The sequence below is a fragment of the Amblyraja radiata genome, chromosome 10 (genome assembly GCF_010909765.2).
Source record: "Amblyraja radiata isolate CabotCenter1 chromosome 10, sAmbRad1.1.pri, whole genome shotgun sequence".
NCBI classification, from domain to species: domain Eukaryota; kingdom Metazoa; phylum Chordata; class Chondrichthyes; order Rajiformes; family Rajidae; genus Amblyraja; species Amblyraja radiata.
Window position 1 is genome coordinate 11230861 of NC_045965.1, and position 144179 is coordinate 11375039.

The 144179-nt window shown below is 44.8% G+C and overlaps 4 protein-coding genes across 6 annotated transcripts in view; 2 read left to right on the top strand and 2 right to left on the bottom strand.

The window, feature by feature from the left end:
* Positions 1–16158: 16158 nt before the first annotated feature.
* LOC116977513 (regulator of G-protein signaling 8-like) lies at positions 16159–20855 on the top strand. The gene is made up of 5 exons (XM_033028010.1): positions 16159–16324; positions 17467–17565; positions 17689–17750; positions 19306–19472; positions 20061–20855. The coding sequence occupies exons 1-5, from the start codon at positions 16281–16283 to the stop codon at positions 20271–20273; spliced, it is 585 nt and encodes a 194-aa protein (XP_032883901.1). The 5' UTR covers positions 16159–16280; the 3' UTR covers positions 20274–20855.
* A 7844-nt stretch (positions 20856–28699) lies between these two features.
* Positions 28700–56540, bottom strand: nuf2 (NUF2 component of NDC80 kinetochore complex). Of its 2 annotated transcripts, none has more exons than XM_033028011.1 (15): positions 56429–56540; positions 52845–52875; positions 51573–51697; positions 50957–51031; positions 50317–50393; positions 49050–49111; positions 47625–47722; positions 46071–46144; positions 44882–44978; positions 42139–42201; positions 39727–39864; positions 37471–37614; positions 34660–34835; positions 33026–33161; positions 28700–29127 (listed from the first exon to the last, which is right to left on the bottom strand). In XM_033028011.1, exons 3-15 carry the CDS (start codon positions 51690–51692, stop codon positions 28996–28998), a joined length of 1392 nt encoding a protein of 463 aa, XP_032883902.1. In that variant the 5' UTR covers positions 51693–51697; positions 52845–52875; positions 56429–56540; the 3' UTR covers positions 28700–28995. The 2 variants fall into 2 exon arrangements, with proteins under 2 accessions (XP_032883902.1, XP_032883903.1); XM_033028012.1 differs by having other exon boundaries at positions 56425–56499.
* An 11565-nt stretch (positions 56541–68105) lies between these two features.
* Positions 68106–89830, top strand: uhmk1 (U2AF homology motif kinase 1). Its single transcript, XM_033028013.1, has 8 exons — positions 68106–68680; positions 74267–74559; positions 77273–77464; positions 81199–81293; positions 83488–83564; positions 85261–85359; positions 85518–85606; positions 86749–89830. Exons 1-8 carry the CDS (start codon positions 68281–68283, stop codon positions 86902–86904), a joined length of 1401 nt encoding a protein of 466 aa, XP_032883904.1. The 5' UTR covers positions 68106–68280; the 3' UTR covers positions 86905–89830.
* An 11715-nt stretch (positions 89831–101545) lies between these two features.
* Positions 101546–144179, bottom strand: part of LOC116977517 (carboxyl-terminal PDZ ligand of neuronal nitric oxide synthase protein-like) — a 278332-nt gene continuing 235698 nt past the window's right edge. The window contains exons 9-13 of one of the 2 annotated variants that reach the window (XM_033028014.1): positions 128746–128910; positions 124385–124550; positions 120988–121137; positions 106993–107332; positions 101546–104191 (exon numbers count right to left, since the gene is read on the bottom strand). In XM_033028014.1, the coding sequence (XP_032883905.1) occupies positions 103639–104191; positions 106993–107332; positions 120988–121137; positions 124385–124550; positions 128746–128910 (1374 nt within the window). In that variant the 3' untranslated portion in view covers positions 101546–103638. Of the gene's footprint in view, positions 104192–106992; positions 107333–120687; positions 121138–124384; positions 124551–128745; positions 128911–144179 lie in introns of those variants that run through there. The other variant, XR_004413233.1, reaches the window with a different exon arrangement.

The following is a 144179-nucleotide window of genomic DNA, read 5'->3' on the forward strand; positions in this document are numbered from 1 at the left end:
TAATCAGGAAGAGTGTAGAACATTTAAGTGCTCCAAATCAAAATGAAATCTAAAACCTAGGATCATGTTGGCAATTCTTTAAACTGGTGCGTCTACAGATGCATGATAGAAAGCATACTGTTAGGTTGCGTCACAGCTTGGAACATCTCTAGCCCAAGACTGCTAGAAATTGCAGAGAGCTGTAGATGTAGCCCAGTCCACCACACAGTCCAGACTTCCCACCATTCACACCATCTACACTTCATGCTGCCTCGGAAAAGCAGCCAACATAATCAAAGACTGAAGATAGACACCAAAAGCTGGAGTAACTCAGCGGGACAGGCAGCATCTCTGGGGAGAAGGAATAGGCGACGTTTCGGGTCGAGACCCTTCTTCTGACTGGTTAGGGATGAGGGAAACGAGAGATATAGACTAGATTGTGATGTGGAGAGATAAAGAATAATGAATGAAAGATATGCAAAAAAGTAACGATGATTAAGGAAACAGGCCATTGTTAGCTGTCTGTAGGGCGACTTGGGTGGGAGAGTGAAGTGAGAGAGGGAATGCCGGGGCTACCTGAAGTGAGAGAAATCAATATTCATACCACTGGGCTGTAAGCTGCCCAAACAAAATATGAGATGCTGTCCCTCCAATTTGCGTTTAGCCTCACTCTGACAATGGAGGAGACCGAGGACAGAAAGGTCTGTGTAGGAATGGGAATTAAAATGTCCAGCAACCGGGAGATCAGGTTGGTTCTGAGCGAATGTGTTCAGCGAAACGATCGCCCAGTCTACGTTTGGTCTCGCCGATGTATAAGAGTCCACATCTTGAACAACGGATACAGTCGATGAGGTTGGAGGAGGATCAAGTGAACCTCTGCCTAACCTGAAAGGACTGTCGGGGTCCCTGGACAGAGTCGAGGGAGGAGGTATAGCAACAGGTGTTGCATCTTCTGCGGTTGCAGGGGAAGGTACCTGGGGAGGGGGTGGTTTGGGTGGGAAGGGATGAGTTAACCAGGGAGTTGCGGAGGGAATGGTCTCTGCGGAAGGCGGAAAGGGGTGGAGATGTGAAAATGTGGCTCGTGGTGGGATCCCATTGGAGTTGGCGGAAACTTCGGAGGAAGATGTGTTGTATGCGACGGCTGATGGGGTGGAAGGTAAGGACTAGGGGGACTCTGTCTCTGTTGCGATGAGGGTGAGGGGGAGCAAGGGCAGAGCTGTGGGGTACCGAGGAGACACGAGTGAGGGCCTCATCTATAATGGGAAAGGGGATCCCCCCGTTCACTAAAGAATGAGGACATCTTGGATGTTCTAGTGTGGAACACCTCATCTTGGGTGCAGATATGGTGTAGACGGAGGAATCGGGAGTAGGAGATAGAGTCTTTGCAGGAAGCAGGGTGGGAAGAAGTGTAGTCAAGATAGTTGTGGGAGTCAGTGGGTTTGTAATAGACGTCAGTCAATAGTCCATTTCTTGTGATGGAGACTGTGAGATCAAGAAAGGGGTGGAAGGTGTTGGAGATGGTCCAAGTAAATTTGAGTGCAGGATGAAAAGTGGTGGTGAAGTTGATGAAGTCCCTGAGGTGGGGTGTGGTCGGGTTATAATCAAAGACTGTCTGATTTGCCTCTACCCCATTGCGGACATTGGACTTTGTCTATGGAACTGGCATGCTATAATGCTGAGAACCATTTTCCGCACTCTGGCAGATACTGTGGCAGCATTTAAAAGACATTTGGGAAGGTACGTGGATAGGAAAGAATGAGAGGGATATGGGCCAAATGTGAGCAGGTGGGGCTAGTGTAGATGGGACATGTTTGTCGGTGTGGGTAAGTTGGGCCGAAGGACCTGTTTCCGTGCTGTATGACTCTAAGCTGCTGTGATCAAAGACTTCGTGAAGTTGGTGCTCTTATGTAACATTCCAAATTAGCACTGGACTGATAACAACATCACGGTCCCCGTAGTTTCAACATACAATAATTAATAATCCACCACCTGCTAACGGCAATTTTTAAATAGTGATATATTGTGTGGCACGTCATTACCAACAAATATGTTTCAGCACATGAATGGGACGAGTATCTGAATTATAAGTAGTAGCCAAAAAGCATTGAAAACAGACACAAAATGCTGGAGTAACTCAGCGGGTCAGACAGCATCTCTGGAGAAAAAGAATAGGTGACATAGACTGAGAGTCAGGGGAAAGAGAAATGAGAGGTAAAATTATTCCTTGCCGTCTGTCTCTGCCTTCATGATTTACACGGCATGGCCACATTTTGCTTAATTCATTCTAAGCCAAATTTTAGTCATTTAATTCCTCAGCAGGAGCTCCAAGTAAATAATTTTCATTAAAAAAACATTTGCTGACAGATAAAAACGGCTACAATATAGCAGAACAAAACAGATCATTGGATTTTGCATTTTTTAAATCGGTGATTAAAAGCCGTGAGGAAACAGTGTCAGTAAAAACCTTCCCCCTCCCCAAAAAAATGAGGACTCCAAGTTAATAAGTACTGAATATTCCGACAATATGAAAATCTCCTTTAGAGCAGAATTTCCCAGCAACTTCTGCAGTGATACAATATCTACAATCTAAAATGCCGGCACGACAAACTCCATTTTAAATTTCAAGAATTTCTTGTAAAGGTGGATTCAAAATGGATGATGACAAATGGAAGGAAGCTCTCCCCAATGTGACATACAAGCCCAATTCAAGAGAATGGAGCACCAAACAAACTCTGCATTGAATAAAGATTGAATTACCAGACCTCTGTTGGAGGGGAGATAGCTAAGAGGGTTCCTTTCTCCACACGCTAACATCGCAAACGGCTGACGTGCGCAAGCCGGACAATATGGCCGATGGTCTTTTCACCTTCAACGGTCTCTGTCCGACGATGGGTTCCAAAGATCCAAACGGCTCGGTGTCGTCTGCATCCCAGTAGCCAACCTTCTTCCCATGAAGCGCAGCCTCGAGTCTTGGTGGGCGATGCTCCTTTAAAATGGAAGATCCAAGTAGGCGCTCTCCGTTAGACCTGCCGTGACACACCTTCACTGCATGTCGGTGCGGGTCAAGAAGTGAGGGGATAATCGCTGCTTTGTCTGAAGGGGTCTGGAACCCTGCATCACCCGAGTCCCACTGAGCCTAGACTGAGCCCTTGCTGGACATAGGACCTTGAGCTCATATCTGGCAAGTCAACGGCATGCCAGAGTGAGCTGAGTGTTAATTGCATGGTTTATTAATCAGAATCAATTGTGCTTTCTTTCATTCCGTCTCCCCTCCCATTGCGCCATTCCAGCTCCCTGGTCCCTCGCATTGCGTTGATGAAGATCCAATTTCTGATAAAGCTGGCTGGCATTTTCTATGGGCTTGGGGGGTGGGGAGGTAAAACAATAGCCAAACTCATGCGCAATCGTTGCTGCACAGGTTAGCTATGAGCGGCTCAGTGCTAAATACGCAGGTCTTTGACATCAGCGAGAGGTAGGTGTGTGCTAAATGAAGCAATGCTAAACGCTTGAAACAATGGGATGGATTAACTGGCCAGGAATGCCAACCATCATGGGATTTCACAAGCCGGGCCAACTGCAACGAAAACATTTGACACGAGTGGGTCAAATGACCAACTAATCACGTTGGGGAAGGTTGACTGGGCGACTTCAACAGAGCGTTGCTGGTGAAAGCCATTGACGTTTTCATTCTGCACGCTGACGGGAGTGTGAGCGTAGGTCTTGCTCCTCTGCAAAGTCTCCCTTCGGTTACGTAAGAGTGTCAGGGCCAGCGTCAGTCACCGGTTCCCGGTTTCACGACCCAAACTCACAGCGAGGCCTCCGACACTCCCTCCCCGCCGCTCAGGATCACAATCTCCCTCCCCTCGAGCTTGACCTCCAGACCCTGGGGAACGTTATTCCCTTTACCCTGTATCTGTACACTGTGGACGGCTCGATTGTAATCGCGTATGGTCTTTAGGCTTTATAGATACAGGCACTTCGGCCCACCGAGTCCACCACAACCAGCGATCACTCCAAATACACTCACACTATCCTACACACTAGGGACAATGTAATATTTAACAAAGCCAAAAAAACTACAAACCTGCACGTCCTTGGAATGTGGGAGGAAATCGGAGCGTCCAGAGAAATCCCACGCAGTCACTGGGAGAAGGTACAAACTCCGTGCAGACTGCACCTATAGTCAGGATCGAACCTGGGTCTCTGGCACTGAAAAGCAGCAACTCTACCGCTGCGCCATTGAGCCAACAGGTTACCACACATAAAAAGCTTTCCACTGCACTTCAGTACACGTTAATGTAAACTAAACTGAATTAAATGAACTAATGTAAACTAAACTAAAAAGACTCTGAGTCAGACTGTGATATTAACCCTATCTATTAATGACATCCTAATTTAATAGAAACCTGAAGGGCAATTTTCCACACAGAGGGTGGTGGGTATATTGAACAAGTTTCCAGAGGAGGTGGTTGAGGCAGGTACAATAAATAACATTTAACAGATATTTGGACATGCACATGGATAGGAAAGGGAAAAAAAAGACAGAGGGTTGGAGTAATTCAGCGAGTCAGGCAACATCTGTGGAGAACATGGATTGGTGATGTTTTGGGTCAGGACCCTTCTTCTCAAGTCTTCCATCCCCCTCACCCTCCACCTACATTCCTTCCTCTGGTTTCACAATTTGCAACCCTTCAATCCAATATTTACTGTTTTTTTTCATCTATGGCCTTTGTCCAACCATCTGCCTATGAAACCCTGCCTGAAATGAGTGTGAAGAAGGGTCTTGACCTGAAATGTTGCCTACCCATGTTCTCCAGAGATGCCATGTGATCTGCTGAGTTACTCCAGCACTTTGTGTGGTTTGTTTTGTAAACCAGTCTCTGCAGTTCCTTGTTTCTAAAGTTTAGAGGGATATGGGCCAAACACGAGCAAATGGGAGTAGCTTAGATGAGGCAGTTAGGTCAGCATGGACAAATTGGGCTGTAGAACGTGCTTGTGTCTGTACGACTCCACCCATCAAGGAGTTTGATAGTAGAGAGCCACTCCTGAAAGAGGTCCAGGACGTTGTGAAGAGAGCAAGAGCTGGCTCAGCCCCTGGCCCGAGCGGAGTCCCCTACAGGGTCTACAAGAACTGCCCCTTGTTACTGAAACGGCTGTGGAAGATCCTGAAAGTCATCTGGAGGAGAGGAAAAGTGGAGCAGCAGTGGCGATTCGCTGAAGGAGTCTGGATCCCAAAGGAAGAAGATTCCAAGAAGATCGATCAGTTCAGAATCATCTCCTTGCTAAGCGTTGAAGGCAAGATCTTCTTCAGCATAGTGGCGAGGCGGATGACCAACTTCCTCTCCAGCAATGGTTACATCGACAGCTCAGTGCAAAAGGGAGGCTTGTCTGGAGTGCCGGGGTATCTAGAACACACGGGAGTGGTGACCCAGCGCATCAGAGAAGCCAGGGAGAACAAGGGTGACCTGACAGTTCTCTGGCTTGACCTGGCCAACGCCTACGGCTCCATCCCGCACAAGCTGATCCAGACAGTCATGGCCAAGCATCATGTGCTGGGCCAAGTGGCAGATCTCATCCTGGACTATTACAACCAGTTCAGCATGAGAGTCTCATCAGGGTCAGTAACATCAGAGTGACACAGACTGGAGGTTGGGATCATCACAGGCTGTACCATCTCTGTGATCCTTGTTGCCTTGGCGATGAACATGATTGTCAACTCTGCTGAGCCAGAGTGCCGGGGCCCTCGGACCAAGTCAGGAATGCGCCAACCACCAATCAGAGCCTTCATGGACGACCTGACTGTCACCACTGTGTCAGTGCCAAGAGGCAGGTGGATCCTGCAGGGGTTGGAGAAACTGATTGGATGGGCAAGGATGAGGTTTAAGCCAGGAAAATCAAGGTCACTAGTGCTGAAGAAGGGCAGTCATTGACAGGTTCCGCTTCAGCATCGAAGGGTCACCAATCCCAACTGTCTCCGAAAGGCCAGTGAGGAGTCTTGGCAAGGTGTTTAACAGCAGCCTGAAGGATACAGCATCTGTCCAGGCAACCTGTCAGGAGCTGGAGAGTTGGTTGAGAGCAGTCGACCAGTCGGGGCTTCCCGGCAAGTTCAAGGCATGGATTTACCAGCATGGTATCCTGCCAAGAATACTCTGGCCACTGCTTGTCTACGAAGTCCCAATATCCATCGTAGAGAGATTGGAGAGGAAAGTCAGCAGCTTTCTCAGAAGGTGGCTGGGACTGCCCAGGAGCCTTAGCAGCATCGCCCTTTACGGAAATAACACCAAGCTCCAGCTGCCCCTGAAGTCCCTGGAGGGGGAGTTCAAGGTGACTCGGGCCAGAGAGGTGATGCTGTACAGGGACTCCAGCGACCCCAAGGTGGCTCAAGCAGGGGTGGAGGTGAAAACTGGGAGGAAGTGGAGAGCCGGCGAAGCCGTGCTGCAAGCAGATTCCCGGATACGCCACAGAGTCCTGGTGGGAGCAGTGACTCGGGGAAGAGCAGGCCTGGGAATCTTCCCATCTCCCCAGTTTGACAAGGCCAAGGGGAAGGAGAGGCGCAGGCTGGCCCAGGAGGAAGTGAGGGCAGTGGTGGAGGAGGAGAGGTGTACCAGAGCAGTTGGATTGAGGCAGCAGGGAGCCTGGACAAGGTGGGAGCAGGCCATGGACCGAAAAGTCACATGGACTGAGCTCTGGCAGGCTGAACCACAGCGCATCAAGTTCCTGGTCCAGGCAGTGTATGATGTCCTGCCCAGCCCATCGAACCTCTTCATCTGGGGCAAAGCGGAATCTCCAGATTACCCGCAATGCTCAGGCAAGGGGACGTTGGAACACATCCTGAGCTGCTGCCCAATGGCTCTAGGGCAAGGCCGGTACACATGGCGTCACGACCAGGTTCTTAAATCCATTGCAGAAGCCATCAGCATGGGAATCAGCAGCTGCAGACGAGAACGCCCCACCACCCAGATGATCACCTTCGTGAAGGCCGGAGTGCAGCTGCCAAGAACCACAGCAGCCAGGAATCAGTCAGGAATCCTGGCGACTGCGCAGGACTGGCAGCTTTCCGTAGACCTGGTGAAACAGCTGAAGTTTCCACAGCACATTGCCACGACCACCCTGAGGCCAGATATCCTCCTGGTCTCAGAGGCGACCAAAAACATTGTCTTGTTGGAACTGACAGTGCCGTGGGAGGACCGTCTGGAGGAGGCCCACGAGAGGAAGATGACCAAGTATGAAGAGCTGGTCATAGACTGCCGTAAGCGGGGCTGGAAGGCAAGGTGTATGCCCATCGAGGTTGGCTGCAGAGGTTTTGCAGGGCAATCGCTCTACAAAGCCTTGAATGCACTGGGCATCAACGGAGTGGAGAGGAGAAGGGCCATCAAGAACACCACAGAGGCAGCGGAGAAGGCATCAAGATGGCTCTGGATCAAGAGAGGAGGTCCATGGGGAGGAGCGAACGCCACCTGAACACGTCGTGGTCTGATCAACCACGGCTGGGTCGCCTGGGTGAGGGTGTCTGATGTTGAAAGACCTGAAACACCCAATGACCCCAGGTTACATCACTGATGATGTGTTCAGGAGCATCTAGAGATGTATTTGTATCAATGTACGACTCTATGACTCTAAAAGATGGAAACGCTGGATCATTTTAAAGTCAAATGGAACTAAAATGGAGGTATTGCCGGCTAACCTATTCCTTCCCATTGTCCACTTGCAATAAATCAAATAAAGGCTGGATAGATTGGATGTGGAGAGGATATTTCCACTAATGGGAGAGTCTAGGAGCAGAGGGCACAGAATCAGAATAAAATATCATACATTTAGAAAGAAGATGAGGAGGAATTTCTTTAGCCAGAAGGTGGTGAATCTGTGGAATTCATTGCCAAAGACGGCTGTGGAGGCCATCTCCTTGGATATTTTTAAAGCGGAGATGGACAGTCTCCAGATTGGTACGGGTGTCAAAGGTTATGGGGAGAAGGCAGGAGAATGGGGTTGGGAGGGAAAAAATAGATCAGCCATGATTGAATGGCGGAGTAGACTCGATATGCCAAATGTCCTGATTCTGCTCCTGTGACTTGGGAATATATGAATTTATGACTCCATCTTTGAAAGTTGACAAAAGGCATTCCTGTCACCACCACCATCAAATCCAATATGGTGGCCCATAGTCTTCTAGCCCGAGCTTTAGAAAGCTTGGCTGGTCCTGTAGCAACAGGAAAATATTCACTAACCAGCTGAGATTCCAAGCCACAGGGCCTCCAATGTAATAATACAAATCATTGACCTCTATTTCCTTTTTAGTTCATACTGTATTCTGGCCACAAAAACTCAGCTAAAGAAGGAGACGGCTATGTGTAGTTTCACAAGCAAGGAATTGTCCTTATTGGAAATTAATGTACTCATTTAGTGTAATTAGGCAAATATTCTGGCAATTTTCTATTAAACCACAATGGCTTCTCAGTACTCAGCTTATATTGAAAATTGGCTTGGGGGTTTAAATAGTACATGTACATTATTATTATTTTGACTGTTAAAAAATTACAGCATTTATAAGCAATTTACTAAATAATTACTGCACTCATTGGTTTCACATGCAAAAGGGATTATTTTCTTGGTTGCTCTGATGATAGTGTTGGCTTCTCAAGTTAAGGCTTTGTACAAATCACTTGATCAGCCCCAGATGATCATGGTATGGGGGTCTCTGCCAGAATAAATGGATGGAATCATTCAGAATGCTTTGTCTTACGAGATGGTTTAGTTTTTTTTAGTTGGGTTGAGTTTGGTTCAGCTTAGTCTAGAGATACAGCGTGGATGCAAGCCTTGTGCTGTAACCAATTAACCTACTAAACTCTATTGCTGTAAGGCAGCAACTCTACCAATGCGTTGCGATGCCGCCCTACACACAAAGACATGGGCATGGGCAAATTGGGCTGATGGCCATGTTTTCGTGCTGCATGGGCTTCTGTAAACTGCTCCTCAGTGTGTGGCGAGTGGATGGGAAAGTGGGATAACATAGAACTAGTGTGAACGGGTCGGAGGTAGACACAAAATGCTGGAGTAACTCAGCGGGACAGGCAGCATCTCTGGAGAGAAGGAATGGGTGATGTTTCGGGTCGAGACCCTTCTTCAGACTTATACTCGATGATTGATGGTCGGCGCGGAATCGGTGGGCTGAAGGGGCCGTTCCCGCACTGTATCTCTAAACTAAACTAACCCAAAACAAAACTCCAAAGAGAAGAATACTTCTATCTCACAAGTTTTGCAATAATTCCGCTCTTTTAGATATCGGTATCTCCAAAGGAATATTTTGGGCCTCGCTGTGGTGCAGTGGTAGAGTTGCTGCCTCACAGCGCCAGAGACCCGGGTTCGATCCTAGCTACAGGTGCTGTCTGTGTGGAGTTTGCATGTTCACCCAAGGACCAGTGTGGGTTTTCTCTGGGTGTTCCAGTTTCCTGTCACACTCCAGGTTTGTAGGCTAATTGACTTGGTAAATTTGTAAATTCTCCCTCGTGGATGTAGGATAGTGGTAGTGTGCGGGGATCGTTGGTTGGCGCAGACTCAGTGGGCCAAAGGGGCTGTTCCCACGCTGTATCTCTAAACGAAATTCATCAAGAACTCTTCTACAAGAATATCATTCAACTTGAAGGGGTGGGAGATTGCAACCTTCACATGGTCCACCCTGTTTCGACGAGTGCAATCAACCTGGCGTGCATCAAACAGAACAAGTTGTCTTACAACTTTAGGCTGTGCACGCCATACGCAAGAAGAAGATTCAACTTGAACCTGAGACTATTCCTAATGTTCTTGTACTGCTCAGGAACAAAACCCACAAATTGTCACTCGCTTAACCACCAAGCTGTTGGTATAACTGGCACGTTAAATAACATTAAACGGCTTGTCCTCTGACTCAGTGTAATTAATGGCATCGAAGGTTGTTATTAAACAGCTTGATGTCCTTTTCTCATCTGGTAGGTTACTGTGCAAGCAACTATTGTCAGGAACACTGAGCAGTGCCGTGAGCTTCTGTGTCGGGAAATCAGTTCCCGTCAAACAACAGAACCTGTCACTTTTGAGGGAACAAGGAACTGCAGATGTTGGTTTACAAAAGAAGAAGACACAGAGTGCTGGAGTAACTCAAACGGTCAGGCAGCATCTCTTGAGAACATGGATAGGTGATGATTCGGGTCGGGACTCTTCTTCAGACACAAGTAGATAGAGTGGTACAGAAAGTGCGAGGTATTGTAGCTGCAAGAGACGGCAGATGCTGTCATCTTCAGTAAAACACAAAGTGCTGGAATAGGACAACTTGCAGAAATGAAGAACTGCTGATGCTGGTTTATACCAAAAATAGATACACAAAGTGCTGGAGTTAACCAGAGGGTCACGCAGCATCTCTGGAGAACGTGGATAGGTGACGATTCAGGTCGGGACCCTGGTCCCCCAATGCAATATTCCACCTTACCCATAGCCCCCACGGGAGGCTTATTCCACCACTCACCCGTTCCACCAACACAACCCGTTCCCCCAATGCAATATTCCACCACTCACCCATAGCCCCCAACTGTGCAGGGGCGGCTCATTTCCCCTTATTCACCCACCCTCATTTTAAACTTTAAATAAATATGCTGCCAGGAAAACAGGATTTTACTTGCTGTCAGGACTCGGTGTCCTGTGATTACAACATTGTTGCGGGCAGGGCCAGCAATTAGATTTGGATTGTTCACAGAGAAGTTAAGTGAAAAGTAATTTTTTTAAAGTTTTAACACACCACAGGACAATGGTGAGTAAGGTGGTGCAAAAATTGTAGCGTTATCGTGTAACGTTTTGGCGTAGTTCAGGCCATGAAAAGCAAGCAAACAAACATGCAAGCTCACTCACGGACAAGATAAGAGTTTTAGAAATAGATAGATAGATAGATAGATAGATAGATAGATAGATAGATAGATAGATAGATAGATAGATAGATAGATAGATAGATAGATAGATAGATAGATAGATAGATAGATAGATAGATAGATAGATAGATAGATAGATAGAGCAAGTGGTCACTGGAACTCATTGCCAGGGGTGTTGGTGAGGCTTTGAGACAGGCACATGGATATGCAGGGAATGGAGGGATATGGATCACATGCAGGCAGAGGAGATCTGTTTAACTTGGCATCCTGTTCAGCACAGACAGTGTGGGCTGAAGGGCTTGTTCATGTGCTGCACTCTTCTACGCTCTATGTACTGTTGACAGACTCATGATTTCTTAATTATGGTCCTTGGCCCTATGACAGAAAGATAAGACAGGGCAACCTGCAATCTAGTCATCACAGCGGAGTGTGCGGAGGTGGTGGTGATAACATTGAATGTAGGTTGCAGGCATTAAACGATTCAAGGTTATATGAATGTATAATCACAGAGTGTAGGCTGGTGTGCTGTCACAAAGCAGAAACATTCATTTAGAATTAAGAAAGCTCTGTAAACTACTTATTGAGATTTAACCATTACATTTGAACCCCAGTATGAGGGCGTGCGTGGGATTGGGGTGGAATAGCTTGATGCACATACAGTCAGTGCGTGAATTACAATAACATTGTCAAAGACGCTAAAGCCTGCATAACAACTAGGAACCCAGCTCTCTGCCCCAATCCCTCCCTTAAAGACCACTAACAACGTGTAGGGTGATGAACTCAAGAGGTCTTTGGAATGTGGGAAGAAATCGGAGCACTTGGGGAAAGCCCATGTGGTCACAGGGAGAATGTGCAAATTCCACACACGGACAGCACCCACGGTCAGGATTGAACTCGGGTCTCTTGCGCTGTGAGGCAGCAACTCTACCGCTGCACCACTGTGCTTCATCTGGCCGCCCGTTCCATACACCCACCACCTTCTGAGTGAAAAGGTTGTCCTTTTAATCGGTTCCTATTAAATCTTTCCCCTCTCGCCTCAAACCTGTGTCCTCTGGTTCTTGATTCCTCTACACTGGGTAAACTGTAGTCTGTAGACCAATACTGTGTCCACCTCCCCTGCCATCCTCATGAATTGGAGATCAGCGTATCCTCTCCAAGTGCTTCAAGTGCAAGAGTTTGATTTTTGTTTGGAAATATTTCTCTGCCCATGGAATGTTCAGTCAAGATCACATCAATCCAGCGCTATTTACTGTCAACAGACAAGTAGCAAAAAAATATACTGGAAATCTAAAAAACTAATAGAAATACTGGAAATACTACGTAGGTTATGAGGCCACGGTAATCCACTTCACTTTATCATAATAAATGGTATGAGAGAATAAATTGTATTTCTGTCTCACCGAACATAATTGTATTGTATTGTATTGTATTCAAATTTATTGTCATTGTCTCAATTAGAGACAACGAAATGAATTTCCCTTTACAGTCAGTATCATAAAAATAGATAAATAATAAATAAATAATAAAACATATTAAAAATAAAATAGAATTTAAAAAAAATTAAAAAAATTAATAAATGATTGATTACATTTCATGTAAAGGGTGGATTGATTCCTGCTGACAAGAATATTGTAATAAATTAAATAGTCTCCTTTGTTCTGTTTGGCTGTTATAATGGGGAAGAGTTTTGACCCCAGCGAGACAAGGTACAGTATTTGTTATTCCGAGTCTCCTGCCTGGAGACACAGTCACACAGTACGGAAACAGGCCATTCGGACCAACTTGCCCATGCTGACCAAGATGCCCCAACTACAGTAGTCCCACCTGCCAGCATTTGGTCCATATCCCTCTTTCCCATCCATGTACCCATCCAAATGTCCTTTATATGTCATTATAGTACCTGCCTTCTTTTTCCGGCAGCTCATTCCATACACCCACCACCCTCTGCATGAAAAAGTTGCCCCTTGTTTTGTAGAAACAAGGATGCTGCAGATACAAAAAAAGACACAAAGTGCTGGAGTAACACGACGGGGCAGGCAGCATCGCTGGAGAACATGGATAGGCAAAGTTTTGGGTTGGGACCCTCCTTCAGACTACGCCCCTCTTATTGTTGCCTATTCTTATAGCTTTTCAAAAGTTTGGGGAGGCACAGTGGCGCAGCGGTAGAGTTGCTGCCTTGCAGCGGCAGAGACCCAGGTTCGATCCTGACCAAGGATGCTGTCTGTACAGAGTTTGTACGGTCTCCCTATGACCGCAAAGGTTTTTCCGGGGTGCTCCGGATTCCTCCCACACTCCAAAGACATACAGGTTTGTAGGTTCATAAAAATGCTGGAGAAACTCAGCGGGTGCAGCAGCATCTATGGAACGAAGGAGATAGGCAACGCTGGAGGGAAGTCTCCAGCAAGTCTGAAGAAGGGTTTCGGCCCGACACATTGCCTATCTCCTTCGCTCCATAGATGCTGCTGCACCCGCTGAGTTTCTCCAGCATTTTTGTCTACCTTCGATTTTCCAGCATCTGCAGTCCCTTCTTAAACAGGTTTGTAGGTTAATTGGCTTCGGTAAAAATTGTAATTTGTCCCTAGTGTATAGGATAGTGCTAATGTACGGGCACACTGAACTAAACTAAAATACACCCTCTGTGTGAAAAAGTTGCCCCTCATATTGTAGAAACAGGGAACTGCAGATGATGCAGATACAAAAAAAGACACAAAGTGCTGGAGTTACTCAGCAGGTCAGGGAGCATTTCTGGAGAACATGGATAGGTAACGCTTCAGGTTGGGGCCCTTCTTCAGACTTTGTCCCTCTTATTGTTGCCTATTCTTATAGCTATTCAAAAATTCCTCCAGTTCCCTATAAAATGATTGAAGGAGACATAAGTTCCCAGAAAACCAACAAAATCAAACCAAGCACTTCTGAGTCTGAAAAAGGGTCTCGGCCAGAAACGTCACCCATTCCTTCCCTCCAGAGATGCTGCCAGAGATGCTGCATGTCCCGCTGAGTTATTCCAGCTTTTTGTGTCTATCTTTGGTTTAAACCAGCATCTGCAGTTCCTTCTTGCACAAGCACTTCTGGGAACCCAGCACTACAGCACGTAAAACGTAAAGCACCCGACTTATTAGCCCTGACAATTTACAGATAAGATATTTCAAGCTCCAGCGAGATTGTCCGTTGAGAACAAATATATTTTTTTTTACCCAGGTCAGATTTGTTTGACGTTGTTTGGCCTTGTGAATGTTTTTAAAATTCACTTCCAGTAAATGAAGTGCCCCCAAAAAAGGGGCAGTAGGTCAATTCATGTTTTTATCACCGATGTGCAAATGGTTTGCTCCTACCTTGTGTTAAAATGTCACTATTCCAAAATAGTTCCATACCTTCCTCTCTCCTAATGGGTAAATATGATGATATTATTTTTATTTTCGTCAAATAGTGTAACAAAATATATTAAGCTGTTTTTTGTCTAAAAAAGGACAGAGTAAGACAACAAAGATATACACAAAGTGCTGGAGTAATTCAGCGGGTCAGGCAGCATCTCTGGTGACGTTTTGGGTCAGGAACCTTCTTCAGTCTGATCCAAAATGTCACCTATCCATGTTCTCCAGAGATACTGCCTGACCCACTAAATTATTTCAGCACTTTGTGTCTTTTTTTGCAACCAGCAACTGCAACAGCAACTATTTGACATCACAGATGTTTAGTTCAGTTAAAACAAGGGAACAGGCCCTTCGGCCCACCGAGTCCAAGCCGACCTGTTCTCACTAGTTCTGTTATCCCACTTATTCATCCACTCTCTACGTACTTGCGATCACTTTACCGAAGCCAATTAACCTACAAACCCGCACGTCTTTGAGATATGGGAGGAAACTAGAGCACCCGGAGGAAATGCACCCGGTTACAGTGAGAACGTGCAAACTCCACACAGACAGTACCCGAGGTCAGGATCGAACCAAGGTCTCCGGCACTGTGATTCAGGAGGTCTACCAGCTGCATCATTGTGCTGCTCATATACAAATAACACCTTTCATATCGGAAAACATCTCAAGACATGTTACATTTGACAGAAGATAGACACAGCAAACTGGAGCGGGACAGGCAGCATATCTGGAGAGAAGGAGTGGGTGACGTTTCGGGTCGAGACCCTTCTTCGCCCGGCGCGGTCTTACATCGCCCGGCGCGCCTTAACGGCCACGGAACTTACCATCGCCCGCCGGGGGCTTTAACATAAGAAGAATAAAGTACAGGGGAGAGACAAGGCTTTGCCTTCCATCACAGTGAGGAGGTGTTTGGAGATTCACTGTGATGGATGCCTGTGTAAATTGTGTTAATTGTGTGTCTTGTTGTTTTTGTATGACTGCACAAACGTAATTTCGTTTGAACTTAGGTTCAAATGACAATAAACGTTATTCTAATTATTCTATTCTATTCTTCAGACGCTGGTAGAGCTGCTGCCTCAGAGTGCCAGAGACCCGGGTTCAATCCCAACCTGGGGGATGGAGTTTGCACCCTGTGACCCTGAGGGTCTTCTCCGGTTACCTCCCCTAATCCCAAAGACGTGCAACTCCATAGATTAATTGGCCTGTGTAAAATTGTCCCTGGGGAGAGGATGGGAAAGTGGGATATCATAGAGCTCTTCCTGTGACTGTGTGGCTTTCCTCTGGGTGCTCCCATCTCCTCCCACAGCACAAAGACCTGCGGGTTTGTAGGTTTATTGCTCTCTGTAAATTGCCCCCTAGTGTGTAGGGAGTGGATGAAAAAGTGGGATAACATAGAACTTGGTGCAAACGGGTGATCGATGGTCAGCGTGGACTCGGTGGGTTTAACTGCCTGTCTCCATGCACTATCTCTAAACTAAACCAAGCAAGAACAAAGCTCCAAACATAACAATAATTCTATCTGATCAGTGTTGCAATAATGCCGCTCTAACAGATCTCCGAATAAGTTTAATTATATCACAATTACTGTTCCAATGCTGTTGTTAAATAGACCAGCCCTCAGCAGCAAGTAACATTAGTCCCCATAAATGAAATGTTAACAGAAGCATTTCTTCTTCCTGTAATATTCACTTCCTTGCAGCTGATGAGAAATATATTGAACACCTTTCAGTTTTAATCAGCCAGCCGTACTAATAACAAATGGTTCGATGTTTAATAAATTATCAGATTATCAGTCTGGGAATTTTCACGCACAAAATAACGTCAGCACTGGACTCCTATAACAGTTGGTAGTGTAACCTTGTCAGCTTCCTGCAGCTCAGTGATTGGAGAGAGAGTCGACTGCATCCAACCAGTCTGTGTATGTAAAGGCACTGAGACCAACCCAAGCAGTCAGTCTGTGCATTGAAGACTCCGATACCAGAGAAAGCAAGTTTTTTTTCTGAAGGAGACTTACCAGATCCCGGTAAAACCACCAAACAAAATGTGCCAAGGATTATCATTAATATCAAGCTGCTGCTTAGAACGGTATGTTGCTGAAGATTTGTCAGTGTATGTGTATCTTCGTGCAGAGAAAAATACTTCTATGTGTGGAAAATAAATAATGCTTTCAGAAACTTTCAAGTGGGTCAGAATCTTATATTTACTTATTGTGCAGTGTAAAGGTGATATAGATTCTGCATGTGTAATATATGCAAAAGTAATTTTGCAAAAATAATATGCAAAAATATAGCACATTTGAACCATTAGATTGCAGTTCTGTTTTCGCTTCACAAATCAGAAGCATAGTGGTGCATTGCAGTAACAATTGTACTAGGAACAGCTACGGTGATAAATGCTGTCTCGATTAAGACTAACGTCCACCATCATGTCAAAATTGTGAAGGAATATCGTGAAAGATGTGTTTTGTGCATCAGGAATTACAGCCTTTCAAGCTTACAGCTGGAAATGATTTAAGCTTCGAATCAATTGAAGATCTATAAAACATTGAAGCAGCCCTGTCAGACAAATCTATAGTAGGTCTGCTCTCCAGATTATATTTCCAGATTAGTATAGCGGAGCTAAGAAAAGAGATCTGTTCGCAGAGTTAGCACAAGAGTTTATGCCCCGATTATTTTATTTTATTCGGATTAGGCGATGCATGGAAAGACTTGAAATATGAGATTTTTAAAAATAGCTACAAGTAGTTAAGATATCAGCCTTTGATAGAATAAAAGGCAGCAACAGTATCCAAAACCTTATCCGTGGTCTTGTTTTGGTCAGGAGTTGTTTCAGCATCCTGTCTCATTTTTATTTTCTTTCTATGAATGACTTAAAAGACACAATCACCGTTAAGTTTTGTATTGCCTCTAAATTCGTCTCAAGAGTTAGCAGGGCATTTTTCAGTCGAAATTTGTTGCCATTTCGGCTGCAGAGTTACTCCAGTCAATTTCTCGAACAAGTGACCTCCCAATTGTTTCGGAGGAATGGAATTACACGGAGCCATGAGCTAACCAAATGTAACCCCATTTTTGCCTGATTTCACCCAAATTATAGACAACACAGGTCCCTTCAAATAGCAAATGCTGGGCAAAGGAGCATTGATGAACTCAAAATTCATAATTGTCATTAAGAACATCAAAACGAGTTGATTTTTTCTTGTGTGACTAACAATTACTTTCTCTTTGCAGGGCAAAGGGTATTAAGGCTCGGCTGAGAATCCTTCTACGGAAGTCAAAGAAAACTTGTCAGTCCGTACGAGCAAATAAGAAAGATAAAGCAAGATCCAGGTGAGCTGACAGTCAATGTCTGTCTGACCTCAAGGCAGATCAATCGATATTCAAAGAAGCTTTGGCTCTATCTCTTCAAAAATATACTAAGGAAAACTGTTGTATTTTTTATCTTTCAATCAGACCCTCCTCAGAGGAAGCAAAGAAATGGAGACAATCTTTGGACAAGATGCTTTCTCACAAACGTAAGTAGGCATGGATATTCCTGACATTATTGAGACTCCTTAGTGGTTTTTCAAGAGGTCATTGTGTTCATACGACCCGGGAAAAACTGTTTCAATGGATCGATTAAAGCGTTAACCGTGATTTGGGAGGATTTTGGTAAAATTAGAATGTTTAATGGCAAAATATTTTCAGTTTCTGTTCCTGGATGTCGAACTTGCCAAATAATTCCCATGTTTGGAAACGATTCGGCAAGAGCAGAGAAGAAATCAAAGGAGTTTAGTTCCGTTTATTATTGTCACGTGTAAAGAGATATAGTGAAAAGCTTTTTTGTTGCTTGCTATCCAGTCAGCAGAAAGACAATAAATGTTTGCAATCAAGCAATCCACAGTGTACAGATATGGGATAAAGGGTATAATGTTGAAGGGTATAATCTCTCAGGTCTTCGAGTCCTGGCCACATCCTCATAAACCTAAAGAAGCAGAACTCTCTGCAATAAATTGGCTGCCAAGACTATAGGTGCCTGCTAGGATCAAACAAGAGCAACAGGGTTGATCAACAGTGGCATGCTAGCCAAGAAATCACTGAGAGAAAGTCCCAGCAATATATAGCCAAGATCTATCCAACTGGGAGTTCATTCTTTCCCATGTTCAGTCAAGTCCAAAGGGATATTGGAGCCAAGTGGTTTTTATATCATGCTTCTTGGCGACTTGCCTTGTGCCCCCTTGGGAATCTAAAACTTGCTCATCCAGAGAGGGTGGTAAATGAGAGGATGGACAGCAATGATAATTCATCTTAGTAAACTCTGCTTGCCCTCAAACTTTCACTGGTAACCTCCCTCAGATCACTATTGCACATTAAGAGATTTTTATTTATTAGTCAGAGGAAAATCCCGAAGCACGACTTATCGTGAAATGTAAAAAGCATTTCACAAGACTGAACATGTTGTAAATTCTTGGTGGAATTACTGCTTCACGGCGCCAGAGACCCGTTTACGAACCTGACTTTGGGTGCTGTCTCTGTGTGTGTGGAGTTTGCACGTTCTCCCTATGACCGCTTGCATTTCCTCCGGGCACTCCAGATTCCTCCCACATCCCTAAGATGTGCAGGTTTGTAGGTTAATTGGCCCTCTATAAATTGCCCCTAGTGTGTAGGGTGGATGAGAATGTGGGAGAACTAGTGTGAACGGGCGATCGACTCGTTAGGCCACTTTGTCTTTTAATCGATTCAATGGGACCTCTAATAAGAGTAAAAGGGAATTTATCAGAATAAAAAGACATACCTTTAGGAAGGAAATGAGTAGAAATGTCTTTAGCCAGAGGGTGGTGAATCTGTGGAATTCATTGCCACAGACGGCAACCTTGATAGGTTATTGATTATTACGGGTGTCAAAGGTTATGGGGAGAAGGCAGGAGAATGGGGTTGAGAGGGTAAAATAGGTCAGCCATGATCGAAAGGCGAAGTAGACTCAATGGGCCGAATGGCCTCATTCTGCTCCCATGACGTATGAACTTATAAAGCTTTTGGATTTTGCACTTTGCATTAGAATTACAATTCTCTCCCCTCTTCTTTTGGTAGATGGTTTAGCTGCCTTCAGAACCTTCCTCCGCTCAGAGTACAGCGAGGAGAACATTGAGTTCTGGCTAGCCTGCGAAGACTACAGGAAGATCAGGTCAACTGCAAAGCGGATCTCCAAAGCAAAGATGATTCATTTGGAATTCATAGAAACAGATGCTCCTAAAGAGGTGAGTCCCTTCATACTAAGAATTCTCGGAGCCAAATGCAAACAAATGGGACTAGCCCACTTGGTCGGCTAAGGTTTATTATTGTCATATGTACCAAGCTTTGTTTTGCATGCTATCCAATCAGGCCAGATAATACCAAACATCGATACAATCAAGCCAAACTCAAGTACAATAGGTAGAGCAAAGGGGAAGATACAGAGTGCAGAATATAGTTCTCAGCATTGTAGCGCACCAGTTCCAGAGACAAAGTCCACAGCCCGCAATGGGGTAGAGGTGAATTGGGCAATAACAGAATTCCAAACTGATCAGATAACACTATATATAAATACAATCAAGCCAAACTCATGTACAATAGGAAGAGCAAAGGGGAAGATACGGAGGGCAAAATATAGTGCTCAGCATTGTAGCGCATCAGTTGCAGAAATGAAAACAATGTCCACAAAGGTGGAGTGGTGAATGGACAAAAGGGGCTGAAGGGTCTATTTCCTTCTGTACAGACCTAGTATATTATTTAAAAAACTGTGGGAAACTTTATGATCAACAAGAATTAATTATTGATTATTTTCTCCCTCTTCTCATCTTGAATAGATTAATATTGATTATGAAACTAAAGACTCCACCAGGAACCTTCTTCAGAGGCCCACCAGTTCCAGCTTTGACGAGGCACAGAGTAAGATCTACAACTTGATGGAGAAAGATTCCTATGCCAGATTCCTGAGGTCGGAAGTGTATCTGAACCTGACCAGACAAACTGAGAGAGCGGCAAGCCACTCCGAGTCCAACAAGCAGTCCGAGACATGAGTCGGGGAATGAGAACCTTTTGGGGAGACCTGAACAGAGCGGCTAATGCAAGCTGCAAAGATGAATGGAAAGCATCAGTGGAAACATAGTTGGGGAAAAAAAGGGTTATTTGCTGAGCTGAGTTTGCAAGGCTTAGAGAAGGAATTGGACATACACTGAAGCTGTTGAGGATGCAGTGTATACTGAAGCGAGACTATTAGACTTCTACACCAATATTTTATTGCTTATTGTATAAATTATTTATTGTATTGCCCATAACTTATTTTGATATTGGTTACACATTGTACGAAAATATTTAAAGTCTACACAAGAAAGAAGTTGCTTGGACATTTGTTCTACTAAACCTTTTAAGAAGAGTTATTAGTGCAGTATCCTGCTCCACTTGGGTCTGTTTGTACAATTAATGGACCATTGGAATGAAGTTTAACCTCCTTAATAACTCAAAGGAAAATGAATTGTAAACATCTGCACATGCATCAAGTACTAAATACTTCAAACATCACACTGCATGGTGACACAGCGGTAAAGCTACTGCTTTACAGCGCCAGAGACCTGGGTTCGATCCTGACTAGGGGTGCTTGTCTGTACGCCGTTTGTACATTCCCCCCCGTGGGTCTTCGGTTTCCTCCCACACTTCAAAGGCGAACAGGTTTGTAGGTTAATTGGCTTCGTATAAATGTAAAATTGTTCCTAGTGTGTGTAGGGCAGTGTTAATGTGCGGGGATCGCTGGTCAGTGCGGACTCGGTGGGCCAAAGGCCCTGTTTCCGCGCTGTATCTCTAAACTAAGCCCCACATTAAATCTTAAACATACTAATGGATGTCCTGGACTAATAAAAAGGACTAGCCAAACCTTTTGAAAGAGCTCGCCACTGAGAGCAATATATTAGTTGTCTACCTAAATAATTCCGGACATTGGAACATGGCATCGGAAGCCATTTTTGTTGCTGGATTATCCCAGCGTCAAACCCAATCCACTTAGCATCCATTTCTAAAGCAGATAGGGTTCCAGATTGAGTGGGAAAGGTTACTTGCTGTCGCTACCTGCTAAAGATTCGTTTCTGCTCTCACCACACTATCTGCTGCCTGGCAGTTCGTTTTTTTTCCTTTAACTATTTACATACAAGTCTTTGGTTTTCTCCAAGTGAAAATACTAAGAGAAAACGAAATAAAGATTGTACAATAAAAGGATTTCCTCGTTCATATTTTGTACAAGGCGTAGAAAAGGAATGTGGTAAAGGTATGTGGTGAGGTACATGAAATCCATGGAGCACAAAGTACTATCATTAAAATGGTACTGACTAGCGGAGAGATGTATCATTTGTGAGGGAGAAACTGAGGATTCACGGTTCTTTGCATGATTATGCGCATGTAATCTGGTCTTAATGTGAGTATTTATACTCTTGTGAAAGAAAGACTGTGGATTCAAAATTAATTCCATGATTTTGAGCATGCAATCTGGTCTTAATCTTTATAAGACAGTGTTACATGGGCAAAGGTATACCTTAAAGAAATGAATAGGCCCTGTGGTGTGTGAATGCACCAGCATTATTATAGCTGGACATCGGCAACTGTGACAATGTGAGGAGTAATGTGATGCTTGGATTGGAAAGAGATCTAAGCAGTTAAATGCAAGGCCTTCCAGGGAGGTGGGAAATCTGCAGAAGCGGGTTGTAATGACAGTGGGCAACATCAACATACCTGAAGAAATGAATCAGATATTTGTTGAATGAGGCTCATAGACACGCGATGCTGCGAAATGTGTATGAACCGAGTAGGGAGATATGAACAATTGGAATTATTGGTACCGGGAATGGATACTACAGGGATGTTAAGCATAGATGTTGACAGTCATGAGCAATGAGAATAATGTCATGCATGTATATAGATGGTTGTTTGTATGTATGTCCGTTACTTTCTTTTTAAAAAGGAAGCAATTTAATGTATATAATCTAAGTGTGACTTTAATGTACCATATGAAATGACTTCTCATACATTGTTGCACCAGATTGCTCTCAATAAAAGAAGTTTAATTGAAAGCTCTATCTCTGTTATTTACCTTAATCTTCTTCTTTACGTGTCCATCTTGTTACAAATGTTGACCTCGTTGTCATCGTCCATCCTGAAAAGGACGCAAGCTTCCGGCGACAATTAGTGGAAGCCATCATTTGTTGCACTAGATGATGGTGGTTGCAGAAATAGCTCAGGATACTTCTAGTTTCCAGCCCCGTGACGTGGACGCTTCTGCTATGGGGCCATCTACCTTAGTAAAGCAGCATAACCCAAGAGCCAATAGGTATGGTTGGTAACCATTTTAACTTCTCTTCCCAATCCCACACTGAGGTTTCTGTCCTGGGCCACCTCCATTGCCAGAGTGAGGCCACACGCAAACTGGAGGAACAGCACCTCATATTCTCCTTGGGTAGCTTACACCCCAACCATGTGAACATTGAATTCTCCAATGCCATGTAACAACCCCTCTTCCATTTCTTTCCTGTACATCCTCCTCACTCCAGTGCGCACCCATTTCTCCCATTATCCCGGATGCCTCCCTCTATGACCCTTCCACCTATATCCCTCTCCGACTTTATATTTCACTCTTCTCTCCTTGTGACACTCATTTCTTCTCTAGCCTTTGTCACTTCCTCCATCTGCCCATCAACTCCTCATGTATCCACCTACCACTTACCAGACTTTGTGTGTGTCCTTCCCCCCCACTACTTTTCCAGCTTTCTACCCCCTATTACAATCGGTCCGAAGAAAGGTCCCAGCCAGTAACGTCGTCTGTCCATTCCATCCACAGTTGTTACCTGACCCACTGAGTTCCTCAGGTGCTTTGTGTTTTGCTCAGGATTCTAGCATTTGCAGTTCTTTGAGTCTCCAATGAGATGGACATCTCTTTGAGATGGACATACAAGATGCAAAGAGCATTTTGGAAGAAGAGAGTTCCATCTGATGCTCCATTCCATTATTTCACTTTTGATTGCTAGTGCCAGACCACGCCATATGTTATGTGTGGGCCTTATACGAATTGACTCCTACATTTCCCTCATGCAAATCACTTTCAGCTATTCAAAAATTGCAGATGATAAACTATTATTGTGAGCCTGTTCTTCATTGTAGTAAATACATGCCCATTAAGCTATTGTGAAACAGCTATTTTGGAACTGCAACAATCATTTCAGAGATGTGAATAGAAGCACAGTAGCACAGCTGGTAGACCTACCTTAACAGCACCAGAAAACCGGGTACAATCCTGACCTCGGGTGCTGTTTGCGTGGAGTTTCACATTCTCCCTGTGACCTCGTGGGTTTCCTCTGGGTGCTCTGGTTTCTTCCCATTAATTAATGTTGGTTAATTGACTCTGCAATTGTAAATTGCCCCTGATGTGTAGGGAGTGGATGCGAAGGAGGGTTAACATAGAACTAGTGAGCAGGTGAATGATGGTCGACGTGGACCAGGTCGGCCGAAGGGCCTGTTTCGATGCTGCATTGTTAAACGAAACAAAACTAATCTACCAGACAGTGAACAGATCAAGTGTTCAAGAAGGAACTGCAGATGCTGGAAAATCAAAGGTACACAAAAAAGCTGGAGAAACTCAGCGGGTGCAGCAGCATCTATGGAGCGAAGGAAATAGGCAACGTTTCGGCCCGAAATGTTGCCTATTTCCTTCGCTCCATAGATGCTGCTGCACCCGCTGAGTTTCTCCAGCTTTTTTGTGTACCAGTGAACAGATTAATTCTGACAGAGAGGCGCTGGTTTGAGATGGCACTGAAAGTTTACACCTTGACAGGTTAGCACTCTTCGAACAGCACTGGCCTATTTGCCAAGACCTAGCAGTGGGATGAAGCCCTCAATTCAGAGGAGCAGTAAGCCACAGACTAGAAAGCACACAAGCAGGATAACACTTCCAAGCTCTCGGTTGGGGCACCTTAGAACTGCAGGTGGCGTCTGGGCAAGGGAAATCGTCTGAAGAAGGGTTTCGGCCCGAAACGTCACCTATTTCCTTCGCTCCATAGATGCTGCTGCACCCGCTGAGTTTCTCCAGCATTTTTGTGTACCTTAAAACTCATTCACTGTTGGTTATCCACTGACCTCTGTTGGAGGATGCAAGCATTGCAGCATCCCAAGCAGAAGCTGATAAAAGTGTGGATACTGTTATAAATGAATTTCTCTCATTTGGATGGGATTACCAGAATGGCGCAGTTCAGCAAGCAAACCATATGTAACTAAACCTTTGTATATGTCTTATCAAGATGCTGGAGTAACTCAGCAGGACAAGCAGCATCTCTGGAGAAAGAATATGTATACCTCTTCTATAGGTAATGGTTTATTATTGTCACATGCACTGAGATACTGTGATAAATCTTGTTTAGGTATATTATTGTCATGTGTACAGTGAAAAACTTTGTTTTGTATGCTATCCAAACAGATCAGGTGCATAGATATAATCAGTTCAAACCCAAGTGCGATAGAGCAATGGGGAAGTTAGAGTGCAGAATATAGTTCTCAGCATTGCTGTGCATCATTCCTTAGACAAAGTCCAATGTCCTCAATGTGGTAGAGGTAACTATCCAGTCAAATCATACCATACACGAGTACGGACAGTCTCCGACTTACGTACAGGTAATGTTCCGTAAATGTGTTGATGGGCAATTCATGCCGCATTATAGTCAGGCTTTATTTACAGCATACAGCTTTCTAGACACATCTAAATAGATCACTTTTTAACCAGTCCAATCATGGGGTAAGCTAATATTCGTATAGGAGCCAACTGCTCCACTGTGCTGCAGGTAGTCGATAGCAATATAGGGTGAATAAAATGGGTTAGGGCAGGATTAGTGTGAAAACGGGTACCTAATGTTCAGCATGGAGTTAGGGCCTGTCCCACTTGGCCGCCAAAGTGGGACAGGCCCAAGACCCTGGCGCGGCGCAACGTCTCACCTCCAACAGCAGCAAAAGCAGGCTAACGATCGCCGAGCTCGGCCTGGGGCTCACGGCCGTTGTGGATCTCCTACACCCAGAGCGGGGCCAAGACGATTGGAGGTAGACACAAAATGCTGGAGTAACTCAGCGGGACAGGCAGCATCTCTGGAGAGAAGCAATGGGTGACGTTTCGGGTCAAGACCCTTCTTCAAACTGAAGAAGTCTCGACCCGAAACATCATCCATTCCTTCTCTCCAGAGATGCTGAATTACTCCAGCATTTTGTGTCTATCTTCAAATGACGTCACGCGCTTCAGACGGCTGTGTGGACGCATGATGACGCGCGGGACCGTCGCACGTCAGTCACTACTGGCCTGTCGCGTAAATGACGGCCAAGTGGGACAGGCCCTTTAGTGCGATGAAAGGCCTGTTTTAATGCTGCCTCTCTACGACTCTATCTATAGGAAAGGCTGGAATGACTGTATCCATTTTTATTAAAAAGCCTCTACACTAATGCTTGGATTTCACGACACTACGCAAGAACATTTTGTTTCTATAATAAACTTTACAATGATATCGTCATTTCCTCCTACCTCGTTTTGAATCATTTTGGCAAATTCTTTTAGGTGAATATTATGCAAAATATTGTTCATCCCAAGTAAACGGCAGGAGCACCCAAATCTATTGGATCAAAAATAAGTGCACTGATATGTATTATTGCCACAACATTGGCATAATTGTCTCAGCCCATTTCTTAAAATGATCAACCGGTTTGAAATGAACAAGTAGACGGGTAAATGGATCATTGGTGCCCCCTATAGACTAACACAAGAAAATGTAGTTTTGTCTTTCAAATATTGTTTATGCCATGCAGTCTGGATTCATAGACACGGCACAAGTCCATGCCGACCAACATGCCCTATCCAAGTTAGTCCCACTTAACTGATTGGAAGATACAGCAGGGAAACAGGGCCTTTGGCCCACCTAGTCCATGCCAACCATCATCCATTCACAAGTTTGATGTCATCCCACTTTCACCTCCACACTAGGGCAAATTAACCTAAAAATCTGCACATACTTGGGACATAGGAGAAAACCGGAGCCCCCAGAGGATATCCACGTGACCGCAGGGAGAACATGCAAACCCCACAGGGACAGCACCCGAGGTCAGGATCGAACACGGGTCTCTGGTGCTGTGAGGCAGCAGCTCTACCAGCTGGGCCATATCCGCCCATGTCTGCCCTACATCCCACTAAATCTTTCCTATCCAATAATGAAGGAATTATGCATTTCACCATTTCCAGAAGATTGTTGGTCGGCATGGGCTAGTTGGGCTGAAAGGCCTGTTTCCACGCTGTATAACTCCAATCTGTCACGTCTTGATGTCAAAGTTTGAGATATAGTTAGAAACACCTTCATAAATTTTATAATAGGCACTATATCTGAAGAACTGTCCCGAACCAAAATGTCTATTCAAGTTCAAGTGAGTTTATTGTCATGTGTCCCTGTATAGGACAATAAAATTCTTGCTTTGCTTCAGCACACAGAACATAGTAGGCATTTACTACAAAACAGATAAGTGTGTCCATATACCATAATATAAATATATACACACAGGAATAAATAAACTGATAAAGTGCAAATAACAGAAAATGGTTATTAATATTCAGAGTTTTGTCCGAGCCAGGTTTAATAGCCTGATGGCTGTGGGGAAGTAGCTATTCCTGAACCTGGTTGTTGCAGTCTTCAGGCTCCTGTACCTTCTACCTGAAGGTAGCAGGGAGATGAGTGTGTGGCCAGGATGGTGTGGGTCTTTGATGATACTGCCAACCTTTTTGAGGCAGCGACTGCGATAAATCCCCTCGATGGAAGGAAGGTCAGAGCCGATGATGGACTGGGCAGTTTACTACTTTTTGTAGTCTTTTCCTCTCCAGGGCGCTCAAATTGCCGAACCAAGAAACCGGTCAGCATGCTCTCTACTGTGCACCTGTAGAAGTTGGAGAGCCTTCATTGACAAACCGATTCTCCGTAATCTTCTCAGGAAGTAGAGGCGCTGATGAGCTTTCTTGATAATTGCATTAGTGTTCTCGGACCAGGAAAGATCTTCAGAGATGTGCATGCCCAGGAATTTGAAGCTCTTGACCCTTTCAACCATCGACCCGTTGATATAAATGGGGCTGTGGGTCCCCCTCCTACTCCTTCCAAAGTCCACAATCAGTTCCTTGGTTTTGCTGGTGTTGAGGGCCAGGTTATTGCACTGGCACCATATGGACAGTTGCTCGATCTCTCTTCTATACTCTGACTCATCCCCATCAGTGCTACGTCCCACAACAGTGGTGTCGTCAGCGAACTTGATGATGGAGTTCACACTGTGACTGGCTACGCAGAGATGCAGACTACGCAGACTGGCTATTCTCCAGAGATGCTGCCTGACCCGCTGAGCTACTGCAGCATTTTGTGTCTTTCCTTGGTAAACCAGCATCTGCATTTCCTTATACCTCTCTATGTATGCAAGATATTTTTATCTGCACTTTCATTTAAGCTGTAATACTACTCTTGCTCTTGGTGTTTTTCCCTTTGCACTACCTGTCCTACTTGCGCATTGCCTGTTTGCGCTCATGTATGGTATGATTTGACCAGATACTTATTCACTGTATTGACAATAATAAACCATTACTAGGTTTGTAACAGCTCAGTCTCAGTCAAATCTGTGCTCAGGAACATCTACGCTGATGTGCCCAAGGCAAAGAAAAAACACTGGGATTAAAGACAGGAGAGATGAGTGCAACTAAAATTGAAAATTGTGTAGACCATGGCCATTTGTGCCTCAGTAAATTCTTTAATATTATGAGTAAGCAGTTTGCTCTTCGGATTGCCAGGAGCGTGAACACCACAAATCTATGAATTACAAAAAAAATGTTGAATAAATGTTTTACTCAATTCCACAAGGACCAATTGAGGAGGCACACCTAGATCTGTTCTCACCTCAGGAGAAAGGATTAGAGGGATATAAATTTAAGGCTGGAATAAGTAGGGAGAAATTATACAGTATTGAGGTAAAATAAAAAAATCACGTCTCTGGTAAATTGGGTCTGAGTTTTACGTGGAGATTAGTTCAGACGTCACTGTCACACCTCCCTCCTATTTTCCTGCAAATATATTAACTTACCACTGACTCAACTTTGCCCGAATATGTGAACCTCCCACCATTCGGTATTACAGTGGGAGTTTGAAAGTAAAGACGATCAGCAGTTCAGGAGACAATACTCCCTGAATCAGTCTTAACATAGCACAGCGATAGAGTTGCTGCCTTATAGCGCCAGAGACCCGGGTTCAATCCAGACTATGAGTGCTGTCTGTACGGAGTTTGTTCGTTCTCCCTGTGACCACATGAGTTTTCCCCGAGATCTCCAGTTACTCTAGCACTTTGTCCCTTTGTGTCACCTTCCTTGATAAACATTCACACCTCATCCGTGGTAATTTCAATAAAATTGAATCAATACAACACGATAAGCATTAGTTTATTAACAGTAGCAATCCCCATTAAGCTTTCATTTATTTTACATTTTTTTCAAAAGCCGCAGAGTATAAAATGCATATAAAGACTTGAAAATCATTATTTCAGATAGATAAAAAGGCTTATTTTTAATATTATGTACAAAGTAGGTCCAACAGTGACAAATCCGTCGGCTTTGAAATATCTGCTCGAATCATTTTCACTTGTGGAGAATAAACAGAAGAGGTCAAAGATTTTTTTTTTAAATAATGCAATTTGTACATAAAAATGTGAAGGGGGATTTTAAATTCGTTCATTCATGGCCCTCTCCAGCTCCGCCATTTGTTCACTCCTCTCATGTGTCATCTTCTGCGTCACAGTGGCCAAGCGCTCATGGTACTGCTCCAGACCAGTCAGCAATTTGGAAAGGAGGTTCTGTTCGCAGATAAATTAAGGACAAAGCTCAAAAGCTGATCCAAGTACTGTGCAATTCATACAATCCGTCAATAGCAAATTCAAGGCATGTTCTAGGGTACGAACACTGGTTTTCTTCCCGATGGTGGGCATGAAAAAGCTATACTTTGTGACAATAGCATTCTCTCAATCACTTGAACATGCCATCCTTTCCATAAGCTAGTATACGGTCCGATTCACCTCCACCCCATTGCAGGCATTGGACTTTGTCCCTGCAACTGGTGCCCTACAATGCAGAGAACTATATTCTGCACTCTTATCTTTTTTTTTGCTTCACCTATTGTGCTCGTGTTTGGCCTGATTGTTATTATGTATAGTATTATCTGATCTGTGTAGGAAGGAACTGCAGATGCTGGTTTAAATCGAAGGTAGACAAAATGCTGGAGTAACTCAGCGGGACAGGCAGCATCTCTGGTGAGAAGGTATGGGTGACGTTTTGGGTCGAGACCCTTCTTCAGACTGATGTCAGGGGAGTGGGCAGGACAGAGATAGAATGTATTATCTGATCTGACTGGAACGCATGCAAAACAAAGCTTTTCACTGTACCTCAATACATGTGACAACAATAAACTAAACATAAAGATAGACACAAAATGCTGGAGTAACTCAGCGGGTGAGGCAGCATCTCTGGAGAGAAGGAATGGGTGATGTTTCAGGTCGACACCCTTCTTCAGACAGATGTCAGCTAGTGGGCGGGACAAAGATAGAATGTAGTCGGAGACAGTAAGACTAGTGGAGAACTGGGAAGGGGAGGGGATGGAGAGAGAGTGAGAAAGCAAGGGCTATCTGAAGTTGGAGGTCAATGTTCATGCTGGGGTGTAAACTACCCAAGCGAAATATGAGGTGTTGTTCCTCCAATTTGCGCTGGGCCTCACTCTGACAATGGAGGAGGCCCAGGACAGAGAGGTCAAATTGGGAATGGGAGGGGGAGTTGAAGTGCTGGGCCATCGGGAGATCACCTTGGTTAAGACGGACTAAGCGGAGGTGTTCAGAGAATCGATCGCCGAGCCTGCGCTTGGTCTCACCAATGTACAGAAGTTGACACCTGGAACAGCGGATACAGTAGCTGAGGTTGGAGGAGGTTCAAGTGAACCGCTGCCTCACCTGGAAAGACTGTTTGGGTCCTTGGATGGAGTCGAGGTGGGAGGTAAAGGGCATCTCCTGCGGTTGCAGGGGAAAGTACCAGGGGAGGGGGTGGTTTGGGTGGGAAGGGACAAGTTGACCAGGGAGTTACAGAGGGAACAGTCTCTGTGCAAAGCAGGCAGGGGAGGAAATGGGAGTGGAGATCTCTCAGTAGTGGGATCTCGTTGGAGGTGGCGAAAATGTTGGAGGATTATATGCTGTACCCGACGGCTGATGGGGTGGAAGGTGAGGACAGGGGGGGCTCTGTCCTTATTACGAATGGGGGGGGAGTGGGAGTAAGAACAGAGCTGCGAGATATCGAGGAGACCCTAGTGAGAGCCTCATCTATAATGGAAAAGGGGAACCCCCATTCCCTAAAGAATGAGGACATCTCCGATGCCCTGGTATGGTAAACCTCATCCTGGGCGCAGATGCAGCGTAGACGGAGGAATTGGGAGTAGGGGGATAGAGTCTTTATAGGAACCAGGGTGGGAAGAAGTGTAGTCAAGATATCTATGGGAGTCGGTAGGTTTGTAGTAGATGTCGGTCAGTAGTCCGTTTCCTGTGATGGAGACGGTGAGATCAAGAAACGGTAGGGACATGTCGGAGATGGTCCAAGTGAATTTGAGTGCAGGATGGAAATTGGTGGTGAAGTTGATGGTCAGTGAGTTCTGCATGGGTGCAGGCGGCAGCACCAATGTAGTCGTCAATGTAGTGGAGGTAGAGTTCGGTGATAGGGCCAGTGTACGCCTGGAACAGGGATTGTTCGATGTACCCTACAAAGAGGCAGACATAGCTAGGGTCCATGCGAGTGCCCATTGCTACTCCTTGGATCTGGAGGAAGTGGGAGGAGTGAAAGGAGATGTTGTTGAGGGTAAGGACCAGCTCTGCTAGGCGGAGGAGAGTACTTATGGACTGAAATGGCTGGCTCTGCGGTTGAGGAAGAAACGGTGGGTTTGAAGATCCTTCTGGTGGGGGTTGGAGGAGTAGAGTGACTGGACATCCACAGTAATGAGGGAGTGGGGGCCTGGAAAATGGAAGTCATTGAGGAGACGAAGAGCGTGTGAGGTGTCTTGGACATAGGAAGGGATTGGACGGAGTCGAGGTATGTGGAAATTAATTTGGCGGGGCATGAACAAGCAGAAACAATGGGTCTACCAAGATAGTTCTGTTTGTAGGTTTTAGGGAGAAAATAAAATCGGGCCGTGCAGGGCTGGGGTACGATACGGTTGAAGGCTTTAGGGGGCAAAAAGCCGATAGTGATGAAGTCAGTCATGGTGCTTGAGATTAAGGCCTGGTGCTCATCCTTGGGGTCATGGTCCATGGTTAAGAAGGAAGAGTGTCTGAAAATTGTCGCCTGGCCTCAGTTTTCAGTAGAGGTCAGCGCGCCAGACTACCGCAGCACCTCCCTTGTCAGCGGGCTTGATTATCCAGTCGGGGTTGCTGCAAAGTGAGCAGAGGGCTATACGTTCAGGGGGAGAGAGGTTAGAGTAGGTAAGGGGAGTGGAAAAGTTGAGGCAGTTGATGTCCCGCCGGCAGTTAGAAATGAAAAGGTCTAAAGAGGACGATCCGGGAGAGTCCAAGAGGAGGGATCCGTTGGAGACAGGAGAATGGGGTCATCACTGGGTGGTGAGGACTTCCCATAGAAAAAGGCACAGAGACAGAGGCTACAGAAGAACTCTACATCGTGGCGGACCCGGAACTCGTCGGAGGTGGGGGCGGAGGGGAACAAAGGCAAGGCCTCTGCTGAGGACAGACCGTTCAGTATGGATAGTGAACACACAGCAAGGATGGGGTTGGGGTCAGAGGCAGGCAGGTGAATGAATGGAGGCAGAAGCGGTCGGGGGGGGGGGGGGGGAATGGTGGGTGTTCAGTGAGGAGAGGGCCATGAGGACTATTGTATGGGTGGGGAGTAGCTGGGGTCACCTGGCTAAAAGGGGAAGACTCATTTAGGTTCCCTGTAGGGGGGTGGGGGGGCAGTAGGACACAACATTATACAAATACAATTAAAATGAAGCCTTAAAGCCCAGTCCCACGGTACGAGTTCATTCCAAGAGCTCTCCCGAGTTTTTTTTTAAAATCAAAGGGGTAAGCACGGAGAATGAACGTAGCGGGGACGTCGGAACTTTGGGACGTCTCTTAGCGCTAACGGCAGGTATTTAGCATGATGAAAAATGTCCACGACAGCCCCGAGTACCAACAAGTGGCCATTACCGTAAATCTCCGAGTTCGAATCAGGGCAAACTCGGGAGAACTCTTGGAATGAACTCGTACCGTGGGACAGGGCTATTAGTTTTAGAGTTGCACATTATTTCTCCATCAACAATACGGTGTCCATTAGTTTTGTAACAGGAAAGGCAAGCTATCAAAGATTAGTTTAGCATAGTGTTATCAAACTGCCCAATCTCGGTCATGGTACATTTAAGAATTATTCAAATTAAATAAATTCTGCAGTTTATCAAAGCAATTATTTTTTAATCATGTAACTATTTTAGGTAGCACATTTTAGGCTGACCTAAACACCTCCAATTAAAATCATATTTGGCACTATTGACATTTACTCATGAGCAAATGTCATTTTGATTAGAGGCATTGAGGTGTCATCAATTTAAACTATTAGAATTCCTGCTGATCTTCACGCAACTAAACATCTAAAGGAATACAAGGTTAAAGTCCGTCATCCAATTATGAAATCTAAACTACACACAAAGCTTTTCTTCAATTTCCCATTACATACCTCACAATCAGACACTTCTTTCTCGCACTTCTCCTGCATCAGCTGAATTTTTGTCAGAATATGTTGGCGTTCACTCTTTAATTGAGCAACTTGCTCAGTCATTTCCTGGCTTCGAAGCTTAAATCGATCATAGTCACTTAAAAAAAAAAAGTCGTATTTTAAAATACATATTTTGTTTAATTTGGGCTCACCTAGAATAGGCCAGATTAAGCTCTTGGCAGCACAGCGGTAGAGTTGTGCCAAAGAACCGGGTTCGATCCAGTCTATATGGAGTTTGTATGTTCTCCCCGTGACCGCATGGATTTCCTCCGGGTGCTCTGGTTCCCTCCCACATTCCAAAGACATGCGGGTTTGTAAGTAAATTGGCTTCTGTAAATTTCCCCTTGTGTGTTAGATAGAGCTAGTGTACAGGATTGATCGCTGGTCTGGGCAGACTCAGTGGGCCGAAGGGCCTGTGTCCGCGCGGTTTCCAACTGAAGTAAAGCTGGCTATCCAAATTCAAGAGCACATTTCTTCTTGCATATATAAATGGAAATTCCAGACCATATTATCACAATGCCTTAATAGGATAGATGGGAACAATCCATTTCATTCTTACAGGTTCACTTTCAGCTGACTGGCAGTGTTTGATGTTACATTTCCCATCCAACGGCAAGCATAGCACAGGTTAGTTACTGAATAAAGCTTCCTTTACACCTTCAAACACTGCGTGAATACATACAGCAGGGGTTTGATTGCATACAACACAGGGGCAGGGACAGCATTGAGCAGTCGACAGAGAAAACTTTCATCCATATTATTCAATTTAACAGTCCCAGCGCAGTTATACCTTGGGGCACATACAGAGTGAATCTCTTTATACTGACACACAAGCACTCCTGGGCGGGTAATATAATAAAAGACCAGGGTTTCTACCTTTATCACCCTTTCGAACAGGCAGATCCCAGTATGCTACTGCCCTAGCTCTAGTTATCCAAGGAGCATGTGATAGTCCCACCCTTTTCCCCTTACGGAAATGTATTTACCCAGTTTCTTGGAATCTCCATCAAGAATGACTCCCATTGCTGGGAATAACCAGTGTGTTTGATGGGATTGGAATTGTTACTTTGTAACTGCCTTAGGCTTTCAAGCACAAAAATTAGTTGATCTATCAGTTTAATCAGGTTTTACTCTGTAGCTAACATGCTACATGTAACCAGGGAGTGTTTATGCAGAAGAATATTTGTAGAAGCAGTAAATACTGACACCTGGTAGTGACACATGGGTTAAAAACTGATAGATTAAAGACACCATAGCGGTTTTCAATTCTGACAGTTTCGATACACATTAGTGTGGTTCTAATTTTAACTACTTTGCTTAAACTCTCCTGTCAACAGATAACAGCTAAAAGATGCACCACAGTCCAAAGCAAACTCTGATACAGTGATTAAATTAATAAAAAAGACACAGAGCTGGTGTCATTCTGTGGGTCAAGAGGCAGTTCTGGACAACATGGATAGGTGGCGTCTCGGGTCTGAAACTGCTTATCCATGCCCTCCATGGATGCTGCCTAACCCTCAGGTTAATGCAGCACTTTGTCCTTTTTTAGTAAAGAAGCATCTGCAGTTCCTTGTGTCCACATTAAGTTTACGTACCTCGCTACTGAATCAAGGTTATGCTCCCAAGTTTCCCGCTTCTTAAATATCTGCATCTGCAGCTTGTCTTGCTTTTCTAACTTCAAACAGAGAACCCTTTTCAGTTGAGCCTCTTCTGTCTGCATGCTTTCAAGTTCCATTCTTTTCCTATCCAGCTTATTTTCTTCATTCCAAATCTGTAGAAAAGTTAAGTGAACAATATATTCTTGCACGAAACAACAGTATCATTTTTGACATGTATGCACATAAAATCCAACAGCTGCTTGATCAAAAGGGCATGATTTCAATATACTTTTGAAACTATCCTATGCTTCTATTTTTACCTTCTATCTTCATATAACTCCAGAGAACATATTTTTCTCAATAGCAGAGAATTAAATAATAGCCTGGCTTTTTGAAACCAAACCAATCCTTGAAATTTATAAGAATGCCCTCACAAGGATTGATTCAATTCAACTATATTAAAACCTAGTAGGATTTATATCTCAGCAAGAACACTGAAACCAAAATTGGACTCCATTGTGCAGGGAAAGTCTTGACGCTTGAGTCGATAGTGTAAATTCACTTGAATATCAAGGCAGACTTGAAAAAACAATAAGATGTTTTCTTCAAAAGAATATTGATTACAGAATAATGTTACAGGACTATTTAAAATTATCAAAGTAAACGGATAGGAAAGGTTTATGGGATATGGGCCAAATGGGACCAGCTGAGGAACGGAGTTTTGGTTGACATGGACAAATTGGGCCAAAGGCCTGTCTCCATGCTGCATGGCTCTATGAAAGGACAAGATAGATTAAAGAAAACTATTTCCAATGACAACTGAATTAAGAGGAGGCCATCAATCCAAAAATAAATAATTTTAAGAGAGGACAGAAAGATTCAAGGTGCTTTTGAATTCATTGCCAGAATATAGACCTAAAAAGTCAAAATTGGATTAGTTTTAAAAGATTCGATGAGTATCGGGTGCTCATGTGAATCTGAACTGTTTGCTCAGGTGGAGAAAATGGCCTGTCCCACATAGGTGATATTTTAGGCAACTGACGGCGACTGTCTGTCATAGCAGGTCGCCGAAAATCTAGTTGACGTCAAGCTACCCACAACCGGCGACCCAATCGTCACGACTTAGGATGTCCACCTACAGTCACACCTACAACCGCACGTGCGACAACCGAAGTCAGCCTACGTCCACCTGCGACAAGCTACGACCCTGTCGGCGACAACTGAAGACAATTCAGTAGCCGGCACCCGTCACCTGTTGACGCAGGTAGTCGCCAATGGAATTCACCGAAGTCAGCACCGGCGACAACCTACGACAACACCTGCGTCAGGTGAAGTCAAGCTATGCACATTGGCGTCAATCCCACTGTCGCCGAACATTTTGAAAATCCAGCGGCTACCAGAAAGACGCTATGACTCTTTGGATGACTGAGGAGACTAAAATCACAATACAATTAGAAAACAGGAGTATAATCCTTATAACTATAAAACTCTTTTGAGTGTGTGTGTGCGCGTGTTTATTTGTTTGTGTGTGATCACATCTGCTCAAAGAAACGATGCGCGAACGGGAAAGTTTTTTACATATTCCTGTAGAGTTTTATCCTGTGGAGTCCAAAATTGTCTTATCTGAAAAAGTTATGCTTTATTTCTCAAGTTATTTATGAAAATGTTCACAAATCTGAAATGTCTTTGAAAATAAAACCAAGCAGCTTTGGCTGATGACGTCACAATTGCTCTGCGGGCTCTGTGTGCTGCGCTGCGATTGACGTCCCCCCCAAGAGCTGCCGCCCTGCTCCCCTCCCCCTCTCTCGCCGCTCTTCCTCTCTCTCCCCCCCTCCTCTCTCTCCCCCCTCCCCTCTCTCTCCCCCATCCGCCTCTCTCCCCCCATCCCCCCCACACCTCCCTTCCACCTCTCCCCCTCCCTTCCCAGCCACCCCCTCCCTCTCCCTCTGTTCCTCTCTCTGTTTGTCTCTGCCCCTCTCACTCTAACCCTCACTCTTAACCTCCCCCCACCCCTCTCTAGATGGGCCTGCGAGTTGGGGGCTATGCGTCAGTGGATAGGATGGGTATGGGGTAAAAGGAGCCAATTAAAATATCAGGGTGTCTGTGTGTGTGCGTGCGTGTTGGTTAATGTGTGTGTGACGCCGCAGGCCGCCCCCCCCACCCCCGCAACCGTGCGTTGAGGGGACGGGACCCAACAGGTCCCACTTGGTCTAGTAACATTCAAAACTCCAAAAGAATGATTGATCTAGCAATTATGCTATATCACTGACAATAGAATAATTATAAAGTGCATTAAATTCATTTTAAGAGAAAAAATGCATTTAACATTTATTTTCATTTATAAGAAAAGCAGATATTTATCAGCAGTTACTGGAAAAACTTTTTCAAATGTTATCTTGTGTACAAATGCATTCATGTAAAAATAACAAAAAACAACCCCCCCCCCCCCCCCCCCACTTTTCTGATTAGCTTCTATGTAGTTCACCATGCTGATTTGGTCAAATATCTGAAGTAGAGATAAAGTTTCCATTACTCATTCCAGTCAGTGATGAGCATAATAAATACCATAATAATAATAATAATAATAATATACAAATAATTAAATTTATGATTCTGTGTAATTAAGATGTTTGTTTTTCAAAAAATCGTTGATTTTCAAAGTTTTCACCCATAATAAAGAACACTTTATGAAACTGATGTGATGTGCTGAACATCGTCACAATGTTCACCCACATTGAAAACAGTCATTTAGGATATTTGAGTTAGCAAAGGTTAAGCAAAATGTAATGCACAGTTTGATAAACATACCTCTGTGTTCTCACTGCTTATTTTGTCAAAGCCAGCTTGGGATTGTTGCATGATACTGCAGTAAGTTTCCAGTTCTTTTTTCTGAAAATCACTAAAATTTGCCAACTTGTCCTGAAGTTCCAATGTCCTGTCGTTTTTCTTTTGCTGTTGAATATGCACAAAAAAGAATGACGATGGAGATAAACCAGTCAGCTAGATTTTTTGATAAGCACGAGTTGGCACATCCACAATACCAACCAGTCAGTCCTTGACCGGAAATTGTCTGCTGTTTAGGTCTGATGATGCCAACCCAAAGCACTCTCTGCACACTAAGAATGCAACTAGGACATTTAGGAAAAGATAAATAGACAACATTCAAGGCAGATCCCTTCCATGTTTATTTCAGTTAAATCACATAGAGTAGGTTTTAACCATAGGGGCAGTTTGTAGTACCCCTTGACATGCCAAGCAATGACTTAGCTCGGAACAAGTGCTCAAGGCAATATTAAGTTGCAGTCTGGAGACAAGAGATTGTAGATACTTGAACCATGAACAAAACATACTGGAAGAACTCGGTGGGTCAGGCAGCTTCTGTGAAGGGAAACAGACAGAAGACCTTTCAGGATGGGACCCTTGTTTAGCCTGATCAGATGTCTGCCAATTTCCTCCACACACACACGGCTTGACCTGCTGAGGTCTTCCAGTGCTTTGTTTTTTCATTAAGTTGCAGCCTGTTGCCACAGATCTCCTTTCACGTGGATGATTGTAAAAATACATCTTGAAAAAGAAGACCATAGTGACCATCTCATACATCCTGAATGTCAAACTACACCAGAACAGTGAGGAAATTACTATTTTTTATCCTGGAGGAATAAACAGGAACCAACGGCGTAGATTCTACTCATTTTAAAAGATACTGCTCAGAGACAAAACATGTAATTATTCAATTACATACTATCATTCCCATCATATCTTAAGCACAGATGAATTACTTTAGTTTAACTTAGGGATACAACATGCTGTGTGAAGGCCCTTCGGCACACCGAGTATACGCCAACATCGATCATCCATTCACACTAGTTCTCTGTAATCCCACTTTCACATCCCCACTCTACAAACCCAGTTTTTAAAAAAAGCACCAGTTAACATCAGGCAGCTGAAAATTATTAAGAAACAAAAGTCTACACCGAGTCATACAATGTGGAAACAGGCTCTTCCGTCCAACTTGCCCACACTGACCAACATGTCCCATCTACACTAGTCCCACTTGCCTGCATTTGGCCCATATTCCTCCAGACCTGTCCTATCGATATACCCGTCTAATTACTTCTTAATCATTGCGATAGATCCTGCATCAATGACCTCCTCCTGCAGCTTGTTCAATGCACCTTCCACCCAGTGTGTCGAAAAAGTTACCATTCAAATTCCTATAAAATTATTCCCCCATCACCTTAAACCTATGCCCTCTGGTTCTCAATTCCCCCACTCTGGGCTAGAGATTCTGTGGGTCCGCCTGATCTATTCCCCTCATGATATTATATACAAAAAAGGGAAAAGTTGTGACAGAAAAAACATGTTCAGTGGGACAAAAAAAAGTTTAAAACAATGATTCCACTAACAGTCCTGACACAGATCCCTGCATTGGAAAGAATGTAGAATCAGGTTGCGCAGGGTTGTAGATGATCTTAAAAGAGGTCAGTGACTGTGGCTCTTTATATGTGTACCAGGTTTCCATGCAGGGAAAGTTAGATGGTGTAGGATAGTTAACGTTCAGCCTTTACAAAGCATTGTTTCAGAAACAGCAGCAGCAAAGTTGACGGCACGACTGACAACAATAATAATAATAATAATAAATTTTATTTATGGGCGCCTTTCAAGTCTCAAGGACACCTTACAAAAATTGAGCATGTAACATTAGATCAAGAGGCGGGTTCTGAAGGAGGGAGGTTAGAATGCCTAAAGGATGTTGAGAAATTGATATAATTGACACCACGCTAGCCAATGAAAAAGTACATTCCAAAGGTGGGAAGAAAAGTGCACTGGGGTGGATAGTTTGGAGGGTTCTTCCAGCCAAAGGTGTAGACAGAGGCAAATAGCAATTTAAGGAATTTCACCCTTGCAAAACAATACCGTGACTTTTGCACAAAAGCCACTTCCATCTTGATACTCTTTTCACTTAAAATGGGAGTAGTCTGATGAACTGGTGGACAAATTCACAATAAATTGCCCGCAAAAGGTAGCAATGTATCATCTAAACTTATATAAGAATATTCATACCAAGGCAACCTTCTTCTTTTCAACTGCCTCACTCATTGCCAGTATTTCACTCTTCTGTTGTTCTGGGCATTCCACAATCATGGGTTTGAGCTTTGCTTGTCTCTCCTTTGCATTGACCATGTCCACTTTGAGTTGGCTCTATGAATAAAAGATAACAATAAAATAACTTTATCAGGGAAAATAATTACGTTAACCTTTCCAACCTGTCAACCAACAGTTGGGATTCTGTGGTATAATGGTTATTTTTACAGTATTAGAGGGCTAGACTACTGGCTGTAGTATGAAAGGTCAAAACCAAGTTACATAAATAATTCAGAAATAAAAATCTAAAATCAATGGATTATGATAAAATGTGAATTCTGAGGCAGAATTCTCTGCCTCAGAGGGCAGTGGAGGCCGGTTCTCTGGATACTTTCAAGAGAGAGCTAGATAGGGCTCTTGAAGATAGCTGAGTCAGGGGATATGGGGAGAAGGCAGGAACGGGGTACTGATTGGGGATGATCAACCATGATCACACTGAATGGCGGTGCTGGCTCGAAGGGCCGAATGGCCTTCTCCTGCACCTATTGTGCCACTGTTAACCAACACACTTTAGACAGGACTATCTGTAAAATCTAGAGGCCGATGTATGCTCTCTGATTGTTGGCAGAACATAGAAGGCTGGATAAATGTAGCTTCAATATACCCAAAGGTCTACTCAACCATAACTGCACCCAACATCTTGTATACTCGTTCCCTACACCAAGCTGCAACATAACATACATATCTATGAATGTCCCACAGAAACTTGCCACTGTTTGGTTAACAGCACCGCCCAAATCTACTACTTCTAATGCTTAGGATGACAAGAACAGCAGTCACAAGGGAAACATTAGCCTGCTTAGAAGTTTTTGCTTCTGTGTAACCCTACTCAAGTATGAAACCTGGGCAGCAGGTCAAATTTTAGGCTTTCAATTTATGTTCCAACTTGTGGCATGCTTTTGTTTTTCAAACTAAAAATGTTCTTTTGAATAATTAAATGCAGCTTCACAACCTCATTAGCAGCATTCATCAACTTATTATGAAAGATCAACGTTATATTAGAATTATTTACATCCAAGAGCAGGCAAGCATTTGTGTAGAAATAGATTTGACTGGAAATCTTTAAATTAGGTTGTTTATAACCATTTGGAATTCGTTAATTTAAGGCTTCGACGTGATTCTTCCATTAGCTAGGGTACAGTCAAATTTACCTCTATCCCATTGCCTCCATTAGACTCTGTCTCTGGAACTGGTGCGCTACAATGCTGAAATTATATTCTGCACCCTGTATCGTCCCCTATGCTCTACGTATTGTACTTCACGTTGGTTTGATTGTATTCCCGCAGTTTATTTAGAGATACAGCGCGGAAACATACCCTTCAACCTAACAAATTATAAGGTAATTTGTGATAGGAGTAGAATTAGGCCATTAGGCCCATCAAGTCTACGCCAGCATTCAATTATGGCTGATCTATCTATCCCTCCTAAACACATTCTCCTGTCTTCTCTCCATAACCTCCGACACCTGTACAAATCAAAAATCGATCGATCTCTGCCTTACAAATATCCACAGCCTTCTGTGGCAAAGAATTCCACAGATTCATCACCCTCTGACTAAAGAAATTTCTCCTCATCTCCTTCCCAAAAGAACGTCCTTTAATTCTGAGGCTATTACCTCTAATCCTAGACTCCCCCACTGGTGGAAACATCATCTCCACATCCACTCTATCCAAGCCTCTCACTATTCTGTATGTTTTACTAAGGTCCCCCCTCATTCTTCTAAACTCCAGCGAGTACATGCCCAGTGCTGACAAACGCTCATCATAGATTAACCTACTTATTCCTGGGATCATTCTTGTAAAGCTCCTCTGGACCCTTTCCAGAGCCAACACATCCTTCCTCTGATATAGTGTCCAAAATTGCGGTTGAGTCCACGTCAACCAACAATCCCCATACACTAGCACCATTCGACACACCAGGAACAATTTACATTTTTTACCCAAGCCAATTAACCTACAAACCTGTACGTCTTTGAGTGTGTTGTGGCCGTTAACCCTGTTACATGCAACTCAACTTCAACTCATCAACAATCAGAAATTACATTTCCACATTTGATGGCAAACTGACGTATGATGTTCATATGAAGTTGTTGAGCTTAATTTAGCAATTAAAATTTTTATTTTTCATTTAGTTATTCAAACTGAATTTTCGATTTTTTATTGAGAGGCAAAAGCATGTCACAAGTTGGAACGGAAATTGGATGACGGAATAAAATTTGCAGAAGTGCAAAGCCATGGCATTAGATCACACTTAAATCAACGTGACAACATTTACCAATTCATTAAAATCTTCAGGAAATAAAAACCTAGACAAAGGTTAAGATATACCTACCAGCCTTTTGTTTTGTTCGGCAATTTCACCCTTCAGTTGTGTCGTTGCATCTTGAACAGAGGTCTGAATGAATTAGAAAATGCAGTGTTATTTTCTCTAATTCTTGTCTTCTGCATTTTCCATTAAAACAAGAAATATATCACACGGTCACATTAAAGTTCAAATTGTATTAGAACCAGATTAGATTTTGAATGTCCCTCCGGACCTTAAAATAGATGCTGATGGACGTCATAACCATCCAACTCAGAGTCATACAGCGTGGAAACATGTCCTTCCGCCCAACATACACACTGGCCAACATTAGTCCCACCTGGCTGCATTTGGCTCTAAACCTATCCTATCCATGTACCTGTCTAAATGTTTCGTAAATGTTACAATAGCACCTGCCTTAACTACCTCCTCCAGAAGCTCGTTCCATACAGCCACCTCCCTTTGCGTGAAAAAGTCACCCCTCAAGTTCCTATTAACTTTCCCCCGTCACTTTAAACCTGATGGATCTGGTACTCAATTCCCCTACTCTGGACCTGATCTATTCCTCTCATGATTTTGTACACCTCTAGGAGATCACCCCCTCATCCTCCTGCGCCGCAAGGAATAGAGTCCTAGCCTACAAAACCTCTCTCTATAGCTCGGGCCCTTGAGTCTGAGCAACATCCTCGTAAATCTTCTCGGCACCCTTTCCAGCTTGACACCATCTTTTCTATAATATGGTGCCTAAAACTGAACACAATACTCTATATCCGGCTTCACCAAATTCTTGTACAACTGCAACATGACCTCCCAAGCTCTATACTCAATGCTCTGACTGAAGGCCAATATGCCAAATATACCTCGCCTCTATTTAACGACGACTCATAAATCTCCGTGAGGGCTCCTGCAATTTCTTCTCTTGCTTCCCAAAGTGTTCTCGGATATATCTGATCAGGCCTGGGAGATATGTCCATCTTCATACACGTCAGGGCCTACAGCAACTTTGTGACCATAATAATAACTGCTCTCAAGACACTTCTAGTGACTACCTCAAGACCCCCGTGCTCCTGTCTTTCTCCACGATAAAAACAGAGGAAAAATACTAATTGAGGACCTTGTCCATTTCCTGTGGCTCCACACAGTTTTGATTACTGAGGTGTCCCACTCTCTCTCTGGTTACCCTTTTTCCCTTTATGATCTTGGGATTAAAATCTCTTTGGATTATACTTAATGCTATCTGCCAGAGCTACCTCCGGTCCCCTTTTGGCACATCCGATTTCCTTTTTAGCTTAGTTCCCGAAACTCCTCCAGGGATACATTTGATCCCAGCTGCCTATACCCGTCCCATGGCTCCTTCTTATTCTTTCCCTCATCATCCAGGCTTCTCTCCTTGCCCTTCACTAACAAGGACATGCATGTCCTGAACTCTTGTCAGCACACTTTTAAAAACATTGCATTCCTGATGTTCCTTTTCCTACTCATCAAACACCTCCTCAGGTACATCAAACCTGCTCCAATCAACTCGAGTGAGTTCCTGTCTCATACCCTCAAAGTTGGCCTTGCCCCCAATTTAGCATCTTAACTCGTGAGCCAGCTCTATCCCTATCGATAATTATCTTAAACCTAGTAGACCAGTGGTTGCTGGTCTCAAAAGGCTCATCTACAAACACTTCATTCACTTGCCCCTCCCAATTTCCCATGACTAAATCAAGCGTTGCCCTCTCCCATGTAGGGCACTCAACATATTGCCAGAGGATATTTTCTTGAATACATTTGCCAAATTCCACCCCAGCTAGACCTTTCGCACTATGAAATTCCCAGTCAATGTTGGGAAAATTAAAATCCCCAACGACCTTATTAGACTTGCAGCTGCCTGCAATCTCCGGGCACATTTGCTCTTCTAATTCCCGTGGACTATTCGGGGGTTTGTATTACACCCCCAGCAAGGTGATCATCCCTTTCTTGTTCCTCAGCTCCACCCATATATCCTCACTAGGCAAACCGGCCCTAATGTCACCCCTGACCACAGCTGTGACATCCTCCTTAACCAATAACACACCGCCCCCTTATTTTACCTGTGTCTCCTGAAGCACCTGCACCCTGCAACAATGAGCTGCCAGTCCTGCCCCTCTTTGAGCCATGTTTGCGTAATGGCTACGTCCCAATCGCCCATGTCTATCCATGTCCCAAGTTTTTCTGCCTTACCCATCAGGCTTTACATTAAAATACATTCAATTTAAACCGACATTCCTTCCTTGCTCCCTGCCTTTCTCCTACCTACTCTGTCCTCAATACTTTCTCTCATTACCCTTCACACCAAATTCTAACCTCTCACCTGCATCTGTCCTGTATAAGATCCCACCCGTGTTGCACTAGCTAACCTGCCTGCCAGTATAGAATTTAGCCATTTCTGCCTGTAGGATAATCCAAACTGGCCACACTCTCCTACATAAAAATAGTAAATATATGCCAAAGTCACAAGTTGACAGTAAAGAGCTTTGTAATATTCCGCTACATTAATTAAAGTTGTTAACAGGAGGAGAGCTACAACACAAGCATACTTAAGAAGATACAGAGTGCTGAAGTAACTCAGTGGGTCAGGCAGCATTACAGGAACGGTGGTGTTTCGGGTCGTCAGTCTGAGAAAGGGTACCGACCCAAAACGACCATGTTCTCCTGAGATGCTGCCTGTCCTGCTGAGCTACAGTATTCTGTGTCTTCTTTCGTAAACCAGCATCTGCAGTTCCTTTTTTTCCTACACAAGTGCACTTACTTGTTTGTGACGATACTCCCAGTTTATCACTTGCTGCAACTCTCCAATGCTTGCAGACAGCACCTCAATCTTTTCCTGTTGGTCAGGTGGTATTGTTCTGGCAAAGCAAGTGTTTTCCAATAAAGTTATTTATATTACTTCATACGACTTGCACATCTTTAAAATCTCAAAGTAATATATTTAGTAATAGTACATCAGGATCTAGTCTATTCCATCATTACTTTTAGATGCAGCACTCCATCCTTCAACTGATAACTTGCGCCAACATTTATGGGGTTAAACAAAAGTATTCCATTACAACAGATAATCTGGGTTGTGTTTTGGATTAGTGTTTGATCCTGTGTAACAAGATGATTATAGGAGAGAGCCATATTAAATTTGTGAATTGTAATATTCACCAAGAAAATTGAAATGCATCAAAATGGTGCAGAATGCTACAAATGGAGATTAATGGAGAGCAATATTAAGGATACATTAAAAATATATCCCAGCATATTTCTTACTGAAGCTGCATTTCTTAAATGTGCAGCATCAGCAGTTGTTTTCCTCACGGTATCCTAGTCTAAGAAAACGTTTCACCATTTTGATTTTTTCCAGAGCAGATGTCAACTTTGTAGTGCACAACACAAAGTGCTGGAGGAACTTCAAGCCTGAAGACGGGTCCCAACCAAACAAAAAACATCTCTATTTTCCCTCCACAGATGCGGCGTGACCTTCCGAGTTCCTCCAGCACTTTGTCGTTTGCTCAAGATTCCAGCATCTACAGTTCCTTGTGTCTCCACCGTGTAGTGCAATTAAAGCACGATGGTTCCCAGATAGCTGATCCAACAAACAAAATCAATAGTATATTTTCTGTATCCAATGGGACCTGTGGCCCGTGCAACGTTGCAACTACTATTAAGGGCCTGTCCCACTTGGGTGTCATTTGCACGTCCTACAATCCTGGGGCGCCTCGCCCGACTGCGTGTCACTGCCTACGTCATCACGAACACGTAATGCGCACCATGCATGCATCACGTGCCCGGCACGGCACGCGCGTCGTGACGCATAAATGATGTCGCGTAAATTACGCGCAAATGACGCCCAAGTGGGACAGGCCCTTCAGGAGTTTTTTTTTTAACTTACACTGGGTATAATTAGAGAAATAAATACTCCTCTCACAGCTTAATCTGCATTAGTGTTAACCTACTGAAGACTTTGAATTCTGTATTTCATTTCTTCATTTGATGTAAGCATCTGCTGCATCATCCCCAGATTCATTGCCTGTGGGGAATAATTACACTTGTTATATTTTTCTGCTAACATTATACTTTTGCTGTGCAGCTACTTTGCCTAAAAATATATTTTGCACTCCTCTACTATGAGAATAATCATGACCAGATCAGCAAAATAAAGATTGAATTTAAAATTCAATTGGCTTGCATTCAGAGACGTTAGAAAGAACCTGAAAGTCAAATCAATCAATTTCTTTATTAGATAGAATCTATCTACAAACAAGATAGTCAGTGTTGCAGACTATACAAACAGGAAAATGTAAAGAATGGAGAATCCAACACCTATTAAATGCAAGCATTTTGAAAAACACTTTAAATGTTGTTCTGATAAAAGGCAATGTATTATACATGGTGAAAAATGCTCAAAGGTATACAGATAAAGGATCAGAAAACTGTAAAGATAACTTGCACTTTCAGTGTCTAGATAATGGAGCAACACAATCAGAAAAAATAGCAAAATCACAGAATGTACAACTAAATCCATTGGTAAAAGACGACAGCTCATTGATTTGATCATATTTGCATTACATTCAATTAGATAAAGATGGTTTATTCTTTATGATGTACATATAATCTCCAGAGACTAAGAAAAGCAGGTCTCCCTACTGTTCATCTAAGGACCTTCTACAGGGCACCATCAAGAGTATATTGACCTACGGCACCACTTCCTGGTTTGGGAGCTGCAAGGCTTATGAGCAAAACCAACTTAACAGGATAGTGAAGACAGCCAGTAGGATCATTGGTGCCCCACTCCCTTTCCTGTTGGAGATCTATCAGAAGCGGAGTATCAGCAGAGCCATCTCCATTATTAAGGACCCCTATCATCCATCACACCACATCTTCTCCATTCTGCCATCTGGGAAGAGGTACAGGAGCATCAGCTGCAAAACCAGCAGGATACTACACAGCTTCTTCCCACAGGCAATAAGACTAGTTAACGGACTGTGTCCCCTCCCCATATATCATACACCAACACATCTAACCTCGCCCTTACTTTGACAGCTAGGCACCTGTCAAAGCAAAGCCACTGTTTGGCCTGAATGTCTGTATTTATTTCAATTATTAGGCCTATTTTAGATATGGTAATTTTAATTTTTACAGCTATATGTATTTATTCTGTTTTTATTAACTGCACTGTCGGGAACTGATTGAGAAACAATTTTTTGTTTCATCTGTGTATGCAAGTACTCAGTTAAAATGATATTAAAGTAAATACTGAATATAATCCAGATTCATAAATGAATATTTTGGTAGGATGATGAAAGATGCTTTCACAATAACACTCCCTCAGGAATACCACAGGGGCAAATAAATTGCATTTCATTAAAAAAAAACTCAAATTAGATATCTAATTCTAAGTCAATAAAATTTGTCCTTAATGTTTCATATAAGAGCGAAAATTTTATTTGTTGCAGGAATCTTGTTCTGTGGAACATAAGATTATACTTCATTTATAAATCAATACTCACAAAACTTTTTTGTTGGTTCAGATAGATATCCAGAGCTCTCCTTCTGAATTGGAAAAAGCTGATGATACCACTCAGGATCATAATGACACGTTTTGTTTCTATGTTAATTAAATTCGTACAACAGATGAGCAAGTAAGAAAGAGAAAGAAAAACAGTCAGCACTTCAGACATCTCAACATACCGCCAACCATATTTTGATGATCAATTCTTAAAATTGGATCATGTGAGCAAATATATTAAACAATAACAATAAAGATTGTTCATTTCCAGTGGTGCTCAAAAACATAATTATACTTAGCATTTCTCTAAAATATAATTCAATATAATCTCACTCAACTGTAATTATCAATAGGTTAGCTATCAAGTTATTCAATACAAAATTATGAAAAATGGACAATGCTACTTTTCCTACACCAATATATATGTGATAAGTACAATGTTTATAGATGAAGTGGAATATACTAATCTTCTGCTGGTTTCCAAAATTTATTTAGACTGCACTGGAGTTGTGTTAATAAGCTTGAAAAAGCTTGCTCAAGTTAAATGTTACATCAGATCTGGTTAAGCTGAAAACAGGTTGTCCTATAGTACAAAATATACAAGTTGTAGGGCTATACTTCTACTAGATGTTTCCACTAGAGGGAGAGTCTAGGACTAGAGGTCATAGCCTCAGACTTAAAGGACGTTCTTTTAGGAAGACGATGAGAAATGTATTTAATCCGTGGGTGGTGGATCTGTGGAATTATTTGTCACCAAGGCTGTAGAGGCCAAGTCAGTGGATATTTTTAAGGCAGAGATAGATAGATTCTTGATTAGTACAGGTGTCAGAAGTTATGGGGAGAAGTCAGGACAATGCAGTTACGAGGGAGATAGATCAGACATGATTGAATGGAGTACACTTGATGTGCCGAATGGCCTAATTCGACTCCTATTACTTATGACCCATACTCTTCACGTTACAAGACCACATCACAATAGCACATAGTAGAAAACTGAAATGGGTGCGTTTGTGCCAAAAATCATTCACAAGTAATATTCAAACTTTACTATAAATTGAGTTTGTTCTGTTGTGCAGCTGCTTAAAGAATTTGATTACCTGTCAACTCTCATGATTTATTATTGGCTACACTACACGTGGTTATACATGAGGAAAGATATTAAACTGGACAAAGTGACTTTTAGGTGGATGCAAGTCAGTTCAGTTAATTTACTGCTTTGGATAATTTCCCTATGCTTTTATGTCAAAAATTTCATTCAATTTAGTAATGTGAATTATTGATTTAATACAGGCATTCAATATCTGCGGAGCCTTTAAATTTAATCCCAAGCCGCGTGATTTGAGTCATAGAACTAAATCTAAAAGAAGTGCATAATATGCATGAAATTGCATGCTTTAATGGAAGTTGAATTAATTTAGAAACTTACTGGGATTCCAGAGGTCATTCATCGTAAAATTTGGGATTGCGCACATGGATATCAAATTATGCCTGAGTAAGACATTTAAAAACAAGTCAGTTTGTACAATGTTGGTTTCTTTCAAACAATACCACAAAAGTCATTTAACAATATCCTTTTCAAGCAACACAAATTCCATCTAAATAATTCTAAAAAAAAACGAAATCCTGTTTATATCATTTAACATTCAAATATTATTTGGCCTTTTAATGTGTAATTAGTCCTTGTGAGTAGACGTCATTACTTCTGAAAGTTAGCTAGATTTCATATTAGATTAGTAATATGGATGCGTGAGAATACAATTAAAAACTCTTGCATCCCAATGATTGACTGCCAGGAAAGAAATCTAAGCCGTCTAACACTAATAGGTGGCCCTTCTTCCAATTTGCAATTAACATGGAACACAGAGCAGTACAGCATAAGAACGGGCCCTTCAGCCCACAGTGTCTGTGACAAAGCCAAGACTAACTCTTATCTGCTTGCACGTAAACCATATCACTCCAAATCCACTTGACTTACTAAAAGCCTCTTAACCTCAACCATCCATTCCGCTTCCACCCCAGTAGCCTTTCCAGGCACCAAGCACTATGTTTAAAAAAACTTGCCCCGCACATCTCTTTTAAACATTATCCGTTTGTTACACTCAAAATAGAAGCAAACAAGGTCACTGAAGCTATTGAATTATATTGAATCACACTGTTATCTTTGTTCTTAAGAGCATAAAGACTTAATGTACTTTGTCTTTGGAGAGATTCTAGTGAGATGGTCTACAAAAGGTGGTGCAGCAGTAGAGCTGCTACCTTACAGTGCTATAGACCTGGTTTCAATCCCGACTGCAGATGGTCTGTAAAGAGTCTGTACATCTCCCCGTAAACGCGTGGGTTTTCTACTTCCATATTCCAAAGATGCACAGGTTTGGAGATTAATTGGCTTTAGGAAAAATGTAAAATTTGACCTAATGTGTTGGATAATGCTAGTGTACTGGAATTATTGGTCGGCCCAGACTCGGTGGACCAAAGGGCCTGTTTCCATGCTCTATCTCTAAACTAAACGAAAAGCATGTCAGTTTGTCGAGACAAATAAAGTCCTTTCCTATCCCATCACTTTTAGTCTCCAAGTGTTTTAGTTTACTGGTCACAACATGGCAAACCAGCTATTTCAGGAGACACTTGTCTGAACGACTTGGATTCTCAGCTACCCAAAATGCCTTATTCTGCCGGACCACTTTGATACTTACATGCAAATATACAGGTTCAATGTTGCGATAGAATTTTCAAAAAGTTGTGGATATGGCACGTTTTCATCTCCAGGCAGCTATAGATAAACCAGATGCATTGATTTAGGTCTCTTGCATTCCATTTGAATAATTCATTTGAGAAGTTGGCTTATAGATGATATAAAACTAGAAATATTCTTCAAAGGTTAAATGTCAGAAGTGCAAGATTGATAAGGTAAAACATTATTTCATACAACTACTGCAGACATTATTCTGCAAGAATCACTACTGGCTCTAAATTTTAACACGATCAACCCTAGTGGAATAATAACAGATGTTTACAGAGGTAAGTATACGAGAAAGGAGATAAAAGTGAGTGTTTTATCTGCATTAAAGAGTTAGTTCACAAAGTCTAACTAGCGTCAGGGAGATCAATGATTATATTACTTTATGGATAAACAAATGTACATTTAAGTGGGACTTAATATATTCATATCCATAATCAAGTACTTGTGTAGCAAGCACCAATTCTTGTACTATTATCAATTTTCACTTATTACACTGATAATCAAGCCAATCATGCTAACGTGTAATGGATGGTACACAGAGTCAAGAACATAAATATATATTGTATGCATTATTCTTGCTAATGTTTACTCACCATGCAGAAACAATCTGGCCGTGCATCGAAAATATACTGCAGAGTTCTCATGTACAAGCACTGCACAACCTCTGGCTATTGAAACAAAAAAAAAGTCATTTTTTCCCCCCCCCATTCATATTACATTGCAAGCAAGTTCAAATATGACATTTTCAAGCAAGCCAGTATTATCATGATCTACTTTTACAAATAAGAATTCAAAATGTACATAAATGACAATTATTCATTAACCAGTACATGTAAAATGATTTTCTAGAATATTATCAAAATATACTCAGAATTATTTCCATTATGCATCTCAATTCATATTTTACAACCAAGAAACTCTCTTTGAAACAGCTGGACACCTAACTCAATATGAGTAGTACATAGTAAAATGTTCAAATATTCTAAGGTTGCAACCTCAGAGAGTTGAAAATGTATTCAAAAGTGTCAAGGGAATAGCATATCAAAACTAACAATGAAAATAATGAATGTAGGGTTGGAGCCATATTCTTTTCCAGCTCCATTTAAAAATATATGTTCCACTGCTTAATGCTCTTGCCCTTATAAATCAATGCATTCTTGGCTATGAGTGATTTTACAGAAGTTTAGAGAAATGTTGTAAAATGCTTACCTTTGAAATGTCAGCTTTGTTAACGTTGCTAGCTTCTGGCCCACTTAATATGTGTTTGCGACAGTAATTTACAATATAATCCAATTTACAAATAGGAAAGGCAACTCTTTCCCCCTCCATTTCAGCTATAAAGTAGAGTGCATTTTAGAATTCACATTGGCATTGTTTAACATGTTAACCAAGTCACAATTATTAAAAGGAAGAAGGGTCTCAACCCAAAACGTCATCTATTCCTTCTCTCCAGAGATGCTGCCTGTCCCGCTGAGTTACTCCAACATTTTGTGTCTGCTCACAATTATTAACTATATCTACCCCTTCTTATGTGCTCCCCCAACTTCGGTGCGCAACCATTTCTCCCGCTATCCAGCTCCTCCTACCTATATCTCTCCCACTGGCTTTACATTTCTCTTCGCGTCTCTCCTTACTTGACACCTTTTGACTCCTTTACATCTCTAGCCTTTGTCACTTACCACACCCATCAAAACCCTCCTCACCTATCCCATGCCAGGCTTTGTCCTGACCCCACCACTTTTCCAACTTTCTGCCCCCCCTCCCCACTATAAAATCTGACGAATGGTTCCGAAATGTCACCCATGTTGCCTGACCTGCCGAGTTACACCTGCACTTTGTGTTTTGTTCTCTATACCAGCTATGATAGTTGGCAATGTTCAAAAAATATTTAATATCTTGTATTCTTTTGTCTACATAGAAATCAATCGACAATAATCCACAACTTAATCTGATATGAAAAATTTAAAGTTAATATAAACGCTGAATATTACATAAAACCTCATCTTGTTGACTAAATTGATATGTGGGAAATAAATTAAGATCAGGGAAGCTAGCAGATAAACATCTAATGAGGTTCAATCTAGAAATTAAATGACAGATGCACTCTAATACCTTTGAGCATAAATTGCTTGCCATAAATTATGTCAAGTTGTGTAATACCACTTATATCATCTGACTTATTAACTTTGAAAGATAATCGCATGCACAACTAATGACACAGTGACACCTCGATTCAAAATACTACTTATGGGAAATATAACATTTTGTCCCAATTAAAAAAGATGTAGTCTGCAACTAAATGCAAATATGCATTGCATACAAATATTCATCAAAACAAATATATATGTTTTGAATATGTTGCAAATTTGCTTCCCTGTCCAGATTTATCCATTTTTATCCAGTGGCATGCTAGATAAATTATTCATGCACCTGCACAGTAGAACAATGGGATAGATTAAAAGGAAAAGTTAACATGCTTACGTGGTTTAAAAGTCTTTTCAAATACTTCTTACTATAGAAAACAAAATAATAAAATACACAATTAAAATCTTCAATTTTCAAAGCATTACATGTGTTATATTCAACAATTGGCCAAAATTACAGTCTTTGAATACCAGTGTAAAATTCAATTCTTTGCCACTAATCCAAGTAGCAAGATTGTGACATGACTGAATGGCCCCAGTACGATGTGTTGGAAGGAACCGCAGATGCTGGTTTAGACCAAAGATAGACACAAAATGCTGGAGTAACTCAGCGGGGCAGGCAGAATCTCTGGATAGAAGGAATGGGTGACGTTTCAGGTCGAGATCCTTCTTTGGCATTTTGAGCCCACTCCCATATCCTTTTCTAGTGAGTTTTGAGTCAATCACAGGGTTTTCAATGGGTCAGAGTCCCGGGCATGGGTGGCTGGAAGAATTACAGAGGAGCAAGACTTTGAATGGATTAAAAATTCAGAATTGGAATCTTAAAATTGAACCATTTCGACCCAGACACCAATGGGAGCTAAAGGATGAGAGGTTAAACTATCTTTAATCAGACTTTACATTGCACTGGCCAGACACTGCGACCGGTAAGTGACTATGAAAGGTTTAGAGGGAGACAGGTCAACCACGGGCAAATGGGACTAATGCACCAGCATGCAGGTACAGCAGGCAGTGATGAAAGCAAATGGCATGTTGGCCTTCATAACAGGAGGAGTTGAGTATGGGAGCAAAGTGCTGAAGAAACTCAGCGCTTGCAGCAGCATCCATGGAGCGAAGGAAATAGGCAACGTTTCGGGCCAAAACCCTTCCTCTGAGGCACCCGCTGAGTTTCTCCAGCACTTTGGTCTACCTTCGATTTTCCAGCATCTGCAGTTCCTTCTTAACCATATCTGACGTATTGTGGCCAGTTTTGGTCTCCCAACTTGAGGAAGGACATTCTTGCTATCGAGGGAGTGCAGCGCAGGTTCACCAGGTTAATTCCCGGGATGGCAGGACTGTCATATGTTGATAGAATGGAGCGGTTGGGCTTGTATACTCTGGAATTTAGAAGGATGAGAGGGCATCTTATTGAAACATTTTAGATTATTAAGGGTTTGGACACACTAGATGCAGGAAACATGTTCCCAATGTTGGGGGAGTCCAGAATCAGGGGCCACAGTTTAAGAATGAATTGAATCCTTTATTTGTCATTCAGACCTTTCGGTCTGAACGAAATGTCGTTGCCTGCAGCCATACATGTAATAATGAACAACACATAATAAACACAAATTAACATCCACCACAGTGAGTTCACCAAGCACCTCCTCACTGTGATGGAGCAAATGTCTTAGGGTTGCTGTCTCTTTCCTCTTCTCCCTCTGCGCTGAGGCGATACCCCACCGGGTGATGGTAAGTCAGTCCCGCAGTTCAAGCTCCGCGGCCCGGGGGTGGTCGAAGCTGCCGCCCTCCAGTCCAGCGGACGCAGTTGTTACCACAGGAGCTCCCGAAAACAGGCATCAACCTGTGACCTGCGACTCCCGACGATGTCAACCACTGGCCCGCGGCCGAGCCCCGGATTCAGGTCGCCGCCGCCAGAACGCCGCCTCAGCCACCGGAGCACCATCTCCGCCCTGCACCGGGCCGCCCTCACGGGAGCGCCATTCCAGCCCCGAGCCGGGCCGCCTTCACGGGAGCGTCTCAGCCCCACACCGGGCCGCCCCCACGGGAGCATCTTCCAGCCAGGAGCCGGGCCGCCCACACGGGAGCACCTTCCAGCCGGGAGCAGAGACGCCCACACAGGTGCGCCTTCCAGCCGGGAGCCGGGTCGCCCACACGGGAGCACCTTCCAGCCGGGAGCCGGGCTGCCTACACGGGAGCGCCTTCCAGCCAGGAGCCGGGCCGCCCACACGGGAGCGCCTTCCAGCCGGGAGACGGGCCGCCCACACGGGAGCGTCTCAGCCCCACACCGGGCCGCCCACACGGGAGCACCTTCCACCCGGGAGCCGGGCCGCCCTCACAGGTGTCTCAGCCCCGCGCCGAGTCGTGCTGCTGCCCGAACGCTGCCGCAGCTCGAAGACGGCCAGCCTCGCGTTGGTAAGTCCCGGCTGGCTCTATCCGGATCCTCGAGGTCGGTCGTAGGTTGGAGGCCGCCAGCTCCGCCATTAGGCCTCAGCTCAGACGGGGGAAGAGAAGGGGGATACGACAAGAAAGTCGCATTCCCCCGAAGGGAGAGACAGAAAGCCCTGTTTCACCCCCCCCCCACAACATAACACAACCTAACAACCAAAAGTTTAACTGAACAAGACAAAAAAAACAACACAAAAAAGTAAAAACAGACAGACTGCAGGCGAGCCGCAGCCTTTTCACAGCGCCGCCACTTCCGGAATTGTATACTCTGGAATTTAGACGGATGAGAGGGCATTTTATTGAAACATTTTAGATTATTAAGGGTTTGGACATGCTAGATGCAGGAAACCTGTTCCCAATGTTGGGGGAGTCCAGAATCAGGGGTTAAACAGTTTAGAACGGAGATGAGAAAAGACGTTTTCTCACAGAGAGTGGCGAGTCTGTGGAATTCTCTGCCGCAGAGGGTGGTGGAGACCGGTTCTCTGGATGCTTTCAAGAGAGAGCTAGATAGGGCTCTTAAAGATAGCGGAGTCAGGGGATATGGGGAGAAGGCAGGAACAGGGTACTGATTGGGGATGATCAGCCATGATCACATTGAATGGTGGTGCTGGCTCGACGGGCCGAATGGCCTACTTGTCTAATAAAAATGGGACTCGTGTAAATAGGGCATCTAGAACGGTCTGTGCTACATCTGCATGACTATATGGGACTACAGATGGCACAATGGGCTAAGTGTTCGGCTGGCAACCGGAAGGTAGCCGGTTCGAATCCCGCTTGGAGTGCATACTGTTGTTGTGTCCTTGGGCAAGACACTTCACCCACCTTTGCCTGTGTGTGAATGTGTGTGAGTGATTGGTGGTGGTCGGAGGGGCCGTAGGCGCAGATTGGCAGCCACGCTTCCGTCAGTCTGCCCCAGGGCAGCTGTGGCTACAGAAGTAGCTTACCACCACCGAGTGTGACTGAGGAGTGTATGAATAATGCGATGTAAAGCGCCTTGAGTATTAGAAAGGCGCTATATAAATCCCATCCATTATTATTATTATTATAAAGATGTAGTGGCTCTTGGCCATGACGTCAGGCCGGCTGCTGACCAACTGAGCATGCGGGCGACCGGCTGCCGGCCCTCCATGGCAGCGGCCGAGTATGCGCAGAGGCGCCGGCTCTCGACCGGGCCGGCCGAGCATGCGCAGTAACACGGATCCCCGGTACCGGCACCGTCCGAGCATGCGCACAAGGGCAGGGGTGCCGGCACCGGCTCTGCCAGCTGCGACACGTACTTCCCCGCGCCGCGCCCGGCCCCGCCGAGGTGAGAGGTGATTTAGTTCTTTAAAATCCATCCACAACGTCGGCGGATGCGGAGTGATTTTTATCACCGCGTCTGCACAATTCGAGGAGTAATAGGCAGATGCCTCAGACAAATAGGGCAACAAAGCGCTGGCGGCTTCTGCAAAAGGGGCGATAGGATGGGTTACTTGCCGCGGATACACGGTGTCCGGTTGCCTCGGGTGCTCCGGCCGCCCTCACACCCCCGCAGTGACCGGTACCTTCACCCGCCGCCGCGCTCTGACTCCACCATTCAACTTTGGCGCCTTCGACGTCAACTGCCAGACGCCGTGACATCACCGGTGAGATCATCGCGCTCTTGCGTCGCTTGGACCACAACAAGGAAGTGCAGCCAAACAATCATCCAATCCATTCTTGGGCACGAAGGGACTGCAGATGCTGGAGTAAGTACACCGAATATCCACGAAATGCTGCAGTAACTCAGCGGGTCAGAGAGATGCTGCCTGCCCCGCTGAGTTACTCCAGCATGTCTACCTTCGGTATAAACCAACATCTGCACTTCTTTCCTAATACATTACCTTATCTCCGTTTGCATTCATCTCTCGTTTCACACCTTACCCTTCCATGTCTCTGGTCTCCCTCTCCTCTGACTCTCAGTCTGAAGAAGGGCCTCTATTCATCCATTCCTTATCTCCGAAAGATCCCTTCGATGGCAGGGAGGTCAGTACCAGTGATCGACCGGGTAGTATCCACCCTTCTTTGTAATCACCTTTGTTCCTCGGCGTTTGAATTGCAGCAACATAACAGGCCTGAAAACACAGTGGCAACAAACAGACCCGAGTTTGATCTCCAGCGCTGTCTGCGGAATTTGCGCGTTCTCCTTGCAACCACGTGGGTTTCCTCCAGGCCCTCCGGGTTCAGTTCAGTTTTTTATTTGTCATATGTAGATTAACACAGAGTCAATGGTACAATTAAATGTGTTTGACAAGACAACGGGTCACCTCAGCAATAATATTACAAGAATAAAATTAAGATAAAAAAGATAAGGTAAAAGTGACATTAGTAGATAAAAGACAATGATAAATAAAATAATCAACATATATGATATGAGTTCAGAAGCCTGATGGCATGGTGATAAAAACTGTTCTTAAGTCTGGTGGTACGTGCAGCCATGCTCCTGTATCGTCTGCAGTAACAAGGAGAACAGTCTGCGTGCTGGGTGGCTGTGGTCCTTGATGATGCTGTGTGCCTTCGGCACAGAGACTCTCGCAGCAGCGGCGCAACGCTTCTGACGCCTCCGACGGCCCGGGACTCTTGCACTGCTCCATGGCCGGAACTGCAGCTAGCGACTCGCCAGCCCCGCAAACACTCGTCAGCCCCGACTCCCCGCTTCCGTATCCGCTCGCTGCTTCCATCCCTCCCTCAGCCCCAGCTCTCCAACACCCGCAGACCATGCAGTTTATCTGAGTTTTGAAATTTTCGTTGATCACAGAATTTCTCACCACAGAGCGTGAGAAATTTCTGATCAGCGTGAGGGCGTGAGAGTTTATTCGAATGCGTGATTCTCCCGCTCAAAGCTACTGTACACTCTTCTTGCTGCATAACAGGACTGTAAACACAAGAGTTACTATTTTAATTGTGTTGGATACCAACAGTGAAACTGCAATTCTTACTTACTTCAGGTCTTTAAACATAATATATACAGATAATATATAATAAGCCAAAACTCTATAAAATCATAACCCCAATGTGCAACCAAAAACACTCCATAATTGAGGTTCATAGTTGAGGCCAAGGTCAAGAGTGGTTGCTGCACAACAGGCCTGTAAGCATACTATACACAGATAATTTATTGAATTTTGCGTTATTTTATTAATAATCTCAATATTAGTGCAACCAAAGACACTTCGAACAGGTTCATAGTTGAGGTTAGAGTCAAGTGTGTTTAATTGTCATATGTACTGACAGTGCTACTGCACAGTTCTCACATGCAGCACGACAGACCTGTAAACACAACAGTTAAGTGTTTAATTGTAAGGTACACAAAAAAGCTGGAGAAACTCAGCGGGTGCAGCAGCACCTATGGAGCAAAGGAAATAGGCTAGAAAAAGTGTTTAATTGTGATGCGTACCAGTAGTGGAACAATGAAATTCTTACTTACATCGCCATAACAGGCCCGTAAACACAATATATACAGAGAATATATAATAAACAAATAAGAATGCATGAATAACCCCAATATTAGTGCAATTAATTCTTAGTGCAACTAAAGACATTCCAGAGAGATTCACTGTTGAGGTTAGTGTTGTGCAGTGTTCAAGAGCCTGATGGTAGTTGGGAAGAAGTTGTTATTGAACTTGGTAATCACAGTTTTCATCCTCCTGTACCACCTTCCTGATGGTAGGAGTAAACTGAGAGCATGGCCATCGTAGTGTGGGTCTTTGTAGCTGGCTGTCTTTTTGAGGTAGCGTCTCCTATGGATCCCTTTGATGGCGGGGAGATCAGTACCGGTGATCGACCGGGTAGTAGCCACCATTCTTTGGAATCACCTTTGTTCCTGGGCGTTTGAGTTGCAGCAACATAACATTGAAACATAGAAAATAGGTGCAGGAGTAGGCCATTCGGCCCTTCGAGTCTGCACCGCCATTTGATATGATCATGGCTGATCATCCAACTCAGTATCCCATCCCTGCCTTCTCTCTATACCACCTGATCCCTTTAGCCACAAGGGCCACATCTAACTCCCTCTTAAATATTTATTTATTTATTTATTTATTTATTCCGAACAAGTAAAGACATTAACGACATTAATATTAACAAAATCGAAATTATCAAACAATTGGACATTACAATCAATATTTACAAAGCAATGAGAAGAACAAAATCAAAGTTCCAATGTCCAACTCTGTGTCTGTACAATCTCGAAAAGGAGTGAGAAGAAGAATAACTTATTAAATCTCACCCCTTTTCCCCAACACTTCTACCATATTTAAAAATCAATTCATTACTAATAATAATACTACCCTAGGCAATTTCCCGTAATACCTACAGACATATATATACATACAACTATTATGTACATACAAACTTCATAACTGAAGTACCCAAACATAAGTAAACAATAGTAAAGCAATAGATAAACACTAACCCCCACTTGTCAACCATCCCCTCCATCCCTGTACCCCTTGAGAATTATTTATTTATATATCATTTTAAAATGATTCATGTTTGTGCATTGCTTCAATTCCCCGTTCAATTTATTCCACACTCCTACTCCACAAACCGAAATACAAAAGGTTTTTCTAGTCGTACGGACTTTTTGTTTCTTAAAGTTAAATATTCCTCTTAAATTGTAACCCCCCACACGCTCGTTAAATAATTTTTGAATGTTTCCAGGTAAATTTTTATTTTTATATCCAATATATCCAATGAACTGGCCTCAACTACCTTCTGTGGCAGAGAATTCCTTGCGGTACGCCACTAGTCACTGCCTGCCATTCTGAAAAGGACCCGTTTACTCCTACTCTTTGCTTCCTGTCTGCCAGCCAGTTCTCTATCCACATCAATACTGAACCCCCAATACCATGTGCTTTAAGTTTGTATGCTAATCTCGTATGTGGGACCTTGTCGAAAGCCTTCTGAAAGTCCAGATATAACACATCCACTGGTTCTCCCTTATCCACTCTACTAGTTACATCCTCGAAAAATTCTATAAGATTCGTCAGACATGATTTACCTTTCATAAATCCATGCTGACTTTGTCCAATGAACTCACCACTTTCAAAATGTGCTGCTATCCCATCTTTAAGAACTGACTCCAGAATTTTCCCCACCACCGGTGTTAGACTAACTGGTTTGTAATTCCCCGTTTTTCTCTCTCTCTCCCTTTTTAAAAAGTTGGGTTACATTAGCTATGTAAGCTCCTCAGGAACTACTCCAGAATCTAAAGAGTTTTGAAAAATTATCACTAATGCATCCACTATTTCTGCGGCTACTTCCTTAAGTACTCTGGGATGCAACTTATCCGGCCCTGGGGATTTATCGGCCTTTAATCCATTCAATTTACCTAACACCACTTCCCGGCTAACCTGGATTTCACTCAGTTCCTCCATCTCATTTAGCCCCCCGGTCCCTTGCTATTTCCGGCAGATTATTTATGTCTTCCTTAGTGAAGACAGAGCCAAAGTAATTATTCAATTGGTCTGTCATTTCCTTGTTCCCCATGATCAATTCGCCTGTTTCTGACTGCAAGGGACCTACATTTGTTTTAACTAATCTTTTCCTCTTGACATATCTATAAAAACTTTTGCAGTCAGTTTTTATGTTCCCTGCCAGTTTTCTTTCATAATCTATTTTCCCTTTCCTAATTAAGCCTTTTGTCCTCCTCTGCTGGACTCTGAATTTCTCTGAAGTTACCCCTTAAAAAGTTACCTCTTAAAAATACTTCATACAAAACACATTGAAATCATACTTCTACAATGCACTAAAACATGATTTTAATACATCAAATTAACAGGCCTGAAAACACAGTGGCAGCACACAGACCCGAGTTCAATCCTGATCTCCAGTGCTGACTGTGTGGAATTCGCACGTTCTCCCTGTGACCACGTGGGTTTCCTCCAGGCTCTCCGGTTTCCCCCCCACATCCCATAGACGGCAGGTTTGTAGGTTAATTGACCTCTGTAAAGTGTTTAGGGAGTGGATGAGAAAGTGGGATAACATAGAACTGGTGATCGAAAGTCGCGTGGAATTGATGGGCTGGAGGGCCTGTTTCCGTGCTGGCAATAGGTTGATACTGGAAAGTGGGGTTTTGATAGGCAAAGGACAGAGATTTTCACTTACTGTAACTGCAGGAAAAATGTTCCCGATGTTGGGGGAGTTCAGAACCAGGGGTCACAGTTTAAGAATAAAGGGAGGGGCCAGTTAGGACTGAGATGAGGACAAACTTTCTTCACACGGAGAGTTGTGAATCTGTGGAATTCTCTGCCACAGAAGGCAGTGCAGGCCAATTCACTGGATGTTTTCAAGAGAGAGTTACATTTAGTTCTTGGGGCTAACGACATCAAGGGATATGGGCAAAAAATAGGAAAGATGTACTGATTTTAGATGAATAGCCATGATCATATTGAATGGCAGTGCTGGCTCGAAGAGCCGATGGCCTATTCCTGCACCTATTTTCTATGTTTCTATGCCTGAGTATATGGCAATAAAACGCGATCACTTGATTTTGAAGCATTCATGCATGGTGGAGGTATAATGTAGTCATAGAGTGATACAGTGTGAAAACAGGCCCTTCGGTGCAACTTGCCCACACCCGCCAACATGTCCCAGCTATGCTACCTGCTTTTGGTCCATACCTCCAAGCCTATCCTATCCTTGTATCAGTCTAACTTTTTCTTAAATGTTGGGATGGTCCCTGCCTCAACTACCTCCTCTGGCAGCTTGTTCCATACACCCATCACCCTTTGTGTGGATAAAGTTACCCCTTAAAAAGTTACCTCTTAAAAATACTTCATATAAAAAACATTGAAATCATACTTCTACAATGCACTAAAACATGATTTAATACATCAAATTTCAAAATGTTCCTACTCTGGGAGGGGACACACCCTTCTTCCACAACCTCTCCCCACTCGGTTGCTCCACTCCCTCACCGGGTACCCCCAAGGCCAGTGATCAGTGATCGCTCAGCCTCCCCCCTTTCAAAAACGCTCCAATCCAATTTAAAGCATATATATTGCATTCAAGTGTAAGTTAAAAGACTCGCTACAGTATGAACCATATTGCACAATTTCAAGCTGAAAAATTCAAAAATTCCGTACCTCTTTCAGAACATTACGTGCAGAAAGTAATAATAATAATAATAATATATTTTATTGTCATTGCACATATGTGCAACGAGATTTGGTATGCAGCTTCCATCCGATGTCATAACTTAAATAACTAATAAAATTTAGATTTAGATACCCCGAGAACATGGTTTGTAAAAAGAACATTAAAACAGTTCAAACAGACTAACGTGCAGATGTGTCTGTGCGACGTGACCATCCGAGGGAGACAGTCCATGGGGGTGGGGGGCACTCAGCAGGGCCAGTTCAGAGCCGCTATAGCTCTGGGAATGAAGCTGTTCCTGAGTCTGGAGGTGCGGGCGTAGAAGGCCTTGTAAAGTCTGCTGGAGGGAAGTAGTTCGAACAGTACATTACAAGGGTGTGAGGAGTCTTTATGGATGCTGACGGCCTTCCTGAGGCACCGTGTGTGGTAGATGTCCTCCAAGGCTGGTAGCGGTGTCCCAATAATCTTCTGCGCTCTGTGGGCGACGCGCTGAAGAGCTCTCCTCTCCGCCTCCGTGCAGCTGAGATACCACACAGAGATGCCATACGTTAGTATGCTCTCTGTCGTGTAGCGGTAGAAGGTTGTCAGCAGCTGTTGGGGCAGACCCGTCTTTATTAATGTTCTCAGGAAGAACAGTCGTTGTTGTGCCTTCTTGACCAGCGCAGCGGTGTTGGTGGGCCATGTGAGGTCCTCTGAGATGTGAGTGCCCAGAAACTTAAAGCTGGACACTCTCGCCACACTGTCCCCGTAGATGGAGATTGGGCTGTATTCTCCATTATGTGACCTCCTGAAGTCGATAATCAGCTCCTTGGTCTTGGAGGTGTTTAGTGACAAGTTGTTACGTGAGCACCAGTCCGCCAGGTTCTGCACCTCCGCTCTGTATTTTGTTTCATCACCGTTGATGATCAGACCGATCACCGTTGTGTCGTCTGCAAACTTGACGATGGTGTTGGTGTCGAATGCAGGAACACAGTCGTGTGTGAAGAGGGAGTAAAGCATGGGGCTCAGTACACAGCCCTGTGGTGTGCCGGTGCTCAGGGTGATAGTGGAGGACAGGTGCTGGTCAGTCTCACTGCCTGCGGTCGCTCCGTCAGGAAATTCAGGATACAATCGCATATCAGCGAGCTGAGGCCTAGCTGGTGGAGTTTGGTGGTGAGCTTGGTGGGGATGACCGTATTGAAGGCAGAGCTATAGTCTATGAAGAGCATCCTTATGTACTTGCCCTGTCTTTCCAAGTGATAACTACCCAGTTACACTCACAGTACATCTAATAACTAAACAGTCTAAACTCTTATGTTTGCAAGCCTATTGTGCAGCATGTCAAGGCTGCACAATTGCACTAATGGTACATATAATAATTAAACAGTTTAAACAGTCTAAACTCTTATGTTTACAAGCCTGTTGTGCAGGAAGACTGCACAGTTCCACTATCGGTACATACAATAACTAAACCGGGATCGTTTGCCAGGGATCGACCTCTGAGCTCCAACCACGGGAGCCTGCGGACTTTAACTTTGTGTAGCTCGTGGTCTCTGGTTAGAGACCGACTTCGGGAGCTCCAAGCCGCAGGAGTTTCGACTGCCGGCTGTGAGAGCATCGATCGCCCCGATGGATAGTTCGACTGCCCCAACCGCGGGAGAAAAACGATGGAAGAAGATTAGACTTTATTGCCCTCCATCACAGTGAGGAATGTGGAATCCACTGTGGTGGATGTTTATGTTAACTTTTATGTAGTTGTTTGTCTTGTTGCTTTTTTTAGTATGGCTGTATCGTAATACGAATATCACTGTACCTTAATTGGCACACGTGACAAGAAAAGACCTTTGAAACCTTAAACACTCTTATGTTTACAAAACTATTGTGTAGCAATGCAACACTGCACAGTTGTACTGTCGGTGCATATAATAACTAAACAGTCTAAACTCGCATTTGCAAGTCAAGACTACACATGTGCATATAATAACTAAACACGTGTTTGCAAGTCTACACTGCACAGTTGCATTGATGGTGCATAAAATAACTAAACACTCTTGTGTTACAAGTCTACACTGCACAGTTGCATTGTTGGTGCATAAAATAACTAAACACTCTTGTGTTTACTGCACAGTGGTACAGCCGACATATAACAATTGAACACTCTGGGGCAAGGGTTCCCAACCTGGGGTAAATTTATCCCCAGAGGGTAAATTTGTTGATTCTGGATTTATACTTTTTTTTTCAATTATTATTCCAAAAAAATCTGAAGTAGACGAAAATTTGAAGTAGGCCTATTTTGTGAAAAATACTATTTATTTTCTTTCTACTGCTTTGGACTTAACGATCTGTATTTTATACTTCTTAATTACCATGTTGCCAATGTAGTAGTCTAATTCAGAGGAGAATAACTAGGAAAAACAAAATATAGAACAAGTTATCCATATGCAAAAATTACATCTACCTCTCATATATTTATTTAACTGATTAATATGTTCTATAATAGCCTACCTACCCCAAGCCCTCTGTATTTTCGAAATGTTGTTTCCACATCGAGCTAACCTTCGATTGTTACATTTCTCCGTGACAATGCATTTCACCTCCGTGCCCAGCACTTGAGCAGTTACCATAGTTATCCTCTCTGACTCTCGAAAGTTAAATGTTGTCGCTCTTGTGAAAAACGTTGTAACTCACATTCCGTTTTTTCCCCGCAGATTATCGTGCAATCCATCATGTTGAACAAGAAATGAACTTATCTCGAGTCATACGTGGACTTTGGCTTTGATTTCATCATTGCAGATGGTGTTCAGAAACCACAATGTATTTTTTGTTCCAAAGTGTTGGGTAATGGGTCTCTGAAGCCTTCTATTCTGAAAGTTCACTTTATTTCTAGCCATCCAACACACACAGATGACGACCGGAAATCTCGATTTCGCGCAGCTGGAACATTGCCCAGTCTAGCATTTGCGCCCGAAAACAAACCTGTTTTGGAAGCATCTGTGGACTTTAGGAGGGCACATCATCCGAGGACGTACACACCATTGAAGATAAATGGGGATACTGTGAATAGGGTGAGCTGTTTTAAATACCTGAGAGTCCACATCTCTAAGGATATGACATGGACATCACACGTTGCAGCACTCGTGAGTAAGGCAAGGCAGCGCCTTTACCACCTCAGGCAATTGAGTGTCTCTGAGGATCCTCCAGTGCTTCTACTAAGCGGCTGTGGAAAGCATCTTGTCCGGAAATATCACGATTTGGTTTGGGAACTGCTCTGCCCAGGACAAGAAGGCTCTGCAGAGAGTAGTGCGTTCAGCCGAACGCACTATGGGAACTACACTCGCCCCCTCTGCAGGAACTATACATCAGAAGGTGCAACTCGAGATCCAACAAGATCATGGAAGACCCCTTCCACCCCAGCAACGGACTGTTCCAGCTGCTACGGTCAGGCAAACGCCTCCGTTGCCATGCTGTAAGAACGGAGAGGATGAGAAGGAGTTTCTTCCCAGAGGCCATTAGGACTGTAAACTCCAATCTCTCCAGGGACTAACTTTACTGTACCATTTTACTGTTGTGTGATGTCTTTTAAAATTGCAGTTTTTTTCCTTTTTCTTCCCTCCCACAAATATGTAATATGTGAATATGTGATTCTGTTCCATTCTGTTTGTAGTTTATTTGTTTTTTTGCACAATTTGCAAGCATTGCCACTTTTCATTTCACTGCACATCTCGTATGTGTATGTGACGAATAACCTTGACTTGACTATCATGTGGCTCTGAGGATAGCGAAAGAAAAGAAACCTCATACAATTGGGGAAGAACTTGTGAAACCATGTGCCATGGATATGGTTGAACTCATTTGTGGACAAGAAGCGAGGATGAAAGTTCAGAAAATTTCATTAGGGAACAAAGCGATACGCTCTCGTATTGGTGAGATGTCACAGGACATTCAGATCGTGGACAAAATTCGGGCTAGTCCGGCAAGAATAAATCTCCAGTTGGATGAGTCAACCGACGTGTTGAACTGTGCACAATTGCTGTTTTTTTGTCGTTACGTGCATGCTGATCAGTTGAAGAGTTCTTGATGTGCGAAGATTTGGAGGAGACAACAAAAGCGGTGGACATTCTGGACAAAATGGATAATTTCCTTGAATGGAATCATCTTTCTTGGAATGATGTTGGCTTGCTATACACAGATGGGATCCTGCCATGATCGGTGCCAGGGCTGGATTTACAACATTTGTGAAAGAAAGAGCACCACACATTGTTTCTTCCCACTGTGTCCTTCATCGACATGCACTGGCAAGCAAAACCCTTCCGGATTACTTGAAATTTGTTTTGAAGTATCTGTGAATTTTATCAGAGCACGAGCTCTCAATCATCGCCTTTTTAAAGTGTTCTGTGAGCAGGGGGGATCAGAACACACCATCCTCCTCTACCACACTGAGCTCTCAAGATGCCTCGTTTTGTCTCGGGTTTTCGAATTGCGGACTGAAATGGAGATTTTTCTTCGAGAACGGAAATCCCCTTTGAGTGAACACTTTTGTGAAAAGAAATTTATTGGAGCATTAGCTTACTTGACAGATATTTTATCTCATTTAAATCAGCTCAATGTTCAAATGCAAGGAAGGAGGGTTACCGTTATTGATGCACGGGATAAAGTGTGGGGCTTTCAGGCGAAATTAGATTTGTGGAGCCGGAGAGTTCAGAACGGCAATCACCCAAATTTCCCCAAATTTGATGAATGGAAGGTGAACGATTGCGGTGACAATATTCCTGAACTCGACGTTGAAATTTGTCTGCACCTGGCTGCTTTCAAAATCAACTTTGATGATTATTTTGATGATACGATGTTTGATAATGTGGATAATCTTGTATAATCCATCTCTTCGAGACCAAACTGGAAGACATTAATGATGATGACATGTAAAGATGAATTGATTGATCTTCAATCTTCAATAGTTCTTCGTGACAAATTTAACTCTTGCAATGGACACTTCTCAAAGCTTTGGGGTGGATTGACCGAAGGATTTCCCTTGTGGACGAAGCGAGTTTTCGAAATCATTGTACCATTTGCAACTACTTATTTGTGTGAGGCAGGGTTCTCGACATTGGTGTTCATCAAAGCGAAGCACCAATCTCTATTAGTTCCCAAAGACGACATGAGACTTGCTCTTTCAGCAACTGCACCAAGAATCTCAAAAATCGTGGGTGAAAAGCAAGAACAAAAGTCTAATTGATTGATGTGTTCTCATTGACTGACTGTGTTTGGTTCTGGTATACCAAACGGTATCTGTTTATCATTTGTTGTTCATAAATAAGTGAAATAATAGACAATAGACAATAGGTGCAGGAGTAGGCCATTCGGCCCTTCAAGCCAGCACCGTCATTCAATGTGATCATGGCTGATCATCCCCAATCAGTACCCCGTTCCTGCCTTCTCCCCATATCCCCTGACTCCGCTATTATTAAGAGCCCTATCTAGCTCTCTCTTGAAAGCATCCAGAGAACCCACCTCCACCGTCCTCTGAGGCAGAGAATTCCACAGACTCACCACTCACTGTGAGAAAAAGTGTTTCCTCGTGTCCGTTCTAAATGGCTTACTCCTTATTCTTAAACTGTGGCCGCTGGTTCTGGCTCCCCCAACATCGGGAACATGTTTCCTGCCTCTAACGTGTCCAAACAATCTTATATGTTTCAATGAGATATCCTCTCATCCTTCTAAACTCCAGAGTGTACAAGCCCAGCCGCTCCATTCTCTCAGAATATTGTTATGTGTTATTATTATTTGAACTGAAAATAATAATGTTAAAAACAGTATTTTAAAATGTCCCCTTTGTCGGTTGCTTTATTATGGTCGAAGTGTAAATTCAAATGACTGAACAAGACAGGGTGGGGGTAAATTTACTTTGGAAAAGTTGCCAGGGGTAAACGGGATGAATTAAGGTTGGGAACCCCCTGCTCCAGTCTGGAGCCTTGTCGCTATTGTCTGGGCGGGGTCTGCGTTGACAGACAGCAGAGCGGGCCAATGGGTGGTGACGCGGGCCTGTGTGACGTCACGACAAGGGGCGGGACGTGGCCGCGCATGCGCGCTGGGCTGGGCTGGGCTGCGCTCGGCGGGACGGGCCGAAGCGGTCGCTCGCTCGCACGGACAGACTGACTAGGATTGGGACGGACACCGACCGACAGACAGGCCCGGAGGCCAGGCCAGGCCAGACTAGACCAGACCAGGCCTTGTGTATGGTCCGCTTACGGCGCCGGAGCCGGCTGGAGCGGGGCTGCCACCGTCAGCACGCCGCCGCCACCAGCGCCATGTATGGCGGGTCGAGGCCGCGGCCGAGGCCCAGGCCCAGGTACCGCGGCGGCGGCGGAGGAGGAGGAGGAGGAGGAGGCGGCCCCCGCGGCTGGTACTCGGAGCCGGAGCTAGAACACCCGCCGCCGCTCGGCGTCTTCCAGGCCAACGGGCGGCTGTGGCGGGCCCAGCGCTGCCTGGGCAAGGGCTCGTCCGCCGCTGTGTACGGGGTGAGGTCGGGCACCGCCCGCGCCGCCGTCAAGCAGTTCGTGCACGACACCAAGTCTGACTACGGCTTCCTCACCGAGAGCGGCGTGTTGGAGGAGCTGCAGGGACACCGCAACATCGGTAACCGAGCCTGGGGATCTGCGGCCTGCTGGGGGGAGAGGGAGGGGGGCTGGGGTACAGGGGTACAGGGGGAGAGCGGCGTGCTGGAGGTGCTGTAAGGAGCCATCGGTAACTTAGCCCGGGGATCGGGGCCTAGGGCAGGGTAGCGGGGACCGGGGGCGCGGTGCTGGAAGAGCTGCAGGGCCACCGCAACATCGGTAACCGAGCCCGGGGGTCCGGGCCTAGGGCAGGAGAGAGTGGGGAGCGGGCCTGGGGTAGGGGGAGAGTGGGGCCTGGGGTAGGGGGAGAGTGCGGTGCTGTAGGGCCACCGCAACAGCGGCGACTAAACCTAGGGAGCGGGGGTCGGGGCCTGAGGGAGAGCGAGGTGTTGGAGGAGCTACAGGAACATCGGTAACAGGGGACGGGGTAAACACAGGTCTTCAACCCTCCATCTCCATGCGTTATGAGCAGAGAGTCACGTTCCTGTCTTGGTTCATTTTACAACAGCGTTCAGGACAGTAATGCCCAAGTTTGTTTATCAGCGTATCCCAGAGGTGCTGTTATATAGATTAATTTTAAATAAGGCCTATCTGCACCTTTTTGTTAGTGTAAAGTATACTTTAGTACAATTTCAACACCAGTGAAATCCTTACAGTATTTAGCCCCAGCCAATCACTTTTCAAAACATTAGGTTGCTCTTTTGTGAGAGTTTGCTATTCATGTTTTATGTTGAAACTGGTCTGCACATTGCAATTTCATTTTTGGCAGTGTTTTAATATGATCCAAGTCTGCAAGCACACTGCAAATATAATTTTGTTGCACTGCGACCTAACTTTTTATAATCCAGGGTTACATTGACTAAAACTGAGGCAGTAAATATCAGGAGCATGGAGCTATATGTGGATAAGAATTTGGACCGCATGTTGACCAGAATCAATTGGCTGTTGTGCTTTGCTTTTCCAAAGAATGCCTATATGAGGGAGGAAACTGCAGCTTATTTAGTATTAAAAGCATTTATAAAGTTATTAAATGCAATAGCTTACTGAAAATACATACCAGAAGTCAATATCAAGGCATATTGCGTTACAACAGGGCTTATTTGTCATGGATGTAAATTAAACTTGTAGAAACAAGGAACCGCAGATGCTGATTTACAGAAAAAGACAAGGTGCTGGCATAGACCATCCCTGGAGACCATGGATAGGTGATATTTCGGGTCAAGAAGACCTCAACCCAAATTGTCATCTGTCCATGTTCTCCAGAGATGCTGTTGGTCTGACCTACTGAGTTACTCCAGCACTTTGGATGAGACTTATTTTTTTTTGTTTTTTGGAATCAAGAAAAAGAAAGTGGGTAAGTACTGGAACAAATCTATACCAATAAATTAATACCTATGTGCATTTCCCTGGGATTGTTTTTGCCATATCATTTTTGAGAGGCTTGTAACCAGTTTCAAAACAATGCGTTTCTTTTACGCATTTACAGCTTAAAGTATGTCGAGTATGGGAACTATTGCAGAGTAGAAAACCGTTAACTAACTTAGAAGTAGAAAGTAGACAAAAGTGTTGGAGAAACTCAGCGGGTGCGGCAGCATCTATGGAGCGAAGGAAATAGGCAACGTTTCGAGCTGAACCCCTTCTTCAGATTCAAGTAGAGTAGATATGTCGTAATAATGCACTGTTGGCTAGTTCAGTGGAGTGAATTACATTGCTTTGAATACTCATGTTTCTTTTATATTCGCCCAAACTAGTTTAAGCATCTGAAAACATGAAATCATGTGGTGAGAAGATTTCAGTTTCCAATCATCTGTGGACCCAACTGGCTGTTGTGCTTTGCTTTTCCAAAGAATGCCTATATGAGGGAGGAAACTGCAGCTTATTTAGTATTAAAAGCATTTATAAAGTTATTAAATGCAATAGCTTACTGAAAATACATACCAGAAGTCAATATCAAGGCATATTGCGTTACAACAGGGCTTATTTGTCATGGATGTAAATTAAACTTGTAGAAACAAGGAACCGCAGATGCTGATTTACAGAAAAAGACAAGGTGCTGGCGTAGACCATCCCTGGAGACCATGGATAGGTGATATTTCGGGTCAACATCCAGTGTACACAACTTCAATTAAAAATTGTGATCACTGCAGCAGTGTTGCATGCTACAGAGGCTTGTATGATGCAGTGAAAATAAATTGATTATCAATCAAATTGTCTAACACACCATTCCATCAATTATTTTTTTGCACAATGACCAAAGGATTTTCATTCCATTTCTGTGTAATAATTTTTTCCATAGCACCTTGGTCAATCACCCAAAAATATGGCTCCCTTCTCTTTGCCTAATACGCAAGGTGGCGTAGCGATAGAGCTACTGCCTTACAGCACCAAAGTTCCTGAGTTCCATCCTGACCACGGGTGCTTGTCTATACGGAGTTTGTACGTTCCACCCATGACCTGTGTGGGTTTTCTCCGAGATCTTTGGTTTCCCTACACACCCCAAAGACGTACAGGTTTGTAGGTTAATTGGCTTGGTATAAATTTTATTTTTATTTTTTATGTCCCTAGCATGCAGGGATTGCTGGTCGGTGCAGACTCGGTGGGGCAGAGGGCCTGTTTCTGCACTGTATCTCTAAACTAAACTAAACAGTTGGAAAACACTGCATTAAATCAATCACAAAGGGGAAGTAGCAAGTGTATTCTGCATTTGTATCATATTTTCCAAGCATTGTGTGACATTGTAGTGATGACAGTAGTTTGTAGAAAGCCCCATCAGGAAATAGCTGTTTTCTTGGTAAATGAGAAAGCATAACTAGAATATCACTTGACGTTGCATCACACCCACACTTTCTGTTAAAGGCTAAAGCCTTTAATAATATACCTTCTTTTGAAGCAATTCAAAATGTCAGTAACTGAAGTAAGACAACTACGATTCTACCGTTTGGTTAATAACTATTTCTACCTAAATCATGGTAAGCGTATAACTAACTTTTCCATACATTCTAGTCATCAGTTATAGAATGTAGAACTGTACAGTATAGAATCAGGTTCTTCATCCCATAATGTCTGTGCTAAACATAATTAGATTGGCTAACTAATCTTGGCATGGTTTATGACAATAAACTAAACTAGTCTCCTCTGGCTGCTTGTGATCCATATCACTCCACATCCATGTGCCAATCTAAAAGCCTCGTAAATAAAAGCACATAGAAATGCATATTCCTCTCCGTTTAGTTCAATTGCCAACAAATGACTTTTTCTTGGATTCCAATTGCATTTTTAAATGGAAGACACAATATACTTGTGGTTCACTATTCGGAGACGTTTCCAATCAGCATAATATTTCTACTCTGGTCCTGCCTGATATCAATGCAGGAGCTTAAGTTGACTATATCATCTTCACAATTGATTTGTAACTAGGTCCTATGGTCACACAGTTGAGGCAACGATGCATTTGAATCATAAGAACAATCACAATTAGGAAGTGGTTATTTTACAGAATTATTTATAGTTTTGGATAGACCACAGTAATGCATGTTAAAGGGTTTAGCTACAAATCTTTCACGTTCCCACCTCTCATGTTGAATAGCATGGACGAATTCATCTGCATCAGGTGTTCCCGCTGTCAACTCCTGTACATCAGAGAGACAAAGCATAGACCTGGCGATCATTTCGCCGAACACTTGCGCTCAGTCTGCCAAGGACTACTGGATCTCTCGGTTGCTAACCACCATAACACCCTTCCCATTCCCACACTGACCTTTCTGTCCTCGACCTCCTCCATTGCCACAGAGAAGCAACACGCACATTGGAGGAACAGCACCTCGTATCCTGTGTGGGTGGCTTACAATCCAACGGTATAAATACTGAAATGTCTAATTTTAGGTAACTTCTACAAACACCCCCCACCTTCCCTTCTTCCACTAAAACTCTGTTAACCGGTTCCACAGTTTGCGAAGATGTGTCCCACTTGGGCTCACACCATCTCAGGGAACTTCCTTGCCTGAGGTCATCTATTGCTGGCCCTGATTTGTCCCGTTTTTTCTCTCACTTCCATTCCACCCACTACAATCAGTCTGCAGGACTGAATGGCCATGAAGCATACAGCTGGCAGCATCTGTAGAATGGGCAGGTGACTTTTCTTCAGACTGAAGAAGGGCCCTGGCCCAAAACGTTGTCTGTCCATTCCTTCCATAGATGCCGCCTGATGCGCAGAGTTCCTCCAGTACTTTGTGTTTTGTTCAAGATTCCTGCATCTGCAGCTTCTCATGTCTTAGGAAACTAAATGGTGTCTTAGTTGAAAAAAGGCAATATTTAAAAAAATTATGGTGTAAATCCTTAACTATTTGAATGAGAGCAGTCACATTGAGAGTTAGCTTGTTGTGAGTTCATACCAGGCTACAGTAGTGTACAGAAATACTACACTGACTAAACATTGTGGGCGCTCCCATGTCAGAGCTATACAGCACAGAAATTAATTTTGTCTCAACTCATCCACGGTGAGCAAGTTGCCCAACCAAGCTAGTTCCACTTCCCTGGACCTGACCCATGTACTTTCCTGCCAATGTACCTGTCACAGTGGCATTGAAATGTAATTGTGCCCGCCTCAACCACTTCCTCTGCCAGCTCCTATCATATACGCTACACCTTTTGTGTGAAGAGGCTGTCCCTCAGGTCCCTTTTCAATCTTTTTGCTCTCATCTTTAACCTATACCCTTTAATTTTTGATTTGCCTCTCCTGGAGGAAAGACTGTGGCTAATATTCAAGTGAACTCCACTTTGCTACCTAGCTATGCTGGTGATTTTCTCTACAGGGCTGTCTGGGGGGGGGGGGGCTTACCTGCAGTCAGACGCAGGTCTTGTTCTATAAATACTTTCCCAGGTTTACCAGCTGTAGCAGGGAGTGAAAGGAATAAGCAAGTGTACATAGACACAAAATGCTGGAGTAACTCAGTGGGACATGCAGCATCTCTGGAGGGGAATGGGTGATGTTTGGGTGACGAAATGTCACCCATCCCCTCTCCGGAAATGCTGCCTGTCCCACTGAGTTACACCAGCATTTTGTGTCTATCTTTGGTTTAAACCAGCATCTGCAGTTCCTTCCTACTCGTAAGCAATTGTACACTACAGCTGAGAGTAATTAGAGTTGTAAGACACAATAACGCACAAAAAGCATAGGATATGGTCCAGACGCAGGTAACTCGGGTTATCGTAGATGGGGAATAAAGGACGGGATGAACGCTGTGGGCTTTAGAGACCTACAGCGTGGAAACAGGCCCTTCGGCCCACTTACTCTGCGTTGACCAATGATTACCGATACCCTAGTTCTATCCTGCACACGAGAGATAAATTACAATTTTCCAAAGCCTATTAGCTGCACCTCTGTGGAATGTGGGAGGAAACTGGAGTACCCGGAGGCAAACAACTACGCAGTCACAGGGAGAATGTACAAACTCTGTACAGGCAGCACCTGTAGTAAGAATCAAGCCTGAGTGTCTGGCATGTGTGAAGCAGAAGCTCTACAGCTGAATCACTATTCTGCCTCAAGGCTCGTGACATCGATTATTTGTTTCATGTGGATTAATTTACAATTTCTCCTGTATGTTTGCAGTGACTTTGTACGGGCGATTTTCTAACTTCTCCTACACGAACCACCGTTGTAACTGCATTTTGCTGGAACTGTTGGACGTCAGTGTGTCCGAGCTGCTGCTACACTCGATCAATCGAGGGCATTCAATGTGGATGATCCAGCACTGTGCGCGCGATGTCCTGAATGCCCTGGCTTTCATTCACCACGAGGGCTACGTGCACGCAGATCTCAAACCCTGCAACATTCTCTGGAGCGCCGAGGATGAATGCTTCAAACTCATTGACTTTGGGCTTAGCTTCCAGGAGGGAAATCAGGTAAATTTGCCTTTACTTGAGAGGGGAGCTTGAACGACGAGTTTCTAAAAGCAGAGTTAGTAGATTATTTGCGCACTGCTCTTAACGGCTTACAGCTATAACCTGACTAATTAAATGCAGTAGAAACAAGGAACTTCAGACGCTTGTTTACAAAAAAAAAAGAAACAGCTCTGAAGTAACTGGACTTTAAGTTTTACTACACGTTATTTATTCCCTTTATCCTGTACACTATGGACGGCCCGATTTTAATCATGTGTAGTCCTTCTGTTGGCTGGTTAGCACCCAACAAAACGCTGTTCACTGTACCTTGGTACGTGTGACAATAAACTAACCCAATTCGTAGTTTGCAGCTCTTTTATCCTTTATTCTCATCCTTCAGTTTTGTCATCTCTGGCCTTTCTCCAACCATCTTTCCATGAAAACCCCTCCTCGCCTGCCTGCGCTCAACTATTATTAAAGTGACACACCCTATCCTGCTTCTCTTCCAACTTTCTTCCCCCTGCCCCCCTCCCCTCAATCAGTCTGAAGAAGGGTCCTGACTCAAAACGTCTCCTATCCATGTTCTCCGGGGGTGTTGCCTGACCTCCTGAATTACTCCAGCACTTTGTGTGTCTTTTTTAATTAAACGCGGTAATGTTTAATTCCATTCAGATCTTTGAAACAAATATTTGATCTGACATTTTGATGACTTTTGTGGAGTAAGAGAGATGCGTGAACACTGAGATTGACCAGATGCCATAAGTTCTGGAGGTACTTATGTAATATAAAAATTGCACGTAAAAGCTTAACTTTTAAAGATTTCAACAATCACATTTAAGCTTCAATGTGGAAAACTGGAATTCTGGCAGTTTTTAGTGAGGTAAATTATGATAATTTAGAAAATTTCATTAATCAGGACTCAAATTTCTCGTGTGGGGATTTTAGAACATAAAACAATACAGCAAAGGGGCAGACCTGTTACGCCATAATGAAGCCATTAAACTAATCTCCTCTGTCTGCACGTGATCCATATCCCTCCACAACCATGTGCCTATCGAAATGCCACTATGTATCTGGCTCCACCTCCACTCCAGGCAGCGTATTCCAGACACCCTGCTGAACCCTTGAAACCCTGTTTTTTTCCCTCTGTTGCAAAAAAACTTGTCCCCGCACATCTCCTTTAAACTTTTCCCCTCTCGCCTGAAAGCTATGCCCTCTAGTATTTGATATTTCCACTTTTGCGGGGGGGGGGGGAAAGGTTCAGACTGTCTACCCTATCTATACCTTTGATAATTTTATATATATCTATCAAGTTTCCTCTCAATGCTCCAGAGAAAAGGGAAGATTGTGTGTTGAATAAATGACACTCACTAACGTTCAAAGTTCATTGTATGAGCCACACAGACTAGTGCAGTTGGGAATTAAAGTTCAGAAGTCTCAGTCTGAACCCTAATCATTGGCAATCATGAATGAAATAATGACTTATCAGCTTCTTGAGGTTTTGGGACCAAATGCTTCAAGTAATTACCAATCAATAATGCAGCTAAAGAAATCTATTTATTCTTTACAATGTAGCTCTCCTATTTTAACTTTTAAATGGAAAATGTTGTCAAGTTAAATGTTTCTTTGGTATATGGACAGTTGGTTTCTTGAAGTACATTTATCAATAAATTCTTCTCATAAGCGTTGGATTTGTATTTTAACATATAAAATGTAGCAGGGGGGTTTATAAGAGCCTGTTGGAGCAAATGGAGAGATCACGCGGAGTTGGTGATAGAAGTACAGGAGATTTATTTAAACTGGTGCGCAGCAGGAGACCAGTCAAAGCTGATCTCCTGAGCGTGAGTTTGGTACAGCTTTTATATTCTCAGCTGACAAGATTACACAGAAATTTGATTAAAAGTAAAACTATGTCTTGATTACAGAATAAAATGATTATCCACAGGTCTAACTTAGTTGACAGTAGATGCATATTTCTCTTACAATGATGGGTGCATACTATATGGGACTGTCATATGTTCCCAACAGAATGGAGCGGCTGGGCATGTATACTCTGGAATTTAGAAGGCTGAGAGGGGATCTTATTGAAACATATAAGATTATTAAGGGTTTGGACACGTTAGAGGCAGGAAACATGTTCCTGATGTTGGGGGAGTACAGAATCAGGGGGCCACAGTTTAAGAATAAGGAGTAAGCCATTTAGAACGGAGATGAGGAAACAATTTTTCACATAGAGAGTTGTGAGTGTGGAATTCTCTGCATCAGCGGGCGGTGGAGGTTGGTTCTCTGGATACTTTCAAGAGAGAGCTAGATAGGGCTCCTAACGATAGCGGTCAGGGGATATGGGGAAAAGGCAGGAACGGGGTACTGATTGTGGATGATCAGCCATGATCACATTGAATGGCAGTGCTGGCTAGAAGGGTCGAATGGCCTACTCCTGCACCTATTGCCCATTTTCTATTGTCTATAACATCATCTCCTGAAACTTGGATGTCGTCACTGCTGCATTCCATGTCTCTACTTTTGTCTACGGTTCCCTGATACCACATTAGCACCATCCATATCCCATTGACTAGTTATTAGCCCTCACCATTCATTCCCCTACTCCAGAGTCTAAACTAAATTGCAAATGAAAGGCAATAACTTGCAGGAAAAGATGTGTGAATTGCCCACTTAATGATGCGATAATTTAGGATTCAGTCATGAACTGTCTTTGTTTGCTTACTCTGTACAGGATGTGAAATACATTCAAACGGATGGTTACAGAGCTCCAGAAGCAGAATTGCATAATATTCTTGCACAGATGGGTTTGGAAAGTAATACAGAATGCACAACAACAGTTGATATTTGGAGTCTCGGAATAATTTTGCTGGAAATGTACTCAGGAATTAAACTGAAAGAGACGATCAGATCTCCACAATGGAAGGTAAGAATCAACATTCACTGAGTCAGGAGAATCAAAATATGCGGTGTAAAATGGATTCCCAAGGCAACATCACCATGGATGCACCAGACAATTCATCTGGATGGATCACGGCTTGGTATGGCAACCACTCTGTCCAAGATCGCAGGAAATCACAGACACTTGTGAACACACAAACCAGCCTATACCTCCCAATCGACTCCCTTCTATATTTCACCCTCTCTCAGGAAAGTGGACCAATTAAAGCGAGAAAGAAACCAGAACTGAAGGAACACCATTGTCTCGTAGGGTTATGGGGCGGGTGATTATTACAGTCACAGGGAGAGGTGCAGCCATAAAGTCAAAGAGCGTGGAAACAGGCCTTCGGCTCAACTTGTCATTGCTGATCAAGATTCCCTCCACTCGTCCCACCTGCCAGCGTTTGGCCTGTATCACTGTAAACCAGGCACGTGCCGTGAGTAATTAGTCAGGGTAGGCAGTCAGTATCTTGGGTCAGTCGGCTTTTAAAAAACATCGTGAAAACCGCGAATGCGCAGATTGTTCTCTACTCGGTGTGCTGTCATTCGACTTTTAAAACAAAACTTGTGCTGCGCAGCACATGCACGCAGTCCGTGGTGTAAAGGCAGAATTTCAGTTGCCTTTATAGACAGTTGCCACTGATGGCTTGAAGCAGCGTCGACGGCACATGAGTAGACATACATCCGCGTGTTAAATGTACTGTGGATGAAAGGCACGGGAGAATTATGCCTACCTAAGAGATCAATCTCTTAGGTAGGTATAATTCTCCCGTGCCTTTACTATTTATATTTAATTATTACCATTTAATAATTTTATTCAGGGTAGGCACTTCCTACCTTGCCTACCCTGGCGGCATGTGCCTGCTGTAAACCTTCCCTATCCATGTATCTGCCTAAATGTCTTTCAAGTCTTGTTATAGTATCTGCCTCAACTACCTCCCCTGGCAGCTCATTCCATGCAGTTACCATGGATTCAGCTACCTGTGTAAAAATGTTACCCGTCAGTTTCATATTAAGTCTTTCCCCCCTCATCTTAAACCTATGTACTCTGGTTTGTGATTCCACAACCCTGGCTAAAAGACTGTGCATTTACCCAATCTATTCCCCTCATGATTTTATACAGATGGAGGAGACAGGGAAAGGAACTGAAGGCAGTTGGTTTGGTCCTTCCGATGTTTAATAATGTTTACCTCAGTTCTTCACTTCAGACTTATTTCCCGGTGGATTTGAAAAATTCCTGCCAGAACAGGAAACGTGGATGGCATGTAGCATTTGTTAACTTACTAGGGTTACATTGATTCGAGTCCGGACACATAAGCTACCTGTGCTTGGACGTCAGAAAATTGTGGTAATTAAAAAAGAAAAGAAAACTGTACCTTGATCATCCCTTTCTCAGTACCATCTGCAACTTCTTTCATGTAACATATCTCCTTGCCCTTTGTTTTACAGTGGTGCAGCTGGTAGAGTTGCTGTCTCACAGTGCCAGAGACCTGGGTATGATCCTGACCTCGGGTGCTGTCTGTGTGGAGTTTGCACGTTCTCCCTGTGACTGTATGGGTGCTCCGGATTCCTCCCTCATCCCAAAGACGTGCAGGTTTGTAGGTTAATTGGACTGTATAAATTGCCCCCGTGCATGTAGGGAGAGAATGAGAAAGTGGGATAACCTAGAACTAGCATGTGAACTCATCAGGAAGGCTGGCTCCGTCCTGGGGGCGGAGTTGGATTCATGGGAGGTGGTCTAGGAAGGGAGGATGCTCCTCAAACTGCAGAGCATCCTGGACAATACAGCTCACCCCCTCCATGACACACTGGTCAACCTGAGAAGCACCTTCAGCAACAGACTGGTTCTGCCTAGATGCAGCACAGAACTCCACAGGAGATCCTTCTTCCCTGTGGCTATCAAACTGTACAACTCCTCCCCCTTCTAAAGTGGGGTAGACTGAGACTGACTCCTCCCCCCGCCCCAATCCCAATCTTTGCACATCCCCAAGCCTTTTCCACTCGTCAGTTTAAATATCATGTTTCTTGCATTTTGTGTTTTTATGACTGTTGGCAAATCAATTTCCCTCCTGGGATAAATAAAGTTCTATTGTATCGTAATGTGTGGATGGTCAGCGTGGACTCGGTTGGCTAAAGGATCTGTATCAATGCTGTATCTTTCAATTTTAGTTAGAAACCATCTGATTATCCATCATAATTCCATGGGACCTCCAGAAGAGAAAGTTCATAAGGTCATAAGGAATAGGAGTAGAATTAGGTCATTTGGCCCATCAAGTCTACTCTGCCATTCATTCATGGCTCTTCTATCTCTCCATCCTAACCCCATTCTCCTGCCTTCTCCCCACAACCTCTGACACCTGTACATTCGGTGGGCGGCGCGACTTTCGTCAGCAGCGGCCTCTGCAGTCCGTCTGCGTTTTTATTATTTTATGTCTATGTTTTTATGTAGTTTTTGTAATTTTTTGTTGGGGTATGTGTGGGGGGGGGTGGGGGTAACTTTTAAATCTCTCCCTGCACGGGAGACCCGACCTTTTCTTTGTCGGGTCTCCGTTGTCGTTGGGGCTGCAACGAGGAGCGGCCTCCAACAGGAAGACCGGGGGCTCTGGTGCCAACTACCTCACCGTCGCGGAGCTGGCTGAGTCCGGAGCGGGTGGAGCTGTGGTGGACGCTGCTGCGACCCAACCCCCGGAGTTTCGGAGGCTGCAACTGCGGGTTTGGCGGACTGCGGCACCGGGAGCCCGCGGGTCCCTGGAGGGAGACCGCTTTCCAGGGCTCCCGCAACGGCGACTTCTCCCTCCCGCGTTGCGGGGTTGAAGAGCTCCTGGAGCAGGGCCTTACACCATCGCCCCGCGCGGCTTGGAATGGCCGCGGCTCTAACATCAAGAACCCGGTGTGCGGCCTTGCATCACCCGGCGTGGCTTTAATGGCCGCGGGACAATTGCCATCGCCCGCCGGGGGCTTTGACTTTGACTCTGACATCGGGGGGGGGAGTGCAGTGGAGAGATAAGTTTTTTTGGCCTTCCATCACAGCAATGTGATGGATGTTTATGTAAATTATGTTGTGTCTTGGGTCTATTTGTTTGTAATGTATGGCTGCAGAAACGACATTTCGTTTGGACCTCAAGGGGTCCAAATGACAATAAATTGAATTGTATTGTATCTATCTGTCTCTGCCTTAAAAATATCCACTGGCTTAGCCTCTACATCCTTCTGTTGCAAATAATTCCACAGAATCGCCACCCTCTGACTAAAGAGCTGGAACAGAAAGAAGACAAATCTGACTAAAAATGTAAACATTTACCGATGTAAAAATTAGCGCCGATTCTTGTGCAGTTTCAGAATGAAGTTAAGCTCCACAGCTATGGATTGGTGTTTCATATTGAAAGGGAGATGCCCCCTGTTAATATCCAAAGAATGCTCTTCATTTTCTGCCATCACACCTAATTTGTCATCTTTATTTAGAAGCATTAAATTGTCTGAAAGATACAGCATGGAAACAGACTCTTTAGCTCACAACGATCACCGATCATCCGTTCAGACTAATTCTGGTATCCCAAGAGAGGCCTGTAGGTATAAAATATGCACTCATAATGTGGAAGGATAATACCAGAATAATTGTTTTGCAATTTTTAAAACAATTGCTTTTCCAAGTCCTCACTGTTATAATTATATACCAAATGTTGTACTCTGATCTAAACACTTCTGTTTTATTCTGTCCAGGCCAACAGTTCTGCTGTCATAGAGTCAATTTTTGCACGTAAAGATATGGTATATTCAGCTATCCCAGTTTATCACCTCAGAGATGTTATTAAAAGGTAAGTTGCCAACCTTGAATCATTAATAACATCGATCATTTTGTAAAATTTGATTGATATTTAAATGTTTTCCGAATTGAAATGAAAATTGTACCTGTGTATGTCCAAGTAGTGCAAGGCAAAAAATATTTGTGTTGTATGTCACTGTGGAAAATTGATAGATACGATTGTTTTAAAGACATTATTATGAACACTGGTGTTAGTTCAACCATCCTTAATATTCACGAGCATTCACACCAAGGGATAGATTTTCACTGTACCTCAGTACACGTGTCAATAAACTAGACTAAACTAAACAAAGTATATGTTACCCTTTTCATAAGGAAATTAGCCGCCATAATGTTAGATTATTTGTTAGATACAGGAGTGAAGTTTAATTCACAGCCTAACTTCTAGGCATGACCCTCCACCGACTATAACTTGTGTCATGTGCGTTTTTAAACGTTGATTCATGCTAGATAGTGCATTGTATCCTTTGTAGGTGTGATAAAAATATCTTAAAACAAGCCCTTCACATTTAACGTTACAAAATAAACTTGTCTATGCGCATAATGTTATGAAAATCAAATCCTGAATTTTGTTTAAATAATACAGTAGACACTATGTATACTTACAGAATATCACAAGATGTTCATAATAGACTTTGTAAGCATGCGTTTTGAATTTGGAGGCACACTTTAGATATTTTTGTGTTATGTAGCACTATAATGTAGCATTATTTAGATATATGTTTGCATATGGCTGAAATATAGGTTGTGTAATCTGTGCAGGATATTTGTGTTTCTCATATTACTTGGTTAAGTAATAAAAAGGAAGCAACTGCAAAGTGATCAGCCAAGTGGAGCCCTATTAATCTCATTTAATGAATACATACCTGGTCTTTTCTGTGAGATGACTTGTTTCCTTTCTTTCTAGGCTACTTCCTAATCAGCAATCCTAAAATCAACATTTTAATTTCCATCTTCAGGCTTCTGGTTTACAACTCACCTACTGGAGTGCCAGGTGAACATTAGCGTCATAGAGTTAGCAGCGTGGAAACAGGCCCTTCTGCTCAACTCATCCATGCTGACCAAATTGCCTGTGTTTTGCCCTCATCCCTCGAAACCTTTCCCATCCACATACCCGTCAAATGTCTTTTGAAGATTGTCACTGCACCCACCTCTACCACTTCCCCTCTGGCAGTTCTTTCTACATACTCGCCACCTTCTGTGTGAGAAAGTGACCCTGAAGTTAACTTTAAAATCTTTCCCCTTAGAATCCCCCACTGTGAGTAAACGACAGGTGATTAATCTTAACTACGCCTCTCATGGCTTTATTCCCCACTATAAGGTCACCCCTGACCTCCAAAACTCCAGAGAAGAAACAGCCCCAGCATACCCAGTTTTAACACACGACCTCCAGTCTCAATAAGATGCTTGTGAAACGTCACTGCACCCTTTCCTGCTAAATGACATACTTGCTATAGCTAGGTGACCAGAACTACACATAATACCCCAAGTGCATCTCACCAACACCTTGTACAGTTGAAACCCCTACTCTTGTTCTCAATAAACATCATTGGTTAAATTTACCCTCAGTAGTGAGAGGAGTATCCCGTGTAAAGATTTGAAAGCAGTTTGAAATTAAAGCAAAGCAATTATCTAAAACACGTAAAAAACGTCTTTCTGATCATAAGCAACTGTTAGCTTTGGTAGTCTTTGCTAGTTGATTGTATGTTAATACCATTAAAGCATATATGTCACAAGATTGCACTACCCTTACTTAGAGGAGGAATTTCTTTAGCCAGAGGATGGTGAATCTGTGGAATCCAGACAGCAGTGGAGGCCAAGGCATTGGGTATTTTTTAAGCGGATATTGGCAGGTTCTTCATTAGTAAGGGTGTCAAAGTTTATGCGGAGAAGGCAGGAAAATGGGGTTGAGAGGGAAAGATAGATCAGCCATGATCGAACAGCAGAGCAGAATGACCCAATGCTGCTCTTATCAACAAAGATCTTTTATAGTTATAATACATCAGAAAAGACAGCTTCAATTTGAAAAGCATCAGTGCTGACATAGATTCGAAAAGATCCTGTGATATTAGAAATTGAAATGTATAGATGAAAATAATTATATTCAACCAGCAGAAGGATACTTGTGTGTAAAACATATTTACTCCAACACTTTACAATTTTCACCTTCATATTTTAAATTGCAGTATGCTTCATGATGACCCTGCACAAAGAATCACAGCGGACTGTGCTTTATACAATCCCTTCTTCAGCATTCCCTTTGGTAAGTTCAATGTCCACAGTTAAATACATATTAGTAAAGATTCATAACTTCAATCCAAGTTATATAAGACTCTAGAATTTATATTTTGATGTAACCGTGTTGTGAAATGGATTAAAACCTTTTGTATTCCTTCCATTTATCCGGCTTACCCATCCGTATTTAACCCTGATAAGAAAAATGAAGAAAAGTCATTAAGTTGTGAAATGACAATCTATTGAGAGGCATTTGAAAATGTGCCTCATGTTTGATCGGTGCTGTCAGTGGTGTAAATGTCAATCTTAGCTTTTATAGTCGTACAGCATGGAAATAAACCCTTTGGCCCAACCCATCCATGCAAACCAAGATGCCTTTCTGAGCTAGTCCCATTTACCTGCATTTGACTCGTATCCCTCTCAATAATTTCTATCTGAACCTTTTAAGATTTAACATTTAAGAAACAGTTAGACAGGTACATGGACAGGAGAGGTTTGGAGGGATGTGGACCAAAGGCGGGCAGGTGGGACATGTTTGCCGGTGTGGGAAGGTTGGGCCGAAGGGCCCCTTTCCATATTGTAGCACTCTATGACTCTAACCTGTCCAAACCACTTTTAAACATTGTAATTAGAGTTTTGAGTCATCGAAACAAGGCCCTTTGGCCCAATTTGCTCATGTTGACCAACCTGCCCATCTGCGCTTGTCCCACCTGCCCGTATTTGACCCATATCCTTCTAAACCTATCCTATTCATGTACCCATCTAAATGTGTCTTAGACAATGTACCTGCAATTCTACCCACCTGTACCACTTCCTCTGGAAGTTCATCCCACGCCTACTACCCTGTGTGAAATAATTTCCCCTCATATCTCCTTTAAATCTTCCCTTCTCACTTTAACTCTGTGCCTTCTTGTTTTAGACTCCCTACTGAGAAAATAAAGACTGACCCTCCACCTTATCTATGCCCCCCCCCCCCATGGTTTTATAAACCTCCACGTGGTCACATTTCATCCTCCTTCACTCCACTGCAAGGCTTCTTTTATACTTCTGAAATTTCCATTGGCTGCCTACTTTTCTTTTGGTAAGAGCCCATAAACTGCCCATCACAAAACATCTCAGAAGTCTGTCCCTGGTGTGCAATTCTTTTGATGCATCAGAAAAATGTCACCTCTTACCTTAAAACTATGATGATAAATTGCTGAGAGCTGTGGATATAGCTCAGTCGATCACACGGACCAGACTCCCCACCATTGACTCCTTTTACACTTCACGCTGCTTTGGAAAAGCAGATTGAAAGTCTTGTCCCACCCTGGTCATTCCTCCTCCTCCCTGCTTCTTTCACGCAGAAGGTACAGAAGCTTGAAAGCGCACATCACACCAGAACTGCTTCTTCCACCCAGTTATCAGGCTTCTGAACGGATCCACCATTAGGTGGGGTACTGTCCGATTCACCTCCACCTCATTGCGGACATTGGACTTTGTCACTGGAACTGGTACATTACAATGTTGAGAGGTACATTCTGCGCTCTGTATCTTCCCCCTTGCTCTATCTATTGTACTTCAGTTGGATTTGATTGTACCTGTGTAGGGTATGTCTGATCTGTTTGGATACCGTGCACAACCAAACTTTTCACTGTACCTCTCTACATGTGACAATAATAAACCTAAACCTAATATCTATAAGCAAATTCTATTCCTTACCATGTTATTTTTTTAATTACTAGCCCCCCATATTGATGATTTGGTCATGCTCCCAACACCAGTTTTGAGACTGCTGAATGTTATTGATCATAACTATCTTCAAAGTGAAGAAGAATATGAAGGTCAGTGTTTCCTTTCTCACTTGTAGAAGTAACTTTGAAAACAATTCTGCAATCATATTGGTAAGAAGCGCGATTTGGGTTGACACCTTAAATATACTCCTGCAAGATAAGACTGCATTTGAATTTCATTTAAAATCTACTGTTTCTTTCCTCAACAGACGCCGTGGAAGATGTTAGGGAAGAATGTCAGAAGTTTGGGCCTGTTTTGTCTCTGCTTGTCCCAAAGGATAACCCTGGCAAAGGCCAGGTACGTAAACATTTACCCTGAAAGCTTTCCTCTATTCTTGTAGTAATAAAGGATAGTTTCCTGGATTTAAATATAATCTCCTGTATAAGTCTATAGAACAGAGAGTAGCCCAGACCATCGCACAAACCAAACTCTCTTCCATTGACTCCATCTACACTGCCCGCTGCCTTGGCAAGGCCACCAGCGCAATCAAGGACTAGTCTGGACTCTTGAATGGCCATCTTGGCCAGCCCCAGGAGCAAATCGACAGAAAGATCCTCCCACTGAGTGCAAAACAGGCCTGTCAGACCACCGAGTCCACGCCGAGTATCATTCACCCGCTCACACTAGTTCTGTGTTATCCCACTTTCTCATTCACTCACATTAGGGGCAATTTTGCGAAGCGAATTAACCTGCACGTCTTTGGGATGTGGGAGGAAACCCACGCGGTCACAGGGAGAAGGTGCAGACGCCCACATACAGCACACGGGATCAGAATCGAACCCGGCTCTCCGGCCCAGTGAGGGTACAGCTCTACCAACTGCGCCACTGTCCTGCCCTTAAGTAAGGGGACAGTTCAAATTCATTTTAATTCCTCACAAAGAATTAGCAATGCCACCACTGCCAAGATTACCAAATGGTTTAAAGATACATCACACATGGTTTGGGAACAGCTACATCCAAGATGCAAGAAATTGCAGAGAATTGTGGACGCAGCCCAGACGATCACACAAACTAACGTTCCTTCCATTGACTATATTTGCAACTCACATTGCCTCGGCAATGTCACCAACATAGTCAAGGCAAGTCGCACCCCGACCACCCCCTCTTGTGTGAAAACACACACCTCCATATTCAGGGACCTATTCTTCCCAACTGTTATCAGGCGACTGAAACTACTTACTATCCACCTCATTGGAGACCCTCAGGCTATCTTTAATCAGACTTTACTGCACTTTATCTTCCACTAAACGTTATTCCCTTTATCATGTATCTGTACACTGTGGACGGCTCGACTGTAATCATGTATTGTCTTTCCACTGACTGGACAGCATGCAACAAAAGCTTTTGGCTGTACCTCAGTACATGTGACAATGAACTGAACTAAACTAAACTAAACAATAATGTGTGAGACACTCATTCTCATTCTTTCTTACAATTAGGTTTTTGTTGAATTCAGAAGCGCTGGGGACTGCAAAATAGCCCAGCAGATGCTGACTGGAAGAATGTTCGATGGCAAGTTTGTTGTGGCTACGTTCTACCCTCTGTGTGCTTACAAGAGGGGATACCTGTATCATACAGTAGTTACTGATACCTAAATTATAATGGGGCATGCTACCTTTTACAATCACCCAAGTCCTTTTTGAAATATTCCTCAATACAGTAGCATAAAGGTTACATGTTTTGCTCTGATTCCTTTTGTGTGTAAGATAGCATTGATTTAAACAGCTAGTTTAGAGAAAGGGTTTACAAATTTAGGGATTCATGCACTTAAAACTGCCGGCAAGTTATTAACAAAATCTATTTTATTACTAGAAATTATAGCCAACTGCTATTGTTGATTTGTAAAGTGCTAATTTAACAGTTTAGCTGGCAGAGGTATCAAAATGCATTCTTGATAATGGGGAGCATGCTGATGAAACCTATTTCATGGATTACTATATCTTAATCTAAATAAATCACAGAACATTTTTGTAAATGATGGAATAAAAAAAGTCTCTGTCAGTGAAGTCATAAAGATCCTATTGGAAGCATTTAGCCATAGCAACCATCAGCCGATCAAATGCAGAGAACTTGCGATGGCTTGATGGATTTTGATGAGTGCATATCAGGAAACCGGAGAAAATCTACTTTTTACCATCGCAAGTGGTGCACAGATTTGAGCACAATCTTACAACATTGAACATTTCAGTATTTTAGGTAACTAAACTACAAACAACCTTCCCCTTTTTCCCCCTCTTTCCCCGTGTCCCACCTGGATGCACCCATTGCTCCCGCCCCCTCCCTTCCTCCTATACTCCTTCCTTTGGCCTCACAATTTGCAACGCAATTAGAAATCCTTTTGTTTTTTCATATTTGGCCTTTGTCCATCTGCCTATCGAAATCTCTCTCACATGTATCCACCTATTACTCACCAGCTTTGTCTTGCTCCTCTCTTCCAGCTTTCTATCCGCCCCCACCCATCCCCACCACAGTCAATCTGAAGAAGGGTCCCGAATCCAAAACGTCACCAACCCATGTTCTCCAAAGATGCTGCCTGACTCACTGAGTTGTTCCATCACATTGTGTCAATTTATTTCTAAAGAATTCCTCAATAGTTCTTTCTTGGCCTTGCTATATGAAATGCTTGAATGGTATGCACACGGGTGTGTTGTGTTGCAGGTTTGGGGAGAAACACAAGCAGGTTCTGCACATCCTTTCTCAGCTTTAGTTTTTTTGGTTCTCCATGCATGGGGAAGGCTTGACTGGTGTTGAGAGGCCTTGAATACCGTGCCATACAAGGACTGAACGAAGGGCAAGTGATTTAATAGGTGAGAAGCAACAAGTGTGCGGATAATTGATGCCAGGCTGTCTGGCAGGACGGGGGAAGGAACCAGCAGACTGCTGGACACACTGGACATCTTTTTCCAGTACATCTTTTTTATCCCCAGCAATAAATCAGTGCTTCCAAAAGAGTGGGCCATTTGCGATCATTGTTAGACCATAAAAACAAATAGACTGCTGGTTATTCTTAGATCACTTGAGTCTGAATATTTGAAAAGGAAATACTGCTTAAATTATCCTAATAAGCAAATTTAGGTACATTTAGTGGCAGAGTGGTACAAGATAATGCATTTGTACATGTATGTTAGAATCCGTGAATGCAATTGACTGGAAAATCAACATACAACAAAAAACAAAAGTAATCAACGTTAAACAAAAACTTCAATTTAACTCACAGCACTGTTGTCTATTTTTTAAAAAATATAGCTGACATTTTGATGTGGCAATATTGAAGACATTTTAGGAAAGATTTTTTCCACATGGCCTTTTACAGGGTCATCCATCCATTGATCTGCAGAAACAGCTTATGTAAATCTAAATCTAGATTATTATAGCAGTCGACAATAACCACATCACTATCACAATGTCCCCGGCAGCTGTAAAGTATTGCTGTGTTTATGTTTTCTACTTGGCTGCATTATTCCTAAAAATATTCGAATTACTGAGATGCAGTTTATTTCACAGAGTTGCTGAATATTAGCTAATGACCAAAGACAACTTTCTAAAATGGAGCAAATGCAGAACAAGAGTATAGAACCAATTAACGGAAGCATGGTGTCAGACTAAAAAACATCCTCTGTTGGCTTAAAAATCTTTAAATTGTTTCTTTAGGGGTTTTCACTCGGGTACAAAAGACAATTACAAAATTATTTTTAACGAATTAACACACTTTAGTTGTACTCTACAATCTCAAATCACTAAATTAATGAACTACTAGCAATTTATCTGTGGATTAATGACATTTACAATCAGAACTCTGAATTTAAATGTAACTAAATTACATTGGCCAAAAGGAAACTCCATATTTATTCCAAGATATTTTAAGTTAAACCATTTTAAAACCTGTAGTTCCCAAAGCTTAGTAAAGGAAAGGAAAGCTTCATGAACTCTCCCAACATTAGGAGTGTATGCTTCCTCCATTGTATTCTAACATGGATGCACATTTTGGTTCTATCGAGGACACCTACCCCTAATTTTCTACAGATATCATCTAAACTGCTCAGCTCTTGCATTTATTCGACAAAAGTGAGGTCTCACATCTTCCAGTTTCCAGTGAACTTCAAGACTATTTATTGGTTTATATCAATGCTTAGACTCTGCCTACCAGCCAATGGCACCTACAAAATGGGATACTTCTCATGCTGATGGTTTATTTTGGTTAAAATTAATAGATTTAAATGATATAGGATTATTTAAATGTTAAAATATTTAAGAGTCCATTTGGAATGGTTGCATCTTCAAGCATTGTGTGTTTCAATCGTCATTAGCTTATGTAACTTTTCAGTATTTTCAGAAACAATTTAAAGATAAAACAAATGTAAAAAAAACCCATTTAAACAAGTAACTACATTTCTCATTAGCATGACAGTAATGTTAAAAGCGATGAATTCACATCAGCTCTGATCTCTTCTGGACAATTGTGGAGAAGAATTTCACCAGTACATATTGACGATTCTTATCATACAAGGTCTAGTTTGTTTTTTTAAAGTATACTTTTCTGCAGTTTAGAAAAATCACGCCTTTTTGAACGGAATTCTAAAAGCAAAACTCTATCTCCAGACCACATCCCAGAACAAGAGATTAGTCAGAGTTGGTTTCATCTTGGCGTTGCTGATTCTGAATGAGAGAGAAACTATGCAGTATTAACTCCATTTAGCTCATTCTGCTCCCTTCACTTTACGAGTTCTGCCCACTCGTTGAATTGGTTCAGTGTAAATTCATGTCCATGTGGAGCAAAATAATATCAAAACATATTTTACATGTGTCCAAAGAGATTATTTTCTCAGTGTATTTCTGCAGACCGTTGACATTGGTGCTTGGCATTTAAATGCTCCAGGCGTAGAGGTTTCCTTTCCACTGCTGAGCTCTACGGAGTTCATTTAACTCAGGTTACATTCTTGATTGGATCAGTCTTGCTTCATGGTTGCAAAATAAATACCATACATTTTCAGAGGCTTGGATGAAATGCTGATTTAATCACTATTTACCATTTGCTAAATTATAAACCAGATTACTTTATTCCAGCAGCCCACCCGCCGTAAAGGATTCCACTTAAGCGTGCAACAGTCACAATTTGCACCGCAATCCTGGGAGGGTACCATTTTATCGTCATAACTTCCTGAGTTTTATTTTAGGAAATGCAACAGCTAGGCAACATCAAGCTAGAGATAGAATGACAGACCATCTGCTGTACAGATTAAAATAGCCACGAGTCTGCTGTACTATGGGCACCAGGGCAGCATCACATTTCACGTCTCTTCTCGCCAAATCTCCTCATCTCACAGTTTATGTCTTTCCATCTCTGGCCTTTGTCTAACCGCCTTCCAATCGAGCCTCCCCTCCTTACCTGTATCCACCTGCAAGATCCACTCAGTTGTTCCAACACTTCGTGTCCTTTGATGTAAACCAGCATCTGCAGTTCCTTATTTCGCCACTTATCACTTGCCATGCTTTGTCCCGACCACACCTCTCTCTTCCAGGTTTCTCTCCCCCCCCCCCCCCCCCACTATAATCAGTCTGAAGAAGGGCCCAGACCTGAAATGTCCAATATCCATGTACTCCAGAGATGCTACCCCACCTGCCTAGTTACTCCACCACTTTGTGTCTTTTACTTTGCAAACCAGCAATCTGCAGCCCCTTAAATCTCAATTTTACTGCTCCACTATTATAATCAGTTTCTTTTGCAAAAAATATTTGATGAGATTAGTGTATGTCATTCTCAAGACACGCCAGTTGATATTGTGCTGATTATTTTTTGAAGAGTACATAAGACTAAGACATAAAACCCATTCAGCCCGTTGAGTGCTCCACACTTGAATCATGGCTGATCTATCCCTCTCAATCCCATTCTCCTGCCATCTCCCCATAACCCTTGCATGGTTGGGACCTCAAATCCAACAGCCAGTGTATTTATGTCCTGGCGGTCGTGAACAATGTGTGTATTCTGCAAAGAGCATGCATGCTTTTCCCACTCTTGGTCTGTGTGCTACCCTAGCAGAAGACTTGAATCAAATGAAACAAAACTTGCCGTCTTAAAACATTAGCCACATTTCACAATTGGGAGTGATAATATCTGCCTTCCCTTGGATAACTTGAGGTGTGGAATCCAGTTCTTTGATAAATTACAAGGGAAGGTGGAAGGGGATGGGATGAAATTTTCATGGTGTGTGTGTGTCGAGGACCATTTCAAAAAGACAGTGTAAGGTACCTAGATGGACACAAAATGCTGGAGTAACTCTGCGGGCCAGGCTGCATCTCTGGGGAGAGGGAATAGGTGATGTTTCGGGTTGAGACCCTTGTCTGAAGAAGGGTCTCGACCCGAAACGTCACCCATTCCTTCCCTCCAGAGATGCTGCCTGTCCCGCTGAGTCACTCCAGCATTTGGTGTCTATCTTCAGTGTAAATCAGCATCTGCAGTTCCTTCCTACAGTGTAGGATCCTACTTGTTCACCTTTCAAGTTCTATTGACATGTTCTTTTTTTTTTAAATTATGCACCTTGAAGTCAGATGTGATTGCCAGAATTTCACGCAGTTGATTTTGAATACGTTTTATCTCTTTGATCTCGTTGCCATCTCTGAATAAACCTTGTTATTCAAAAGGATTAAAAGCAGCCATGTATTGAGATTCTAGAGCCGATCATTGTTCATCGGGAATGAATCCAATAGATTTTTTTTTTTAAACGAAGTATTGAAACAGGATCATTCCCAAAACATCTCTCAGGGTCAGTCCTCTGGAACATACCCACCCTCAAATGCACAATCGTGGGTCGTACAGTTCGGCCCAACCCGTCCATGCCAGCCAAGGTGCCCAGTCTACGCTAGTCCCATTTTGTCTAGTCGTGGGCAAAACCCTTGTGATTGAGCAAAGGTAATTCCAGTGAGTGTTTTGCGTTTTTTCAAGTCTGACATATGCTGTTCGGATATGGATAACACCATTTTAGTATAGGATTCGAGCGACGATTTAGTTCACAGTTTCCATGTCAGATCACGGTATTCAGAATGCATTCTGTATGGCTTGTGCAAGTTGTAACCACTCACATTGTTACTGCGTTTCTTTTTATATGCCATTTCCAACTTTCACTGTGTCTGATTTGATCTTGTTCAAGTCAGTTCAACCATGACATGGGCGATGGAATGAATTTATGCATAAAACAGAAAAGAAATTGTTGTTTTTTATTGAACCGTTCTGTTATCAAAATATTATAAACTTTTATACACTAGTAAATGTTGATTCTGGATATAACATTCTGGATTTTAACTGGGAGATTATTTAGCATTTGAGATATATTTCTGTAAAATTAAGGGTCCTACTGCAACGGACTATGATGGGCAGTGCTGTTATTTTTATTATCGTACAAACCCTGACAGATGATGAGGGAAAATCAACTCTTCTCAGACGCCGTGCAGTCAAACTAGTTCCATAGCAGTTTCTGATGAAGCCTGATTGTATCTCCGATTCTAGAAAGTTTGATGCTTGGATGAATCATTGGTCTTCGTAAACATTACAAGCAAGGTCATTTGAAGACACAATGTACCAGCCATAATCTGGCCCAGTGCAGCGGAGTTTAGAGGTCTTTCAACACATTTCAGTCTTAAGATCGCCCATTAATTTTCTGCAGCAGTGTTAGGTTTTTAAAGATGAACATCATTATTAGCCCAAAGCGCTTGAGCAACTCAGCGGGTCGGGTAGCATCTGTGGAGGGAAAGGATAGGTGACGTTTCGGGAATCTGAAGAAGGACCCCGACCGGAAACCTCACCTGTCCACGTCCTCCTGAGATGCTATCTTGACCATCAGATGAGTTACTCCAGCACTTTGTGTTCTATGCAAGATTCCAACATCTGCAGTTGCTTGTGTCAACATTTTTAGCCCATAGATTAAGTTCTTGGGAAAGCTATACGAAAGCTATTATTTTTCCCTCCTCTAGGTCTATATATGTTAGAGGCCTGATATTAAACACTCAAACTGAAAGAGCAACAGTTAATGCATTGCATTTAATAAATGAGTCAAGCATCAAAATCATCTGTCAGCTTTTATTGTGGAATGCTCAACTGGAATTGGAAATGCATTCATTATCTTCAGATGTTCAAGAAATTGTTCTTTGCTTACAACATGTAATATAGCACAGCTATATATGACAGGAATTGTATGCGTTTTTGTAAAAAAAAAAAAAACAGGCCTATAAATGTAATTATGCACTGAGACATCATCTTACTGAATTAATATCAGTAGAAGTGTTTGGGGTTTTCACACGGAGACACTGCTGATTGTGACAGTCCTTTCCCTAATACATTGATAAGCTACTGTGAACATGCATAAGTCAACTGTGCATGATAAAAATGACACAATATGCTGGAGTAACTCAGCAGCATCTAGAGAACGCGGATTAGTGTAATGGGCGGCACAGTGGCGCAGCTGGTAGAGTTGCTGCCTCACAGCGCCAGAGATCCATGTTTGATCCTGACTACGGGTGCTGTCTGTGTGGAGTTTGTACGTCCTCCCACATTCCAAAGACTTGCAGGTTTGTAGATTAATTGGTTTCTGTAAATTGTCCCCAGTGTGTAAGTCAGAACTAGCGTACGGGTAATCGATGGTCAGCGCCGACTCGGCCTGCTTACACGCTGTATCTCTAAACTAAACAAGTGTGAACGGTTGATCGAAGGTCGCCATGGTTTCAGTGAGCCGGAGGGCCTGTTTCCGTGCTGTATCTCCAAACTAAACTAAACGATGACATTTCAGGTCAGGTGCACTCTCCATGTTCTCCAGAGATGCTGCCTGGCGTGCTGAGTTACTCCAGCCACTGTGTTTTTTTGCAAGCCAGCATCTGCAGTTCCTAGTGTCGACCTGATGATAATGGTGATTGAGCAACTGTTTGTACATGTTTATTGCTGCACCATCAGAACATTGTAATTTTCAGCATTCATTTTATGGTGATTGATAGTTAAGATTTACGCACTAAAATGCTAAGTGCCATATAAATGCCTATTTCCAGCACTTGTGCCAAGCAATGAGCCAGAACCTATTGCAGTCATTTCTTCAGTGAGAGGGAGAGAGAGAGAGAATGAAGGTGGTGGGTTGGGGAAAGGATTGATGGCTGCAGAGTGCAGAAAACCACATGCCCAGTGATGTGAAGGACAGGAATTGTAAGCCAAAACAATTGGGACAGTTCATTTGTTCCCTGCACAATTTGTGCGAGTGTTCAATTAGTGTTTTTTTTAAATGAGAATGTCCACTCTGTTTTTAAACTAATGCCTGCCTTGCAGTAAGGTCAACATTTGATTCTATGCTTCCAGGACTGAAGTCGTTTGACACAGATGGATGGATTACTGGTTTATACCAAAGATAGACGCAAGGTGCTGGAGTACCTCAGTGGGTCAGGCAAAGTCACACGTTTCAGGTTGGGAGTGAAGACGGGTCCCGGCCTGAGAAGTCACCTATCCATGTTCTCCAGAGATGCTGTCTATCTTTGGTATAAATCACCAATCCATCCATCTACAGGTGGATTCCTCATTTCCTTTTGCATTTAGGGATCATTCCTGTAGTATCGAGTTAGTTCTTCCTCCAAAGGTAGACACAAAGTGCTGGAATAATGCAGTGGTTAGAGCAGCTTCTCTGGAGAACATGGGTGACTTTTCGGGCCGGGACCAGGCTTCAATCCCGACCTGAAATGTGTGATGCTCCCTGACCCACTGAGGTACTCCAGCACTGCGTCTATCTTTGGTATAAACCAGCATCTGCAGGTCCTTTTTATTACATATACTTCTTCCAGTTAAACCTGTAAAATCTTTGACTTTTACATCAAAGTAATATTGTCAGTGCAAATTATTTCCCCATTTAGCAATTTAAAAGCAAGATTAAAGCTGGGCTTAGTAGTATTAGATGTCTTCTGGAGCAAACTGATAATTTGAAACAACTCCAATTGAAGTGTATTAAGTGATGATGGGAGAATATAGGCCAATCTGATTGATGGAGAGCTGTTGTATACTTATATATATTTGCAGAATAATCTTGATCCTACATATATTTGCAGATTGATCTTGGGGTGGGATTTGAAATAAACACAAGACGGCCACAACATTGTACAGATAGGAAAACAAGTCATCCAAGTGTACATACTCCTGACTTATCTCCAAATCATTAGTTTCAAACAATAGCTTGTTTCACCCTCTGCATTCCCCTGGTCGCAGAGATTGACGCAAATCTTCCTCCTGCGCTAACGTGGCTCAGTTAGTCCTCAATTCCAAATGAGCTACAGAGGGATATTTGCACAGCTATGTTGCAGCCAAGGAGGGCACTAAATTTGCAGATAGACACGAAATGCTGGAGTAACTCAGCGGGACAGGCAGCGTGTCTGGAGAGAAGGAATAGGTGACGTTTCGGGTCGAGACTGAAGAACTTCGCCCATTCTCTCCAGAGATGTTCCCGTCCCGCTGAGTTACTCCAGCGTTTGTGTTCAGCTTTGGTTTAAACCCGCATCTGCAGTTCCTTCCTGCGCACTAAATTTGCAAGTGTATTTCCAATGCAGCTTTCATTGTATGATAAATATTGCCACAAAACATGTTACGTTACTAGATGGTTCCCGCATCCAAATATGCAATTTGTATATTGGTTCCCATCCTGTTCCAGGGAAACAGTTTTACTGTACTGCATCCACCTATTTACGCAGGGTTTGGTTATGTACACTGGTGTTGGCATATTGATTATTCTGCTGCTTTGTGTACCAGACTATCTTGACAGACATACTACTATGTCTTGTAACATTTATCTTCTGTTGGGTGAAATAATTGCCTTATGCTTTAGTGACAATAAAAAATCTACCTAAACAAAAGAACCTTTCCTTCGTGTAAATCTTTGATTTCTCGACGAGGCTGAGTGTTTTTGTAAGTCTTTTCTTCAAAGGGGTGGTGGTCACAGAATACCATAATGGGTGGACCTTTGATAAACAAGCAGGTCAAAGATTACTTCAAGCTGATGTTACCATTAGATCAGCTGGGTTCTTATTGGATGTATAGAACAAACTGCCAGAGGAGGTAGTTGTGGCTGGGACTATCCCAATGTTTCACAAACAGACAGGTACATGGATAGGACAAGTTTGGAAGGATATGGATCAAGCGCAGGCAGGTGGGACCAGTATAGCTGGGACAATGGGGCAAGATGGGCCGAAGGGCCTGTTTCCACACTGTATCACTCTATGACAGCAGGCTTGATGGGCCGAATGGTCTTCTCGTGCTTCCAATTCGTGTAGACAATTGCAAGCAATTAACAGTCAATAAAACTGTTGGAAAAATAATTTTAAATGGCAAAAATTACCACGGAGGCTAATGACTCGGTGAGATAAAAACTGGGTGAGTAAGAACTCCAGGGACATGTCTGCAAGGGATGTTAAAATCAACACGAATATTTTACTGGGCAACAATAAAGAATGTCAGGAATAAAGGGAAATGAGGAAAATTCAAACTTTCCGAATAATTTTTAACATCATCGTTAACCATGGCCACTTAACCTGCTCAGTTCTGTCTGTGTGGAGTTTGCACGTTCTCCGTGTGGCCGCGTGGGTTTCCTCCAGGTGCTCCGGTTTCCTCCCACGTTCCAAAGCCGTGTGGGTTTGTAGGTTAATTGACCCTCTGTAAATTGCCTCTACCGTGTCAGGAGTGGATGAGGAAGTGGGACAGCACAACGGGTGATGGGTGGTCCGCAAGGAATTCTCTGGACCCAAGGGATGTTTTTGAATTGTGTATCATTTCAATCAGTGAATCAAAACAGATCAATCAACAGGTGGCTCTTCACTATACCTCCGTATACGTGACAGTAAACTGAACCCTTATTAGTCATTCAATGAGGTTGGTGGCTGAGCATTCCAGATTTAATCGCACATCCTGTTACTAACTGTAAGCATGTAAAAATCCATAATTCTCTATAACTTGAATCTATGTTAGAGATGCAGCGCAGAAACAGGCCCACCGAGCCCACAATGACCAGCAACCAACCCATACACTAGTTCTATCCTACACACTAGCGAATATTTACAATTTTACCAAAGCCAATTAACCGACAAAGCTGTACGTCTTTGGAGTGTGGGAGGAAACCCACGCGGTCACAGGGAGAATGTACAAACTCCATACAGACAGCACCCAAAGTCAGGATCAAACCAAGGTCTCTGGCGCAGCGAGGCAGCAACTCTACCGCTGTGTCATCCCAGCTGATGGTTGGACAAAGACCATTAATGAAACGACAGGGGGGGGTGTGAGACAAAAGGATTGAAGATTTGTGAATTGTGAAGCTAGAGGAAGGAATGGAGGGGGAGGGGGGAAATAGGTGCAAGTCCAAGTGGGCCATGGGGAGAAGGATAGGGGGATCTTTAGTTCCTGCTGCTAGCAGCACCGCAGACTTAACGTTCGACATTTCTTAACAAAAAATGGTGCTAACCATAGTTTTAACAATACACAATTCATAACTCTTCAATCCTTATCTTACACCCCACGTCGTCTGTATCAACCTATTACCACAGTGGTTCAGGCAAAATCTCCGGAGAAATGGAATAGGTGACGTTTCGGCTCGGAATTCTTCTTCAGACTAAAAGTCTCAGTCCCATTCTGAAGAAGGGTCTCGACCCGAAACGTCACCTATTCCTTTTCTCCAGAGATGCTGCCGAAACTGCTCAGTTACTCCAGCTTTTGTCTATCTTCGGGTGTAAACCAGCAAATGCACTGCCTTCCTGCACAACCTAGGTAGGCAATGCCAAATCCTTTCCCTCCTCTGTTCCAGCTTTCTCCCCTCTCCCCAATCATGACTGCAGAAACATTTTCGTGTGGAAGGTAAGGGCACATTAAAGTCTGAATCGACCAGACTTGGGAATAATACCAGCTTCTAAATCCCGGGGCTTGAATGTTAAGAATCTGCTTCTCATATTATGTGCAGTGATTTATTTAATTTGAATTTGTAATATTGCATTATCTATGTCATGTAATTCAATTGAAGCCATCTTCAATCAGTCGGAGCAGCCGAACGTTCAAAATGCAAGAAGTGTTTCAAAGACCTGATACGTGCAATGAAGACAGTTTATAATGCAAAGTTTAGGTCTCAGTTGTAATGCCCCAGGGCGATACTGAGACACATTCACTATTAATTTGATGTAGAGAAGGCATTTGGTACTTCACATTATTATTATTTTTGTCACAGCACTGGAATAAATACATTTATTGCGAGAATTAAACTGACAATGGCCAAGGGCAGAAAACACTTGTTAGAGTGGTATACAGACGACCAAACGGCAGGAGGGAGGTTGGGGATAGCATCAAGCAGGAAATTAGGGATGCGTGTAGCAAAGGTACATTGGTTATCATGGGTGACTTTATAAATTGATTGGGCCAACCAAGTTGGTAACAGTGCTGAGGAGGAGGATTTCCTGGAATGTATACGGAATGGGGTTTTAAACCAATATGTAGAGGAACCGACTGGAGGGCAGGCCATCTTCGACTGGGTATTGTGTAATGAGGAAGGATTAGTTAGTGATCTTGTTGTGCAAGGTCCCTTGGGCAACAGTGACCATAACAGTGACCCGGGTCCCTGGCATTGTCTCTATCCCCTGCACCACTGTGCTTTCCATTCACGGATGTCCTCCAGGGATGCTGCCTGACCCCCTGAGTTACTCCAGCATGTTGTCGCTTTGCAGAGCATTGAGTTGACATGGACGGGTTGGGCAGTTTTATGCTGTATGGCTCCTTAAATGCTGAAGAGTGGGGGATGGCACATCGGTAGAGCTGCTGCCTTACAGCGCCAGAGACCCGAGTTCGATCCTGACTGTGGGCGCTGTCTGTACGGAGTTTGTATGTTCTCCCTGTGACCGCGTAGGTTTTCTCTGAGTGCTCTGGTTTCCTCCCACACTGCAAAGGCGTACAGATTCGAGGGTTAATTGGCTTAAGTTAGAATTGTGAATTGTCCCTAGTGTGTAGGATAGTGCTAGTGTACGGAGTGATCGCTGGTCAGCGGGCCGAAGGGCCTGCTTCCACGCTGTATCTCTAAACGAAACTAAACTAAGCATTTTCGGTCAACCCAAAACGTTGCCTATCCACGTTGTCCAGGGATGCTGCATGTCCTGCTGAGTTACTCCAGCACTTTGTGTCTTTCCTGGGCATCTCAGTTGGCATGGATGAGTTGGGCTGAACGGTCTGTGGCTATGCTGTATGGCTCACCGGTGCTCTGATTCTCTAAACGCTGAAGAGATGAAAAATCTGCAGTTGATTTGGGCATGGCCCAGAATGAATGATATGGTTCTTCTAATGCAATTGAGATGGAGCAGCCACAGATGTGTTTGTTCATCCTCAACCTCTTATTTCATGCACCACTTGCCACCCAAGCACAGAGGGGGAAGAAATACGAAGGATGAACTGAATTGGAGATAAACAAAGTAAGGGAAGCCTGCTCAGTGATAGCAGTTTAAGTAATGAATGAATGAATCTCTTTGAATGAATGAATGAATATGGTTGTTCATGAAAAAACAGATGTAATTGTTCAAGCCGCAACGCTCTTAATATCAAAGGCTGGAGGGCACGGCTTTAAGGTGAGAGGGCAACGTTTAAACGAGATGTGCAAGGCAAGTTTTTTTTAACACAGGGAAGTGAGTGCCTGGAATGCGCTGCCAGAGGAGGCGTGAAAACAGGACCTTTAGCGCAACTTGCTGATTCCTATCAAGATGCCCCATCTACACTAGTCCCACCACACCAGTCTGAAGATGGGTCTCAACCCGAAACGTCACCCATTCTTTCCCTCCCGTCACGCTGAGTTAGTCCACCATTTTGTGGGATTGGGCGGCACGGTAGTGCAGCAGTGGAGTTGCTGCCTTACAGTGCCTGAGACTCGGGTTCAATCCTGACTTCGGGTGCCGTCTGTGCGGAGTTTGCACGATCTCCCCGTGACCTGCGTGGGTTTTCTACGGAAGTTCTCCGATTTCTTCCCACATGCCAAAGGCGTGAATGCTTGTAGGTTAATTAGCTTTGGTAAATTATGCGTAGGATGGAACTATTGTGTAGGTGATCGCTGGTCAGCACGGACTCGGTGGGACAGATTTCACGTGGTTTCTCTAAACGATAGCAAAACTAAACTAAATTACACAATATTAATGAATGTATTAGTGTATTATAAAATATGGGAGCTACTTGCAACACAACAAATTACAATGGCAAGCTACTCAAGATAACCACCGATTAATCCATCAAAGTGATTCCGAGACATGTAAGTCTGAAATTTTAATTAAGGGTGGCGCAGTGGAGAGCTACTGCCATACAGCGTCAGAGACCCGGGCTCGATCCTGACTACAGATAGAAACATAGACAATAGGTGCAGGAGTAGGCCATTCGGCCCTTCGAGCCTGCACCGCCATTCAATATGATCATGGCTGATCATCAACTCAGTATCCTGTACCTGCCTTCTCTCCATACCCACTGATCCCTTTAGCCACAAGGGCCACATCTAACTCCTTCTTAAATATAGCCAATGAACTGACCCCAACTACTTTCTGTGGCAGAGAATTCCACAGATTCATCACTCTGTGTGAAAAAATAAATTCTCATCTCGGTCCTAAAAGACTTCCCTCTTATCCTTAAACTGTGACCCCTTGTTCTGGACTCCCCCAACATCGGGAACAATCTTCCTGCATCTAGCCTGTCCAACCACTTAAGAATTCTGTAAGTTTCTATAAGATCCCCCCTCAATCTTCTAAATTCTAGCGAATACTAGCCGAGTCTATCCAGTCTTTCTTCATATGAAAGTCCTGCCATCCCAAGAATCAGTCTGGTGAACCTTCTCTGTACTCCCTCTATAGCAAGAATGTCTTTCCTCAGATTAGGAGACCAAAACTGTACGCAATACTCCAGGTGTGGTCTCACCAAGACCCTGTACAACTGCAGTAGAACCTCCCTGCTCCTATACTATGGGTGCTGCCTGTACAGAGTTTGTACATCCTCCCCGTGACCTGTGGCTTTTCTCCGAGGACTTCGATTTCCTCCCACACTCCAAAACCGTACAGGTTTGTAGGTTAATTGGCTTGGTATAATTGTATAAATGTAAAATTGTCCCTAGTGAGCGCGGGTAGTGTTAGTGTGCGGAGATCGGTGGTCAGTGTGGACTCGGTGGGCCGAAGGGCCTGTTTCTCTAAACGAAACGTAAAAGAAAACAACCAAAGCATTGTTTAATTTTTTGTAAGATTTTCATTTATAAAATAAGGCAAAGAGAACACTAGAGGTTTGAAGTGTTAACATTTGTAATTGAAGGAAGCAGCTACATGTGATATACCAATTACATTTTGAGATCCATTCTGCAAAACATCAGTTGGTCAAAGGTTTTCAGAAGATCGGCACTGATTAGGAGAGGTTTTCCCCCATTATAATTCCTGCCCCTTCTCACCCGCATTTCTTTGAGCTTTGAAGGTAAATCACACTAAAACAAGATTCCCGATGCAGTACTCCATGTACTGCATGCCTTAACATGAGGGCAAGTGCACAATTTCTTCTTCAGACTTACTTAGTCGAGCAAAACTGTGAAGAGGATCATGAGGTAGATGTGAGGATAGACACAAAAAGCTGGAGTAACTCAGCAGGACAGGCAGCATCTCTGGAGAGAAGGAATAGGTGACGTTTCGGGTCGAGACCCTTCTTCAGACAGAGTCAGGGGTAAGGCAAACTAGAGATATAGACGGTGATACGGAGTACTCAACCAGTCAAGAAAGCGGGAAACGAGAGATATGAAAAGGTACAAAGAAACAAATTAAAGAAAAGTACGCAAAAAGACAAATCAAAGCCGGCAATGACGATGGAGAGGTGGAGCCCACAATGGTCCATTGTTGGCTGTGGAGGAGATGATAAAGAACGCGTAGAGCTGGAGAGCAGGAGGAATCATGGAGGGGGAGCAGCGAGAGAGGGTGTCGTAGAATTTCGTCAAAGCGATTTGGAGTGAAGGAAAGGATTTATGTTATTCTGGAAAAATAAACTAAGCAGTACAAGTAATTAAAATTAGTAAACTAGAAAAAAAAATTAAAACATTAAATAAATTTGCTTTACCAAAATATCTTTGGAAATAGCTCCTGTCTAGACTGGTAATTCTGAAGAGTTGCCCCTTGTGAGTTGGTCTGAATGTGTGGGATGCATTAGTCTAGTAGCAGCTATCTGGCCCGTTAGTAAATTAAATAATCCAGTTCCGAAAACAGGAAAAAATCTTTCAAACAGATCATTAAGGCTGTGCGACATGTGGATGTCTTAATAAAATGAAACGCTTTATAAAGTTTTGATTTAGTCATCAATGTAAATATTAACCTAAAATAAATTCTTCTTTGCTAAAAAAAACTCAACTACATGAATTTTCATTAAAAAAAATTAACAATACAAGTCACTTGCCCTTAGGATTCGGCATTTTTGTTGTAAATAGATCGTCGCTTGTACCCGACCATCCGTCTGTCCGTGATCTTTACTTCGTTGTTTTGATGGCTTGCAGGAATTCATCGTTGGGGAGAGAAAAGAAAATTGTAGTGTGGCCTTGTTTCAGCTCACCGGACATAACTTAGGCAATTAACGTTGTGTTATTACCCACGGCTTTGCAAACAGCTATAGGTTGTTGGCTGACTTTGGTGAAGGGTTGGGTGGATTGGTTGAACATCCTAGCTTTAGAATCTAACCCTCAAGGTGTGAGTGTGGAGTGGAATGTCTAAATGGCTGGTCTGAAGCGAAAGTCTTTACTATCTTATCAGCGGGCTCCAGTTGAATATAAATAGGCTGACGTATGCGAGGGAGGGTTAATTCAAGCGTCCAGCTAGTGCACCTTCAATGTCCTAATCATGCAACTGGGCGAGTTGGGCCGAATGGCCTGTTTTCGTGCTGTATGACTGGATGACTCTTATAACTCTCTGCAGCCCTCTTTCCTTTGCTTGTCCTGTTCCCAGGGAAGGTGTGTCCTTTGAAAGCAGCCCTAGGGATGGTGACCTTTCGATGGCGATGCAAGGTCAGATCTTCAAGTCAGCTTGAATGTCAGGCTTGGAGCCAAACGTGTGTCCACTGAAGGGAAGTGGCACGCTTCACTGTGCAACCTACCGTGTGGTAAACCTTGATACAGAACCCTCAAGATCTAAACTGCAACGGTTCTTAAAGTTGGACCAATAATGGGGATGAGATTTGGTGTGAAATGTTACAAAGGGCTAGAACACCTTGCAGAGATTCCGCCCCTCATCCCTCTGATACCATCCCAGCGATTAAAGGTTGGACCCTTCCCTGTGTGGGCTGCTGAAGTTGGAGCCCCACGGCAAGCCTAGTCAAAGGACAGCAGATCCGGATGGCGCTCCTCGTTTTCCACACTCGAGCATCTTTGCCTCGGCACTCCAGAGTCTTCAGAGTCATTGCCCAAGAGGTCGTCCTCGCTGAGGCTGATCCGCAAGCAGGCCTCGTCGGGGCAGGGCGAGGAGGCCCCTCGTTTCTCCTGGCCCGCTGGCTTTAGCTTGACGTCCACGGGATCTTTGCTCAGTAGATCGGGCACGGAGAGGGCAGGGCTGGAGATGTCCTCGGAGCTCTCCAGGGTGTTGCAGTGTTTGTCCTCTGGTTTGGAATCGGCATCGGCGGCGTTTGGGGTCACGTTGTCCACGCTGCCCGAGAGGTCACCTTCAACTTCACTGGCCTTACTCTCCAGTGCCGGGGCCTCTCGCTGGTCAGCACAGGGGACGGGGGGGTCAGAGATGTCACCGCAGCTGACCACCGGCACGGACGAGATCATCATATCCTGAGTGGTCTTCAGTGCCCGAGAGGTCCTCTTCTTGACCGTCGGTGGAGGTGGCTCCAACCGAGGGAACGACTCCAGCAGGGTCTGACTGCAAGTAAAGAAGGGGAAGGTTGGCAACTTCAAACACACGTCTCCGTGCGGGTCAAAGTACAGTGAGCGCAAGGTGCAGGTACTGGAGGCACCACCCATCTTCCGACCGACTTCTCCCACCTTTAGTTTAGAGATACAGTGCGGGAACGGGCATTTCGGCCCACTGAGTCCACGCCGACCAGCAATCCCCGCATATTAACACAACCATGACCCACTAGGGTCTCCTCATCTCGAGCCTTTGTCACTTACTCCACTCATCTACCAATCAACCCCCCCTCCCCAATCCACAAACTCCCCTCAGATGCTGCCTGACCCGCTGAGTTACTCTGGCATTTTTTGTTTTGAACGTGATTCCATCATCTGCAGTTCCTTGTGTCTCTAAATGATCCACAGATGACATAATTTAAACGAGGTTTGGACAGGGGAGGTTGAGGTGATGTTTCGGGTCAGGGCCCTTCTTCAGACAGGTCATGTAAATGTCACATGGTCCTTTTTCTCCAGAGATGCTGCCCGACCCACTGAGTTACTCCAGCATTTTGTGTCTTAAGTGAAAGGTGGATGCAGGTGAAGGGGGTGTGGTTGGGAAATGGGTGGATAAAGACTAGGGATGGAAAGGAGACAAAAGGGTGTCGGATAAGGAATAGGAGAGGAGTGAAATGTAAAGGTGGCTCCAAACCTCAAGTCTACCTCAGCATCAATTCACTGTCTGAAGAAGGGTCCCGACTCTAAACACCACCCATCTTTCTTTTCCAGAGATGCTGCCTGTCCCGCTGAGTTACTACAGCAATTTGTGCCTACCTTTGGTGTAAACCAGCATCTTCAGTTCCTTCCTACTCCACCTATCACTAGCCAGGCTTTATCTCAACCCCACCTCTCTTTTCCAGCTTTCTCCCTCCTACTGCAAACCTCTGAAGAACTATCACCTGTGCATTCCCTCCACAGATGCTGCCTGACCCGCTGAGTTCCTCCAGCACTTTGTGTTTTGTTAAAAGCTGAGAAAACTTTAATGAATGCTTGAGCTCCACATGTAGTTTCATGCTCTAACCACCGGGTGACAGTGCTGAGCAGCAGAGATCCAGATCTGAGCCAAGTATTTAGGTGTATGTTTTATGTGTAAAAACCATTTTGCACATATTTTAAAGCCAATATTATGTTTCCATTAGGAGTCTATTCCGTGCCATTATCTGTAACATGGGTGTAATTTCCACAGAGCCATCAATGTGTGAACATTTACTTCATTGTCATAGTCATACAGTGTGGAAACAGGCCCTACGGCCCAACTTGCCCACGCCGACCAACATGCCTCAACTACACATGTCCCACCTGCCTACATTTGGCCCATATCCCTCTAATGCAAGCTAGATGCAGGAATAATGTTCCCAGTGTTGGGGGAACCTAGAACCAGGGGCCACAGTCTAAGAATAAAGGGGAGAAAAAACTTTTTCACCCAGAGAATTGTGAATTTGTGGAATTCTCTGCCACAGATGGCAGTAGAGGCCAATTCACTGGATGAATTTAACAGAGAGTTAGATAAAGCTCTTGGGGCTAGCGGGATCAAGGGATATGGGGAGAAGACAGGCACGGGTCACTGATTGTGGACGATCAGCCATGATCACAATGAATGGCAGTGCTGGCTCGAAGGGCCAAATAGCCTCCTCCTGCACCTATTTTCTATTAAACTATCCTATCCATGTACTTATCCAAATATCTTATAAATGTTGTTATAGTACCTGCTTCAACTACCTCCTCTGACAGCTCGTTCCATATACTGCTAATACTCTGTCTGAAATGTGGCCCCTCCTATTAAATCTTTTCTCACTCGCCTGAAACCTATATCCTCTGGTTCTCGATTCCCATTCCATGGGTAAAAAGACTATCTATTCTCCTCACGCATTTATACACCTTTATAAGATCACCCTTCATCCTCCTGCACTCCAAGGAATAAACTCCTAGCCTGCCCATCCTCTCCCTATAGCTCAGGGCCTGAAGCCCTGGCAACATCCCAGTAAAGTGGTGCAGCTGGTAGAGCCACTGCCTCATGGTGCCAGAGACCCGAGTTGAATACTGACCTCGGGTGCTGTGTGTGTGTGTGTGGGTGGGTGGGTGTGTGTGTGTGTGTGTGTAAAGTTTGCATGTTCTCCCTGTGAATTCATGAATTTCCTCTGGGTGCTCCAGTTTCCTCCCACATCCTAAACAACGTAGAGCTTAAAAAAAAACAGCACTAGAACAGGCCATGCGGCCCACAATATCTGTGTTCTACGCGTTCTTTGTCATGAGTTCGATCCTGACCTCGGGTGCTGTTTGTGTGGAGTTTGTACGCTCTCCCTGTGACTGTGCTAATTGTGCCACCTTTGTTTACGTCACGCATTTTGCTGGTGCAGTTGTAATATATATCTAAGATAGACACAAAAAGCTGGAGTACCTCTGCGGGATAGGCAGCAACTCTGGAGAGAAGGAATAAGTGATGTTTCGGGTCGAGATCTTTCTTCAATCGTCACCCATTCCTTCTCTCCAGAGTTGCTGCCTGTCCCGCTGAGGTACTCCAGCATTTTGTGTCGATCTTCAGTGTAAACCAGCATCTGCAGCTCCTTCCTATGCAATATATATCTGTGTGGAGTTTGCACGTTCACCCATTGACTGTGCTTCTGTGCCATTATGACACGTTTTACCACGGGTTCGATCCTGACCTCGGGTGCTGTCTGCGTGGAGTTTGCACGTTCTCCCTGTGACCGCGCCACCATGCCGCCCTCGTTTGCGTTGCGCGCGGTTGCAGGATGAATGGGAGGCAAGACCACTCACGCTCCGCCGCTGGCTACCGGCTGGGTCTCGCCCTTGGCCGCCATCGCCAGGACTCCCTCGGCGTTCTTGTTGACCTCGGTCACGCCGGCGACCATGGTGTTGGACTCCTTCCTCCGCAGCAGGTCGTTGACCTTGGCCCCCACCGCCTTGCCCAGGTTGATGGCACTCTTGAGGTGCTGGTGGTTGCTCGCACCTCCGCCGGCCCATTTCCCAGCCGAGTCGGGGACAGCGGAGGTGGAGGAGGAGCTGGCCGCGGTGCCCCTGGTAGAGCCGGGCATCTTGCCGTGGTGAGGTTTGGCCGTCGATGAGGTGTTGGAATTCTCAAACATGCTTTGGTCAACTATCGAGCAGAAAGGGGAAGAGAAAATGTACTTGTTAGCCAGGACCTAACAACCAGCTCAACATCACAGATAAACTACAGGTCCCCCTCCGATTTTCTGGCACCCTTTGGTTCCAGAGCCTTTCTGGACTATCCGTTTTGCTGGATCAACAGAGGTCACGGCCTCCGAGAGAGGTCCAACGGTACAAGAACGTCCTCCCTAGGCGGCTGAGCGGCCGAGATACCAGCCTGCAAAGTTGGCCTTGGAAGTTGGCTCTGGAACTCCGGCCGGGCTGGAGTTCCAGAGCCCCAGCTGCAGGCGGCAACTTCCACCCACCAATCGGCGGCGGAAATCCCGATGAGGTGGAGATCGGTCTCCTCACCCGACCGAGGCGCCATATTTTCAGGGGGACTTCTGGGGGGAATTTTGGCCAGTTTAAAGGAGGGGCCAGATCACTATTTGCTGGAAAATCGGTGGTGGACCTGTACTGGAAGAAACAGGCCCTTCGGCCCAACTCGTTCATGCCGACCATCTAAGCTCTTCCCATTTGGCGATGCAGTCTAAACCTCTCCTATCCGTGTACAATGGTTGTCCAAGTGTATAGTACCTGCCTCAATTATCTCCTCTGGCAGCTCGTTCCATATTCCCACCGCCCTCTGTGTATAAAAATTACCCCTCAGGTTCCTTTTAGACTTTAGATTTTAGATACAGAGTAGAAAGAGGCCCTTCGGCCCACCGAGTCCGCACCGACCAACACTAGTTCTATCCTACACACTAGGGCCAATTTACAATTTTTTACCGAAGCCTATTAACCTACAGAGCTGTCCGTCTTTGGAGTGTGGGAGGACATGGAGAAAACCCACGCGGTCACAGGGAGAACGTGCAAATTCCACACAGATAGCACCCGTAGTCAGGATTGAACCCGGGTCCCTGGCGCTGTGAGGCAGCAACTCTACCACCACTGTGCCACTCTAAATTACTATTAAGTCTTATCCCCATACCTCAAAACAATGTCCTATAGTTCTCGATTCCCTTACTCTGGGTAAAAGTGTGCATTCACCCCATCTATTCCCCTCATGATTTTATACACCTCTAGAAGATCACCTATCAACCTCCTATGATCCAAGGAATAAAGTCCAAGACTGCCCAACCTTATCTATAGCTCAGGCCCTCTAGTCCTGGCAACGTCCTCGTAAATCTTCTCGGCATTCTTTCCAGCTTAACAACATCCTTCCTATAGCAGAGTGACCAAAACTCAACATTGACACACCAAGTAACTCTAAGAACATTACTCCAATTATCAACAACACCTTATTGATTGGAAACAACTAAATGAAGTGATTGGGAACACACTGGTTTGGAACGATCTGAGTTAAAGTGAAAATTCACTCCAAAGTTACAATAAGACAATAGCAATTTTCCTTCCATTGTTTCCCCACAAAATTATTTATATGCTGACACCTTTCTTGTTCCCTTAGGTGAGAATGTTATTCTTTCAAAAAGTTGCTTGTAAAGGTTTTCCTTTATATATATATATAAGGAGGTTTTGCAGTATTGGTTCATCCGAATGCCTCGAGAAAGCAGCCAACATCATCAAAGACTTGTCCCACCCCGGTCATTCCTTCTTCTCCCGGCTCCCGTCCGGCAGAAGGTACAGAAGCTTGAAAGTGCGACCTACCAGACTCCGGAACAGCTTCTTCCCCTCTGTTATCAGGCTTCTGAATGGTCCTTCCATAAGCTAGGGTACTGTCCGATTCACCTCTACCCCATTGCGGACATTGGACTTTGTCTCTGGAACTGATGCGCTACAATGCTGAGAACAATATTCTGCACTCTGTATCTTCCCCTACCTGCTCTACCTGTACTTGAGTTCGGCCTTATTGTAGTTATGTCTAGTATTATCTGATCTGATTAGATAACACATAAAGCTTTTCATTACACCTCAGTACACGTGACAATAATAAACTTAAATGATACAAAATGTCTTCATCACACAAATAATATCATTTCATTCATTGTCCATTCTACCGCCTTGAGAAACGTGATTGAAAAATCCATGACAATTTATGTTTTGTTGGTATCCAATAGTCAGCTTCTTAGTAAGATTGGACAGGCATAGGATCATCTAGTTTAGTTTAGTTTAGTTTAGAGATGCAGCATTGAAACAGACCCTTAGGCCCAACAAGTCCACGCCGACCAGCGATCACTCATACACTAGTTCTGTCCTACACACTGTCCTTTTACAGAAGCCAATTAACCTACAAACCCGTACGTCTTTGGAGTGTGGCAGGAATCCGGAGCACGCAGAAAAAACACACATGGTTACAGGGAGAATATACAAACTTCGTACAGACAGCACCCGTGGCCAGGATCGAACCCAGGTCTCTGGCGCTGTGAGGCAGCAATTCTACCGCTGCGCCACCATGCACACACAGTTTAGTAAAATAGTGCAACACTATTGTGGCAACTCTGTTTGCCTGGGACTTAACATTCTGCAACCCATTGACTTGGTTTGGTCTGCTTTCTTCCCAGCTATTATCAGGCAACTAAACCATCCTACCAACAACCAGAGAGCAGTCCTGAGCTACTATCTATCTAATTGAAGACCCTCGGACTATCTTTAATCAGACTTTACTGGACTTCATCTTGCACTGAACGTTATTCCTTATATCATGTATCTGAACACTGTGGACGGCTCGATTGTGATCATTCACAGTCTTTCCACCAACTGGTTAGCACGTAACACAGAAGCTTCCACTGTACCTCGGTACACGTGACAAATAAACAAAACTAAACTAATCTTTCAATAAAGAACTAAAAATATACAGCACCAGTCATGAGATAATATTCCGTAAGAGGGAAGGGAAAGCAGGAAAAGACATCTCCAACAACATACGTGACAGGAGTAAACAGGTGAAGGATCTTACCTTGTGGAATAAAAGCTCAGATAGCATTAAAGCAAGAGGAAAAGTAAAGTGGAGTAAGAAACAGCAGAGAAGTTGTTAACCGCTGGTCACAGATGTGTACACATTCAGTAATAATAATGGCTAAAGTTACACAGACCCAGTTCCAATTTACTGACATTTCATTGAACATGCTACGGAGAAAGAGACTGACATTTTAATTAAAAACCACAACATCCAGAGATCACCGTTTTGATATTCCCATTTTTTACAATGTGGCACCATATACAACATTTGCAAACGAGATAGCAATCACAAAACTAAAACTGTGTGGACTTGTTAAAGGAATCTTTAAAACAAAAACCCAGCAAAACTATTGTTAACAAGATCCCCGTCTTTCACCTGTAAATTCGGAACTGGTCATTAGGCTTCACAGCCCGAAAACAGGCCATTCGGCCCAACTCATCCATGGTGAACAAGCTACCCAACAAAGCTAGTCTTTCTCTCACACACACACACTCTGAAACACACACATCTAGACACACACACACACACTCAGTCACAAATACACACACTCTCTCAGACACACACACACACACTGTCACAAATACACACACTCTCTCAGACACACACACACACTCTCAGTCATACATACACACACATTCACACACTCGGCTACACACACACTCTCACACATTCTCTGACAAACATTTTCACATATACATGCAAACACACTCAGACACACGCACACACTTTCATACACACACACATCACCTATACACCAGATTCACACACATATACACGCGCAACGGACACACACTCTCAGACGCACACAAATTCTCTGACACACACACATACACTCTCAGATACAAGCACACACACTCTCAGATACACACACACACACACACCCCAATTTGCTCCACAACTCCCAGATCAGCATACTGACCACCCCCCACCCCCACACCTCTCTGGAACGCTCTGCAGTGTGACCCTGTACAATCACATTCCCATGATTTTCTAATTCAAAGCCTTGCGGAGAATGCCACATGTTTTGGTTTTAAAAACAGACAAGATACAGGCGAGTTCCTGTTACAAAAAGAGATTTATTAAGCAAAAAGCAGATTGAAGACAGCAACAGAGTAAGTGCACTTACAGTACGGCGAGAAGGTTGGCAGAGGGAGCTGGGAGGACAGACTCAGGGCACGAAGATGCCAATGTGGTCCTTGCTGGGTTAGTAAGAGAGAGTCCAAAGCGGGTAGCACAGCGATGATGAGCGGAGGGGCTTGTGACACTCAGTCCAGTGGAACAAGGCTCACCTCCGTTGAGAGCTGCAGAGTCAGCAGGCTCCAAGTGCAAGAAATACAAACGTCAGCAACAAAAGGCAGCTGGGGCAACTGAGGAACACCATCCACAGGATGAAAACAGGTTGGAACAACACGCCTTGGGATTTGTAGATTGAGGACTGATTGTCATACTAATATAAACATTCTCTGAACCATGTCCCCTTCTCCCCTCCCCCATCAGGCAAAATGTACAGAATAGACAACAGGTGCAGGCGTAGGCCATTCGGCCCTTCGAGCCAGCACCGCCATTCAATGTGATCATGGCTAATCAGTACCCCTTTCCTGCCTTCTCCCCATATCCCCTATCTTTAAGAGCCCTATCTAGCTCTGTCTTGAAAGTCTCCAGAGAACCGCCCTCTGAAGCAGAGAATTTCACACTCACAACTCTCTGTGTGAAAAAATGTTTCCTCATCTCCGTTCTTATGGCTTACACCTTGTTCTTAAACTGTGGCCCCTGGTTCTGGACTCCCCCAACATTGGGAACACGTTTCCTGCCTCTAGCGTATCCAAACCCTTAAGAATCTTATATGTTTCAATAAGATCCTTCTAAACTCCAGAGTGTACTAGCCCAGCCGCTCCATTCTCTCAGAATATGACAGTCCCGCCATCCCGGGAATTGACCTTGTAAATCTACGCTGCACTCCCTCAATAGCAATAACGTCCTTCCTCAAATTAGGGGACCAAAACTGCACACAATACTTCAGGTGTGGTCTCACTAGGGCCCTGTACAACTGCAGAAGGATCTCTTTGCTCCTATACTCAACTCCTCTTGTTATGAAGGCCAACATGTCATTCGCTTTCTTCACTGCCTGCTGTGCCTGCATGCTTACTTTCATTGACTGATGAACAAGGACCCCCAGAAGTGTGAAAACGCATACTTCCAGATTCAGGGACAGTTTCTTCCCAGCTGTTATCAGGCAACTGAATCATCCTATCACCAACTAGACAGCGGTCCTGACCTCCCATCTACCTCATTGGAGACCCTCGGACTATCTTTACTGGACTTTATCTTGCACTAAATGCTATTCCCTTTATCCTGTATCTGTGCACTGTGGATGGCTTGATTGTAATAATTTCACTGACTGGATAGCACGCAACAAAAAGCTTTTCACTGTACCTGTCACATGTGATAATAATAAACTAAACTAAAGGAAACAACATTTGTATTTTTGGGCTGGTGAAACACTGATCAGACTTAAAATTAGAACTCGCTCATTTGGGAGTTAAATCAGGAAGCCTGTCGACAGGTGGGAGTTTAGTTTAGTTTAGAGATACAACATGGAAACAGGCCGTTCAGCCCACCGAGTCCATGCTGACCATCGATCATCCGTTTACACTTGTTGTACATTGTCCCACTTTCTCATCCACTCCCTACTCACTAGGGGCAACTTATCGAGGGACAGTTAGCCTACAAACCCTGCACGTCTTTGGGATGTGGGAGGAAAGCCACGCGGTCACAGGGAGAACGTGCAAACTCCACACAGACAGCACCAGAGGTCAGGAGGCAGCGGCTCTACCCGCTGCATCGCTCCTCGTTTTGAATCAAGTGGTTCTTGTTGAAATAAATTGAGCCCCGCTATTCGAACCTCTCCTGCCTCATGGCAAATTCCCTTCCTGTTTTCATCCTGTACATTTCCGTGTTTCCAAATCACTTCAAGACGTTGCTGTTTCCAATGTGAAAAGTAAAAGCCAACAGCTGAGTATTACATTTCTTGCCTTGAACACAAAGATCGGAAGAATCAGTTTTGGTCACACCACATATGATCTCTTCATGTCAAACCAAACTATCTTCTGCTTTCCTGGGCTGTGTCACTGAATCTCACTATGCCTGCCACTGTCGAACATCGAACGCACAACAGTACAGCACAGAAACAGGCCCTTCGGCCCACATGTCTGAAGAAGGCTCTCGGTCCGAAGAAGGATCTCGACCCGAAAGGTCACCTATTCCTTTTCACCAGAGATACTGCCCGACCCGCTGAGTTACTCCGCCATTTTGTGTCTACCTTCAGCCAACAATGTTTGGTGGAAAGTGATGCCAAGTTAAACTGATCTCCTCCGCCTGCACATGATCCATATCCCTCCATTCCCTGCATATCCGTGTGCCTGTCTAAAAGCCTCTTAAACGCCACTATCGTATCTGCCTCCACCACCACCCCTGGCAGCGCGTTCCAGGCACCCACCCCCCTCTGTGTAAAAAATCTGCCCCGCACAATGCCTTTAAACATTGCCTCTTTCACCTTAAAGATATACCTTCTAGTATTTGATATTTTCACCCTGGGAAAAACAAGGTTCTGACTGTCTACCCTATCTATGCCGCTCATAATTTTACATACTTCCATCAGGTCTCCCCTCAATCTCCGACGCTCCAGGGAAAACTATCCAAGTCTCCTGTTGAATTACTCCGGTCCATAATCGAAGTCTGCCCCTCCCCTGACATCAGTCTGAAGAAGGGTCTCAACATGAAACATCACCGATTCATAGAAACGTAGAAAATAGGTGCAGGAGTAGCCATTCGGCCCTTCGAGCCTGCACCGCCATTCAATATGATCATGGCTGATCATCCAACTCAGTATCCTGTACCTGCCTTCTCTCCATACCACAAGGGCCACATCTAACTCCCTCTTAAATATAGCCAATGAACTGGCCTCAACTACCTTCTGTGGCAGAGAATTCCAGAGATTCACCACTCTCTGTGTGAAAAATGTTTTTCTCATCTCGGTCCTAAAAGATTTACCCCTTATCCTTAAACTGTGACCCCTTGTTCTGGACTTCCCCAACATCGGGAACAATCTTCCTGCATCTAGCCCGTCCAACCCCTTAAGAATTTTGTAAGCTTCTATAAGATCCCCCCTCAATCTTCTAAATTCTCTGCTGAGCTTCCTTCTCACCAGAGACGCTGAGTTACTCCAGCAATTGGTGTCTATTTCCAAGTTTACCCGACCTCTCTCCCCCTGTGGCTGCAGCCCTGTAATCACTGCTACTGATCTGATTCACAAAGGGCAGGAGTTCAAACGCTCTGGTGTAATCGAACCCTGAGCTCTCGTCGCAGCGCCCGGCCTATAAGGGAGAAGAGAAATTAATCATCGGGCGACCTCTATTCGGTCTGCAATGGTTTGATGGCAGGGAACAGATGGCAGTATCGAGTCGAATGCACTTTGCTGCTTTATGTTATTGACAGCTGCATCTTCATCTCCATTGCAGACAGTCCATTAAAGAACTCAAACTAAATGATCCTTTATGAGGATGTTGAGAATCTGAGCTACAGGGAGAGGTTGGGTAGGCAAGGACTTTATTCCTTGGAGCGCAAGAGGCTGCGGGGCGATCTTATAGAGGTGTAGAAAATCATGAATGGGATAGACAGAGCAAATGCACACAGTCTTTTGGTTTAGTTTAGTTCGGAGATATAGTGTGGGAACAGGCCCTTCAGCCCACGCCAACCAGTGACCACCCCGTACACTAGTTCCAACCTGCACACTAGGGACAATCCAACCGAAACCAATGAACTACAAGCCTGCGCGTCTTTGGAGTGTGGGAGGAAACCGGTGCACCCGGAGAAAACCCACACGGTCACGGGGAGAACGTACAAACTCCGCGCAGACAAGCACTCGTAGTCAGGATGGAACCCGGGTCTCTGGCGCTGTGAGGCAGCAACTCTACCGCTGCTCCACCGTGCCACCTTGGGTCCCCAGGACGGGGGAAACAAAAAGCAGAGGATATAGGTTTGAGGTGAGAGGGAAAAGATTGAATCGGAACCTGAGGGACTTTCCACACAGATCGTGGTGGGTATACGGAGCAAACTGCCAGAGGAGGTAGTTGACGCAGGTGCTATAACAGCAGTTAAAAGATATTGGCCAGATACGTTCAAAACAGTGAGTGCTGGAGTAACTGATCGAGTCAGGCAGCATCTGTGGACAATAGACAATAGATGCAGGAGTAGGCCATTCGGCCCTTCGAGCCAGCACCGCCATTCAATGTGATCATGGATGATCATCCCTAATCAGTACCCCGTTCCTGCCTTCTCTCTATATCCCCTGACTCCGCTATTTTTAAGAGCCCTATCTAGCTCCCTCTTGAAAGCATCCAGAGAACCAGCCTCCACTGCCCTCTGAGGCAGAGAATTCCACAGACTCACCACTCTCTGTGAGAAAAAGTGTTTCCTCGTCTCCGTTCTAAATGGCTTTCTCCTTATTCTTAAACTGTGGCCCCTGGTTCTGGACTCCCCCAACATCGTGAATGTTTTTCCTGCCTCTAGCGTGTCCAAGCCCTTAATAATCTTATATGTTTCAATGAGATCCTCTCTCATCCTTCTAAACTCCAGAGTGTACAAGCCCAGCCGCTCCATTCTCTCAGCATATGTGACAGTCCCGCCATCCCGGGAATTAACCTTGTAAACCTACGCTGCACTCCCTCAATAGCAAGAATGTCCTTCCTCAAATTAGGGGACCAAAACTGTACATAATACTCCAGGTATGGTCTCACTAGGGCCCTGTACAATTGCAGAAGGACCTCTTTGCTCCTATATTTGATTCCTCTTGTTATAAAGTTGAGGGAATGGACAGGGGATGTTTCGGGTTGGGACCCTTCTTCAGACAGGTAGATGGATAGGAAAGGTTTAGAGGGATATGGGCCAAACGCAGGCAAATGTGGCTGATGTAGATGGGGCATGTTTGTCAGCACCGACGGGTTGCGCCTGTTTCTGTGCTGTACGACTCCGTGATGGTCATGACTTTTACCCAGTGCTTTGCGTCACGATGGCTGCCCTTGGCTGAGGTTGCAAGCGATAGATCTTGCCGCTGGTTGTCATTGTGCTGGGTTTGAGGAATCTTTGGAGGAAGTCCCAGCAGGGGAGCAGAGTGCGATTAGTTACAGGTGGCATCTACAAGGCTCCTCATTCTGCCCCACTAACAGCCGCGAGGAAAGCAGAAAATAACTCGGAAGAACTACACAGAAGCCTCGGTCTCTGCCAGTACAAAAAAATACAATATTTTTCATCACAAAATACTTTCTTATTTATATTTAGAACGTGAGCATGGTGTTGCCATGCAGAGGTCCTGGATTTCTATATATCTTTTGAGATGGCTGAGTGGCAATACTAAATATACTCTCCACAATGCACAGTTCCAGTAACGGGATAAGCACATACTAACAAAGTACAGAGCTCTATGATACCTACAGATTAAAGAGCAGATTACAATCTTTTATGGTCAGTGTCACGTTACCTCTGAATAAGTGTTGCTGTTTGCAAAGCCATGTTACATCGGAATATCTGCAGACTTGTTGTGGACACTTTTTACACCAAAAAACCCTAGAGATTCATACATTGCTCCTGGCTGTTCACAGAAGCCATTTGAGGAACCTCTAGTAGTTTAGCTGCCTTTTAGTCTTACAAAGTGCCTCAACTTCTACGAGAGTAGGATCAACCTTCCACAAACAATGCTCACCCCTCCAAGAAAATTAGCTTGGAGACACAGCGTGGAAACAGGCCCTTCGGCCCACCGAGTCCGCGCCGACCAGCGATCACCTGTTCGCACTAGTTCCAGGTTATACCGCTCCCTGCACACTGGGGACAATTGTACTGTGGTCAATTATTCTACAAACCCGCACGTCTCTGGGATGTGGGAGGAACCCGGAGCACCCGGAGGAAACCCACGCGGCCACAGGGAAAACGTGGGAAGGTCAGGATGGAACCCGGGTCTCTGGCGCTGTGAGGTAGTGGCTCCAACCAGCTGCCACTCTTAGGATGAAATAAAAAACTCAAGAGAAATGCCATCAAGAAATCTGCTGAAGACCACACTAACTGGGGGCCACGACAGAAAACGTCGGGCAGCACGGTGGCCCAGCGGTAGAGTTGCTGCCTTACAGCAGCAGAGTCCCGGGCGCGGTCCTGACTACGGGTGCTGTCTGCGCGGAGTTTGCACGTTCTCCCCATGAACATGTGGGTGCTCCGGTTGCCTCCCACACGCCAAAAATGTACAGGTTTGTAGGTGTGTAAAGATTATACATTGTCCCTAGTGTGTAGGATAGAACAAGGAAGTGTACGGAGATCGCTGGTCAGCACGGACTCGGTGGGCCGAAGGGCCTGCTTCCATGCTGTATCTCTAAACTTGGTACAGGGTACATTGCAGGACCCCAGAATGAGCTAATAATGGTACTAGAGTTACACAAGCGACCTTCATTTAATCTACAAAGTGACAGCAGGATGCATGAGAGTGGGGAACCTCTTCCTGCTCTCACTAGAGTTTGAAGCACATCATCAAACCTGCACAGATGGCGGTCATGTGACAGTGCTGTGTTTTCACCGACAGACGTCTATTAAAAAACATACACGCACAACGTACACAGTCTATACAGTTACTCTTCAGGAAAACCATTACTGTGAACGTAAAATAATTATAGATTAAGCCCAGGTTCAATCAACTAAAGTTGCTCATCAAATTTGAAGAGGGAATTCGTGATTAGTACGGGTGTCAAGGGTTACGGGGAGAAGGCAGGAGAATGGGGTTAGGAGAGAGAGACAGATCATTGAATGGTGGAGACGTGATGGGCCAAATGGCCTAAATCTGCTCCTATCTCTTATGAACTTATGAATCGCCTGCAGTCATATGACACTCGTTCTATGAAGGAAACAAATGCACTTTAATTACCGTATCATCAAACCTATTAACCAGGTTAGGAAGGAATAGACACAAAATGCTGGAGTAACTCAGCGGGTGAGGCAGCATCTCTGGAGAGAAGGAATGGGCGACCCAAGGGTCTCGACCCGAAACGTCGCCCATTCCTTCTCTCCAGAGATGCTGCCTCACCCGCTGAGTTACTCCAGCATTTTGTGCCTACCTTCGATTTAAACCAGCATCTGCAGTTCTTTCTTACACAAAGGAACTGCAGATGCTGGTTTATACCGAAGATATACACAAAGTGCTGGAGTAACTCGGTGAGTCAGGCAGCATCTCCGGAGAAAGAAGGGTTCCGATCGGAAAGGGCAACCAAAGTTATTAAACAGCATGAATGTGAAACTTCCCTGCCCCATTAAACCGCTGGGCTGTACTAAAGTCAAAGGAATTTTTTTTGAAAAGGAGGTGGACTGAATGAGCAAGAGATGACTGCGACTGAGGTCAGGTTCAAACAGGACTGAGGACAGGTGTACACTATGTTTCAGCAGGAAAGTATGATAAAACCACTTAGGCTCCACAAGGGCTAATATGAATCATGACAACATGCCATGTTGAAGATGTACTTTTTTCCTGGAGTGACATTTATTCGCATAATTCTTTTTCTCAGTGTTATTTAGACATTAGAGATACAATATGAAACTGGCCCTTCGGTCCACCAAGTCCATGCCGACCAACAACCACCCCAGACACTAGTTTTACCGAAGCCAATTAATCTACAAACCTGTACATCTTTGGAGTGTGAGAGGAAACTGGAGCACCCGGAGAAAACCCACGCGGCCACGGGGAGAACGTGCAAGCTCCACACACAGACAGCACCCGGGGTCAGGATCGAACCCAGGACTCTGGCGCTGTGAGGCAGCAGCTCGAATGCTGCTCCACTGTCCCGGTTGACACTGTGTCAAATTAATAAGGGGGGGGGAGGGGTTTGCTCGTGTGCCAAAGACATGATTTTTTCAACGTGAGACGCAGAGGAGAACGAGTGTTCGAGGAGGTTCCTTGAAGTACAACACAAAGGGTGGCCCATTCCCCTGGGACTTCACCTGTCAACAAGCTACTACAGCGAGCCAGTACAGCTCTGTCCAGCCTGACGGGGAAATACACATTTTAAAGGGCTCTCTTTCTATTCGGCTCATCTTGTTTCTTTAGTTTTACGATACGATAGAACATTATTTATCCCAGGAGGGAAATTGATCTGCCAACAGTCATAAAACACAACTAGATACATGGGACATGAAATTAAAGTGACCAGTGGAAAGGATTGGGGATGTGCAAAGATGGCGGGGGTGGGAAGGGTGGGGGAGGGGGGAAAGGTGGGGGAGGGGGGTTGGGGGAGGGGGAAGCGGGGTCAGTCTACCCCATGACAGAAGGGGGAGGAGTTGTACAGTTTGATAGCCACAGGGACAAAAGGCCTGGAAAAATCATGGAAACAGGCCCATCGGCTCACTGGGCCACGCCGACCAGCGATCATCTGTTCACCTGATAGAAGTATATAAAATTATGGGAGACATAAATATGGTTGTCAGCCAGAACCAGTGTTCAATGCTTGAATGGATCCATTATAGAACCATTGCACACTAGTTCTGACTGTCGACCCTTTCAATGAGTCTCACAATTGTATATACTTCGATTAGATACAACATGGCACAGGCCCTTCGGCCCACCAAATCCATGCCAAAGAGTGATCTCGGAACCTCATGGTCCAATGAAGCAGCATAAAAGGACGCATCTTTAGAAAGGAGATGAGGAGGAATTTCTTTAGTCAGTGGGTGGTGAATCTGTGGAATTCATGTCCACAGAAGGCTGTGGAGGCCACATCAATGGATAGTTTTAAGGTGAAGATTTACAGATTCTTGATTAGTATGGGTGTCAGGGGTTATGGCAGGAGAATGGGGCTAGGAGGGAGAGATAGATCAGCCATGATTGAATGGCGGAGTAGACTTGATGGGCCGAATGGCCGAATTCTGCTCCTACAACTTTTGAACTGAAGTCTCCTTCACATGTAGTTCTAAGTTTCCAACTTTTCTCAAAGTTTAAAGCAGGCTATGAAGACACTCATGCTTTGTTTTAAACTGAGGGAACCTGATATTTAAAGAAGTGTAGGAATGAACCGCAGATGCTGGTTTATACCGAAGAGAGACACAAAAAGCTGGAGTAACTCAGCGGGACAGGCAGCATCTCTGGAGAGAAGGAATGGGTGACGTTTCAGGCCTAGTTTGAAGAAGGGTCTCGACCCAAAACGTCACCCAATCCGTTCTCTCCAGAGATGCTGCCTGTCCCGCTGAGTTACTCCAGCGTTTTGTGTCTCTCTTCTGATATTTAGAGAAGCGTGGTACTGATTGATTTTTTAACGGATTGCACAGTGAGTGATGGCGAATGGTTGCTGTCACTTTGAATCAACAGGATAATGCCGGGAAAGATTTCTCTATAATATTTACACGTGCCAGCACAGCTGATCAACCTTAAGGATGGGCCAGGACATCATATCTAGAATCCTTCCATCACTGCATTAGTAACTTTCACACTGCAATCTCATCGTCAAGACAATCTCCCAAATCCTGCCTCTTCATGAACCGAAACGACTCTTCGTTCACCCAATAGTCCCTCTCCTCACTGTCATCTGTGTTGGACTCGTACTCCGACACTATGCCTGACTCCCGGAACTTCATCAGCTCCAGGCTTCCCATGAACTCTTCCCGGGAGGGGTCTCGGCTGTGCATCAGGCGGAAGCACTCCAGCTTTGCCAGCGGGTCGTCCATACCTAGCGGGCTGCCCAGCGGAAGGGGCAGATCCAAGCCGTCGCACAGCTGGGGCAGGTACACCTCCCCCGGCTTGGGGGTGGTGGGGTCGCACAGGACCGGCAGCACCGTCGACCTGAAGGTGATCTCCAACAGACTGTCCTGCGAGCCCACTGCAGAAAGGAAAGAGACAAAATTAACGCTGGAGTAACTCCTTGCGGGGCGGCACGGTCGAGTCGCTGCCTTACAGCGCCCGATACCCCGGTTCGATCCCGACTACGGGTGCTGTCTGTACGGAGTTTGTACATTCTCCCGGGGCTTTCTCCGAGATCTTCGGTTTCCTCCCACACTCCTAAGACGTACAGATTTTGTAGGTTAATTGGCTCGGGTTTGTATACTTGCTAGAAGCATAAACTGTCCCTAGTATGTAATAGCGTGAATATACGGGGTGGACTCCGTGGTTTCCGCGCTGTATCTCTAAACTGAACTAAACTCAGCGGGACAGGCAGCATCTCTGGAGAGAAGGAATGGGTGATGTTTCGGGTCGAGACTCTTCTTCAGACTGAGGGTCAGGGGAGAGGGAGTCTAGAGATATGGAAGGGTAAGGTGTGAAAACGACCGATCAAAGCAGATGCAGAAGAAATGTAGAATGGTTCATTGTTAGCTGAGGGGAAGGTGACAACACGGCATGCAATCAGCAATATTTAATCAGGAGGACAGTAGAACTAGTCAGGGAACGTGGATGGGGGGGAATGGAGACAGGGGGAAAACAAGGGTCTCGACGTTTCGGGTCGAGACCTTTCTTCAGACTGAGAGTCAGGGAGAGGGGAACTAGAGATATAGACGGTGATGTAGAGACATATAGAACAAGTGAATGAAAGATATGCAACAAAGTAATGATGATAAAAGAAACAGGCCATTGTTAGCTGTGTGCCGGGTGAAAACGAATTACAGACAATGAGACTCAACAAGACGACTTGAAAGCTGGTACGACTTGAACGGTGGAGGGATGGAGAGAGAGGGGGTGCAAGAGTTACTTGAAGTTAGAGAAATCAATATTCATACCGCTGGGCTGTAAGCTGCCCAAGGGAAATATGAGGTGTGCTGGGCCTCACTCTGACAATGGAGGAGGCCCAGGACAGAAAGGTCAGTGTGGGAATGGGAGGGGGAGTTAAAGTGTTTAGCAACCGGGAGATCAGGTAGGCCTGGGCGAACTGAATTGTGCAATCATGTTTGAGACCACTGCCTGGGCTTGTTCCTCTACAAAATCTTGGAGGAGAAATGGGGGAGTGGGAAAGTGAGCAGTTTAAGGAAATAAAGCTTGATTTAGAATATAGAACATACAGCACAGAACGGGACAACACAAGAACATGCCCTTTGGCCCACAATGCCTCTGCTGTACATGATGCCAAGCCCAACTCTTATCTGCCTACACATGATCCATATCCCTCCATTCCCTGCAATGTGCCTCCACCACCACCCCCAACAATGCGTTCCAGGCACTCACAACCATCTGTGTAGTAAAGACTTGCCCCGCACATCCCTGTTCAACTTTGCCCCTGTCATTTAAAGCTGTGCCTCCTGTATGCCATCTTTCCGTCCTGGGGGAAAAGTCACATGACCATCTACCCTTTCCATGGCTCTCATAATTTTGATAAACTGCTGTCAGGTACAGCATTGAAACAGGCCCTTCGGCCCACCATGTCCATGCTGACCATCCATCACCCGTTCACAATAGCTCTCTGTTATTCCACTTTGACCTACAAACCTGCACGTCTTTGGGATGTGGGAGGAAACCGGAGCACCGGGAGGAAACCCACGCGGTCACAGGGAGAACGTGCAAACAGCACTGGAGGTTGGAATTGAACGCGGGCGGGTCTGTGGCGCTGTGAGACGCTGGCTCTACCCGCCGCACCACCGTGCCGAACTACAGTTACCGTGTTGGGCCGAAGGGGCCGTTTCCCTGTTGTTTGACACTGACTCTAAGAAGTGCTTTACTTAATTGATAGGAGTGACAGCTCACAATCTTTCCATGAACGTTTGGGTTGGCAAAGTGTTGCAACGTGTGGCACAGCTGGTAGAGCCGCTGCTTCACAGTGCCAGAGGCCCAGGTTCCACCCCGACCTCGGGTGCTGTCTGCGTGGAGTTTGCACGTTCTCCGGTTTCCTCCCACATCCCAAGGACGTGCGGGTTTGTAAGTCAATTATCCCTCTGTAAACTGCCCCTAGTGTGTAGGGAGTGGATGAGAAAGTGGGATAACATAATAATAATAATAATGGATGGGATTTATATAGCGCCTTTCTAATACTCAAGGCGCTTTACATCGCATTATTCATTCACTCCTCAGTCACACTCGGTGGTGGTAAGCTACTTCTGTAGCCACAGCTGCCCTGGGGCAGACTGACGGAAGCGTGGCTGCCAATCTGCGCCTACGGCCCCTCCGACCACCACCAATCACTCACACACATTCACACACAGGCAAAGGTGGGTGAAGTGTCTTGCCCAAGGACACAACGACAGTAGGCACTCCAAGCGGGATTCAAACCGGCTACCTTCCGGTCGCCAGCCGAACACTTAGCCCATTGTGCCATCTGTCGTCCATAGAACTAGTGTGAACGGGTGTTTGATGGTCGGCGTGGACTCGGTGGGCCGAAGGGCCTGTTTCCACTCTGTATCTCAATTTAAGCTAAACCTTTCATTTATATCAACAAATTAAAAACACTTATCAATGGCATTCTGAAAAATAAACAGGCTAAATGAAACAATCAAGTCTTAGAGTCTGTGGACGGCCTAATTGGGATTATGTCTAGTCTTTTCGCTGACTGGATAGCACGCAACAAACATGTTTTTCATTGTACCTCGGTATAAATGACAATAATAAACTAAACGATAATAGTGTTGGTCATTGGTCGGCATGGACTCGGTGGGCCGAAGGGCCTGTTTCAGGCCCTTCGGCCCACCGAGTCCACGCCGACCAGCAATCACCCCGGACACTCGCATTATCCTACTCACTAGAGGCAATTTACAATTTCTACCGAAGCCAATTAACCTACTAGCCTGCACGCCTTTGGAGTGTGGGAGGAAACTGGAGCACCCGGAGAAAACTCACAGGGTCACGGGGAGAACGTACAAACTCCATACAGGAAGCAGCCTGAGCCAGGATCGAACCCGGGTCTCTGGCGCTGTAAGGCAGCAACCTTGCCGCTGCACCACCGTGCCGCTCCTGAGCTAAACTAGACTACACTAAACGAAACGAAACTAGACTAAACTGACCCAAAACGTCACCCACCCCTTCTCTCCAGAGATGCTGCCTGTCCCGCTGAGTGACTCCAGCATGTTTTGTCTATCTAAAGAACCATTGAACCCATTCAGCTGGCCTTTTGGTGCAGAGTGGGGGGAAGGTGACTGCCTGTTCCTTACTTGAACCCTGGCCGGTGAATTTGAGTTCCAGCTCCTGTACTTGCTTCACCAGCAGCGAGATGTGTTTGAGCAGGTCCTTGTTCTGCAGCAGCAGCTGATGGACACGGGCTTGGGCCTCGATCCGAGCCGCTGCCTCCGCCGACAACTGGTCCTTCAGGAGGTGGACCTGGAACAGAGAATGGGGGGGGCAGAATTACACCCCACGCACGTCACCGCCACGGGGATAGAACCTGGTCCTTCGGCAGGTGGACATGGAGCAATGGACGGGGAGCAGAACCTAGTCCTTCAGCAGAACCTGGCCTATCGGTAGAACCATGTCCTTCAGTGGAACCTGGTCATTTGGTAGGTAGACCTGGAGCAATGGATGGGGAGCAGGACCTGGTCTTTCAGCAGAATCTAGTTCTTCAGTGGGTCAACCTAGAGCAAAGATTATTTTATCTGATAGTTTGAGAGGAGACAATTGAGACAATTCACTTATTTCGTCTTCCAGTCTGAAGAAGGGTCCCAACCTGAAACGCCTTCCGCCCATTCCCCTCCACCGATGCTGCCTGATCCACTGAGTTCCCCCAGAACTTTGCGATTGGCTCAAGATTCCTGGAACAGCTTTTTTTTCCGGGGAAGACACTATTCCCGAGTCTGCTTGTGCGTGCTTCCAAACCTCTCGGCGGGAGCGGGGAGAATAGGGAATGACTGGAGTGTGAGCGGCCTTCGATTATGTTGGCTGCTTTCCCGAGGCAGCGTGACGTGTAGGTGGCGTTGATGGAAGGGGTGAGGAACCTCAATCATAACAGTGGCTCCTGTTCACTCAAGGAATGAACCGCTTTGAAGTGAAGGACCAGGGGATGGTTAACTTCATACGTCTGTATTCCAGCAGGGAAGATTTAGAATGATAAATCCAGAAGAGGGGGGAAAAAACCAAGAGGCACAATTAGAGAAAAAGAGTTCACCTCAAGATATTGCAGTGTTTTTGTTACATATTGATGCAAAACATAATCACGTTACATATAATTCATCATCGGTCACTAATTTAACGTCCCAATGTCAGCACACAAAATATGTCTTAGCAGCAGGACAGAAAGCTAATCAAGTATACCCGATTAACCTACGCAGTGTTGCTCCAATCAATTCTAACAGATTATCTAATGTATCAATGCATCGTTGAACGAAAGCCAGAAGTATTACTCTCTAATGAGTCATGCTTTACTTGCTGAGAAATCGTGAATGGATGGAACATTGTGCATTCACAGTTCTGACCTCTGTGGTGGAAGGAAGGTCATTGATGAGATAGCTGGAGATGGTTGGAGCAGGACATTCCTTGATCAGGGAATGCTGGGGATGATTGGACTTGGACATTCATTGATGAGATGGTTGGAGATGATGGGACCAGGACATTCATTGATGAGATGGTTGGAGATGATGGGACCAGGACATTCATTGATGAGATGGTTGGAGATGATGGGACCAGAACATTCATTGATGAGATCATGAATGGAACGGAACACTGGGTATCCACAGTTCTGACCTCTGTGGTGAAAGGAAGGTCATTGATGAGATTACCTCCTCTGGCAGCTCATTCCACACACCCACCACACTTTATGTGAAAAAGTTACCCCGCAGGTTCCTAATAAGTCTTTCCCTCTTCACCTTAAACCTATCTCCTCCGGTTCCCGATTCCCCTCCTCGCTAGAGACTCTGTGCGTCTACCCGATCTATATCTCTCTTGATCTTGTACACCTCTGTAAGATTAACCCTCATCCTCCTGTGCTCCAAGGAATAGAGTCCTAACCTGCTCAACGTCTCTCTATAGCTCAGGCCCACGAGTCCTAGCAACATCCTCGTAAATCGTCTCTGCACCCTTTCCAGCTTGACAACATCTTTCCTACAACATGGTGCCAAAAACTCAACATAATACTTCTAAATGCAGCCATACCAACGTCTTATGCAACTGCAACATGACCTCCCAACGTTTATACTCAATGCTCTGACCGATGATGGCCAATGTGCCAAAAGCCTTTCTGACCACCCGATGTACCCGTGATGCCACCTTCAACGCATTATGTACCTATACTCCTAGATCCCACTGCTCTACAACACTCCCCGGAGCCCTACTGTTCAATGTGTAGATTCTGGCCGTGTTATCTATCTAAATACTATTAAAAGTCTCGACTTGTTTGTTTGTCTGTCTGTCCGTCCGTCTGTGATCTCAGGAGCTACGCCAAAATGGTACACAATAGCGCAAAAATGTTTTCAGAATCTTACTCAGCTTTTTCCCGTGGTCGTTCGTATCAAGTTTCTTCACATTTGATGTTATATTTCACAAGTTATTGATATTTCAAGCTTTAAAAAAGCCAACTTTAACAAGATTTTTACTGTTAAAATCCTTCCTGCCAGCTTCCAACAAATTTCGATACAAAGTTGGGGGAGGGTTGCCGGGCCCGCCGCCATTTCCAGATCGCCATTTTGGCTGGCGTCACAACGGGGACCCAACGTGTACACGGGTCATCTAGTTGCTCCTAAAATGCAACACCTCACATTTCACCATTTTGAATTCCAGTCTCAGTTAAAAAACGCAGGCTCTCAGTCGATAAACAGTATCTGCAGTTCCTCATTTCTACATTCGTGATTTTCGACTAGTCTCTGGAGAGAGGAAGCAATTTCGACAGCAGCGGGGGGAAAAAGGAAATAAAGTCACCGAATGAAAGGCCAGGAACAAAGTATTTTGAATCTGCACTGCGACCTTTACAAATGCAATGTTTCGTGTGACTGTGGCTTTCCATGGTAACTGCCTTTGTGTCCTTTACCTTAATTTTAAACGTCAGTAAAGCTAGCTCACAAGCCGAGGAACAAATGCGCGTAATAACACCACAAATACAATCCATCAATGCAAGACCTCTTGGATAAATAACGGCAGGGAGATATTGGAAATAATTAAACCACACAATAACTATCTTGGCAGAAATCTGAGGTGAGACAAGTGAAAGCTGTGAACAAATTAAAAAACAACATTCATCCTTTCATTCGTCCGGTCTGAAGAAAGGTTTGAACCCTTCGATTCATACGGCGTGGAAACTGGCCCATCAGCCCAACTTGCTCACAACACGACCAACATGCTCCACCTACACGAGTCCCACTTGCCTGATTTTGACCCATATCCCTCAAAACCTGTCCGATCCATGTACATGTCTGACTGATTCTTAAACGTTGCGATACTACCTGCCCCAACAACCTCCTCTGGCAGCTTATTCCATACACCTACTAGGCTTTGCATGAACGATTTACCTCTCAGATTCCTATAAAATCATTCCCCCCTCAACTTAAACCTATGCCCTCTGATTCTCGATTCCCCTACTCTGGGCATAAGACTGTGCGTCCACCCGATCTATTCCTCTCATGATTTTATACACCTCTATAAGATCACCCCTCATCCTCCTGCGCTCCCAGCCTACTCAACCTCTCCCTAAAGCCCAGACCCTCTAGTCCTGGCAACATCCTCATAAATCTTCTCATCCCCCTTTTCAATTTAACAGCATCTTTCCTATAGCATGGTGGCCAGAACTGAACACAATACTCTAAATGAAGGTACACAAAAATGCTGATGAAACTCAGCGGGTGCAGCAGCATCTATGGAGTGAAGGAAATAGGTAACGTTTCGGGCCGAAACCCTTCTTCAGACTCACCAACGTCTTATCTAACTGAAACTGCAACATGACCTGCAACTTCTACACTCAATACTCTGACTGTTGAAGGCCAATGTTGGCAAATGGGCCTAGCTTAGATGAGGCACTTGGATGGGTACATAGATAGGAAAGGTTTACAGGGGGAAATGCTGGTAGGTGGGACTAGCATTTCCAGTTTTGTTTATTGTCACGTTAGTTTATTGCAGTTATCGACTCTTACAGCCAAACAGCACATTTTTCAGTTTCAATTTCACTCAGTTTCATTGCTTAGATGGGGCATCGTGGTCGGCGTGGTGGTGTTGGACCGAGGGGCCTGTTCCCACGCTGTCTGACTGTGATGGAGGGAGGGAAGGATGGAGGGATGGAGGGATGGATGGATGGAGGGAGGGAGGGAGGGAGGGAGGAGGGAGGGAGGAGGGAGGGAGGGAGGGAGGGAGGGATGGGATGGAAGGGAGGGAGGAGGGAGGGAAGGAAGGAGGGAGGGATGGAGGGGGCATGGAGGGATGAAGGGAGGGATGGAGGGAGGTAGGGAGGGAGGAAGGACGGAGGGAGGGAGGGAGGGAGGGAGGGAGGGAGGGAGGGAGGGAGGGAGGGATAGAGGGAGGTAGGGATGGAGGGATGGAGGGATGGAGGGAGGGAGGAAGGGAAGGGAGGGAGGGGGAGTGTGTGCGTTCTGCTGCTTACCTGGGCCACAGCCACCTGGGTCTGCTGGTGCTGCTGCTGGAGTTGCTGCTGGAGCAGCTGGAGCTGGTGGTGGGCGGAGAGCGGCGTTCCCAGCGGCAGGCGGCCGGACGAGGGCAGCAGCATCTTGGGTGAGGCCATCAGGATACTTGGGCTGCCGTCCCGGAGCTGGAAGAGAGCGGGGAGGTGGGTGTGAGAGAAGCCTGGGTAAAGGGAGAGGGTTGAATCCATAGAATGGCGGTGGCACGGTGGCACAGCGGTACTGTGGTAGAAAGCCTCTGACACAATTAGAAACTTGCAAAATGAACACAGAAGATCGACATAAAAAGCTGGGGTGACTCAGCAGGACAGGCAGCATCTCTGGAGAGAAGGAATGAGTGACATAGAAACATATAAAATAGGTGCAGGAGTAGGCCATTCGGCCCTTCGAGCCTGCACCGCCATTCAATATGATCATGGCTGATCATCCAACTCAGTATCCTGTACCTGCCTTCTCTCCATACCCCCTGATCCCTTTAGCCACAAGGGCCACATCTAACTCCCTCTTAAAAATAGCCAATGAACTGGCCTCAACTACTTTCTGTGGCAGAGAATTCCACAGATTCACCACTCTCTGTGTGAAAAAATAAATTCTCATCTCGGTCCTAAAAGACTTCCCCCTTATCCTTAAACTGTGACCCCTTATTCTGGGCTTCCCCAACATCGGGTCGAGACCCTTCTTCAGACTGAGTGAGTACAGAGGCTGGGGGAATACAGTGAAAGCTGCAACAGTAGATTGTTAACCAGGTATTCGATTCACAGACATATGAACAGGCTAAACAGTGGTGCAGCGGTAGAGTTGCTGCCTCACAGCGCCAGGGACCCGGGTTCAATCCTGACTACGGGTGCTGTCTGTGCGGCGTTTGAACGTTCTCCCTGTGACCGCGTGGGTTTTCTCTGGGTGTTCCGGCTTCCTTCCACATTCCAAAGACGTGCAGGTTTGTGGGTTAATTGGCTTTGATAAAAATGTAAATTTTCCTGAGTGCGTAGGATAGTGCAAGTATACGAGGGTCCCCGATCGGCGCAGACTCGGTGGTTCAAAGGGCCCGTTTCTGCAAGGTATCTCTAAACTAAAACTAAACTAAAAAAACCACACATAGAATATTACACTCTGATCACGATTAACCATTCATTTGGTGAAATTGTCTCCATTTTGAAACCCTTAAATTGAAGGGACAAGATTTAATAGGTACCTGATGCGCCACTTTTTCACACAAAGGGTGGTGGGTGTATGTAACGAGCTGCCAGAGGAAGTAGTTGAGGCAAGGACTATAACAGCATTTAACAGACGGATGTCCAGGGTTATGAGGAGAAGGCAGGAGAATGGGGTTGAGAGGGCCAAATCAGCCATGATTGAATGACAGTGGCCTAATTCTGCTCCTATAACATGAACTTATGAGCATTTGGTCCTTCGTTTCAATGTTTAATTTAATTGTTGAACATATTGCGGCTTAATTTCATGTTGTTACAAGTATTAAAACAATCGTAAGTTCGGCTGCAAGAATTCAGCTTGGTGTAAAGTTGAACATTGGGCGACACGGTGGTGCAGCGGGTAGAGCTGCTACCTCACAGCGCCAGAGACCCGGGTCCGATCCTGACGGCAGGTGCTGTCTGACGTGTGGTGTTTCCAGAGCGCAGTCACAGGAAGAACGTACAAACTCCGTACAGACAGCACCTGAGGTCAGGATCAAACCCAGGTCTCTGGCGCTGTGAGGCAGCGAATGTACCCGCTGCGACTTTGCGCCCCTTCATGTGGGTTTTATCTCCAACTAGATCTGATAAGACAAGAATTGATGTTGTGCTTCTGATTTAAGTCTAGAAACTGCTAATGACAATTCTAATGGGCGATTATTTAATGAGCCACATCAAAACCTCACTCCGTTGCCTTTCCATTTATTCACACCACAACCAGAGAAATATCTTTCAAAACCTATTAAGCATTTATTCTCTATTATCCCACTAAATGTAATTTATAGTCTTCAACATATTATTTCCCCTACATTGCTTTTACATTTTATTCTGCTTGTGAACTCAGGCATAATATCAATTATTAAATGATTGCAATAACTTTATATTTGAATCGGACTGAATTGAAAGATGGAGACAGGCTCTGTGGCTCACTGTCCATGCCAAACCTGTTCTCTACATGAGAGCCAGTTCCTCCAGCGCTTTGTGCTTTACTCAAGACTCCAGCATCTGCAGTTCCTTATGTCTCAATGTTATCTCAATTTTGCATCTACTCACTATGAGGCAGTGAGCATTTTATTACTGAGGGCCCATTAACCTACAAACTCACACTTCTTCTTTGGGGCGTGGGAGGAAACTGGAGCACCTGGAGGAAACCCACGCGGTCACGGGGAGAGCATGCAAACTCCACACAGACAGCACCTGAGGTCCGGATGGAACCCGGGTCTCTGGCGCTGTGAGGCTGCGGCTCTCCCAGAGGTACCACGGTGCCTTTCATTTAACAAGTGTTCACAAAGTCCGACAGAAAATACTCCATTCAAGAAAAACTACATAAGCATAGGCTGGGATTGGCACTAATTTGGTTCCATTGTTGCTCTGGGCTAAATTAGACTATCCTTTCATCTGGCTTTAGATTATTTTAGGTAGACACAAAATGCTGGAGAAACTCAGCGGGACAGGCAGCATCTACGGAGAGAAGGAATTGGCAACGTTTTGGCTCGATACCCTTCTTCAGACTGATGTCAGGGCGGGGGTGGGACAAAGAAAGAATGTAGGTGGAGACAGTGGGACTAGTGGGAAGGGGGGACTGGGAAGGGGGGACTGGGAAGGGGGGACTGGGAAGGGGGGGGGGGGGTGGGGGGAATGAAAAGAAAGAGCAAGGGCTGCCTGAAATCAGAGAAGTCTATTTTCATACCGCTGGGGTGTAAACTAGCCAAGGGAAATATGAGGTGCCGTTCCTCCAATTTGCGCTGGGCCTCACTCTAACAATGGAGGAGGCCCAGGACAGAAAGGTCAGTGTGGGAATGGGAGGGGGAGTTGAAGTGCTGGGCCACCGGGAGATCAGCTTGCTTAAGACGGACTGAGCGGAGGTGTGTTTGGTTTCGAGACACAGTGCAGAAACAGGCCCTTTGGCCCACCAAGACCGCACCGACTAGCGAAAGGATCACCATCGATACTAGCACTATACTAGTCATGAGGGCAATTCACAATTTTTCCCTAAACCAATTAACCTACAAACTTGCACGTCTTTGGGATGTGGGAGGAAACTGGAGCACCTGGAGAAAACCCACGCGACCACAGGGAGAACGTACAAACCCCGTACAGACAGCACCCGTAGTCACGATTGAACCCGGGTCTCTTGCGCTGTAAGGCAGTAACTCTACCGTTGCATCACCGTGTGGCCACGGACATTTCAGTCCACCTCTTCTCTCTTTATCTGACAACCTATTGTCTGCTTTTAATCTTGAGCCTTTGTCCACCCATCAGCCAATCATACCCCCTTCACCTGTATCCACCTATCGCTTCCCAGGCTTTGTCCCACCACCACCTCTTTCCAGATTTCTGCCTCCTAATACATGCCATCAGTCTGAAGAAGGGTCCCGACCCAAAATGCCCCCTGTCCATTCCCTCCACGGATGCTGCCTGGCTCGCTGAGTTCCTCCTGCACTTTGTATTTCGTTGACCTGCGCTTACCATTCACCCGGATTTAAATGCCTTTTCATTTAGACCTTAGAGATACAGTGAGGAAACAGGCCCTTCGGCCCACCGAGTCCGCACCGACCAGTGATCACCCCCGTACACTAGTCCTATCCTACACACTATAGACAAATCACAACTTTTTTTACCAAAGCCAATTAACCTACAAACCTGTACGTCTTCGGAGTGCGGTAGGAAACCGGAGCACCCGGAGAAAACCCACACGGTCACAGGGAGAATGTACAAACTCCGTATAGACAGTAGCTGTGGTCAGGATCGAACCCGGGTCTCTGGCACTGTGAGGCAACAACTCTACCGCCATCGGTACCCGATGAGTCCCCTGTCCAGTCCCTCCACGGGTGCTGCCTGACCCGCTGAGTCCCCCCAGGACTTTGTGGTTCATTGGCATGTGTAGAGTCTCCCCGGATTTAAATGAGTTGACATTTCTCGTTCATTCCTCAGTGTTTTCTCCAAACCTCTGGATAATTGCAGTCTTCCTATTCAGCGCCACAGATGTTCCATTTACACATCTCAAGGATTCAACTAATTATTTTTTTGTTGAAAGACTGAGCTTCCCATCAATTCTTAATCCTTTCTGAAGACAATCTCCCAGTGAGTGTGCTTTACCCAGATAGAAAGCATGAGATTAAAAGTCACTGAAGTGCAGGATTATGCTATTTAGCTCAATGATCAGTGTTCCAACAATAGTTACAAGACACTATACAATGACAAAAAACACTCCATTGGATAAACACCAGTTTCAAGGCTGAAGTTTTACACAATGACATTGGAGGCCTTTGTGTCAAACGCAGTCTTACAATGGAATTCTGGTCATTGTTCCACACTTCATATCACAGAAGAAGGCAGTGGTTGCTTTGTACCTTCGAACAAAAGGGATGGAAAAAGACTCCGTGGTTCAGATTGCACTAAATTACGTCACATAACATACTCTTATTAATTCCCAGCAAACCAGTCTGATCCTCTGCCCATTCAGAATGTGTGAAAGAGCAACACAACATTGGGATAAAGCCCCAGACACAGCTAGCAACTTGCAAAATGAAGACAGAGGCTGGGTCAATACTGTGTACACTGCAACAATAGATTATTAACCAGGTATTCAATTCACCGATTTAAGAACGGGCAGCACGGTGGCGCAGCGGTCGAGTTGCTGCCTTAGGGGCCTGTCGCACTTTCACGGCCTAATTCACGACTTTTTTTACTCGTGGACATTTTTCATCAGGCTAGAAAAACGCCCCGACCTACTTGATGCCACGAGTACCTACGACTAGCATCACGGCCTGCTACGACCTCGTGACGACCATGCTGCGAGTATGAGTCAAGGGCAAACTCGGCAGAAGTCGCGAATTAGGTTGTGAAAATGGGACAGGCCCCTACCTGCGCCAGAGACCCGGGTTCGATCCTGACTACAGGCGCTGTCTTTACGGAGTTTGTACGTTCTCCTTGTGACCACGTGGGTTTTTTCCGGGTGCTCCGGTTTCCTCCCCACGCGCCAAAGACGTGCAGGTTTGTAGGTTGATGTGACTTTAGTCAAAATTGTAAATTGTCCCTAGTGTGTAGGATGGCGCTAGTGCGTGGGTGATCGCTGGTCGGTGCCGACTCGGTGGGACGAAGGGCCTGTTTCCGCGCTGTATCTCTAAACGAAACTAAAAAGACGAAAGTGGACAAGAAGAACGTGCAGCCACCCCTGCATTGTTACCGCTGGCTCTACATTCCTGTGCGAGAGGAGAGGGTTTGCAGGAGGATGCTCACATGGAGCGAAGCAACAAACTAATAAAAGATGCGACATGCACCACGGGCCGAGGTGTAATTCACACAGCCATGTGGATCTGATTAAACTCCACAGTGGCCACTGAACTGAGCCTCCATAAATATCATTCCCAGCTGCAGTTTAATTAACTGGAACATATTGAGCCTTTATATTATTGGGGAATTTTATATTACAGTCAGTGGAAGCGGGGAAGCTTCCTTAAAGCCGAGACCTTTCTCTGTAAACCGATGGGTTCGGTTGGTAGAGGCAGGAGATGGTGTCGTCTATGTGTGGGAAGGAACTGCAGATGCTGGTTTACACCAAAGATAGACACAAAATGCTGGAGCAACTCAGCGGGACAGGCAGCGTCTCAGGTTAGAAGGAATGGGTGACGTTTCGGGTCAAGACCTCTCGGGTGAAGAACATGAAGAAGGGTCTCGACCCGAAACGCCGCCCATTCCTTCTCTCCAGAGATGCTGCCTCACCCGCTGAGTTGCTCCAGCACTTTGTGTCTACCTGTCGTTTCTTGTCCTTTTCTGGTGCCTGAGCAATCGTGAAATGTAACTACTCTGCCACCTGAAACTTCATTGTTCAGGTCAAAGCCAGGTTGGAATTCCTTCCCTAAGCATCCTAAACAATAGGGGTGGCACTGTGGCGCAGCTGGAAGACCTGCCGCTTCACAGCGCCATGGGGCCCGGTTCAATCCTGCTGTCATACAACCTCCATACGGACATCACCCGTGGTGTGGATTGAACCCGAGTCTCTGGCGCTGTGAGGCAGCAACTCTACCGCTGCGCCGACCTCTTCTCCTTCTTATCTCAAATCTTTTGCACACGCCCTTGACTGACTCGGGAGGACACTCTCTCACATGCCCTGCATTCTCCATTTTAATGAGCTAATGTTGAAATAATTGCTGTCCTCATCAGTAAATGCTTGGAGCTGCATAATGTGTCCTTGCCATTTGTCCTAATAGCTGCAAACGTGGCCCATCCCTCCGACATCACAGCAACAACTCCATTAAACCAACTCGTGTTTGACATCTTCCCGGGCTACGGGCATCAACAACAAGAGGGCACCAGTTTAAGTTGACACAAATGAGTTTTAAAGGGGATTCAACTTTAGAGATACAGCTCAGAAATAGGCCCTTCGGCCCACCGAGTCCATGCTGACCAGCGATCACCCCGTACACTAGCACTGACCTACACATAAAGGACAAGTTATACTTTTACCAAAGTCAAAGTAACCTACTAGCCTGCACGTCTTTGGAGTGTGGGAGGAAACCGGAGCACCCGGAGAAAACCCAGGAGGTTACAGGGAGAACATGCAAACTCCATCCAGACAGCATCCGCAGTCAGGATTGAACCTGGGTCAGGATCAAACACTTTGTGCTTTGCTCAGTATGGACTCAGAGGGCTAAAGGGCCTGTTTCTTTTTGATTGACTTGATTGCAAAATGCTATATGGAACCAGGCCCTTTAGCCCATGCTAACCATCTGTAGTTCTATGATATCCCACCTTCTCATCCACTCTCTATACACGAGGGGCAATTTACAGGGGGCCAATTAATCTGCAAACCCGCATGTCTTTGGGATGTGCGGGGAAACCGGAGCACCCGGAGGAAATCCACGCAGCTACAGGGAGAACATGCAAACTCCGCACAGGCAGCACCCGAGGTCAGGATGGAACCCGGGTCTCTGGAGCTGTGAGGCAGCAGCTCTACCCGCTGTGCCACTGTGCTGCCCGCTTATTAATTTAGAGAGACATGCCCCCTATATAAGCCCTGTGGGGAAGTTTATCTATGCCTAGTTCCTATTACACTGAAATATTGGGCTGCAAGGTTATAAAAGAAACAAGCCGACGTCAAGATTGCCCAAAGGTAGTATTCTGGGACTTGTATCTATTTTTAAAATATTCCACTAAAACTGAGCCAAATCAAAATGCCCAGAGGTAATGTTCAGATAATTTGCATTAGTTGAGCTTAATTTTAAGGAAAAACCCTGTGGGAATTTGCTGATCATTATTTAGAAAGAAAATGAAGGCAATTTGCGCTGTGCGCCCTGAGACTCAACGGGACTGTGTACAGGCAGGCTAGGTTGCTGTTTCTGTCTTGACAGTAAAGAGCTTTGGGCGGCACGGTGGCTCAGCGGTAAAGTTGCTGCCTTACAGCGCCAGAGATCCGGGGTTCGACCCCGACCACGGGTGCCGTCTATGCGGAGTTTGCACGTTCTGCCCGTGATCCGGTTTCCTCCCACATTCCAAAAAAAAAAGGCGTGCCACATCTCTACGTTAATTGCCCACTGCAAATTGACTCTAGTGTGTAGGATAGTGCTAGTGTACGGGGTGACCGCTGGTCGGCGCGGACTCGATGGGCCGAAGGGCCCGTTTCCGCACTGTATCTCAAAACTAAACTAAGCAATTGCTCCTGCCTTCCCAATCGGTGTAGCTTTTATGTAATGCTTTCACCTGGTGCTCCATTTTCCCCCCACACCCCTATGACGTGCATGTTTGTAGGTTAATTGGCTTGTGTAAATTGTCCTTGGCGTGTGGGATAGAACTAGTGAATGAGTGATCGCTGGTCGGCGCAGACTCAGTGGGTGGAAGGGCCTGATCCCACGCTGTGTCTCTAAACTAAACTCTGGCCTTCGTCTACCCCTCCCCCCCCACACCCTGCCCTTTATCCACCTATCACTCACCAGACTTTGTCCCTCCCCCACCTCTCTTCCAGCTTCTCCCCCCCCCCCCACCCCCCCCTTACTGCAATCAATCTGAAGAAGGGTCCCGACCTGAAAAGCCAGCTGTGCATGACCTCCAGAGATGTTGCCTGACCCGCTGAGTACCTCCAGCACGTTGTGCACTTGTTCTTCTTAGGATAAACAATATTTATTGCGGCTCATCGTCCACCCAATAAATCAGTCAGTGAAACAAAAAGAGACAATGTTCTTGGTAACAATCCCTCTTTAAAAAAAAAAAGGCTTCGTTAAAGTGGTTCCCTTTTAAACTGAATCTTCAAAACTCCTGGTGCGACCAGAGGCTGTCATTTGATTAGTGGTCAGACTCTCTTGTGGCAAAATCCCCCAGGCATCGACGACGGAGCATTCCTGTCATTCTTCAATGCCCCTGCAACCCACTCTGTGCTGGACTGGAGCGACAGTGATTGATGAAAGCTTTGGAAACAAGCACAATAGACTGACGGGCTAATAAACTCGCAATGTGTGGACAAGTCAGCACTCACCCTGAACTAATATTCACTCTGGTCACAACTCTGTACATAGTTTCTGACTCTCTCAGTACTCCAGCTGCCCAGTACTCTCCAAGATTACTATCGGCAAAGATGAACAAGTACATGGAAGTGTACAATTCGACAGGGTCCCGCTAATTAAACTAGGCACCCAGTGAGACTAAGCGGAGGTTGGGCGATCGTTTCGCCGAACACCTCCGCTCGGTCCGCAAGAACCTACCTGACTTCCCGGTGGCTCAGCACTTCAACTCCCCCTCCCACTCCCCGGATGACCTCTCTGTCCTGGGCCTCCTCCATGGCCAGAGCGAGCAACACCGGAAATTGGAGGAACAGCACCTCATATTCCGCTTGGGGAGTCTGCATCCTGCGGGCATGAACATTGAATTCTCCCAATTTTGTTAGCCCTTGCTGTCTCCTCCCCTTCCTCAGCCCTCGGGCTGTCTCCTCCCATCCCTCAGCCCCCGGGCTCCTCCTCCTCCTTTTTCCTTCCTTCTCCCCGCCACCCCCTATCAGTCTGAAGAAGGGTTTCGGCCCGAAACGTCGCCTATTTCCTTCGCTCCATAGATGCTGCTGCACCCGCTGAGTTTCTCCAGCATTTTTGTGTACCTTCGATTTTCCAGCATCTGCAGTTCCTTCTTGGACAATTAAACTAGGCACCTGGCGTGAACAGCTCTGTCCAAGACTGCAAGAAATGTTGCAGAGTTGTGGACGTAGCCCAGTCCATCTCACGGGCCAGACTCTCCACCATTCATTCCATCTACACTTCGCGCTGCCTCAGGAAGGCAAGGGTATTTTTTCAAATAGCTTATTCCGTTTAGTTTAGTTTAGTGTAGAGATACAGTGCGGAAACAGGGCCTTCGGCCCACCGAGTCCGCACCGACCAAGAGTCAAGAGTGTTTTATTGTCATATGTCCCGGATGGGACAATGAAATTCTTACTTGTTGCTGCACAACAGAATATGTGAATGTGTAAACATAGTGCATAACGGGGGAAGAGAAAAAAAAGAAAAGTTCAATAAATAACAAATATAGTGCAATAATAATATAGTCTTTTGCAGTTCAGAGCTTATTTGTTGTAGTGTTTAGTAGCCTGATGGCTGTAGGGAAGAAGCTGTTCCTGAACATGGACGTTACACTCTTCAGGCTCCTGTACCTTCTTCCTGATGGCAATGGTGAGATGAGTGTGTGACCAGGATGGTGTGGGTCCTTGATGATTTTGGCTGCCTTTTTGAGGCAGCGACTACGATAGATCCCTTCGACGGTGGGGAGGTCAAAGCCGGTGATGGAATGGGCAGTGGTCACAACTTTTTGTAGTCTTTTTCGCTCCTGGACGTTCAAGTTGCCGAACCAGGCAACGATGCAACCAGTCAGAATGCTCTCTACTGTGCACCTGTAGAGGTTTAGGAGAATCCTCTTCGACATGCCGAATCTCCGTAATCTTCTCAGGAAGTAGAGGCGCTGATGTGCCTTCATTATAGTTGCATCGGTGTGCTGGGTCCAGGAAAGATCTTTGGAAATATGCACGCCCGGGAATTTGAATTTGACCAGCGATCCCCGCATACTAATGAATCTGTCTGTCCCACTTGGCGATTTTTTAGGCAACTGCCGGCGACTGTCATAATCGTAGCAGGTCGCTGAAAAACCAGCAACAACCTACGTCTTCCTGTCGACAACCTATTTTCAGCGCCTCGTCAGTAGAAGTCAAGCTACGTTCATTGGCGTCAAACCCACTGTCACCGAAAAATGTTCAACATGTTGAAAATTTAGCGGCAACCAGAAAGACACTACGACTTTTTGAGCGACTGAGGAGACTAATCCCGGCGACCACCGGCGAACATGTGGCGACAAACTAGTCGCCTGTAGTTGCCTAAAAAATCACCTAAGTGGGACAGGCCCATAACACAAGCCTACACACACTCAGGACAATTTAAATTTATACCAAGTTGTTAGGCGCTTTCCCCCCCCTTGTGAATGCTATGTACTTACTTCTCTGTTTCTATCCCAAGTACAGGCCTCGTGGCTGTGAGTCTGGAATCGAGGGGTTAAAGGCTCCTGTACCCGATTGGCCCAGCTGCGTCAGGTGACGGGTGACTCATCTGAAGTATAAATACGAGAACTTCCCAGGATCCCTCTCTTCGTCGTGGACTCTGACTGATGAGCAGTCTGTTGGTGGGGGCCGAGGCAGCCTGACCACATGGCATAGAACTTTGTGTATTTTCATCATTCCTTGTTATCAGATATTGTATTGGGACGGATAAGGGCTGACCTTAGAGTTTTCGTGTATTTTGGTTTCAGGGTTGTATCTCTTTGGGCAGGTTTTGGAATCTCCGGTTCGACGGCCCATGGTGTGGCTGGCTGGAGCATTGTTAAATTGTTTGTCGGTTTATCCATATCCCTGACTGGGTTGTTTAAATCAGGTTTGAGTTTTGTGTTCCAATGAATGATTAAAACTGTTTTTTGAACCTGAACCTGGTTTTTGACTTGTGTTACGTGGCTCTGAAGTACTTGCATTCGGGAGTCGTAACACAAGTATACAAACCCTAGCTAATTAACCTACAAACCTGTACGTATTTGGAGTGTGGGAGGAAACTGAAGATCTCGGGGAAATCCCACGGGGAGAACGTACAAACTGCACACGGACAGCACCCATAGCCGGGATCGAACCCGGGGCTCTGGCGCTGCAAGGGCTGTAAGGCAGCAACTCTACTGCTGTGCCACCGTGCCACCCTCGGTTCGGTTTAGTTTACATTAGAGATGCAGCGTGGAAACAGTTCCTTCGGCCCACCGAGTCCGCACCGAACACCAATCACCCGTATGCCAGCTCTACTTCTTGCTCTGGACTGTTCTATGTTCCAATACTATTTACAAATACAATCAAGCCAAACACAAACACAGGAAGAACAAAGAGAGATATCAGTGCAGAAACAGTTTTTTCAGCATTGTGACTTAACAGTTCCAGAGACAAATTCCTCAATGAGATCGGTTGGTCTGAAGAAGGGTCTCGACCAGAAACGTCACCCATTCCTTCTCTCCAGAGATGGTGCCTATCCCGCTGAGTTACTCCTGCATTTTGTGTCTATCTTCGGTTTAAACAGCATCTGCAGTTCCTTCCTACACAGATCGGTTGGAGAATTGGAATTGTGCCCTAGTGTATGGAACGACCGTTCAGAAGTCTGATACCAGTGGTGCAGCACAGTGGCACAACACTAGAGTTGCTGCCTCACAGCGCCAGAGACCCAGGTTTGATCCTGACCTCGGCTGCTCTCTGTGTGTGTAGTTTGCACGTTCTCCCTGTGACCCCGTGGGTTTCCTCCGGGTGCTCCGGTTTCCTCCCACTTTCCAAAGACGTGGAGGTTTGTAGGTTAATTGACTTCTCCAAATTGTCCCTAGTGTGTAGGATAGCGCACGTGTATGGGTCGGCGTGGACTTGGCGGGCCGAAGGGCCTGTTTCTGCGCTGTATCTCTGAGCTAAACAGTGGGAAAGATGAATTCCAAGCTAATTGTACTTTGACCATGGGCCCAGGTGATAATAATGCAAAGGAAAAGATAAATTCCCACGGCTTCTGAACACTGGATAGTGTGTGAGCAGTATTTAGTGGGTTATTTTCATTTGCCTCTTGCATTCAAGGGAGAAGTGACACTTATTGATGGTGGCCTTGTGTGCGGCAGGGATTTAATGTTTCAATCCATGGGGCTAACGCAGTGCTGCGGGAGAGAAAGTGAGCTGCGTGGAATGGTGACAGGTCTGTAACGTACGCACTAGATGGCAGTAAGAAATCTTACACGTCAGATCACCGCCCCAAAGAATCATTTCACTGCTTGCCTCTCCACACAACCTGGATTGATCAGTGAATGCTGCAGGAGGTTGGCAGCAAACATTAAGCTGTTAATGGTTTCCTCGCGTTACTGCAAGATTTAGTTTAGTTTAGTTCAGAGATACAGCTTCGGCCCACCGATTCCACGCCGACCAGCGATGCCCACACACTAACACTACCCAACACACACTAGGGACAATTTACAATTTTACCACAGCCAATTAGCCTAGAAACCTGGATGTCTTTGGAGTGTGGAGGGAAACCGGAGATTGCAGGTAAAACCCACGCTGGTCACGGGGAGAGCGTACAAACTCCGCACAGACAGCACCCGCATTCAGGATCGAACCCGGGTCTCTGGCGCTGTAAGGCAGCAACTCTACCGCTGCGCCACCGTGCCGCCCACAAAGAGGAGGTCTCCTGTTCAAATCCAAATGGAAACAAAATAAAATGGAGGCACAGGGAACTCCATTTTACGAATCAACGCGAATGATCCCCAGGATGAGTGGGTTAAAATATGATGAGCGTTTGACGGCACTGGGCCTGTGCTCACTGCAGTTTAGAATGATGAGGGGGGGGGGGGGGGCTCACTGAAACCTCATTGGGAGGCACAGTGGCGCAGTGGTAGAGTTGCTGCCTTACACCCAGGTTCGATCCTGACTGCAGGTGCTGTCTGTATGGAGTTTGTACATTCTCTCTGTGACCGTGTGGGTTCTCCCCGGGTACTTTGGTTTCCTCCCACATTCCAAAGACGTACAGGTTTGTAGGTTAATTAGCTTCAGTAAAGATTGTAAATTGTCCCGAGTGTGAATGATATTGTTAGTGTATGGGGATTGCTGGTCGGCAGGGACTCGGTGGGCCGAAGGGCCAGTTTTAGTGCTGTATCACTAAACTAAACTACAGTAAATTCATTGAAACTTACCAAATAGTTAGCCTGTATAGACTGGTTGTGGAGAGGATGTTGACTCAGAATAAAAGGACGTACCTTTATAAAGGAGATGAGGAGGAACTTCTTTAGTCAGAGGGTGGCGAATCTGTGGAATTCATAGTCACAGATGGCAGTGTTTCCTATCTGCCAACCAATTTTCTATCCCTGTCAATACCCATGCCCACTGATCTCCTGTGTGGGACCTTATCAAAGGCTTTCTGAAAGCCCAGGTACACTACATCCACTGGCTCTCCCTTGTCCATTTTACTTGTTACATCCTCAAAAAATTCTAGAAGATTAGTCAAGCATGATTTGCCCATCGAAAATCCATGCTGACATGGACCGATCTTGTTACTGCCATGCAAATGCACCGCTATTACATGTTTAATAATTGACTCCAGCATCTTCCCCTCCAACGATGTCAGGCTAACTGGTCTATAATTCCCTGTTTTCTCTCTCCCTCCTTTTTTTTAAAAGTGGGATAACATTAGCTGCCCTCCAATCCACCAGAACTGATCCTGAATCTGTAGAACATTGGAAAATGATCACCAATGCATCCACGATTTCTAGAACCACCTCCTTGAGTACCCTGGGATGCAGACCATCAAGCTCTGGGGATTTATCAGCCTTTAGTCCCATCAGTCTACCCAACACCATTTCCTGACTAATGTGAATTTCCTTCAGTTCCTCTTGCAGCCATGTCTCTGTAATTCCCACAATATCATACTTGCCAATCTCTAACTGAGCCTCAAGCTCATCCACTTTATTTCTTATACTTTGTGCATTCATATATAACACTTTTAATTCGGTATTCACCTCCCGTCTCACACCGGTTCCTATTTCACCCGACCTTACTTTCTTATCCCTTCTTGAAATTTCCGTCCCATTAATTCGGATGTCTTTCGTAACTTTTCCTGTACTCTCTTCCCCTTTAACTCCATCCTTATACTTCAATTTGCCAACCCCTCCCCCCCCGCTATTTAGTTTAAACCCACCCGTGTAACATTAGCAATCCTGCCTGCCAGAATGTTGGTCCCCCTCCAGTTAAAGTGTAACCCGTCCCTTTTGAACAGGTCACCCCTACCCCAGAAGAGATCCCAGTGGTCTATAAATCTAAATCCTTGCTCCCTGCACCAGCTCCTCAGCCACACATTCAGATCCCCTATTTCCCTATTCCTGCCCTCACCAGCACGAACTACTGGAATCAATAACCACCCTAGAAGTCCTGCTTTTTACCCTTCTTCCTAACTCAAAGGTTATGGGGAGAAGGCAAGAGAATGGTGTTGAGAGGGAAATATAGATCAGGCATGATTGAATGGCAGAGTAGGCACGATGGGCTGATTGGCCTAATTCTGCTCCTATGACATATGAATTTATGAAATACAGATTTTTAATTTTAGTTTTTAGTTTTAGACAGAGCGGGAACAGGCCCTTTGGCATAACGAATCCGCACTAACCAGACATCCCTGCACCTTTACACTATCCTACACACACTAGGGACACTTGACATTTATACCTTGCCAATTAACCTACAAACCTGTACGTCTTTGGAGTGTGGGAGGAAACCGAAGAACTCGGAGAAAATCCACGCAGGTCACGGGGAGAACGTGCAAACTCCGTTCAGACAAGCACCTGTAGTCAGGATCGAACCCGGGTCACTGGCGCTATAAGGCAGTAGCTCTATCGCTCTGATTGCCACTGTTCCATCCCAGATGCTTGAATCTTGAGCAAAACATAAAGTGCTGGAGTAACTATCAACAACCCAACAAGCATCATGTACTTGGGTAGGTTCTGTAGAGATGCTGCCTGACCTGCTGAGTTACTCGAGCTCTTTGTGTCTATCTGTGCCTCAGACTTAACCCTGGTAAAGGTTTGCTTTGCCCTGGTTCCTGCAAGCTTTGGCCAAGCTGGGAACTAACAAACTAACACTGCCAGGCTTCTGCGCAGAGACTAGGCCCAGCCCCATGGGATAAACACAATGCAGGAACGCC

What these genes read in the sequence shown, in the direction of transcription:
- LOC116977513 (XM_033028010.1), top strand. Translation starts at nt 16,281, where the DNA reads ATGTGCCAAGGATTATCATTAATATCAAGCTGCTGCTTAGAACG. An exon ending in TCAAGCTGCTGCTTAGAACG is followed by an intron (nt 16,325 to 17,466) that starts GTATGTTGCTGA and finishes TTCTCTTTGCAG; the next exon opens with GGCAAAGGGTATTAAGGCTC. An exon ending in AAACAGATGCTCCTAAAGAG is followed by an intron (nt 19,473 to 20,060) that starts GTGAGTCCCTTC and finishes CATCTTGAATAG; the next exon opens with ATTAATATTGATTATGAAAC.
- nuf2 (XM_033028011.1), bottom strand. Translation starts at nt 51,692, where the DNA reads ATGGAGGGGGAAAGAGTTGCCTTTCCTATTTGTAAATTGGATTATATT. An exon ending in TGAACCAACAAAAAAGTTTT is followed by an intron (nt 46,145 to 47,624) that starts GTGAGTATTGAT and finishes TATTCCCCACAG; the next exon opens with GCAATGAATCTGGGGATGAT. An exon ending in AAAAGAAGAAGGTTGCCTTG is followed by an intron (nt 37,615 to 39,726) that starts GTATGAATATTC and finishes CATATTCAACAG; the next exon opens with CAAAAGAAAAACGACAGGAC.
- uhmk1 (XM_033028013.1), top strand. Translation starts at nt 68,281, where the DNA reads ATGGTCCGCTTACGGCGCCGGAGCCGGCTGGAGCGGGGCTGCCACCGT. An exon ending in GCAGGGACACCGCAACATCG is followed by an intron (nt 68,681 to 74,266) that starts GTAACCGAGCCT and finishes GTATGTTTGCAG; the next exon opens with TGACTTTGTACGGGCGATTT. An exon ending in GCTTCCAGGAGGGAAATCAG is followed by an intron (nt 74,560 to 77,272) that starts GTAAATTTGCCT and finishes TACTCTGTACAG; the next exon opens with GATGTGAAATACATTCAAAC.